The sequence below is a fragment of the Lycium barbarum genome, chromosome 2 (assembly GCF_019175385.1).
Source record: "Lycium barbarum isolate Lr01 chromosome 2, ASM1917538v2, whole genome shotgun sequence".
Taxonomy (NCBI): Eukaryota; Viridiplantae; Streptophyta; class Magnoliopsida; order Solanales; family Solanaceae; genus Lycium; species Lycium barbarum.
Genome location: NC_083338.1, coordinates 133,937,147 through 134,077,890, shown reverse-complemented (window position 1 = coordinate 134,077,890; position 140,744 = coordinate 133,937,147). Strand labels below are relative to the sequence as shown.

Here is a 140,744-nt window from a genome sequence, read left to right as displayed (position 1 = left end):
CGTGGCAGTAGGAGGTGGAACGTTGCAATTTGCAAGTTGGCTCATTTAATTCGAGTGAGAAATCCCGGAGACATCCGGAGTAAATCACTAAATCCACAAAGGAAATTGTACCAGGTCAATAATGGGAGAATAACATTATATGACCGGTCCAGATATGGAGCAAGCGTTATAATCCAGAATTAAAGCTGCATTTAGTATTCATTATTAGAATTTAATCACAGCTTAAGAGCTGATGTATTTGTACCATAAAAGGAGCCTAACAGCCCTTGAAAAGGCATCAAATAACAATTACTTATACTCATTCTCTCAAACTCAGTCTTTACAATTAGCTATTTTAATTATTCTTTTGCATCGGAATAGTTCTCATTTTCTAAGAGCCAAAGCATGTATATTTCCATCGGAGGAAACCCATCAAAGAATTTGCTCCAAGAATCAACAGAGCCCAGGCCTAATTATTCTATTATTGCTTCTTTGCCATTTCATATATCTCTTATTAGATTGATCTTAATAGTTATAATTGGTTTTATTTCATTCATTTATAACAAAACAAGTCATGTATTCTTTAAACCACAAATAAATTCAACTGTTCTCTTTTTAGGGTAAACAATATGCAATGAGTTATTATTAGCAATTCAGCTAGTTAAGACATAGATAGAGGGCTCAAAATTTAAGAATTGATAACTGGTCAATTAGTTAATACAATCCTACTCATAGTAACTGGTTAATTAGTTAATACAATCCCAGTTTAATAATTGATAACTGTACTATCAAAACTTAATAGCAATAGCTGGTGAATTAGTTAATACAAATCCCAATCATACTATGGCAGGAATTCAATAAGATTTATTAACGGTCTGACCTCATTTATTTGCATTTAATGGAGGTTTGAATCTTAGTGGTTCAGATTTTAGGCAATTAAATGTATTTACTTACATTAAGATCTAAGAAGTAAAAACTTATTTGGTCTGAATATGTCTTAATTATTAAGATTGAAAAAGTCTTAATATCATTAAGAGTTATTTTTGTATGGATAATTTTTAATTACATTTTTTATTTGAATCGTATATTCATTACTATGTTTAAATAAATATATTATGCACATTCAGATGTTGGGAAACAAATAGTCTTAGTATTAGTGTTCAGATCTAAATATAATATCTCAATCATTCAAAAATACATCAAACTCAGACATCTTAATCTTAATGAAAACAAATGAGAATTGATATCACAAAACATTGAGCATAAAATATGAAGAGGTCAACCAAAATTTTACAAATTATAAACTTTGAAAAGGACATCTTAATTTCTTTTTATTATATCTCTCAGCTGACCATCTCCAAGTCTAAGAGAGCTGACAAGCTGTTCTCTGGGTAGCTACTTGCGGAGTTGTCATCGATATGTCGGACTCAAATGGAAATAGGGAAAAAAGAAAAAAAAATAACGGGTCGTCCTTTTACCCGACCCAGTTATTAACCCGCACCTTGCCCGTCCTATTACGAGTTTGACCTGCACCCCCGCCCCAATTGTCATCCCTACAAATAGCCCAAACTCAAGGATGCTAACAGGATAACCAGAGAAAGCATCTCTCTATCAAAAAAAAAAAAAAAATTTGTTCAATCCCCCTTCTGGTGGTCATTTCCCCATCTCTCTGTGTTTTATTTTGTGTAGAAACGGTAGTATAATATTCCCCCTATCCCAATTTATATGACACAATTTTCCTTTTAGTCATTTCCAAAAAAAAGGACACATTTTCTTATTTGACAACAATTTAACTTTAAACTTTACCCTTTACGCTTAATGAGATAATTTATAATCGCATAATTCAAAAGTCTTTCTTTATTTCTTAAATTTCATGTCCAATCACACTGAATCAATAAATTGGGACGTAGGGAGTGTACAACAAAACAGTCTACATGAGAGTTTGTTGGTCACATTGTTGGTATGTTTGACCAAATAAACATTTCATTTCTACTTTGTTTGACCAAATAAACATTTCATTTCTACTTTGTTGATGTTACTGAAGGGAAGTTAACTTTTAACTTTTGCATAAGCACAAGTATGGGCTATTAATATTTCATTTCTGGGTTTGCCATGAGAAATCACTACTGCTATATCTCCTCTGTTTAGTCTCCGTTTCATAACGCTGTCACCAATTTTTACTAGTTGACATTGGGACAGTGCTTAATAGGAGTAAAAATCGTGCTCACAAGTCACATCATAACATTAATTTCATGTAATTGGACATGTTTAGATTTCATTAAATAGAATCGAATTGTAGGTAGAAATTAATTCAATAACAACCACTTCGATAGAACAATAGAAAATAATGAGAATTATACCACAATAAAACGATTAGAAAATAATTTATTTCAATAGATTATACTACTTATAGAATAACAAAGAATCAGTTGAATAACAAACCACCAAATGACTATACAAAGCAATACTGTTCAAATTCTCAAAACAAAACATGGATTCTGTCATTGCCTCAAAAGTGCAAAGAGGGAGACAAGCAGAGATGTCCCAATCAAAGCACCGGAAGCTGGCAAAGAGAAGGCGGCTCCAGCGTCCGGTGAGGGAGCAGGTGACATCCCAATCTCCTGTGCGGAGGAAGCGACCACGGCGGAAAGGAGGACGGCGACAACTAAGGCTTTCATGCTAACGCTAATTTGAGCCATCGATATGTGACTGGAAAATGCAAGTTTGGTGAAATTGACAACTTTGTGTAAAGAATGTGCTGTGAATTGGTGAGAAGATGTTTTGTTTGTGCTCATTATATAGGAGTGGAAGAGGTTAGTGGGTCCTTGGTGAGGACTGACAAGCTTAATGATAGGTTAGACTAGCTTTCAACAGTTCATCAAACAGCTTATAATTTCGTATTAAGTTCATGTATTTGTGTTTAAGCTGTAATTATAATTGATAGAGATAATTTCGATTCTTTTGTTGGTTAGAGTTATGCACGTATTAATAATATAGAGATTAGTTACGATGAAATTCATGTATTATTTTAAATATGATTTACTTATGCAGAGTTTGATTATTTATGTATTATTAGTTATTCCATCTTCAATTTTACGTAAAATAGTAATAAACAAATTTCATCATATTTTATGCAGATTTCTAAATTATAAATTAAATATGTTAATTTTATACGTAGCAAAAAAATGCTACCAACGTAACATTACGCATACAAGATTTTAGATGAATAACTTAGCTCGGAGCAACCAAATGACCCAAAACGTGTGTAACTTAGTGGTGCGAGGCATCTTCCTTCTCTTTATTGAAAGCTAAGATATCCCCGACCATAACATTGGATGGATGGGCCAACAGCCCTTCTAGAATCCCACTCCATGTGGCAGTATTTGTATCATTGGACCTGGCTCATCATAACCATGTCAATTTAGACGATTTCCAGTTGGACTTCCTCTACGTGGTTTATTTCCCCAAACTCATGGCCCCACTCTAATGTGTTCATATTTACCTCCTATTATTATTTTATTAACAATAAGAAAAGTCTAATTGAACGTCATTCACTACAAGATTTCAAGTCACTCGAGTTAAATTACAACTCGTTCACTGCAATTTAAATTGTATTTTTTTGGATGGTCGGACTCTGTTTTGAGACTTTGCCCTCTTTTTCGTTTCAAATCTATAAATATCACAATCTTTTTTCATCAACACAATATAATAATAAATATCAAACAAAATTTCTACTTCAGCTTCATCACTTCAATCTAAGTGCTTATAAATTGCTTTTTTTAATCAAGTCTAATACTAGCAGGAAACTAGCTAATAGAGATGGCTCAAGTAAACTTTGTCAAGGCTTTTGTGCTTACCATCATGGTTGCTGCCGTTGCCGTCTCGGCAAAAAATATTATTTTAACAGCATTTATATATAAATTACACAAATATTATGGGGATATGGATTAGAGGTGTGGTGAGGTGATCATGGAGGGTGGAGGGGAGGGGGCAGAAAGGGGTGAGGTGTTGGAATCAGAAAAGTTATCTTTCTGATTTTGAAAAAAATTATTTTCCTAAGGAAAATAATAAATAGAACGTCAAATTTTTTTAGAAAAAAAATCCTCTAGCACAACATGGAAACAGAACAAAATGACAGATCTTCTAGCTAAATATGGAAGCAGGATACACTGTTAACGTAACAAATAATTTGCAGTTCTTTCTTTGTTCATCTTGGATATATTTAGAGAAGGAAAAATTATATAAACTACTTATATATATAAGAACCAGTATGAATAGTAGTTTGGATATAGTAATTTAAGTGCAATAGAACCAGTATGAACTACTGATGTTTATTAAATTTTACTCCCTCCGTCCCAATTTGTTTGACATTTTTCGATTTTCGAGAGTCAAACTTCTTAATTTTGACCGTGTGTTTGAACATAAAATCTTTGAATTTTTAGAGAATTAAATTTACATATTTGAAAACTACATAAAAAGTACCATAAGTCACCATAATTAATAATATAAAATATTTAAAAGACATATGAAAAAATTATGGTCAAAGAACAACTCATTTGGCTCTCGAAAAACGAAAGTGTCAAACAAATTGGGACGGAGAGAGTAATTTTTCTGTATGTACAAAAAAAAAAAAGTTTTTTGTGTGCTTCCGTTAAAAATGATTTTTTTGTGCAGATTGCCCTTCAAAAGCACTGGTCTTTAAGTTTTGCCCCTTAAATTGGTGGTCTTTAAGTTTTGCCCTTCGCTAGAAGCCCCTTGGATCCGGATTCGAACCCTCGTTCAGTCAAAAATTAAAAAAAAAAATGCAAGGCATAAGTTGGGATTCGCAAGGCAGAGTTTTGCATGCCTCATGCAGAATTTTTAATGCAAACTCTACCTGCAGGCAGAGCTTTCCTGCAGGCATACAAAACTCTACCTGCAGGTAGAGTTTGAAACTTTGCCTGAAATAGAGTTTTGCATGCAAAACTCTACCCTGGCCCTCACAATTAACATACAAATATTATGGGGGTATGCCTAAATATTGGTTCCCGCATAATTAACATATTTCATTTAAATAGAAAATGTGTTGTATAAAATTCTAACATTTATGGCATTGACTAATATATATCATTTGAATTTCATCAATATTCAGTCACTAAATAACATTATGTTCATTGCAAATCTAATTTCAATAATCAATGGTAACTTTAAGCACATTCATCAATCATCTTTCAGAGAAGAAAATTAATTATATTTTTTTCCAAATAAAAGGAATTGAAGAAATCATAGAACAAACTATTAAGGATATAATAAAAATTGGAGGATGCTAAAGTCACTCGTGAAGAGACACTTCGTGTACTAGCAACAACTAAAGATGATGTATTGAGATTAAAATATCTAATTTTTTCTTCTTCATAATGGATCGACTGTCTAATAATAACACAATATGCAAAGAAGTTGCGTCATTAAGGCAGGAGGCGTGATAATTTGATAGGTTATTGAATGTGCATTATTTCTATTTTAAGTTTGTAGGATTTAAGTATTTCTCAGTACATGTTGTAAACTTGAAAAGTTAGTGTTATTATAAAATTGAGAATGTTAAATTTTCTAATAACATCTTTTACCCAATTATTAAAATTAATGTCTAATAACATTTTTGCAATATAATGTAATTACAAGTAAAATTAGCTAACATTTTTTTGTGTGATAAATTGATAGGAAATAACGTGCAACTACACATTTATAGAGACTAGTTTATAGAGAATAATGTGCAACTGCACGTTTATAAAGACGAGTTTAGGTATATATAGCTTTATTAACCGTAAGATAAATATCAAAAGAGATAAAAATAAGGAAACTAAGGACAGAGTCATTTATTTGTAAGAGATAATTGTATCCTTTTAAAAGTGATAGCAGTGCATAATAAAACTGGACGTAACTCAATATGGTGTGACTTATAATAAGGATTTTATCTTCGTATTAATTATGGGTAAAGGGTTACTCTATTAAATACAAACTATTTCTACATGTAATATTGTGGTCATACATAAGTACAATTAATAGTACTTAATGACAAGAAACCGAGTGATCATGCTCAACAGCTACCACTATCTTTAACTCAATTGTGAACATGATCGCCTCCGAGATTTTCATAGTATAATAATGATGCTTATCTCAATATCCTTCATTCAAAAAGAAAAAAATAGTAAAATTTTCACAAATAGCTACCTTTTAGCTGCTTCTAACAAACTATAACTATAAGTTCATTATTTACAATTCGTAGCTGGTTTTTCTTATATTTAGGTCTTGGACGCGTCGCATAAATATAGCCAAAATATAGACTAAATACACGGAACTGTTGAGCAAATAATGCCTCTATTTAAGGAAGAAAAATCTTTTTCAAAACTAAACAGAAATCTGTTTTTAATGTTCCATAAATCACGCAAATCGCATTCTCTTCCATATCTAATCACATATCTCATTCAACATCTAATCATTCACATAAAATTTGAATTCAAAAACTCTCTTCATATTTTTTCCCAAAATATAACTAAAAAAAAATCTCTTTTTAATGTTCCATAAATCATGCAAAGCTTGATTTGTTCATCAACTAAATTACACATTTCACCGTGTAATTGCAACTTTTTTATTTTTTTTATTTTTCTGAAATTTTTAGTTGTTTTTCGTATATATTTTGGCTATATTTTTAATTATATTTTGATTAATATGTTCAATATTACTTATTCTGGTTTATGTTGACTATATTTCAGATATATTTTCCATATATTTTGACTATATTTTTCAAAATTTCAGAAAAATAAAAAAATAAAAAAGTTGCAGTGAAAACGTTGTTACCTCAATTATGAACTCAACTTGAATTCGATATTTCAACAGATGAATTCAAATATATATTCGTCGTTTAAAACGTAAAAATAACAGAGAATCTTACATATTTTAGGAAATAGAGTTGAATTTTAGGGGTAAAAGGTTGAAATTAATGAACAGTTAATACAGAGTAAAAAAAAAGGAAGTGAAAGAAATCAGAAACTGATTTGAAAAGCACGAAATTAGGGGAGATGGGGAGTTAGAAACGTGCATATTTAGGAAAAGGGGGGAGAGAGAAAGTGTGCAACTAAAAAATAGGGGTGTGGGGAGTGATAAGTTAATTGGTAGAAAAGTGGGTAGCTATAAATTGTAAAAATATAATATTATAGCTACTAAACTTAATTATTAAAAAGTATATTATGTTTCATAAATATGTAACATAGTAAGTTATGCCAAGTAAAAATTACAAAAAAAAATATCCTTAACTTCATTGGCTCAAAGAAGTAGGAAATATGATTAATCAATCCATAGTCTCAGCCCTTAATTAAAGTTGCAACTTGCAAAGTAAATATATCAACCGTCATTCTACCAACCAAAGTCCCACAGCCTTGCAAATCTCAGTAAATATACTTCGGATTATAGTGTATCTATATATATGTAGTTGTGTTTAGATAATGATAATATATATATATATATATATATATATATATATATATATATATATATATATATATATATATATATACACACACACACTGCGTTCAAAATACGATTAATATAACATTGTAGTTTGTGTTCCGTATCTAAAACTTTATTATATTAATGTTTGCTATAAAAATTTATTAATACTTTTTAAAAGAAAAGAATCGTTTAAAAGAAAATTATTTTCCTCTCTTTGAGATAAAATAATAGCAATATTTAAGCATCAGTTGATACTTTCAATTTTAATTCGATTAATTTAAAGGTGTAAAAAACTTATTATTTTTTATCAAATTTTGATTTGGATAATTCTAATTCAAATTATTAAATTAATTTTACATGTTTAAAACGAAACAAAGTAGAAATTGATTTTCTATTTAAACGAAGAAATGTTATTTTTTAATTTTTGGTAAATATTCTCGGTTTAGCTCATTTTACTTGTCATGTTGTCTTTTGCATAGTTTTTTAAGGAAACGTGAATTAGAATTATAATTTAACCAATTTACCTTATTCATTGTTTGATCTTCATTTGATATTAATCTCTTTTCACATTTATTAGAGTAAGAATAAAAATAAAAATAAAGTAATTAAATTGTATCTTATTTTTTAAATATATAAATTTTAAGTATATTTATTTTAGTAAACATAACAAATAAATGACATGGCGGAATAGCAAATACAACAATTAAATATTTTGAAGAAAAGTAATAATATGGGGTCCATGTTTTTTTGCTTGCAATAATTTCATTTGCTCCCACTCATGGGCTAATATGCATGTGGCAATGAATCCATTATTATTGACTTGATGGGGATACTTTGGAAATTACATTAATATTATTTGATTTTTTAATACATGGGGTGCACTTTTTTTTTTTTTTTGACGTTGTCTTTTTTTTTTTTTTAATATGGGATCCACCTTTTTTTTCTCATGAGTTTGGAGAGGGTGGGGTCCACCTTTTTTTTCATGAGTTTGGAGAGGGTGGGGTCCAACCTTTTTTTTTTTTTAAAGTGACTGACTACGAAGCATGGGTAAACCGAAACTTCTATATAGCAGAAAAATAGAAATATAATAAAGTATTTCTATCTATCTTTTAGAAGAGTTGGTAATATAAAATATAAAACATCATTATTTTACCCTTAAATAAAAAAGTGGGTGGGACCACAAAGGATTTTTTTGCCCTTAAATAAAAATGTAGGAGCGAACACGGACGACGATCTTGCCTCTACAAACCGGATCTTCTATATAGTAGTAATAGTAAAGTAATACATATAATTTTTTTTATCAAATTTTGATTTGGATAATTCTAATTCAAATTATTACATTAATTTTACATGTTTAAAATGAAACAAAATAGAAATTTGATTTTCTATTTAAATGAAGAACTTCCATTTTTTACAATAATTTCATTTGCTCCCACTAATGGGTTGATACGCATGTAACAATGAATCCATCATTATTGATTTAATTATTTGATTTTCTAAGGACCTTTTTTTTTTTTTTTAAACATGGTTTGTTTTTTTAATATGGAATTCACTTTTTTTTTTTAATGCTGCCTGATTTTGTTAATATGGGGTAAACTTTTTTTCCCCGTGAGTTTGGATGTGGTGGGTTCTATTTATTTCTTCGTTTTTTTTAATACTGGTTGGTGTTTAATATGAGTCCATGAAGAATTTCTATTTTTTAATTTTTAATAAATATTTTTTGTTTAACTCATTTCACTTGTCATGTTGTTTTTTTTCATGATTTTTTAAGGAAACGTCAATTAGAATTATAATTTCACTAATTTACCTTATTAATTATTTGATCTCCATTTAATAATATTTTTTTCTTTTATGACATTAATCTCTTTTCACATTTATTAGAGTAAGGGAAAAATGAAAAAATAATTAAATTCTATCTTATTTTAATATATAATTATTTTAAGTATGTTGTTGTACAATAATTTTATTTACTCCCAATAATGGGTTGATACGCATGTGGTAATGAATCCATCATTATTGATTTAATTGTTTGATTTTCTAAGCACCTTTTTTTTAACATTGTTTGTTTTTTAATATGAGATTCACTTTTTATTTTTATTTTTAATTTTGCTTGATTTTTGTTAATATGGGTTCCACTTTTTTTTTTAATAATGGTTGGTGTTTAATATGGAGCCCAATTTTATTTTTATTTTTAATATTAGTTGTTGTTTTTTTAATATATATATATGGGGCTCATATATATGACGACCAAAAAGGAGTTGGTTGGACGACTAAAAAGGAGTCCAATCGGTTCTTCTAAATAGTTAGAAAATATAATGACATATGGCCATATGGCGGTACCTACTTATAAAAGTGAATACATTCTCCGTTCTGATTACTTGTCCAAATATGCTAGAAATAAATTATTATTTTTGTATCTGTTTACTTTTGAAAATCAAGAAAAAATTAAATATTCTTTTGCTAATTTTGTCATTTTTCTATTATATATAAATGTGATAAAGGGACGAACACAACTTCTCATAGTTGTACTATGGGCTTTAAAAATTATACACGCAATGAATGCTTGTACCATAAATTATATAAATTATACAATTTAACCAACTATTTTTATATCTCATGTAGACATATGTCATAATACTTAATATTTATTCTCTTCTCATGTATAGAGTTATATACTTCAAATTTAATTCTCCAACACATTTATTTCCTCCGTGCATTTTTACTTGTTCACTTTTGACTTTTCGTGTTCTAGCTGAATATTTATTTTCTTCCCATGTATACATGTATGCACTTCAATTTTAATTATCCGACACATATTTATTTTCTCCGTGCACTTTTACTTGTTCACTTACTTTTCACGTTATTTAAGAATTAATAAATGAAGTACTCCTTCCGTTCCATATTCTTAGCCACATTACTTGACTTTTCACGTTCTTTAAGAAATAATAAATGAAGTACTCTCTTCGTCTCATATTACTGGGCCACATTACTATACTTGACTTTTCACGTTCTTTAAGAATTAATAAAAATGAAGTACTCCCTCCGTCCATATTACTTGGCCACATTACTAAAAATATATGTCTATTTTTCTATTCTATATTTTTCTTCTTTTCTATTTCTAGTAAATCTAAGTGTGAAGAGAGGATTAACACGGCAATATAAATTTGTACCACAAGCTATATAAATTGTACATTTTAACCAACTACTTTTTTATCCCACGTGGTAATATGTCATAGTACTGAATATTTATCTCTTCTCATGTATACACGTATGCATTTCAAATTTAATTCTCCGACACATTTATTTTCTCTTTGCACTTATACTAGTTGACTTTTGACTTTTCAAGTTCTTTAAGAATTAATAAATGAATTACTCCCTCAATTCCATATTACTTGGCCACATTACTAAACTATTTTTTTTTACTGAATATTTATTCTCTGCTCATGTATACAAGAATGCATTTCAATTTTAATTGTCCGACATATATTTATTTCGTCCGTGCACTTTTACTTATTCATAAATGAAGCACTCAATATTGCTAAAAATATATGTCCAAATTACTTGTTCATTTACAGAACCAAAATAAAATTATTTAAATGTTTTACATCTTATCCTCTCCGTTCCATATTACTTGGCCACATTACTAAAAATATATGTCCAAATTACTTGTTCATTTACAAAATCAAGATAAAATTAATTAAATCTTTCCCATTTTACCCTTAGTAATAAATGTTCTTGAAAATAAATGTATTTATTGGAGAGAGATAGGGGTAAGATAGTAAAATACATCTTTTACTTCTGATTTCTTAACGGGCGTACAAAAGAGAAAGTGACAAATAATATGGGACAGAGAAAGTATATATTTTACTATAATATTCATATTTATTGGTATAAGTCTCAATAGCCTTCGAAAATAATTTGAAAATGAGTAATTAAAGGGTAAAATTAATAATAAGAACACACAAATATTCACTCATTAATTCCATGGAAATTAATGGCCAGCCCCTTCTACATGATTCTCCTCACTCTTCTTGTGTTGCCTAGCTTGATGGTCGCCATGATAAATAAAGGAATACAAGAAAAAGGATGACATGTATACAAATATACATGCCTATAATATATATATGCGTAATCGTTATCTTTATACACAATCAACATAATTGAAGTTTCAAACTAATTAATAATTACCATATTAGTTTCTTTCTCTTAATATGTTAACGTGGAATTAAAAATAAACAGAGAGAGTGACTTTTATCTCCATTTTTCTTCTTTGTCAATACTTTAAACGTGAAGAGATGACGAACAATAGCAATACAAATTTGTACCAAAAGTTATTTTAATTCTCCTACACATAACTTGTTCACTTTTGACTTTTCACGTTCTTTGAGAATTAATAAATAAAGTATACTATATTTTATCATAATATCCATATTTATTGGTGTATAGTCTCAATAGCCTCAGAAAATGATTTGAAAATAAATAATTAATGTGAAGGTTAAAATAAAAAGAGGAATTTTTGTTTTCTTGATATGTTAACGTCGACAAGTAAAAGTGAAGGAAGGGAGTGACTTTAATTTTATCCCCGTTTCCCTTCATTGTCAATACTTTACTTATTTACTCTCCTTTGCAGTCTCTCGTTATTGTTTTCTTTATATTTTCATTTCAGAATAAATTTGGTGATTAATTATATAACATATATCTTTCTAATTTTGATTTCTTTGTAAAAATTTGTTTTATCTATAATTGTTAACATAAAAAATTATAATATACTTTTTAATTAATTTAATAAAAATATTTTATTAGTTTTGCTTTTAAAAAATTTAATATATACAACAATGGTTCTTATGTTTGGAACCGAACAATTACTTAATTGAAATGGATCAACCTCGGTATACATATAAAATATTAAAGAATGTAAAAGAAAAAAATTTAGAATCAAAATATTAATTTTTCCTCATATTGTTACTAATTTTCTTTTACATCGATGAACGACTTTCATTATCATGATAATGAGAAAAAAGTCCAAATCTTTCCATGTCAAAGACTTAATTCCATCAACTCCATTTTTTAATTATAACTAAAATGATGGTACATAAAATACATTTTGTATATGTTGCTATATATAATAACAATTACAATATTTTTAAAAGTTATTTTCAAAATACAAACCTTAAAGACTGGCTAATTAAAATCAATAGACATGTTCGGCCCGTGCATCGCACGGGCATGTATTGCTAGTCTTATAACTAGACTGAATGTTTCATCATAGTATATACCCTATTGTTATTTACCTTATTATTAAGTAATTATTTTAAAATTTATTTGGTGTACTGGTAATCAAATTTAAATTTCCAAAGTATCAGAAATAATGCTAACTTAAAAACATAAATACTTGATTAATGCTTTGTAAAATAATGCAACATGCAAACTCAACCAATAAAAGAGAAGGGAGAGAATATACTAACACAATTTTGATCGTGGAAGCTATAGAAAACTTTTCTAAAAGGAACAATAAGGAGATCCAAAACACATCTCCTTACATTACACAACAAAGCAAAAAAGATATTATTATACTAAGCTAAGACATTGTTATTACAAGAAGAAAAAAAGAGACAAGAACAAAAGATTATTAAACTCAGAACAAAGCAGAGAAGGTTTCCTCCAACTCTTCAACAACAGTAGCAATATCAACAACAGAGGGTGCGACAAGGTTGTCTATGGTTGCTTGTTCTGTTGCGAAGTTGAGTCCGTCCTTTCTTCCTAAGGGTACATCGTAGTTGGGGCCACCGGTCTGAAATTACCATAAGCTCATACCTAGTATAACTATATATACTGACAGCCTAAATATACTATTTTGTATCATCAGATTATCTACAAGATATTAGTATAGAAGGTTCAACGAGTACAACACTTGCTTATGAGATTATCTACAAGTTCTGTATTTTACATTTGAAGACCATACAATATTAGGTGGGGGCCTAAGCATCTCCAACCCATTGCACCATTTTTTATATCAAAATAGTGCAAATTAACTCCAACCGATTACACTATTTTTTACACTGAAAAAGAATATTCCTTTTATGTTCTTCTCTCTATTCTATATTATATTATTTTCTTTTACCTAAATTTTATTTTTTTATTTCATAAAAATCCTTTCTTTTTTTTCCTGTTTACATATCTATCCCATGTAATTCTTAATCCTTTGTTATATAATCATTTAATATAAAATTATTTTATATCATAAATTTTTAAATAATATAAATTGTAAGCAAATATTATACGTTATACATATTAATGGATAATTCAAATAAAAGTGAAATCAAATAAAAGTGAAATAATTAGGTATATTAGGAATTTAAATGTAAAAATTAAAATTTATACTATGTTAAATTAAAAGTGTATATAATAAGAAAATAATAATAAAATAATAATGAATAGTAATGGTGTAGATGAATAGGTATATTAGGAATCTAAATGTAAAAATTAAAATTTATAATATGTTAAATTAAAAGTGTTATATAATAATAAAAAAAATATTAATGAACAGTAATGGTGCAGATGAATAGTGTTGCACCAAATTTGGTGCAATACTATTCATGCACCAAAATGGTGCAAAAAGTAGTGCAAGGATGGAGTTCCAAAACACCACTTTTTGCACCAAAATAGCATTTGATGAAAAAAATGGTACAAGGTTGAATATGGCCTAAGTGCTTTGAAAAGTAATGACATAAACCAAATACTCATTCATGATACCTTCACAGTCTAATTTATGAAATTTTCCCACCATGATCCAGTCTTAATTTCAGGAAGGTCCTTTTTTCTAAATATAGTTGAACTTTATGTTAATGATCTATAAAAGTATATAATTTTGGTATCAAAAGGAATGTTCAGTAGTAAAAACATAGGAAATCGATCTTACCAAGACAACGGAGTCCCTGGCAGCAATGGCAGTAATATCAGAGCAAGACACAACTTGGCCACATTCAGCTTGGATCCTTTTCCTAAGATCATCAATGATCTTGAATGACTTCTTTCTTAGTGTCAAATTAGGATTTGCAGTCTGTTCACTTGGCCCTCCCGCTGATCCATCCAGCAACACTGAACTATCACATCCCTGCATTATATATCCAACAAAAACTTGAGTTAATTAATCTACTTTTAAGTAAGTAATTAACAGAATGAACACTTTTTGTTTTTAATTAGTATGCTTCAGGAAAATGACACATTTTTGAATGTACAAACTCATTGATTTTAAATTTCTTATTTACTCGTAATAAGCATATTTTTGTAGCCGTAGAAATATTATGACATATTTAAATCACAAGTTCTAACGTGAATGTGTGGGCATAAGAGATAAGATTATGAATGAAGTTATACAAGATAAGGTGGAGTGGCTTCAGACAAGACGAGGGAAGCGAGACTGAGATAATCATGTCTGTGAAGAGAAGGTGCGTGGATGCACCAATAAGGAAGTGCGGTTGATTAGGAGAGGTAGAGATAGGCCGAAAAAAATCAGGGAGGTGATCACATAGGACATGACTCATCTTCTGTTTATTGGGGATATGACCTAGAGAGGTCGAGGATTAAGGTAGAAGGGTAGTATTTATGTGGCTGAGTATTGTCGAACTTTTATGTGGGAGAGGCAGAAGGTATAAGTAAGATTTGCGTACATCCTACTGTTGACACCCAATTTCGTCCCTCCATTATTCCAATTTATTTCCTTGGGCTTCTAAATTTATTAACGAGCTAAATATTTTATTTTCACTACTATTTTTATTTTACTACTAGTAATATTGTTACTTTCATTTTTTCTATTTTACTATCAACATTACTAGCATTACTTTATCACGAATTTCAAAATGGTTCGTCATCATCTCATTTTAAGATTTTGTACTCGTTAAATTAATTATACTTTAAATTAAGTCTTTATTTTCTACATATTAATCACTAATTATCATCCTTATATATATACAAGTTAATCACTTAGAAGTTGTAGAAATTAATCACTAAGAAGCCCAAAAAGAATTAAATTGAAGGAGAAAAGGCCATAAAACTTCAGCCAATTAATGGCCCAAACTACAAACATAATATGCTCCAATCCACAGCCCATTACCTCGTTCACCCAACAGACCAGCCCATTACCCATTTCATTAGACCAGGACAGAGACTGTCCTTTGATGAGTCGTGAAATTACGCGATATTCGACGCTAATTCCTTAAGCTTTTGTGACTCCTTAAGCACTTTTGTTGTTACTTTTTGTGTTTTTATGTTGTTTTGTAGGAAAAGATGCCCGGAGAGCATAAAAGAGCAAAATGGATCAAAATGGACCAAAATGGAACAAAATAGAGCAAAACAAGCTAAGTAGCTGAAATGAGTGATCGGAAGAAACCAAGTGAAAAGAAAGTCAAAAAGAGACCAAACTGGACCATTTTGCAAAACTGTCAAAACTGGACAGTTTTGCAAAAACGGGACAGATTTGCAAAACTGTCAAAAGTGGACAGTTTTGCAAAAACGGGCAGAATTGCAAAAACAGAAATATGGGGGCAGATTTTGATATTTTTTGGACTTGGAAAAATAGAGGGCAGCTACAAAAGAGAGATTTGGGGCATATCATTTTCATCTTTGGTCATTTTGCAAGTTTTGGAGGCTAGGGTTTTCACCTACACCATTGGAGGAGAAGATTGGAGCACTTTAATGAGATAATTCTTAAACCTTTCTTCAATTCCTTGTTTTGTATTGAATATTTTAGTGTGTAGTATTTCATTTCTAGACTTGAATCTTGTTTATGAAACTATTCTTGATTAAAGTTTGGATTGAAACTCTTGTTTTGCTTATGTATTGAATGATTTTTATTGCTATTGAAGTGGGTCTTTGTTGATTTAATTAATCTCATTCTTGAATGTTTCCAAAGGGAGTAGCTAACCCTAGGACTCACCCATTTACTTAGATTGAGCTTGGAAGAGGAAATCTAGGTTGGGAAAGATTAGTTAACAAGAATTTGGGTCATTAAACTCATCTAATAACTTGAGCTCGGAAGAGGATAGTTACTTGAGGTTAAATTGATTGTGCTTAATATCACACTCTAAGGCTTGGAAAAGCTTAGAGTGAAATTCATTGATTTGGTTGGAAGACTTTCAATGAGATTTTAGAAATCATTATCTATTAACATAAACCCGCTCTTAGTTGTAAAATCGTGAAATACATTGGATCGTTACTTGAGTGTAATTTCCTTTGTATCCAACTTGTGGTCATTGATCATTTTATTCGCTTTCTAGGTTAGTTTACATTTCTGCATTAGTTATAATCTTTCTCCAAAAACCAAAATATTATCCATCGTTTGGCTTTAGCGTAGTTGGTGAAAGTTCCTTACTTTCTTAATCGCCTATCATATTGTTCCCTGTGGGATCGACCCCGACTCATAGTTGGGTAAATATATTGCATACGACCGTGTACACTTTCTCTTTGAGGAGTGTATTTGGACGTTATCAAAAATGGCGCCGTTGCCGGGGAACAATTTGGCGTATTTGAGTTAGTTTGGGATTTAAGCTAACTTGCTTTGGTTCAAACTTTCATTGCTTTATTTTATCTAAAAAAAAAAAAAACTGACCAGTTTTGCAGCATTGCAAAACTGTCCAGTTCTGAAAAACTGTCCAGTTTTTTATTTTTGCAGAAACTGTCCAGTTCTAAAAAAAAAAAAAAAAAAAAAAAAAAAAAAAAAAAACTGTCCAGTTTTTGCTTCTGCAAAACTGTTCAGTTTTTTTTTTAAAAAAATGGCATCATATAATGATAACTGGTTGGATGGTAGTTATGCATACTTTGATGACCCTTGTCTTTATTGCGGAGGACCACACTCATGACAAAATTGTTTGAATTCTTCCGGGGGCGGGTTGTGCGCACAATCCCAAACCTATGAGTGGAGTATATGTGATAGATGTGGTGGTCAAAATGGTCATTGGGATAATTGTGATTATTTGTCCTTCCCTTCCCCGAACCCCCACTATGACTATTCTAGTTTTGATTTTGATGATAGTAGGGATATGGAAATGGAAGAAGCCTCAAATGCTCAAAATGAGAGGATAATGCTCATGTTAGAGACCATTCTTGAAAAAGTTGAAAAACAGGACTTAGCGGTTAAAGACTTGAGGCAACCACTTGATGACTTGAGGCAAGCAATTAATTGTAATGACAAAGCTATTCACATCTTGGAGGATCAAATGAAATCATTGGTTCATACTTATAATTCTCAACAACTTTGAGGGTGTTGAAAGTAGGCAAGAAAGTGACCAAAACATGAATGTCTCCAAGAGTGAATTTCTACAAGCTTTGAATGACTCTCAACTTGAAGAAAGCCTTGACAAAGTGGAAATAGTGAGCCAAGATTGGCTTATGTCTCAAGCTCAACAACTTAGAGCCTATGGGGATTATCGAGAAGACATTTCGAGGATGGTGGAAGAATTTGTAAAAATCCATGTTGAGCAAAGGCAAGAGTTGAAGGAACTTGAAATTGCTATCCGTGACTTGAAAGCCGAATTGAATGCAAAAGTTGAGGTATGCAATACTCAACATCAAATAGTCATGGATAGTAGTTTTAAGTTAGTTTCCAATGAAAAAGTGGTCAACATTGATTTTCAAGAGCTAATGATGAATTGCCAGCCGACCAATCCAAATATAATGCAAGATGCCGAGATTGAAGAAATGATACTAGAGTTGCATAAAAAAGTTCATGCAATGGTTTTTGAAGACTCTAGTTCATTTTTGGGTGAGGATGTCAAAAATGAAGTGAATTTGAAAATGGAGCGCCTTAGACCACATTCCAACCATTTTTCAACATTGTGCTTGGTTGATGATATGGAAGTTGAACTAACCGAGCCTATGGAGAATTGTGGAAATGAAGAAGAAAGCGTTTTCATTTTGAAGTTTGCTATGCCAAGAAGACAAAATGGCATGCCTCACTTAAGGGCCAAGAAGTGCAAAATGCGACACCCGAGAGTTGGCCTCCTTGTTTTTCTACCACCGCCCCATGAGCGTCATCATGATCTTGATTCAAAGTTGGGGCGCAAATTCATATCTTCCAAATGGAAGGAAAAGTGGTAAAGGTAACCGTCGTGCCGCGACGTTAAATCAAGCGCTTGGTGGGAGGTAACCCATCGTTTTAAAAGTTTTTAATCGTTTTGGAAATTTTATTTTTTAGAATAGTTTTAGTTTATGGTTTTTGACTAATCCGCAAAGTTTCAGAATTTTTGGAGTTGTTTTAAGCATATCGAATTTCCGGACAGCCTCCAAACCAGTAAAAGCTGCTAAAATTTTTTTTTCAGCTGTCACAACCTGCGAATCGCAGGTCTAACCTGCGAGTCGCAGGTCTAATCGCACATGGTGACAGACACACAAAAAAAAAAAAAAAAAAAAACTTTTTTCGGTGACATCACCTGCGACTCGCAGGTCATACCTGCGATTCGCAGGTGGGGTCGCAGGTCATGACAGTGAGTGTAAAAAAAAAAAAAAAAAAAAAAATTTCTTTCTCTGTTTTGTTTTGATTATGTGCAGTGAGGACACTGCAATGTTTATAGTTGGGGGTGACACGTAGTAGCGCATTATATTTTGAAACTTGCTCAAAAATTTTGAAAATTTTGTTCTTTTGCAATGTTGTGGATTAGTCACTCTTATTATTTTATTTTCTTTCTTAGCTTCTTTCATTAGTCTTGTAAGTTTAGGTGTAGGTTCTCCTTTGAGCAAAAATGTGAAAACTCTTGGCTTGTTTGGTACTAATAGAGTTAGTCCCTTGCATGTGAAATTGAAATGTGAATACCTCTCCAAATTGTTGTGAAAGTTAAAAAGCAAGGTGCATAGGAAAGAATGATCTTTGTGACAACTTTTTGGCTCATTTTGTGACTCTTTACCTACTAGTGTGTTGACTTTGGATTATGAGATATTGCACTAGTTGTTCTTGCTTGGAAAGTGAAATTGATCCATCTTGACTAGTTCATATGCCATGTGTGTGAGTGTTTGTTGAATAAATCTTGTGTTTACTTTTATCATCTAGAACTTGCCCGGTTAGTCTTTCAATATTAATTTTGATCATATTGGTTGGAGAGATGACCTTGGGCTATCTTTGTGATGTTTGAAAAAGCCTCTTTAGCCTTTCTAGCCTACCATTGCATAAATAATATCACTAGTAACCCCATTTGAGCTTATGACCTTTTCTTTGATTGCCACATTACAAGCCTTTACCATGTTTGATTGAACGTTTCCCTCCTTGAACATGAAATTGTGAATTTGAGGCCAAAAGCCTAAGTTGGGGTGTTAGTGTTGCTTGAGAGTGGTGAAGGTTGGTGTTGTAAAAAAATCAAAAGAAAGGAAGAAAATTTGAAAAATACAAAAAGGTTACAAACTTTTTGTGCAAAAAAAAAATGTATCTTTGTAAAAAAAAAAAAAAAAAAAAAAAAAAATTCGCAGGTGGCATCACCTGCGACTCGCAGGTCAGACTTGCGATTCGCATGTGTGATCGCAGGTGGTGCCAGCAAAAAAAAAAAAAAAAAAAAATCTTCCTTTTCTATTTTTATGTTTTGTTTTGATTATGTGCAGCGAGGACACTGCAACATTTATAGTTGGGGGTGGCATGTGCTAGCACATTATATTTTGGAACTTTATAAAGGAAGTTGGAATAATTGGGGAAACTAGTATGCAAAGAAAGGAGTGTTGTTTTGAAATGAAGAGGAAAGTGGACGAAAGGTTTTGTGTAGTGTTCAAGGAGGGCGTAGTCACTTGTATCCCAAATACTTATCCTACCCTTCCCTAAGCCTACATTACAAGCTTAAAAAGTCCCTATATGATCTCCAACTAAATGTTCTTGAGTTAGTGATGATTGAAAATAAGGGCAAGCTTATGGTGTGATATTTGTTAGCACTAGAATTTTTTTTTGTTGAGTGTGAGTGACTTTGTGTAATTGTCCCTTGTGTTGTTGTTGTGAATACAGTGATTTTGGGACTTTCTTTCTTGTGAGGGCATATGGATTACGATAGATTGGTGATGTTGAAAAATCCAAAGTTGAGTCAACTGAGCATATCTAGTAAGCTAGTAGTTTTGAGTCACTTATTGAGACTTGAGTGTTGTTCCTTGATAGTTTTATATCTCTATTGCATTCTTGAAATTGTATTTTGAATGAGGGAGTTATTTGGTTGAAGCTTCACATGCTTGTAGCCTAATTGTTGGTACCAACCAAAGTCATGTTTTTGTGCTTAAAATGGATCCTCATTGAGATTTTTGTTTTAGTTTGCTTGAGGACAAGCAAAGACTTTAAGTTGGTGGTGTTGATGAGTCGTGAAATTACGCGATATTCGACGCTAATTCCTTAAGCTTTTGTGACTCCTTAAGCACTTTTGTTGTTACTTTTTGTGTTTTTATGTTGTTTTGTAGGAAAAGATGCCCGGAGAGCATAAAAGAGCAAAATGGATCAAAATGGACCAAAATGGAACAAAATAGAGCAAAACAAGCCAAGTAGCTGAAATGAGTGATCGGAAGAAACCAAGTGAAAAGAAAGTCAAAAAGAGACCAAACTGGACCATTTTGCAAAACTGTCAAAACTGGACAGTTTTGCAAAAACGGGACAGATTTGCAAAACTGTCAAAAGTGGACAGTTTTGCAAAAACGGGCAGAATTGCAAAAATAGAAATATGGGGGCAGATTTTGATATTTTTTGGACTTGAAAAAATAGAGGGCAGCTACAAAAGAGAGATTTGGGGCATATCATTTTCATCTTTGGTCATTTTGCAAGTTTTGGAGGCTAGGGGTTTCACCTACACCATTGGAGGAGAAGATTGGAGCACTTTAATGAGATAATTCTTAAACCTTTCTTCAATTCCTTGTTTTGTATTGAATATTTTAGTGTGTAGTATTTCATTTCTAGACTTGAATCTTGTTTATGAAACTATTCTTGATTAAAGTTTGGATTGAAACTCTTGTTTTGCTTATGTATTGAATGATTTTTATTGCTATTGAAGTGGGTCTTTGTTGATTTAATTAATCTCATTCTTGAATGTTTCCAAAGGGAGTAGCTAACCCTAGGACTCACCCATTTACTTAGATTGAGCTTGGAAGAGGAAATCTAGGTTGGGAAAGATTAGTTAACAAGAATTTGGGTCATTAAACTCATCTAATAACTTGAGCTCGGAAGAGGATAGTTACTTGAGGTTAAATTGATTGTGCTTAATATCACACTCTAAGGCTTGGAAAAGCTTAGAGTGAAATTCATTGATTTGGTTGGAAGACTTTCAATGAGATTTTAGAAATCATTATCTATTAACATAAACCCGCTCTTAGTTGTAAAATCGTGAAATACATTGGATCGTTACTTGAGTGTAATTTCCTTTGTATCCAACTTGTGGTCATTGATCATTTTATTCGCTTTCTAGGTTAGTTTACATTTCTGCATTAGTTATAATCTTTCTCCAAAAACCAAAATATTATCCATCGTTTGACTTTAGCGTAATTGGTGAAAGTTCCTTACTTTCTTAATCGCCTATCATATTGTTCCCTGTGGGATCGACCCCGACTCATAGTTGGGTAAATATATTGCATACGACCGTGTACACTTTCTCTTTGAGGAGTGTTTTTGGACGTTATCATCCTTCCGTTTCCGTATAAATTTACACTGCTCAGTGCTTTGTCCATTCCTGGACGAATATGAACAAATTAAAACCTTCACAAACCAGAGAAGGTCGAACCATTTCGAGTAAGGTCTGAATTTGGGATTTGTTCAAATTCGATTCGATTTTCGGGTTCTTTTTAGCCGCCGGATTCTTCTAAATAATCAATATTTTCCTCAATACCTATACTGTCGGGTATTCTTTCGAAACATTAGAACATTTGTTACACTGTCGCTACTTCGAATTCGGGTGTAGATTCGAGAATCAAGCTCAGTTCGCTGCACTCGAAGAAGGTAAACAAGCCTTCTTTAATTAGTTTAATTCCAGTTTTAATAGTTTGAGAAGTGATTATATGTTCATACATGCCGGTCGTTTCAGTTGGTCGGGTTGTAGTTTAGTAACTTAGCAGGATTATGCACATTCATATTTTGATTAGTTTGGATTATGCACATTCATGTTTTAATTAGTTTAACTTCGGTTTTAATAACGTTCATATGTTCATGTCTTAGTTTAGTTTTTCTAGTTTAGTAGTTAACAGTCCTACACGTTTATGTTTTAATCTGGTTTGCTTTAATTTCAGTTTATAAGTGTTTATGTGTTCACACATGTCTGTCGTTTCAGTCAGTTTAGTTCGTTTATGTGTGTTCTGTTGTTAGTTAATCTAGTCTTAGTTAGTATCTTGATAGGATTCGTGTATATTTTGTGTTTATCTAATTGCAGTTTAATGGTCGATAACATAGTTGCTGCTAATATGATTTTTCAAATCTGTTTTAAAACCTTCTTAATAACATTTTCTCATTTATTCTATGATTGGTATATTGCCCTCTCGTTTGATCTGAATTTGCTTAAAATTGGAGCTTCAGCCTATTTATAAGCTGCTGTTTTCATAGTGTCTTCAATCTGTCGTTTGGATATGAAATCTGTTGAATTCTGTTTTCATAAGTGCTTTCGTAGCAGCCCTTTCTTCTTCTGAAATCCGTTCTTATACCCTTCAACTGAAGCTTTAAAAAACACCAAGTAGAACCAAGCATGTCTTTATTTGAGTTAAGTGTTGATTTTCTGTTTGAGTATATAGGAGATATACCTAAATATACTAGATGTATATAATTCCTGTATACCTTTGATATACAAGAATTTGTATATTAAAGTATATATAGGGTATATCATTTATGTGGACTCTGGATTATTAGTTTGTGCATCATATTGGTATTAAGTTGGACCTGGTTCATAATTGTTTGCTTCTTTGGGATATCTCCTTTATGTGTTATTAGTTGACTTTCTCTAAATCTTTCTTACTGCTCAAACGACAGTCACTACATTTTAGAACGAAATGCATCTCAATTCCCAGAATCCTGCCTTGTCAAGAAGCTCTTTGTTGAACATTTGGAGATGAAACTGTGTGTTGCTTTAGTTTAACTTTGCCAACAATTACTCTCTTTTGATCTCTGAAATCCTTGTCAATTTATTTCTGATGGCAGATGACTCTTTGGTTTAAGTTTAATTTCATTTGATAGTAAACTTTCAGTTTCTTGGACTTATTGGTTGCTTGCTGCCTTAGTATTTCCATCTATATTGATCAAGAATGAATTAGAATCGTACAAAGGAATCTGTATTCTGCATGTTAATGTCAATTAACCTTATGTAGTTCTCTTTCCTTTTGCTTCATTTATTTCTATTATTTAACGTCTACTGGCTAAAATTAACGTCCCAGCAGCTTTCACCTTTAGTTCTATCTCCATGCCTATTAAGGACTTGGTCCCTTTACTAATTCCTTCATTTTCCTTTGGTTGCATGAACACAGGAGCCGAAGAGTCTCACTTTGAGACTCAACGACGCCGCTATCACATGGAGCCGTGCATCCTCGATCATTTCAAGTTTTACATCGCTCAAAGAGAAATTACGAAATAATCAGATCTTTCTGTCGGGAGTTTATTTTGGCTAACGTATTTGTTGATGATGCTTGTTTATATGTTTGGCATGCCTAACCTTTATTTGTATTTGTATGACTAATTGCTAAGACTTAAGTTACTATAATTTAAAGCTAAGTTTCATTTAAGGTTTCGCTTTAGATATTAATATAGTACTTCCTCTTACATAGAACGCGACATTTAAACATATGGAATTGGATAAGTGATCAGTTTACCACATTGTACTGATTTTAAAATTGGCCTTCCAAATTCGTACTTGCCCTGCCGTAGTTTAATATAAGTGTCCTACTAAAGACTATCCGCCTTTTTTTTGTTTATTTCTTTTACTAACAACTCACGTTTTTCTTTAATCTAAATTGGATCTTCAGGTCACTAACACTAAATTGTATTTGTTTCATCATGGAAGAAGCTTTTGTATTTACAAAAACCGTTCTCAGTTTCCGTTCGTCGTACCAGAGCAGATCTAAATCAAAATATTTTCCGACTATCAGTTTGAGTATTGTCCACCCTTTGACATAACTTTTTACAGCCTCGCACAGAACCTTTTTTAAATTAACCTTAAGTCCGGTCGGTTAACCATTATTAATGGAATTTAAAGGATGCTTAATACCTTCCCTTTAAATTAGTTGAACCCGTACCTAGAATCATTTGGTTTCGTAGACTTTAAAATAGAATCGACTTTAGATAATACTTTAATTAACCTTAGGTGCCCTAATTCACCATAAATAACTAGGTGGCGACTCCCTTCACTTTAATTAACCCCGGAATTATCGGGATGTTGTAAACTATTTTGACTCCGGTTAAAATAGGGTATAACACCTACCCTTTTCACACCCCACTTATGAGACTAGGCTTGGTATGTTTAAGTTCTAGGAATATTACTGCTATATATAAGAGAGGATCTCAAATTTTGTAGTCCTCACATGAAATTTTTGTCTCTATTTATCCCTAATATAAATTTTAATTACTTAGCAAATTCTCATACACTTTTGTAAATTTTAAGAATTTTAAATACTTTATCAATGCCACTAACAGTGATGATGTCATGAAGAAGGTTGTGGCCCCACAAAGCACACTCATGCATATATATTGAGTCTTTTATGTGGAAATATTACTATATTAAATTTACTTTTAAACTATATTTTTACTTAAAAATTTATGATACACATCTAATAATTTATCATGTTATTTAAATTCTATCATAAAACTGGCTTAATTATTGAGTTAAAATATTATTCTTATAATATTATTTATTATTTATTGATTTTTTTTACCATTTATCATTCGCTATTTTAAATTTTATTCATCAGATTAAACATATTTTTTTTTTTAATTTCTCATGTAATTTTGTGTCGTACATGCTGGCAAATATAAGTAATTTACAAAGATTTCACTTAAGGTAGGATTAAGTTTTAAATTAAGAAAATAAACACAAATAACTTATATCATTACTGAATGCTTTAAAAGGTATAAAAACAGTAAATATAGTCCCTCTGTCTCAATAAAAATGTTCCAAATTATGACAGTTAACTAATCAAATTTATGTGCACACTCATTCAACAATAAATTTATCTAAAAAATTACTATATTAAAAGAGGAACTATAAATATTATTTCTATATATATTCTAAAAATGTTTGAAAAAAACTATAGTTAATTGTAAAAAATATATATTCTACTTTTTTTAATATTAAATATTTTGCGAAATATCAGATATTAATATCTTATATAATTTAGGACAAAATAGTTAAGTTCGACATAAAAAAGTTATTACAATGTAGATTTCATAAAATGGATCATTAAACTAAGAAAATGAAAAAGAAAGCTTAAAGTAAGAATATTTCATTGACTTTTCAGTAAAAAAATTCGTGTGGTTTAGTTTGAAAGAACGTCTACAAAAGAATTTTATAATTATATGAAGACATTTAATTATTTATATTTATTTATAAGTTAACTTTATTGATTTCATCATATAACAATATTTTTAAAAGTATCAAATTGATGTTACAAAATCAAAAAAACAGAAAAAAAAATTACAAATTTAATTTTTAACGTCGGTTTGGCCAGGCTTAGCACGGGTCAAATGACACTAGTTTTAGTATATATGTCAAAAAATGAAATAAATTACCTGAACAAAGCAATCGTGGAAATAAAGGCGAAGTAAACCAGCAGCTTGGCCCGCGTCAGCTTTGATCTGTTTTTCAAGCCCCTTTCTAATGATGGATTCAAGCTGAGGGCAACGAGACTGATAAAATGACCATGAAAGACCATTCACTATAGCAGGCCTCTGTGCTTCAGTGACAAAGAAGATCAAGGAAGAAGAAACAGCAAGAACAAGTAGAAAACTTGCAAGACCTGTAGACACCATGGCTGCCGTCCTTTACTAGATAGATTCGTTAGCTAATTGGTACAAACATACCAAGAACAAGGGTCAAATTTATAGCCATATAAAGTTATCCACTTGGATTTTTTTGTTCTATAATATAGGAGGCATCTGGGGATTTTCTTTTTCTAAGAAAGAGCCGCGTGGTCGACATACTTTATATTGCATGAGATTAGGGGTGTACAAACCAAATCGATAAATCACGTTAAATTAATAAATTGAGTCAAATTGAAAAAAAAATCGGTTAGTGATTTAGTTTGACTTGGTTTGGTGTTAAAAAAAATTCGACCATAATTGGTTTGATTTGTTTTAACTAAAAAAAATCAAACCGGATCAAATCGACCCGACATTACGGGTATTCAATTTTTAAAATATTTTATACATAAAAATATTTATTTGTAATGTAATTTGTAAATATTTTAAAAAAAAATCATAGTTTTTTGTCTTTTATAATAATATTTTAAGCTTAAACTTAAAATTTTGAATGTCAATAAATTTTATATCCCATAGATGTTAGTAACTCAAATAAAGTCCAAATCAAAACCAAGTCAACACTAATGCTAACAAAATAAATTCAATTCTAACACTAGGAATGACAGTAATGTTTGATATCTATTATTTAGTTTTGCATAATTAGTTTAGAGCGTAAGAATACATAGCTTAATTTTTTTCTTTATCATGTAATTAATACTTATTAGCCGTACTTATTTTAGCATAACTTAGTATTTAGATTAAAGTCATTTTCTTTAGGGCTTATTAATTAGCAATACTTATTTTAATCGATTTTATTATCTTTTTTGTTGAATATTTTAATACGATGTCATCACCCATCTCACATTTTGTGTTATTTTCTTAAGAAATACCTTAATTATATAGTTGTATCTTAGTAGGACTAAAGAAATATTTGAAGTAAAAGTCATACGTTTTGTATGAAGACTTTTTCGGGAAAACCCCGAAAAAACCGAATAACCCGAGAAAACCCAAATTTTATTAGTTTAGTATGGTTTATAAATTTAAAAATCTAGCGCAATTAGTTTGGTTTGGTATTTGAAAAATTCAAACCAATCCGATCCATGTACACTCCTACATAGGATCAGAGGCGGATCTAGGATTTGAAGGTGTCGGGTGCCATAATTTTCTTCAATGTACATCTTGTTAGGAACGTGTTGGGTCGGGTCCATCTCTTTTTAGTTTATTCAGGTAAACTTAATAGGCCTTTTTTTGTTTGCAAATATAAAAATTACATCTCAAAAATTAAGAAACGAACATTATTAACATCTTAAACAAGGAATCACACCCATTAACAACAAGGTAAAATCAATATTTTTGCCAAGGGACTTGCATCTTTTATGTATATTAAAAAATGAACTTACACAAGTAAAATAATATATTCAATAAGGGAATTACACCAATCAAAATAAGAAAAACAATAGAAAAACTCGTAATAACACCTCATAAGTAAATGTAGAATTAGATAAACTACAAGTTCTCAAAAATAAATCATAAATTGTTAAATAAATCATAAATTTAGGAATGCGTACTAAATTTCCATCACAATTTAAATAGTAAAGTGATTTAAATTGAATTTAACAATTATAGAATAGCACAATTTTTTTTATAATACACTCCCTTCGTCCATTTTTATTTATCCAGTATATTAAAAATAAATGTCCACTTTTACTTGTAAGTTGTACAGTTTGTAAAATCAAGACATAATTTACCATTTTATACCTATTTTACCCTTATTATTAAGTACTCCAATTCTTTTCTCATTTTACTTATTGCTTATTAAGAGTGTTCCAAGTCAAATATAGACAAGTAAACATGGATGGAGGGAGTAATAAACAAAAGAAATTAAAAAAATAAAAAATAAAAAATTGAATTTTGATCTCAAATTCCCATTGAGACACAAGTTTTTTTATTTAAATACTCATAAATTTGAGATTAAGAAAAATGCTTAATTTAAGGGATTTTGAAGTTTCTATTTGTGTGTTCCCGCTAGAGATCACAGATAAAATAATAGAATAAAGGAAAGATAATATAAATAATAAAAAGATAAATAGAAAATTGAGAGAGCCGAAAAGGGAATTACTGGTACAAAATAACTAAAAAGCACAAAGAAAAATGGGAGTCGAAAAAGTTCAAGATAGATTCAAACTTGTGTCTACTAGCCATGACACATTTGTCTAATTTGCGATTGGGAGTGACAGAATCAAATATTTAACCTAATTTAAATAAATTGTAATATAAATATATAAAAAAATTATTAATTTAGGAGGTGTCATGTCACCCCAGCTAGGATGGATCCGCCCTGCGTAGGATAATAGTGACTCCAAGAGTCTTTAGTGCTAGGTGCAAAATTTCGTTTAGTGTGCAAGTATCTTTGCTATTATTACATTCAATAGAAAAGCAAAATATGCATGTTAGCCGCCAATAAAGCAAAATATTCAATTTAATTATTTTTCTTTCAACAACTATTACTTAATATAGTGAATAAATTATGTTAACATCTTGACTTTTGTGTTTAATTAAATAAAATAGAACGAAAAGAGTAACTTTTAACGCAACGAGTTTTAACATTTAGCGTCTGCTTGTTTCACATCGGGGAGGCTGGGTTTTTTTTTTTTTTTTTTTTTGAAATGTGTTATTTAATTAATTAAATATATTTAAAATAGTTTTGTTTCTCTTATAATTAATTTTTTAACTTTTAAAAAATGAAAAAAAAAATATTTTCTCACGCTCTTTATAGCAGTGTAATGCACGCACTATGCCACCTCAACAAATTGTTTCCATGTGGCACATTAAAAGTGGTCCTAGAGGGTTCATATGGTACGAGTCTCAGTTGAAGGGTCTAAATGGATTCCACAAACAAGTTCGAGGGTCTGTTAATGACTTAAGCCAATAAATTAGGTAGAAATACATACTATTAATTATATATATATATATATATATATATATATAACACATATTGTGTAGGACCCACATTAGGGTAGAAGGCTAGTAGATAGTCTCGTTTTCTTCCTTATTAATAGGCGCATTATCGCAGTATAATTTCTTGTGCTCTGATTTATGTTATTATCTGTTATTTCCTATATTTTGATTATTCTATTTTATCTGTGTCGCTTTCGTTATTTGCATTTGCATATCGCTTTGAATTTCTTGAATTTCTTAGCCTTATCTGACCTCTTTTTATGCTTTATTGAGCCGAGGGTCTTTCGGAAACAGCCGTCCTACCTTGGTAGGAGTAAGGTCTGCGTACACTCTACCCTCCCCAAACCCCACGGTGTAGGATTCCACTAGGTTGTTGTTGTTGTTGTTGTTGTTGTATATATAACACATATTATAAGGCGGAATAGTCTGGTAGGCCCCTGTACTTGTCCATTTTTGTCATCCTGGTGTTCGTACTTCACGAAGTTTCATCCAGACTCTTGAACATGTTCAAAACGGATATTTTAAACCCCTCTAACCTTGTGTGTTGCTCACTCGCCGTGACATGGAGGACTCTTCGGATAAAAATATGTCACTTCATTTTTTATTTTTAAAGAAAACAAGAAATAATCCTTTTAACTTTTTCCTTTATTTTTCTTAATCTCTTTCTTCTCCACCATCACCCAACCCTTGCCATAGCCAACACCAGGAACATCTTGAACACACTTCCTCCTCCATTAATTATTCAACCTTGTAGCTCCTTTAAAGATTTGATGGTGAATCTTTAAAAAATTCCTCAAACTTAATGAACACACTCCCTCCAAAAGTTTCCACGTTAAAAGGTCCTTTAATGGTGAATGTTTTTCAATTTTGTAGTTCAACTCGATTTTGTAGGTGTCGAGTAGGGCAGTGGTTGTTGGAGGTTTTGGCTGATGGTGATGGTTGTGGGTAGTATAGTGGTGAAGGTGGTTTAATAATAATGATTAGTGGTGATGGTTGATAGTGGTAGTTAGTGGTGACGTTGGATAATTATGATGGATGATAGTGATAGCTAATGCTGATGACTAATAGCAGTTGTTGGCAATACATAATTGTGGTTGATGGTAATAATAGTATTGTGGTGACGATATAAATGGTGGCAAATGATGGTGCTGTGGTGATTTTGGCGATGCTGGTGGTTGTGGGTGGTAAAAGGTGACAATTGTGGACATCAATAGTGGCGGTGGTGTTAATTGATAGAGTGGGCAGCGCGCGACAACGGTGCAGCTTAGCGGTGAAAATGGATGAAGTAGTGATGAAACATCTATCTTTCCATAAATCCTTGAATGAATATGGTATTAAAACTTTATTATACATCTTAATCAAACGTATGTATTCAAACTCATTAAGTAATTGTAAAACTAAAAAAATTAACAAACACACTTAATACTTAATATCTAAATGATTAAGATTCAAACAAAAAAATAATCCCTTAGTAACTGAAATCTCAATAATTAAAATTCAGATTTTCCTTAAGCATAAATAAATGAGGCCTAAGATTGGATAGAGTAATAATGGAAGTTTTATTATTCACTAGCTCACACTGTCACACACATTTCGGACAAAACACTACTGTGCCCACAAAGATTCTACTCAACACGTACTTATATCCCCCCCCCCCCCCCCCCACAAACCCCACCCCACCCCAAACAAAGAGAAAAACAAGACAACATTTGTAGAAATAACCACAAAAGGGTTACATTATATTTCTGACCAAGTTCCTTGTGTCTCTTCTGCAACAGAAGAAGAAGAAAGTAGCAAATTATAATTAGCTGAATTCCTGACCGAACAATTGCCCCTAACTTCACCCTGTGTACCTGTCAACACGTTCAACTGCCCCATTTTGACCACGGAATTCACAAATTCTTCAAAGAAAAGTGACTCATTAATAGCAAAGCTCGTAACAATCCCTCGAGTTCTTTTATCCGTGTACAAATCTTGATCGGAGGTAAAAAGTCCTTGTCGATTCATGAGATCAACATAGTACTTGTTATCAAACTTGTTAGGTGATCGGATGTCTAGGACAGTCGTGTTCTCCGTGGAATTGGAGGTGGGACAAGTTGTTTTAAGGTTGTTGGCAAAGGTTTTATCCATAGATGAATCTTGATTAGGGTAAAGTCTGTTAGTGAAAGAAATGCAATGGCCAATACCAATAGTGTGGCCACCAGAAAGTGCAACAACATCTGTGGGGGTGAAGTTTTTTGTGGAAAGTGAAGTTAGAAGTTCACTTGTGTTGAATGAAGGTGGTGGAAGATTGGCTAGGGTTTCATTTCTTGTTGCAAAGTTGAGTCCATCCCTTCTTCCTAATGGTAGATCATAATCCGGACCACCAGACTGCAATATACTATCAGGTCACTTAATAAGATTACATAAACAGATATTCACCATGAGGATTAATTTGTAACCTTATAAAAATAATAACCAACCGGTTATCATAAGTTAAACTAAATTGATATAGTAAAAAAATTATGATGTAATGTATAGTCTAAATTTATGTATCATACTTATATATATGGGATGTGATGCATGTTGGTATATATTGTTCTGATCAGATGAAGAGCACTGTTCTGTCAGAATTGATTTTAGCTTGTTGATAACAATTAAAACTTTGCTTTACTACATCATTTGCTAGGGTAAACAATTATGAAAGTGTTTATATTTGACCAATTCGTTTTATAAGAAAATGGTTATAAATAATAAAGAACAAGAAAAGGAAAGGGAAAATACATAACCCCCCCCCCCCCCAACGTATTACTCGGATTAATTATGTCGCACCCAACCTTTGCGGGTACTACCCCCTGGCCTTATTTTTTCTGTATTTTTTACCCTTTTTCGACCATTTTTACACGACCCCCACTTTTTTAGTGTTAGGTGTGAGACATGCGCCCAGTCTTCTTCTTCATCATTTTTTTTCCAGTTTGCTCAGGTCTTCTTGGATTGATTACTACAAAACAAAATTGCAAAATCAGAAAATCTAAAAATAGAAACCACAGTTGTTTATGATTTTCTTGAAGTAGTGTGTCATTGTTTGAGTTTATATTAGTCACGAACAGATCTAAAAGTTCAAAAAAAAATTGTTGAAAACGTGATTTAGATCTATGCAAATCTATTTGATTTTTGTGATTTAGATTGGGAGTTATTGTTTGAAGTATGAATTTGAGCTGAACCTAAGTAAACTTTGAGATTTGAAAACTAAATGTGGGCTTGAAAACGTGAACCACCATTGTTGGTTTCTTCATTGTCCGAAAGCTGCGGATTGAAATCTGGGTGTTGCCCATGTGTTGTTGAAATCAGCTTGTCCTGATAGATTGGAGCTAAAACTCAATTTATTGACTGATTAGAGAAGCTTGCAAGCGAAAACGTTTTGAAAACCTCCACTGTTGAAATTTTGAAGAAGCAGGAAAGGTGAGCTAGTGTTTTTTGGATTCATTTGTTGGATTGAACCTATTGGAGAAGGACGTCGAAGCTAGAGAACGTAATAACCATGGAAAGGTGAAAAATTCAAAGCAAAGCAGTCCGCCATTGACGAGCTCCATTGAAGCTTCGAGTTCGAAGTTTCGGGTTGCCACAAACGAACTCCGATTTGAATGGGTAATATCTCAAAAGAACTGAAACGTCACGAGGAGTTCGAAACCTGAAATTTGGGGCTGTTTGGTTGAGATTTGAGGTGTATTTGGTTGGATTTTAAGCAGTTTCTATACCCTCACGTGCTGCTGCTTCGTGTTGACACGCCCATGTAAGAAATGGTACAAAAATACAGAAAATATAAGGCCAGGGGGATAATAGGTCGCCCGCAAAGGTTGAATGCGTCATAATTAATCCGAGTATACGTTTTTTTTTTGGGGGGGGGGGGGGGGGTGTTATGATATGACAGCTTAGCTAAAACTTATTGACATGTATGGACGCTTGACTGCGAACATTATTGAGAAAGGAAACTTGTCAATTATTTGAGGCTTTTGTGCTAAAGCTTGTTGAATGACTCCATTAGTCAATAAAACTTGGCCAACCTTTGAAAGACGGTTCTGAGTTGTTTGTCCACGACTTTTTTTTTTTTTTTTTTTAAATAGTTGAACAGTCTTTATCAAATCGTACTAGTATATCAATTTGGATTAAGTTTTGAACACACTTATCCATGCAATTAATTTATTACAATAAGTTATGACTCTATATTTTAGATTTCTATCTCAAAATTGATATGAATAGTTACCCGATTGTTACAGGTCAATTTTACTTGATATTAAAAAATATATATACACCATCGGTGCACCCCAAGGGGGTGGTTGATGAGTTAGAGCTGGATCGTATCCAAAACTGGGTCAAAATCACAACTACAAAGAAGTTTCTGTATTATCAAAAAAATTATAAAACCAACTTCAGTTAAATGTCTTGAAAGGAAATACTATATAAGTTAAATGTTGACAGAGCTTTTTGTATAAAGTGGAATTGGGAACCTCATATGGATTATGCTGACTACTGCGCTATCTACTTAGCCGATATTGATTGCTGTATACACTTTAAAAGAGCTCCCAAGTCTTACAATTAATTTGATCTGTTAGACCTAACAAATTGATTAGCTGCGGCTAATTCAATAAATTCAAATTTCCATTAAATTACTTTGAGCCTTGACTAAGATCTTTGCCTCCAGGTAGTACATTATAAAAAATGATACATGCAAATGGAATACAATTATAAATTGGTATTGACTCCTTCTGTATTTGTTTTCTTATATTTTGAATTTCTTAGTAAAAATTTTAATTTCACCACTATCACATACATGAACTTACCAAGAAAACAGAGTCGCGAGCAGCAATAGCAGTGATATCGGCACAAGAAATCACCCTACCACAGTCCCGATGGACCCAGCGGCGAAGGTCTTCGATGATCCTAAAAGCCTGCTGTCTTAAAGTCAAGTTGGGAGGTGCATCTTTCTCACTTGGTCCACTCGCTGAACCATCTAATAGTACTGATCCATCACAACCCTGTGTGTAAAAAGAAGGCACGTAAAAGTTTATAACCATAAAACAAAAACAACAAAGTAGAAGTAACAAATTATATTTAAATTTGTTTATCCAAAATTGGAGTTGGAGATATGTATGATAGTTAAGTAATTCATAACAACTTTACATTTAATTATTTAGGTACATTAATGTTACACTTTCACCAAAACTTTTTTTTCTCGTGTCTTTTCTTATTTCACTAATCGTGAATCTCATCTCCACCTAAAAGTTATAGTACTACCAACGAAAATCAAAACCTACTCCTAAACTTCATTGATCAGGATCATACCTCCATTATATTGGAGAAAGAATTTAAGTTATATATACAGACTAAAGACAATATGCAGAGTAATTTAATTTGTAATAGCAGATTAATTAGTTATATCTATTTTTACCAAGTCGCCATTTAATGTTTATCATAAAAAATAATTGACCTGTTACTTTATAAATAACTTGATTGTGCAAAATCATTTTCACCATTTGCAAGTTGAACTTAGCTTATGCTTAGTTAAGTACCTGGACAAAGCAATCATGGAATTGAAGGCGAAGAAGGCCGGCAGCCTGGCCGATATCCTGCCGGAAAACATCCCGGAGCCGCCTCCTGATGATGGATTCAGCGTTGGGGCAAATGGAGTCATAGAAAGTCCATGAAAGACCTTTCACAATTGGTTGAGTACCTTGAGCTTCTGTTAGTTGAAAATGGACTGAAAGAAAAACAGAAAGGAAGAGTACAAGTGAAGAAGCAAAAGAAGAAAGGCTAGTTGAAGCCATGACTCATGCTGATCTTTCGAAGTTAATTGATGAAGGTTCACATTCACTAGGCTCTATTTATAACAGCTAGAAGGAACTAATAAGTAGTAAGTATAATCACCAGTGATTGAGGCGGGATGTGCGGAAATCTTTTATTCTTAACCCGAGGTCTCAAATTTGACGTTGTAAATGAAAAAAAAAAATCTAATTGATGGCGGTTTCTTCCATGATGAACATTACGGGAAAAAATCATATAAGTAGGGCACAAAATGAATATCGGACACCGAATAATAGAAAAAACTGATAACTACAAAATGATTTGTCCCTTATGTACCACAAGCTTTGAGAAAGATGGTTCATAAAATTGCTCTTTTCTTTAATAATAATCTTTTTTTTTTTTTGGTTCCGGAGTAGGTAGCTTATTCTACAATATTAATATTTAATCGATTATATTTTTAAAATTATGGGTTGAAACATATTATTTATCTCAATTTTAGTGAACTTTTATATATAAATTTTACTCTGCATCAAAAGTATTAGGTTCAGATAAACTCCCGAATGTTACATTCTTCTCTGTTAACATGGTGATAAAACTTGAAGAACAGGAATAATTAACAAAACTTTGATGCAAAATGTTGCTTGACCTAATTCGACTACGTACTAAGGAGTGAAAAGAATGTTTCGAGTAAAATCCTTGTATCGAGATTCTTGGAAATTGTTTAAAACATATATAACAAAATGTGACAAACTATAATAGTTACTCGAGAGAACGTCAAGAATGTACGCTATTAGAAATAGAGATTTTTCCCACCAACATTCAGTGAAAAATTTGTGTTATAAAATATGATTTTCTCACCTCATTCTCATTGAATCAACTCACTGGGAAAACGCATGATGGAAAATAAGTTCCTATTAAAACACTGGAAAATTTCCTAATTTTTCCGTGTGAACACTACTATTTTTTTTTCCCATTGATTCAATCAAAATACAATAATTTTCTAGTGCCCCAATTTATGAACTAAAAGCTACGGAATATGAATCATATAAACTATAACTTTGATATATTCTCATGGTAATTGTTTGGTACAACATTAAGCTCCATCAACTATTTTCGTTTCTGTGATGTGATACAAGAAATTATAGAATTTAAAAACATTAAAAGAAAAAAGAGTTACCTTTTTTTTTTTTTGGTTGCCGGGGGGGGGGGGGGGGGGTTGATGTGAAGGCCACGAGCCCACGACCACGTGGCAGCCACACGCTGGCCTTATTTTATTTTATTTTTAGATATCGGTGTTTGCGTTTGGATGAGAACCGGACATGCTTCGTTTTTACTCTCATTCATTATATTCAAAGTTTTAAACTTGCCAAAGGTAGCTAGTTTATACAAATTAGTATTCAGACTTCAGAGCATATCCCAAATATGTATAGGGACACACTGTGAGTTGCTATTAGTCTCCCCTGGTAATTTCCAAGCTCCATATAAGAAAAAAGAAAAAAGATTTGACTTATACATGCTGATATTGTAAGTAATTCATATGCTGTTGATGTATTTTAATATGTTGCAACTTGCAACAGGTAATTAAATTTATTTTCAATTTACTAATTTTATTATTTATGATTAATTATTTGTAATTAAATTTTTAAGTGACTCGACAGCGTAAAGTTATTTTCAATCCTTTGAAATATATATACCAGAATAAGTGAGAATTTAAAAGTGGACTATCATAGAGTAATAGTGAGCTAACACTTCGGTAAGGTTTTAGGTATGATCGCACTAAGTGATAGTAAAATCTGTGTCCTTTTCACCATCTTTCTTCCCTGATCACTTAATTACTTTTATTTTATTTCTCTTAATCAAATCACGTCAATTCATCAAATTAAAATATCATGTTGATAGAGGAGCCAAATGTTCAAAGTGTTAGGTTTTAAATTCGGAGCAAAGAAGCCGACAACAAAGTTATAAGAGGAGAAGTAGGAAAAAATATTAACAAAAAATGAGGACACGATGACTATTTATATTCTTATTTAATGTGGGTAATACTTTTACTGACGTCGAAATTATATTTTTATTTCAACTATACAGAATATAGTATATATGCCCCTCGTTTATTCTTTCTTAGCAATTTACCAAGACATAAAGGACAAGAAAGAAAGAGAGAGAAAAGAAACTGACATGAAAGCGAGACAAGAAATTTGAATTCGGAGCCTAAAAGGTATAAAAATACACGATATACATCAAAAGGGGATAGTAAAAAATTTACATATCAAAACGGGTATAACGTGGACTGATCCACGTTATACCCCAAATTTTTTTTTCAGTTGTCAGAGCAATAACCGAAAAATTAAAAAAAAAAAAAAAAAATGTATAACGTGGATCGTTATACCTTCAAACCCCTATCCCAAACTTACCTACTCATTGCAGCATTCCAATTGTTCATCGAGTTATATCGCTAGTTATAAATGGAAGCCCCATAGCCCAAAGCTGCGAAGAACAACCAGAATTAGCTATGAAAGCAGACGAGCTGCCGCGGTCAAAGCAAAGCTTTAGTCGGCGCAGTAAGCTTGTGCGGTTAATGTTGTACAGGACCATATTATCAATTTTCCGGTGACATGAAAAAAATATGAGTAATAATGAACGGGACAATTTCAAACCAGCACTAGCAGATCTTTCGGCTGCAGAATTTTCCTTGCATCCTGCTCAAAGCTTCAAACAAGTCTTTCTTAATTACTGCTACTGAAGGCACAAACATATACCTTATCTCTTTGCTGACAATAATAGACCCTGTAACACCGGCAAGTTTGTTGCCATTAGAACAGCTAATATGGTTGCGAACAGGGTGTGATCCAAAGTCTAAACCTTGACCAACCTTGAATTCTTTATAAAAATATGCCATAGAGCTTCAAACATTAGAGGGTGCTCCTTACCTTCACCAACATACCGTGGGAAAAAATTAATGAAGGTATAACGTGGACTGTTCCACGTTATATAAATAATTTTGTATATTATTTGTATAACGTGGATCAGTCCACGTTATACATTTTAATTTTTTTTTTTTAATTTTTCAGTGATTGCTCTGACAACTGAAAAAAAAAAAATTGGGGTATAACGTGGATCAGTCCACGTTATACCCGTTTTGGTATGTAAATTTTTTTACTATCCTCTTTTGGTTTATACCGTATATTTTTATACCCTTTAGACTCCGATACCCAATAACTCCGTGTCCTTTCAAAGATGGCAATACCATGGGATGTTAAAAATCGAATTCAGTAGAACATGATTTTTTCAACTTTTTTACACAACAGTTCAGCAAATAGATGATGTTGCTATCAAAGATAGTACAAGGTAATATTGAGCGTTCACGCCAACGTGCCATATTTTGACAATTGGGTGGGCACAGTGAGTTCTATACTTGCCCGAGCTAATTAAGGTGATAAAAGACTACACCAAATTATAAAAGGTGATAAAGACTACACCAAATTAAAAAAGGTAATAAAGAAACTGAGGAGGTCGACACTGCGAGTGTGTTGGGTACGGAGGAAAATATTTTCCTCAAAAATAAGTAATATTTAATAATTTTTTTATTTGATAATAAATGAAATTATAAAAAATATTATTTTAATAGCATTTATATATAAATTACACAAATATTATGGGGGTATGGATTAGAGGTGTGGTGAGGTGATCATGGAGGGTGGAGGGGAGGGGGCAGAAAGGGGTGAGGTGTTGGAATCAGAAAAGTTATCTTTCTGATTTTGAAAAAAATTATTTTCCTAAAGAAAATAATAAATAGAACGTCAAATTTTTTTAGAAAAAAAAATCCTCTAGCACAACAGAACAAAATGACGGATCTTCTAGCTAAATATGGAAGCAGGATACACTGTTAACGTAACAAATAATTTGCAGTTCTTTCTTTGTTCATCTTGGATATATTTAGAGAAGGAAAAATTATATAAACTTTTTACTTATATATATAAGAACCAGTATGAATAGTAGTTTGGATATAGTAATTTAAGAGCCCGTTTGGATTGGCTTACAGCTTAAAGCTGTTTGCAACTTATAAGCTGAAAAAAATAAGTTGGGGTAGTCCAACTTATTTTTTTTGGCTTATAAGCTGTTTTCAGCTTATAAGCTGCTTTAGATAAACTAAGTCAAATGGGTTCAATTATTTTTTTGAGCTTATTTTAAGCATAAAATGACTTTAAGCTGGCCAGCCAAACACTCAAAAAAACTGAAAACAGCTTATAAGCCAACTTATAAGCCAATCCAAACGGGCTCTAAGTGCAATAGAACCAGTATGAACTGCTGATGTTTATTAAATTTTACTCCCTCCGTCCCAATTTGTTTGACATTTTTCGATTTTCGAGAGTCAAACTTCTTAATTTTGACCGTGTGTTTGAACATAAAATCTTTGAATTTTTAGAGAATTAAATTTACATATTTGAAAACTACATAAAAAGTACCATAAGTCACCATAATTAATAATATAAAATATTTAAAAGACATATGAAAAAATTATGGTCAAAGAATAACTCATTTGGCTCTCGAAAAATGAAAGTGTCAAACAAATTGGGATATATGGAGAGAGTAATTTTTCTGTATGTACAAAAAAAAAAAAAGTTTTTTGTGTGCTTCTGTTAAAAATGAGTTTTTTGTGCAGATTGCCCTTCAAAAGCACTGGTCTTTAAGTTTTGCCCTTCGCTAGAAGCTCCTTGGATCCGAATTCGAACCCTCGTTCAGTCAAAATTTTTTTAAAAAAAAATGCAAGGCATAAGTTGGGATTCGCAAGGCAGAGTTTTGCATGCCTCAGGCAAAATTTTTAATGCAAACTCTACCTGAATATTGATGAAATTCAAATGATATATATTAGTCAATGCCATAAATGTTAGAATTTTATACAACATATTTTCTATTTAAATGAAATATGTTAATTGTGCGGGCAGAGTTTTGCATGCAAAACTCTACTTCAGGAAAAGTTTCAAACTCTACCTGCAGGTAGAGTTTTCCTGCAGGCATACAAAACGCTACCTGCAGGTAGAGTTTGAAACTTTTCCTGAAGTAGAGTTTTGCATGCAAAACTCTGCCTTGGCCCTCACAATTAACATACAAATATTATGGGGGTATGCCTAAATATTGGTTCCCGCACAATTAACATATTTCATTTAAATAGAAAATGTGTTGTATAAAATTCTAACATTTATGGCATTGACTAATATATATCATTTGAATTTCATCAATATTCAGTCACTAAATAACATTATGTTCATTGCAAATCTAATTTCAATAATCAATGGTAACTTTAAGCACATTCATCAATCATCTTTCAGAGAAGAAAATTAATTATAATTTTTTCCAAATAAAAGGAATTGAAGAAATCATAGAACAAACTATTAAGGATATAATAAAAATTGGAGGATGCTAAAGTCACTCGTGAAGAGACACTTCGTGTACTAGCAACAACTAAAGATGATGTATTGAGATTAAAATATCTAATTTTTTCTTCTTCATAATGGATCGACTGTCTAATAATAACACAATATGCAAAGAAGTTGCGTCATTAAGGTAAGAGGCGTGATAATTTGATAGGTTATTGAATGTGCATTATTTCTATTTTAAGTTTGTAGGATTTAAGTATTTCTCAGTACATGTTGTAAACTTGAAAAGTTAGTGTTATTATAAAATTGAGAATGTTAAATTTTCTAATAACATCTTTTACCCAATTATTAAAATTAATGTCTAATAACATTTTTGCAATATAATGTAATTACAAGTAAAATTAGCTAACATTTTTTTTTGTGTAATAAATTGATAGGAAATAACGTGCAACTGCACATTTATAGAGATTAGTTTATAGGGAATAACGTGCAACTGCACGTTTATAGAGACTAGTTTAGGTATACATAGCTTTATTGACCGTAACATAAATATCAAAAGAGATAAAAATGAGGAAACTAAGGACAGAGTCATTTATTTGTAAGAGATAATTGTATCCTTTTAAAATTGATAGCAGTGCATAATAAAACTGGACGTAACTCAATATGGTGTGACTTATAAGGATTTTATCTTCGTATTAATTATGAGTAAAGGGTTACTCTATAAGGATTTTATCTTCGTATTAATTATGAGTAAAGACTTATAAGGATTTTATCTTCGTATTAATTATGCATAATAAAACTGGACGTAACTCAATATGGTGTGACTTATAAGGATTTTATCTTCGTATGTATTATGAGTAAAGACTTATAAGGATTTTATCTTCATATTTCTACATGTAATATTATGGTCATACATAAGTACAATTAATAGTACTTAATGACAAGAAACCGAGTGATCATGCTCAACAGCTACCACTATCTTTAACTCAATTGTGAACATGATCGCCTCTGAGATTTTCATAGTATAATAATGATGCTTATCTCAATATCCTTCATTCAAAAAGAAAAAAAATATCCTTAACTTCATTGGCTCAAAGAAGTAGGAAATATGATTAATCAATCCATAGTCTCAGCCCTTAATTAAAGTTGCAACTTGCAAAGTAAATATATCAACCATCATTCTACCAACCAAAGTCCCACAGTCTTGCAAATCTTAGTTAATATATAATGACATATGGCGGTACCTACTTATAGTAAGAGCCCGTTTGGATCGGCTTATAAGTTGCTGAAAACAGCTTATAAGCTATTTTCAATTTTTTTAAATATTTGGCTGACCAGCTTAAAGTTATTTTGTGCTTAAAATAAGTCCAAAAAAATGATTGAGCCAGTTTGGCTTAGCTTATCTAAAGCAGCTTATAAGCCGAAAACAGCTTATAAGCCAAAAAAAAAAAGTTGGCCTACCCCAATTTTTTTTTTTTTTACTTATAAGTTGTTTTCAGCTTATAAGCTGTTTTTTTTAAGACCATCGAAACAGGCTCTAAAAGTGAATACATTCTCCGTTATGATTACTTGTCCAAATATGCTAGAAATAAATTATTATTTTTGTACTTGTTTACTTTTGAAAATCAAGAAAAAATTAAATATTCTTTTGCCAATTTTGTCATTTTTCTATTATATATAAATGTGGGGTAAAGTGACGAACACAGCTTCCCATGGTTGTATCATGGGCGTTAAAAATTATACACGCAATGAATGTTTGTACCATAAATTATATAAATTGTACAGTTCTACCAACTATTTTTATATCTCATGTAGACATATGTCATAGTACTTAATATTCATTCCCTTCTCATGTATAGACTTATATACTTCAAATTTAATTCTCCGACTCATTTATTTCCTCCGTGCACTTTTACTTGTTCACTTTTGACTTTTCGTGTTCTAGCTGAATATTTATTCTCTTCTCATGTATAGACATATGCAGTTCAATTTTAATTCTCCTACACAAATTTATTTCCTCTGTGCACTTTAATTTGTTATAAATCTCACGTGGATATATGCCATAGTACTGAATATTTATTCTCTTCTCATGTATACATGTGTGCACTTCAAACTTAATTCTCCGATACATATTTATTTCCTCTGTGCACTTTTACTTGTTCACTTTTGACTTTTCACGTTTTTGCTGAATATTTATTTTCTTCCCATGTATACATGTATGTACTTCAATTTTAATTATCCGACACATATTTATTTTCTCCGTGCACTTTTACTTGTTCACTTTTGACTTTTCACGTTATTTAAGAATTAATAAATGAAGTACTCCTTCCGTCCCATATTTCTTGGCCACATTAGTTGACTTTTCACGTTCTTTAAGAATTAATAAATGAAGTACTCTCTTCATCTCATATTACTGGGCCACATTACTATACTTGACTTTTCACGTTCTTTAAGAATTAATAAAATTGAAGTACTCCCTTCATCCATATTACTTGGCCACATTACTAAAAATATATATCTATTTTTCTATTATATATTTTTCTTCTTTTCTATTTCTAATAAATCTAAGTGTGAAGAGAGGATTAACACAGCAATATCAATTTGTACCACAAGCTATATAAATTGTACATTTTAACCAACTACTTTTTTATCCCACGTGGTCATATGTCATAGTACTGAATATTTATCTCTTCTCATGTATACACGTATGCACTTCAAATTTAATTCTCCGACACATTTATTTCCTCTGTGCACTTATACTTGTTGACTTTTGACTTTTCAAGTTCTTTAAGAATTAATAAATGAAGTACTCCCTCAATTCCGTATTACTTGGCCACATTACTAAACTATTTTTTTTACTGATTATTTATTCTCTGCTCATGTATACAAGTATGCATTTCAATTTTAATTGTCCGACATATATTTATTTCGTCCGTGCACTTTTACTTGTTCATAAATGAAGCACTCAATATTACTAAAAATATATGTCCAAATTACTTGTTCATTTGTAGAACCAAAATAAAATTAATTAAATGTTTTACATCTTATCCTCTCCGTTCCATATTACTTGGCAACATTACTAAAAATATATGTCCAAATTGCTTGTTCATTTGCAAAATCAAGATAAAATTATAAGACAAAATTAATTAAATCTTTCTCATCTTACCCTTAGTAATAAATGTTCTTGAAAATAAATGTATTTATTGGAGAGAGACAGGGGTAATATAGTAAAATACATCTTTTACTTCTGATTTCTTAACGGGCGTGCAAAAGGGAAAGTGACAAATAATATGGGACAGAGAAAGTATATATTTTACTATAATATTCATATTTATTGGTATAAGTCTCAATAGCCTTCGAAAATAATTTGAAAATGAGTAATTAAAGGGTAAAATTAATAATAAGAACACACAAATATTCACTCATTAATTCCATGGAAATTAATGGCCAACCCCTTCTAAATGATTCTCCTCACTCTTCTTGTGTTGCCTAGCTTGATGGTCGCCATGATAAATAAAGAAATACAAGAAAAAGGATGATATGTATACAAATATGTATGCCTATAATATATATATATATATATATATATATATATATGCGTAATTGTTATCTTTATACACAATCAACATAATTGAAGTTTCATACTAATTAATAATTATCATATTAGTTTCTTTCTCTTGATATGTTAACGTGGAATTAAAAATAAACATAGGGAGTGACTTTTATCTCCGTTTTTTTTCTTTGTCAATACTTTAAACGTGAAGAGATGACGAACAATAGCAATGCAAATTTGTACCAAAAGTTATTTTAATTCTCCTATGCATAACTTGTTCACTTTTGACTTTTCACGTTCTTTGAGAATTAATAAATAAAGTATACTATATTTTATCATAATATCCATATTTATTGGTGTATAGTCTCAATAGCCTCAGAAAATGATTTGAAAATAAATAATTAATGTGAATGGTAAACTAAAAAGAAGAATTTTTGTTTTCTTGATATGTTAACATCGACAAGTAAAAGTGAAGGAAGGGAGTGAATTTTATCCCCGTTTTCCTTCATTGTCAATACTTTACTTATTTACTCTCTTTTGCAGTCTCTCGTTATTGTTTTCTTTATATTTTCATTTCAGAATTAAAATTTGGTGATTAATTATATAACATATATCTTTCTAATTTTGCTTTCTTTGTAAAAATTTGTTTTATCTATAATTGTTAACATAGAAAATTATAATATATTTTTTAATTAATTTAATAAAAATATTTTATTAATTTTGCTTTTAAATAATTCAATATATACAACAATGGTTCTTATGTTTGGAATTGAACAGTTACTTAATTGAAATGAATATCAACCTCGGTATACATATAAAATATTAAAGAATGTAAAAGAAAAAAATTTAGAATCAAAATATTAATTTTTCCTCATATTGTTACTAATTTTCTTTTACATCGATGAACGACTTTCATTATCATGATAATGAGAAAAAAGTCCAAATCTTTCCATCTCAAAGACTTAATTCCATCAACTCCATTTTTTAATTATAACTAAAATGATGGTACATAAAATACATTTTGTATATGTTGCTATATATAATAACAATTACAATATTTTTAAAAGTTATTTTCAAAATACAAACCTTAAAGACTGACTAATTAAAATCAATAAACATGTTCGGCCCGTGCATCGCACGGGCATGTATTGCTAGTCTTATAACTAGACTGAATGTTTCATCATAGTATATACCCTATTGTTATTTACCTTATTATTAAGTAATTATTTTAAAATTTATTTGGTGTACTGGTAATCAAATTTAAATTTCCAAAGTATCAGAAATAATGCTAACTTAAAAACATAAATACTTGATTAATGCTTTGTAAAATAATGCAACATGCAAACTCAACCAATAAAAGAGAAGGCAGAGAATATACTAACACAATTTTGATCATGGAAGCTATAGAAAACTTTTCTAGAAGGAACAATAAGGAGATCCAAAACACATCTCCTTACATTACACAACAAAGCAAAAAGGATATTATTATACTAAGCTAAGACCTTATTATTACAACAAGAAAAAAAGAGACAAGAACAAAAGATTATTAAACTCAGAACAAAGCAGAGAAGGTTTCCTCCAACTCTTCAACAACAGTAGCAATAACAACCTTCTTATCCTTGTTCCTCCTATCACACCTATTCCTAATCTCACCTTGTCCACCGGTCAACACATTCAACTGTCCCATCTTGATCATACCAATCACAAATTTATCAAAGAAAAGTTTCTGGTCCTTAGCAAAGCTCGTGACAATATCCCTAGTCCTCTTATCAGTGAACAAATCTTGATCCGAAGTAAAAAGCCCCTGCCTATTCATGAGATCAACGTAGTACTTGTTGTCGAACACGTTAGGGCTCCGAATGTCCATGTTGACCGTGTTGTTGGAGTCAGCTGTGGGGCAACTGCCTTTGAGGTTGTTGGCAAATGTGTTATCCATTGTGGAGTCTTGGTTCGGGTAGAGTCGATCAGTGAAGGAAGTGCAGTGGCTGATTCCGATGGTGTGGGCCCCAGACAACGCGACAGCATCAGTTGCGTCGGGGCCTTTGGCTGCGAGGCGATTGAGGACGGTTGTGGTGTTGGCAAAGGGTGCGACAAGGTTGTCTATGGTTGCTTGTTCTGTTGCGAAGCTGAGTCCGTCCTTTCTTCCTAAGGGTACATCGTAGTTGGGGCCACCGGTCTGAAATTACCATAAGCTCATACCTAGTATAACTATATATACTGACAGCCTAAATATACTTTGTATCATCAGATTATCTACAAGATATTAGTATAGAAGGTTCAACGAGTACAACACTTGCTTATGAGATTATCTACAAGTTCTGTATTTTACATTTGAAGACCATACAATATTACGTGGGGGCCTAAGCATCTCCAACTCATTGCACCATTTTTTACACCAAAATAGTGTAAATTAACTCCAACTCATTGCACTATTTTTTACACAAAAAAAGAATATTTCTTTTATGTTCTTCTCTCTCTTCTATATTATATTATTTTCTTTTACCTAAATTTTATTTTTTAATTTCATAAAAATCCTTTCTTTTTTTCTTGTTTTACATATCCATCCCATGTAATTCTTAATCCTTTGTTATATAACCATTTAATATAAAATTATTTTATACCATAAATTTTTAAATAATATAAATTGTAAGCAAATATTATACGTTATACATATTAATGGATAATTCAAATAAAAGTGAAATAATTAGGTATATTAGGAATTTAAATGTAAAAATTAAAATTTATAATATGTTAAATTAAAAGTGTATATAATAAGAAAATAAAAAAAATGAATAGTAATGGTGTAGATGAATAGGTATATTAGGAATCTAAATGTAAAAATTAAAATTTATAATATGTTAAATTAAAAGTGTTATATAATAATTAAAAAAATATTAATGAATAGTAATGGTGTAGATGAATAGTGTTACACCAAATTTGGTGCAATACTATTCATGCACCAAAATGCGCTTTGAAAAGTAATGACATAAACCAAATACTCATTCATGATACCTTCACAGTCTAATTTATGAAATTTTCCCACCATGATTCAGTCTTAATTTCAGGAAAGTCCTTTTTTCTAAATATAGTTGAACTTTATGTTAATGATCTATAAAAGTATATAATTTTGGTATCAAAAGGAATGTTCAGTAGTAAAAACATAGGAAATCGATCTTACCAAGACAACGGAGTCCCTGGCAGCAATGGCAGTAATATCAGAGCAAGACACAACTTGGCCACATTCAGCTTGGATCCTTTTCCTAAGATCATCAATGATCTTGAATGACTTCTTTCTTAGTGTCAAATTAGGATTTGCAGTCTGCTCACTTGGCCCTCCCGCTGATCCATCCAGCAACACTGAACTATCACATCCCTGCATTATATATCCAACAAAAACTTGAGTTAATTAATCTACTTTTAAGTAATTAACAGAATGAACACTTTTTGTTTTTAATTAGTATGCTTCAGGAAAATGACACATTTTTTAATGTACAAACTCATTGATTTTAAATTTCTTATTTACTCGTAATAAGAATATTTTTGTAGCCGTAGAAATATTATGACATATTTAAACTACAAGTTCTAACGTGAATGTGTGGGCATAAGAGATAAGATTAGGAATGAAGTTATACAAGATAAGGTGGAGTTGGCTTCAGACAAGACGAGGGAAGCGAGACTGAGATAGTCGTGTCTGTGAAGAGAAGGTGCGTGGATGCACCAATAAGGAAGTGCGGTTGATTAGGAGAGGTAGATAGGCCGAAAAAAAATCAGGGAGGTGATTACATAGGACATGACTCATCTTCTGTTTATTGGGGATATGACCTAGAGAGGTCGAGGATTAAGGTAGGAGTGTAGTATTTAGGTGGCTGAGTATTGTCATACTTTTATGTGGGAGAGCGTACATCCTACCTTTTCCACACCCCACTTATGAGACTAGGCTTGGTATGTATAAGTTCTAGGAATATTACTGCTATATATACAAGAGGATCTCAAATTTTGTAGTCCTCACATAAAAATTGTCTCTATTTACCCCTAATATAAATTTTAATTACTTAGCAAATTCTCATACACTTTGGTAAATTTTAAGAATTTTAAAGACTTTTATCAATGCCACTAACAGTGATGATATCATGAAGAAGGTTGTGGCCCCCACAAAGCATACTCATGCATATTGAGTCTTTTATGTGGAAATATTACTGTATTAAATTTACTTTTAAACTATATTTTTACTTAAGAATTTATCATACACATCTAATAATTTATTATGTCATTCAAATTCTATATAAAACTGGCTTAATTATTGAGTTAAAATATTATTCTTATAATATTATTTATTATTTATTGATTTTTTTTACCATTTATCATTTGCTATTTTAAATTTTATTTATCAGATTAAACATTTTTTTTTTTACTTTCTCATGTAATTTTGTGTCGTACATGCGGGCAAATATAAGTAATTTATAAAGATTTCACTTAAGTTAGGATTAAGTTTTAAATTAAGAAAATAAACACAAATAACTTATATCATCACTGAATGCTTTAAAAGGTATAAAAACAGTAAATATAGTCCCTCTGTCTCAATAAAAAATGTTCCAAATTATGATAGTTAACTAATCAAATTTATGTGCACACTCATTCAACAATAAATTTATCTAAAAAATTACTATATTAAAAGAGGAACTATAAATATTATTTCTATATATATTCTAAAAATGTTTGAAAACAACTGTAGTTAATTGTAAAAAAAATATATTCTCATTTTTTTAATATTAAAATATTCTGCGAAATAACAGATATTAATATCTTATATAATTTAGGACAAAATAGTTAAGTTCGACATAAAAAAAAGTTATTACAATGTAGATTTCATAAAATGGATCATTAAATTAAGAAAATGAAAAAGAAAGCTTAAATTAAGAATATTTCATTGACTTTTCAGTAAAAAAATTCGTGTGGTTTAGTTTGAAAGAACGTCTACAAAAGTATTTTATAATTATATGAAGACATTTAATTATTTATATTCATTTATAAGTTAACTTTATTGATTTCATCATATAACAATATTTTTAAAAGTATCAAACTGATGTTACAAAATAAAAAATAAAACAAATAAAATATTTACAAATTTAATTTTTAACGTCGGTTTGGTCAGGCTTAGCACAGGTCAACTGACACTAGTTTTAGTATATATGTCAAAAAATGAAATAAATTACCTGAACAAAGCAATCGTGGAAATGAAGGCGAAGTAAACCAGCAGCTTGGCCCGCGTCATCTTTGATCTGTTTTTCAAGCCCCTTTCTAATGATGGATTCAAGCTGAGGGCAACTAGACTGATAAAATGACCATGAAAGACCATTCACTATAGCAGGCCTCTGTGCGTCAGTGACAAAGAAGATCAAGGAAGAAGAAACAACAAGAACAAGTAGAAAACTTGCAAGACCTGTAGACACCATGGCTGCCGTCCTTTTCTAGATAGATTCGTTAGCTAATTGGTACAAACATACCAAGAACAAGGGTCAAATTTATAGCCATATAAAGTTATCCACTTGGACTTTTTTGTACTATAATAGTGACTCCAAGAGTCTTTAGTGCTAGGTGCAAAATTTCGTTTAGTGTGCAAGTATCTTTGCTATTATTACATTCAATAGAAAAGCAAAATATGCATGTTAGCCGCCAATAAAGCAAAATATTCAATTTAATTATTTTTCTTTCAACAACTATTACTTAATATAGTGAATAAATTATGTTAACATCTTAACTTTTGTGTTTCATTAAATAAAATAGAACGAAAAGAGTAACTTTTAACGCAACGAGTTTTAACATTTAGCGTCTGCTTGTTTCACAAATTATAAAAAGAGGTATGTTTGATAGAGAAACGGCAAGAAAAAAAGGTCAATTTTATTGCCGGATAAAGTTATACACTTGGATCTTTTTTTTTTTCGGGATATATGCTTTAGACTTTACGCATCACGTAATTTTCTATGAATGAGCCACGTGGTCGCCCCACTGTTGTGGACCTTTTGATTTAAATATTTCAAATTGTATTGCATATAATTATTACTCCATGAAACCAAAAAATTTATACATCCCTATTCTTTTACATTATGTGCACATTTGCAGTGTGATTTGAAGATTATCGTCTTTACTGTTACGTTCAATCAGAAAAATGTAAAATATGCTAGCGGCCAGTAAAGAATAAATTAGGAGCGGAAGTAACTATAACACTCCTAAACTTGGCACGAATTGCAATTTCAGTCTTCAAACTATTACGATACTTCAAGACACCCCTAAGCTTGGCTAACTGGGTTTTAATACATCTCCGAGTTGTCACATGGCACAACAAGTGTAGTCACACACCAACGGGAGCGTGAGAAATGCAACATCAACTTTTTTTTTAAAATTAAAAAGTATTTTTTTAAAATCAGAAAAAACTTATTCTTTTAAGAATAAAGTGGAAAACTAATAATTTTTTCTAGATTTAAAAAATAATCTAATTGGCCGGGATTATTTAAAAAAATGGGTTTTCCACATTTTTGAAAAAAATCATTTTTTCCATATTTATATAAAACTCCAGTTTTAATCCATTGTTTTTTAAAGAAGTGCCTTAAAAGAATCATGAAAATCTTGATTTTTTAGGACACTTTGAAAAAAAATATCAAGTTTTCATTTTTTTTTTTTAAATCATTTATTACAGATATTTTAATTAAAACTCTAATTTTTCATTTTTTTTTTAAATCAAATTTTCTAGATTTAAAATAAATATTTCATTGTTCCAGGTTTTTTTTAAAAAAGAAATCAGTTTTACCATTTTTTAATAAAAAAGATCCAGTTTTACATATATTTCTTTTAAAACAATTTATCTATGTGGAGGACACCTAGGACGAAAATGCCAAGTGAACGGCGAGTGCATTCCACTTGTCGTGGCATGTCTACGCGGGGGTGTATTAAAACCAAGTTAGCCAAGTGTAGGGGGTGTCTTGAGTGCAGCAATAGTTTGGGGACTGAAGTTGCAATTTGTGCAAAGTTTAAGGGTGTTTTAGTTATTTCTGCCTAAATTAGGGTTAAGTCATTGATAAACCCTCGAACTTGTCCGTAGATTACATTTAGAACCTCCAACTCAGACTTGTACCATATGAACCCTTCAGGACCACTTTTAATGTGTCATTTAGACACAGTTAATTTGCAACCAAACAACAAAGGTGTGTGTAATTCACACGCCAAAATGCTAAATAAAACGATGACACCGGGACTTTCACTCAAACAAATTAAAAAAAATGTTTCTCTTTCATCCGCAAACCAGTCTACCCCCCACCCCCCTCTTTCTTTTTCTCCTCCGCTCGTCGATCACGCCGGCGTATGGAGCTTCTGAAAAACATATCAAAAACACAACATATCAATTGCATAAACACAAGTATATCCAACATATCAATTGGATCGTCTGGGTTGTTTGGATCTAGCCAAGATCTGGTGTTTTCCGATTTTTAACATTGAACGAGTGGGAGGGAAAGGGGTGGTTGCCAGCCGGTGGTCGTGAAGGGGAGGCAACAGCTATACTCATCGGAGTTAGCTGCCCCTGTGTCTTTTCTGGCAAGGAGCTTTTAGCTCCGGTACCGGAGCAACCACAAATCACCATGATAGCCACCACTCCATTATATTGATTATCAGATCGAGGAGGCTGGGTTTTTTTTTTTTTTTGAAATGTGTTATTTAATTAATTAAATATATTTAAAATAGTTTTGTTTCTCTTATAATTAATTTTTTAACTTTTAAAAAATGAAAAAAATTGGTTTCTCACGCTCTTTATAGCAGTGTAATGCACGCATTATGCCACATCAACAAATTGTTTTCATGTGGCACATTAAAAGTGGTCCTGGAGGGTTCATATGGTACGAGTCTCAGTTGAAGGGTCTAAATGGATACCACGAACAAATTCGAGGGTCTGTTGATGACTTAAGCCAATAAATTAAGGTAGAAATACATACTATTAATTAGTTATATATATATATATATATATATAACACATATTATAAGGCGGAATAGTCTGGTAGGCCCCTGTATTTGTCCATTTTTATCATCCTGGTGTTCGTACTTCACGAAGTTTCATCCAGACCCTTGAATATGTTCAAAACGGATATTTTAAACCCCTCTAACCTTGTGTGTTGCTCACTCTCCGTGACATGGAGGACACTTCGGATAAAAATATGTCACTTCATTTTTTATTTTTAAAGAAAACAAGAAATAATCCTTTTAACTTTTTCCTTTATTTTTCTTAATCTCTTTCTTCTTCACCATTACCCAACCATTGTCATAGCCAACACCAGGAACATCTTGAACACACTTCCTCCTCCATTAATTATTCAACCTTATAGCTCCTTTAAAGATTTGATGGTGAATCTTTAAAAAATTCCTCAAACTTAATGAACACACTCCCTCCAAAAGTTTCCATATTAAAAGCTCCTTTAATGGTGAATGTTTTTCAATTTTGTAGTTCAACTCGATTTTAACATATGATCTTTTTGGTTCAAATCCAATTACAAATTTAAAGCACGCAATCTCCAACCTATTCAGACTTCAAAATCAGACTATCCAAATAAATACACCCATTTCAAAATTTTCAGATTCGATTTCGAACTCAAGCTCTTCATCATTCAATAATGATGGATTGTTCGAAATTCGATCCAACAATCATTAACTTCAGCTAGATTTCAACAATTTCAGATTAACAACATGCACAAAATTAAAGTTGCTGAAAAATATTCAAGTTTAGATTTTGAAAAAAATTAACTCAAAAAAAGCCCCAAGTTTCAATAATAACGGTGGCTGTAGGTTTTACCTCTAAACTCTCTCCAAGTTTAATGGTCTCTCCAAGTTCAATCATCCTAAAAGGTTGATTGAGGGAGAAGAGAAAAATAAATGGGGGAGTTGGGAGAGGTTAGGGGAAGAAAAGAAAGAGACAGTTTTTTTTTTTAATTTAATTATTTGTTAGTCCATTTTTTATCACGCTCGTTGTATGCGTGAAATACAGCACTGGATAAGAAGAATAGATGCAAAAAAGAAAAAAATGGGGAAGAAATGTCACGCCCCGAACCATGGCCTGGGCGTAACACGACACTCAGTGCCTGACTGTATGTGACCGAGCGAACCACGTGGCTTGCTGAATCATCATAAGGCATACATGAGCGGAAATATAACATGAAACATGATGGGCTTGAAGAAAATACATGAAGTCATAATAATCTATAAAATACTTGTTTAAAACATAAACGCGGATAATATCATAACTGAGTCAAAATGGCTAACCGACTCTGAAAGTCTGACATGACATACTGGCTTGTCTAGTGTATGAAACCTCTAACATGAGTCTGAACATGAAAACATACTTGTTGGGACAAGACCCCTATCATACCTTTAGATGCAAAAACAAATAAAGAAGGACAATATCTAAACCCCGGATGAGATGGGGTTCACTAATAAGCCGGAACATGTAGATCCTAATTAGAAGAGGCGTCGTCCTATAAATCAGCACCTGCATTGTGAAATGCAAGCACCCAAGGCAATAAAAAGGGACATCGGTACTTTGAATATACTGGTATGTAAACACATGAGAGAAATAAGCAGACACATAATGTATAGACATGAAACTGAAACTGAACATGAATGTTGAAACTCAATACTAAAACTGATCATGAACATGAATACTGAAAACATGAAATAATATGTAATTGAGATAAAAACATGATAATAACTATAATACCGACATGAACCACCACAGGGAGAAACGTGAAGTCTGAACTCTGCCCGATCAGCTAAGCTATCTTATACCTTGCCGGGGTACAAGACGTGAACATGACATGAATGGATCCAAAATCCCTCAATGGGGAAAACATGAAGGAATCATCCTAATTGGGTGAAGCGATCCTTATCCTACGTTGGCATACGTAGTTTCGGGCTATCTGAGCCTTCTCGGTATTAATACAACTCCCGAACATGAGAGGTAACTGAAGACATAATTTCTGATTCTTAACATGAACATGGATACATGAAGACATGACAACAAATACATATATACAAGTTTTCATGGAAATAAGCATAATATCTCACATCTTGTGTTATAGAACCCATGGGATGCAAATTATGGGTTTTTCATAGATTACGGACTGAGTCTCAATCACCAAAACAGTAATTTAAGACTAATCAACGGAATTATAACTAACAATATAATATATTATGGTTCAAGTGTCTAGGGTTTATTATGAGTATACCTAGAATCCTAAACCTAGTGTGTATAAACATGGAATAATGAAACATGGGAAGAACAAGGATGTTCCCACACGTGGGTAGCGTTTACATACCTGGTAATGTTCCAATTTGCAATAAAAATCTGATCTTGGAAGGAGAATCCTAACCCTTGGTCTTGAATTCCTATAATTGGGTTTTCTTGAAAACTCTATGTTAAGAGAATGAGATTCTACTTAGGGGTCAAGGGAAATTAATGGAATTCACTTAGGATAGTGTTAAGAGGCTTACCTTGATGCTTGGAGAAGTTGAGAGGAGAGGGTTTTCGTGTTAGGGCTTGAGATGAATGGAAATAATGAAATAAAAATTGAAATTCCCGTTCTTTTAATGTTTCAGTCGCGACACCGTTACCCGATCCGTGACACATGTTACGGTCCGTAACATTGGACCGTAACATGGGCCAAAATTCTAGTGAACAGCTTAGTTCGGAGGTTAGGTTACGGTCACCTGTTACGGGTCGTAACACGTGTTACAGTCCGTAACGATGAACCATCCTTTGGTCCAAAAGTTACAAAATGGTGATTTTCCAAGCGTGCCTGTTACGGTATGAGAGACGGGCCGTAACACATGTTACGAGCCGTCCCTTGGAGCGTAACACATGATTTTCTGAACTGAAACATATTTTCGATTCCAACACTCTCCTTCTTGGCTTTCTAACCTCCTGAGTCATGATATAATTTAGTACGGATTTTACGAGGTGTTACAATATCTCCCCCTTGGGATCATTCGTCCTCGAATGATGGGTCGTGGTTAAGATTGGGACTGTACATGGCTTGAATATATGAACGTGAAGGAAACATGACATGAAACATGGGACATGAACTGACGTGATTACATAGAAACATGAATACCGAAGCATGAGATATGAGACATGAGTGCTGAGATACGTGACATGAGCATGAAACATGAGACATGATGTGACAAGGACTATGGAAGTTTACCTTGAGCGTTCTCTGCTCGCTCTTCGAACAAATGAGGGTACCTGGATTTCATATCCTCTTCTGCTTCCCATGTAGCCTCTTCTACTTTCTGGCTCCTCCACATGACTTTCACTAAGGCTACCTCCTTTGTTCTCAACCTGCGAACCTGACGATCTAGAATGGCTAGGGGGATCTCCTCGTAGGTCAGACTATCCTTAACCGTTACAGTATCAGCAGGAACAACCAATAACGGGTCTCCTACACACTTCCTCAACATGGACACATGAAACACTGGACGTACAGCAGCCCGCTCTTGTGGCAACTCAAGTTCATAAGTTACCAGACCGACCTTTCGCAGGATTCTGTAAGGTCCAATATATCTGGGGCTGAGCTTCCCTTTCTTGCCAAATCTCATAATACCCTTCATAGATGAAACCTTAAGAAACACCCAATCATTAACTTGAAATTTCAAATCCCTTCACCTCACATCTGTGTAAGACTTCTGGATGCTCTGAGCTGTTTTTAAATGCTCTTGAATCAACTTGACCTTTTCCATAGCATGGTAAACCAAATCGGGTCCTAACAATTCTGCTTCACCAACTTCAAACCAACCAATTGGTGACCTATAGCTTCGCCCATACAAAGCTTCGAATGGTGTCATCCCAATGCTAGCATAATAACTGTTATTATAGGAGAACTCAATGAGAGGTAAGTGATCGTCCCAATTACCTTTGAAATATAGGACACATGCTCTCAACATGTCCTCAAAAGTCTAAATAGTACACTCTGCCTGGCCATCTGTCTGCGGATGAAAAGCTGTGCTGAGATTTACCTTGGTACCCAATCCTTTCTGAAAGGATTTCCAGAAGTTCGCTATGAACTGAGCACCACGATCTAAAATAATAGACACTGGGGTCCCATGCAATCTGACAATTTCCTTAACATATAACTTGGTGTAATCCTCTCGCTGAATCTGTGGTCTTGACTGGCAGAAAGTGTACCGACTTAGTAAGTCGGTCAACGATTACCCATCTAGAGTTATGCCTCTTAGCTAAACAAGGTACAAAGTCTATGTTGATCATTTCCCATTTCCATACAGAAACATCAATTTTCTGAGCCAAGCCACCAAGCCTCTGGTGTTCGGCTTTCACTTGTTGACAATTTGGACACTTAGCTACAAAATCTGCCACATTCTTCTTCATATCATTCCACCAATAAATCTCCTTAAGATCATGGTACATCTTAGTGGAACCTGGGTGAATGGAATACCTGGATTTGTGAGCTTCTGACATGATTCGCTCTCTGAGTCCATCCATATCTGGAACACATAACCTACCTCGGTACCTCAAGGTACCATAATCTCCTCCTTGTTCAAAAGCTGTCTTCTTATGCTTGTGAATCCCCTCCTTTAGCTGCAATAAATAGGGATCACTAAACTGTTTCTCCTTGACTTCAACGACTAAAGAGGAAAGAGCTCTATTCTGAACAACCACACCACCATCCTCGGAGTCCAAAAGTCGAACTCCAAGACTGGCCAAACGGTGAACTTCCTTGGTCATAACTTTCTTATCTTCGTCAACGTGGGCCAAACTCCCCAAGGAACGCCGACTAAGGGCATCAGCCACGACATTTTCTTTCCCCGGATGGTAAAGCATATCCACATCATAATCCCTAAGCAATTCGAGCCATCTCCTTTGCCTAAGATTCAGCTCCCTTTGCTTGAAGATATACTGCAGGCTTTTGTGGCCTGTGAAAATCTCAACATGTACTCCATACAAATAATAACGCCATATCTTAAGTGCAAAAATCACGGCTGCCAACTCTAAATCATGAGTCGGGTAATTCTTTTCGTGAATCGTGAGCTGACGAGATGCATAAGCTACAACCTTACCATGCTGCATTAAGTCACATCCAAGACCAACTCCCGAAGCATTACAATAAACCACGAACCCTTCGGTTCCTTCGGGTAGCGTCAAAACTGGAGCAGAAGTTAGTCTTTTTTTCAACTCTTCAAAGCTTCGCTCACAAGCATCCGACCATTGAAACTTAACCTTTTTCTGAGTCAACTTAGTCAACGGAGCAGAAATAGAAGAAAATCCTTCTACGAAACGCCTATAATAGCTTGCTAGACTCAAGAAACTTCTTATATCAGAAACTGAAGTGAGTCTGGGCCAACATCTTATGACATCAATCTTCCGAGAATTAACCTTAACGCCTTCACCTGAGACTACATGGCCTAAGAATGCCACTAACTTAAGCCAAAACTCACACTTCGAGAATTTTGCAAAAAGTTCGCGATCCTGAAGAGTCTGCAACACTATTCTAAGATGCTTTGCGTGTTCATCCTCACTACGAGAATACACCAAAATGTCATCAACGAAGACAATGACGAATAGATCGAGATAAGGCTTGAAGACTCTGTTCATAAGATCCATGAAAGCAGCTGGCGCATTTGTCAACCCAAATGACATAACAAGAAATTTAAAGTGACCATAACGGGTTCTGAAAGCGGTCTTCGAAATATCAACTTCCTTAACCTTATGTTAAGAGCATGAGATTCTACTTGGGGTACAGGGGAAATTAATGGAATTCACTTAGGATAGTGTTAAGAGGCCTACCTTGATACTTGGAGAAGTTGAGAGGAGAGGGTTTTCTTGTTAGGGCTTGAGAGGAATGGAAATAATGAAATAAAAACTGAAATTCCCGTTCTTTTAATGTTTCAGTCGCGGCACCGTTACGGACCGAGTTACGGTCTGTAACTCATGTTACGGTCTGTAACATGGGCCAAAATTCTAGTGAACAACTTAGTTTGGAGGTCAGGTTACGATCACCTGTTACGGGCCGTAACACATGTTACGGTCTGTAACAATGAATCGTCCTTTGGTCAAAAAGTTACGAGATGGTGATTTTCCAAGCGTGCTTGTTACGGTATGAGAGACGGGTCGTAACACATATTACGGGCCGTCCCTTGGAGCGTAACACATGATTTTCTGAACTAAAACATATTTTCGATTCCAACACTCTCTTTCTTGGGTTTCTAACCTCCTGAGTCATGGATATGGCTTAGTACGGATTTTACGAGGTGTTACAAGAAATTGGAGATAAAATTATGGGATATAGCTCAAAATTGGTTGAACAATGGTGGTTTAATGTTTGGAGAAGAAGGTGGCTTTTAAAAGGTAAAAATTGATTGTTAATGTCTTTTTACAAGGCCTCACTCGCCTAAAGTAAGTGTATCACATGCACAGCTGAGTCAAATGCCACATAGGATGAGAGGTGTTTAAAATGCTCAGTTTTGATTGGTAGAGGGGTTCAGTTGACAAACATGTAAGTACAAATGCCGGGATGTCAAAAAGTGTTAAGTACAGGGGTCTTCCAGACTATTCCACCTAAATTTAATGCTCTGATACATGTATTTAAGTATTAATTAAGCTGATTTTAAAAACTTGGTCAAACAGGCTATATTTCTACTTTACGTTATCCTCTTGAGCTATAACTTTCAGGTGCTACTTTAAGTGATTGTTTTATGTATCTACAAAATCACAAATTAGATAACTCGAATCAAATCAACTCAAATTTGATCTAATTGATCAAATAGGCCCAAATGTATATATTTATCAGCAGTTGTATATATTAGAAAAAAACGAATGCACTTATTACCTTCAAATTTTAGTTATATATATATATATATATATATATATATATATAGTCCTTTTATTTTGGAAGGATACTAACTTGTGATATATAAACAAGCATTTTAAATATTGAGATTTTTAGCAATAAAAAATTAACTAAGTGAGGGTTCGAATCTCCAAGTTGTAATTCTCTCCCCCATTTTCCCTTCCCCTACCCTCTATGTAATTTTTTTTTAAAAAAATCTAGTTAATATAAGTTCCTTCTCTATCTTATTATCTACAATTCCATAAATGGTGCTATGTGTGGTGTAAAATTATGCATCAGTAAATCTAATATGTAATAACAAGGTAATGAATAGTGATGAGATCAGCAAATTCATTCCCATCCATGTGTTCTATAATAAAAAGAAGTGAAGAAACGAATTTGGAAAACAAAATAAGGGAGATGAAACCAATCATAGATGCACGTTTGGAGGATGATGAATACATATAATGAATAAAGATTTTGAGAATTTCTTTAATTTTTAAGAGATGCCAAGAAAGGAAGTAGAAAAAGAAAAGCAAAGTAAATTTGCTTGAAGCTCAACAATTGAGAGCCCAATGTAGCAATTCATGATTGAAAAAGCATTCTTTCCCTATCAAAATTTATATCTTCAAGACGTGTGTTGAAAAAAGCGATAATTCCCTATAATAATAGTATTATAAATCTTTCCATTAAAATGTAACATTGTTTATAATTCAATGGTGGGGTAGAGCTCGATTTGAAAATTAATAGAGATGTATTATTGTGATCCACGATATTTAACAATTTTCTAACTGTTATAAAATAAAACAATGAAGTAAATACACAGAAGAAATATGTAGAGAGAGAATATGTAGAGAGATATCAGATTATCTTACTTCTGCTCTTTCAACATTGCATCTGTGCATCCTATTTATAGGAGCAACATACAAAGGAGATATTTTGGGATATTTGGGATATTTGGGATATTTTGGGATATTTCCAAATTAATAGATATCCACTAGTTGGATATTTATAACACTCCCCCTTGGATGTCCATTAATAGATGATGTACCTCGTTAAAACCTTATTAAAAAAAACCCTGTGCGAAAAAGTCCTAATGAAGGAAAAAGAGTGCACATATCTAGAAATACGCTTTGAGAGTTGCCTCATTGAAAACCTTACCAAGAAAACCCAATGGGACAAAACTTGGTTAAGGAAAAAAGAGTACAACGCGTATTTCACTCCACCTGACGAAGACCAAGATTCAGATGTCGGAGTCTTCGCATTCCAATCTTGAATATCATCTTCTCAAGAGTTGAAGTTGGCAAAGATTTAGTGAACAAATCTGCAGGATTGTCACTTGAACGGATTTGTTGCACATCAATATCACCATTCTTCTGGAGATCATGTGTGAAAAATAACTTTGGTGAAATGTGTTTTGTTCTATCTCCTTTTATGAAACCTCCTTTTAATTGAGCTATGCATGCAGCATTATCTTCATATAATACTGTGGGTATTTTTGTATCACACTTCAAGCCACATCTTTCTCTGATGAAATGTATCACTGATCTCAACCACACACATTCTCTACTTGCTTCATGAATAGCGATTATCTCAGCATGATTTGAAGAAGTAACAACAATGGACTGCTTGGTCGATCGCCATGATATAGCAGTACCTCCGCATGTAAACAGATAGCCCGTTTGAGATCGAGCTTTATATGGATCAGATAAATAACCTGCATCTGCATAACCAACAAGATCTGTACTAGCTTTGTTAGTATAAAACAGACCCATATCGCTAGTTCCCTTCAGATATCGCAATATATGCTTAATCCCGTTCCAATGCCTCAGTGTAGGAGAAGAGCTATATCTTGCTAGCAAATTAACAGAAAATGCTATGTCAGGTCTTGTAGCATTAGCAAGATACATAAGTGCACCTATTGCACTAAGATATGGTACTTCAGGACCAAGTAGCTCTTCGTTTTCTTCCTAAGGTCGGAACGGATCTTTGCTCACTTCAAGTGAGCGAACAACCATAGGAGTACTTAAAGGATGTGAATTGTCCATGTAAAACCGATTTAAAACTTTCTCAGTATAGGCAGAATGATGGATAAAGATCCATTTTGCGAAATGTTCAATTTGCAGACCAAGACAGAGTTTTGTCTTTCCGAGATATTTCATCTCAAATTATTTCTTCAAATATTCAATCGCCTTTTGGAGCTCTTCTGGAGTTCCAATGAGGTTTATGTCATCAACATAAACAGCAAGTATTATGAACCCTGATTTTGTTTTCTTAATAAAAACACATGGACAAATGGCATCATTTATATATCCTTCATTTATCAAGTACTCACTCAGGCGATTATACCACATACGCCCTGATTGTTTTAAACCATATAATGATCTTTGTAATCTGATTGAATACATTTCCCGAGACTTTAAACCAAATGCTTCAGGCATTTTATATCCTTCAGGAATTTTCATATAAATTTCATTATCATGTGAACCATAAAGATAAGCTGTAACCACATCCATAAGATGTATTTCAAGGGTTTCATAGACAGCTAAACCCATGAGGTATCGAAATGTTATAGCATCCATAACTGGTGAATATGTTTCTTCATAGTCGACGTCGGGTCTTTGAGAGAATCCTTATGCAACAAAGCGTGCTTTGTATCGCACAATTTCATTTCTCTCATTTCTTTTCCGTACAAAGACCCATTTGTGACCAACTGGTTTTACACCATTAGGCGTTTGGACTACAGGTCTAAAAACCTCACGTTTAGCAAGTGAATTCAATTCTGATTGAATTGCTTCTTGCCATTTTGGCCAATCATATCTTCGTCGACATTCTCCGACAGATTGAGGTTCCTGATCCTCACTGCCCTTTATAATATTTAGTGCAACATTATATACAAAAACACTATTCACCACAATTTTCGAACGATATAGTTCTTCACTCACTGAAGTCTCGGGTTTGCTGATTTCTTTAGGAATATCAGAATTAATCAGATCTTGAATCTCTTCATGAGATCCTTTCATAGTGTCATTCTGATCATTGTTTGTATTTCTTTTTCTTGGATTTTTATCCTTGGAGCCCAATGGCCTACCACGCTTCAGGCGTGGATGAGATTCAGAGACTATGACACTAGTAGATTGTCTCTTTGGAACATCAATTCGAATAGGCACATTCTCTGCAGGGATATGCGACTTAGTTATTCTTTTCAAATCAGTAAATCCGTCTGGCATTTGATTTGCTATTTTCTGTAAGTGGATGATCTTCTGGATCTCCTGCTCACATATAGGGGTACGTGGATCAAAATGAGATAGTGATGAAACTCTCCACGCAATTTCTCTTTTGATTTCTTTTCTCTCTCCCCCTAATTGTGGAAAATTTGTTTCATCAAATCGACAATCTGCAAATCGGGCAGTGAATAAATCTCCCGTCAATGGCTCAAGATAGCGAATAATGGAGGGTGATTCAAACACAATATATATTCCTAACCTTCTTTGGGGGCCCATCTTGGTGCGCTGTGGTGGTGCTACAGGCACATATACAGCACAGCCAAAGATTCGGAGATGAGCAATATTTGGTTCATGACCAAATACTAATTGTGACAGGGAGTGTTTATTATAATGAGTCGGTCTAAGACGAACAAGAGATGCTGCATGTAAAATAGCATGACCCCACACGATTGTAGGCAACCGTGTTTTCATAAGTAATGGTCTTGCTATCAATTGCACACGCTTAATAAATGATTCAGCAAGGCCATTTTGGGTATGAACATGTGCTACAGGATGTTCAACCTTTATCCCAACTGATAAACAATAATCATCAAAAGCTTGGGATGTAAATTCTCCAGCATTATCAAGACGTATAGCCTTTATAGGATAATCTGGGAAGTGTGCCCTTAAGCGTATTATTTGTGCCAATAATTTCGCAAACGCCAGGTTGCAAGACGATATGAGGCACACATGAGACCATCTTGAAGACGCATCTATTAGAACCATAAAATATCTAAATGACCCACAAGATGGGTGAATAGGTCCACATATATCCCCATGTATACGATCTAGAAAAGCAGGGGATTCAATGTTAACTTTCATTGGTGATGGCCTGGTTATCAATTTGCCCTGATGACAAGCGACACATAAAAATTCACTACTTTCAAGAATCTTCAGGTTCTTAAGTGGATGCCCTTTTGAATTTTCAATAATTCGTCTCATCATTATTGATCCAGGATGACCCATTCGGTCATGCCAAAGCACAAAAGTTCCTGAATCGTTAAACTTCTGGTTTACGATTGAGTGTGCTTCCATTGTACTAATTTCTACATAGTACAGGCCAGAAGACAAAGTTGGTAATTTCTCCAAAACATATTTCTGGCCGGGGACATTCTTTGTAATGATAAGATATTCATCATTTGTTTCATTTAATGTCTCAACGTGATACCCATTACGGCGGATATCTTTGAAACTCAACAAGTTTCTTGGGGATCTAGAAGAGAATAGTGCATCTTCTATAACAAGTTTCGTCCCCTTAGGTAGAAAAATAGTAGCTCTTCCGAAGCCTTCAACTAATTTCGAATTGCCAGAAATTGTATTAATATTTCCCCTTTTTCTACGCAATTGAGAAAAGTATTTCTCATCTTTGAATATAGCATGCGTTGTTCCACTATCAATCACACAAATATCTTCATGATTTGTCATTGATCCAAATAATATTTGAGGATTTTCCATATATTCTTCAAAACGAAATAATAGGCAAAGTAAACATCGAAGTAGATATTTTGATTAGACAAAGTATTTCACACACTTTATTATATATATACGGAAACATAACCACATTAAATAATACAAATTACATGTATGAAATATCTAAGTTAATACAGATCCATCACCGATCAGATGATCTATTTTCCCTTCAGGGAGTTCAAAGAAATCTACCACATCTAGATGCATGGGCTCAACCTTATCTTCAGAAATAAAATTTGCTTCGGCATCCTTTTCTGCCCTTTTGAGGGAGGCTTGATATAGCTCAACAAGGTGCTTTGGCGTACGACAGGTACGTGACCAGTGCCCTTTTCCTCCACATCGGAAGCAATTATTTTCTGAATTTTTCTTTTGCACAACTTCATGCTTTTCATCCTTCCTTTTACACTGCTGGTGGTGAAGGGTATTATATGGTGCAAAACGAGAATCATGATTAAAATTCCTTCCTCGACCACGACCATGACCACGACTGGGGCCACGACCTCTTCCACGCCTAGAATGGCGAAAATTTGCCTCATTCACTCCAGGGAATGGGGCAGTACCAGTGGGTCGGCTTTCATGATTTTTCATCAGTAATTCATTATGTTGTTCAGCCACTAGAAGATGTGAGATTAGATCAGAATATTTTTTGAACTTCATCTCTCAGTATTGCTGCTGCAGATGCATACTCGAGGCAGGAAAAGTGGAGAATGTTTTCTCCAGCATATCAAGATCAGTAATATTTTCACCACATAATTTCAATTGAGAAATAATTTTAAACATAGTAGAATTGTATGCCTTAACAGATTTAAAATCTTGGAACCTTAAATGGAGCCAATCAAAACGTGCTTGTGGAAGTATGACCATCTTCAGGTGATCATATCTATCTTTCAGATCATTCCACAGCGTAAGAGGATCTTTAACCGTGAGATATTCCATTTTTAAATTCTCATCAAGATGATGGCGTTGGAATATCATTGCCTTAGCACGGTTTTGGTTTGATGCCTCGTTTTTATCTTTGATGGTGTCTTCCAGACCCATTGCATTAAGGTGAATCTCGGCATCAAGAATCCAAGACATATAGCTATTGCCGGATATATCTAAGGCTACAAATTCACGTCTAGAAAGATTTGCCATTAGTAATGGAAAACAAAGAAATCAATACCTTCGAGGCTTGTAAAGTATTTGCTCGAGATGACAGAGTCTCGTGCTGATAACGTGTTATAAAATAAAACAATGAAGTAAATACACAGAAGAAATATGTAGAGAGAGAATATGTAGAGAAATATCAGATTATCTTACTTCTGCTCTTTCAACATTGCATCTGTGCATCCTTTTTATAGGAGCAACATACAAAGGAGATATTTTGAGATATTTTGGGATATTTGGGATATTTCCAAATTAATGGATATCCACTAGTTGGATATTTATAACACTAACAATATTTATTCTACATATATCTTATTATTCCGACTTTTCAAAAGCTCTAACCTAAATAGTGTCAGGTTTTAGTAATTTTGGAGGAAAAACATTCTTGAAACAACTTTATAATTTTCCTAAGATATGCATTTTTGAAACAACCTTTTGAAAAGTGACAATGAATGTTCCTTGGATATAGTCGTGTCATAAGACGATTTTAACAAACTTTTCAGAAATGTTTTACCCATTAATTTCAAGGATGCAAAGTTTACTAGATTCACCTTAATCATCTTACAAATTACGTTACTATTTTAACGCTAGATAAACAGATAAGATAAACATTTTATTAATAGCTACAAAAGTTGTAATTTCTAAATATGCCGACTTTTAATAAAAATTAAGATTATTATTAGCACTGGATTAACATATGCAACTTCAAATTCTTTTCATAGAAACGATTTAATATTTTATTAATAGATGACAAATGCAATAAATATTAGCTAATCACCTTTAGTTACTAGGTAATTGACATATTTAAGTCCTATGAAATTTTACGTATAAATCTTTCATAAAAAATAAGTATGAGAATTTTAGATTAATATGCCCTTTAAATTAAACACCAATTTCACAATAACTAGATAGAGAAATTTATTAGAGAATAAAAATGAACATAATTAAAATAAAAATACGTTTTTGTTTCATTTGATATAAAGTAAAAGCATTATATCTTTTAAGACAATAAAAGATGATAAATTAAATAGATATCTCAGCTTAAATAAATAAAAACTTTATTAAATTATTGATCGCTCGCTACTCTACAGTTGCTGATGTTGAGCTCTGAACAACATTTTCAAGTGTCATCTCATTTTTAGCTTCTTTGATTACCAAGCTTATGAAATTATAAAGATCCACCGGATCTTTTTTCTTCGGACGCACTTTATCATCCTCCCAACATGCCATTAGGAGTGATTCCATTTTCTTAATTTTTTATTTTTTTTTTCGCAAAACCAACTTTTTCAATTCTTCTTCATTCTTGGCAATAGTCGCTGCAATAAGTTTCCTAACCTCACTACCGTACATCCTGACCTCACTACTTTATATTGTCTTATTGTTGTTAATTGAGCAGTGAATGATACCCTTTAACTTTGCTATTTACCGCAGATATATACCCTCGTTAAAAAAGTGGTGCATGTATATCCCTGCCGTTACATAAATGGTGCAAATATACCTTTTTCGCTGACAGATTTTATTTTTTAATAAACATCACTTAGCTTATTTTTAATTTAAAAAATTTATCGTGGCTTTAAAAATTAGTCTATCCATTTTTTTAGTAGTATTGTTTTTTTAAAGCCACGTGACAATTATTTTTCTAGTGGGTTGTATGGCTACCCATTTTTTAAAACAAACCACACCCGACCCATCAAAAAAAAAAATTACCACGGCTTTAAAAAAATAAGATTACTAAAAATCCGGGTAGATTTTTTTTTTTTTAAGTTACGTGGAATTTTATTTTTTTAAAGTCACGTGATATTTTTTTAATTAAAAATAAGCTAAATGATTTTTTTTAAAAATCGGTCAGCGAAAAGAGTATGTTTGCGTCATCTATGTAACAAAGGGGTATTTATTCACCATCTTTTAACAAGTGGTATGTCTACTCTAACTCGCAAAGTTAAGATATATATTTACACATTTTCCCATTATAAAATTATGTTTAAGATGTTAAACTATGATCTCGTACAAGAAGGGACAAACATTCCAACCACTTGACTTTCAAATATCGTAACATTATAAAAGAACAACAGGAACGAACTTATATTTACTAGTCTATGAGAAAAGAAATTATAACTTTAATAGCTCAATGTCCTAATCTTAGATTACTCCATGCTAACATTAATTTAGGATGTCTAATACTAAATTACGTCTAGCAAGTGTATATATATGATATCTCTAATCCTAATTGGAAAGAAAAAGAGTGATATGTGAGTTGGGTTTAGAACATCGTGAGACCGTTCGCTTCCTATCGACCGGTGGTGTTAAAGGGAGAACTACGACGGCCAACCCTAGTGTGAGAGGATTTTATTTTTTTATTTTTTTTGTGGAGTCAAAGGCATTTCATAAAACAGTAAAAACAGGAAAAGTGAAGAACTGCTCCGTTTATTAAGGTTCCATTTATTTTTTATTAAGATTATAACGAATGAATCTGTGCATACAGATATGGCAATTAAGATGTGTATATTTAAAATGTTTGAATCTAAATATACATTTTAAATATTAAAATAATATATTAAGATATGAATACTAAATAACTAAGATAGTTGTTTTCACAAAATCTGAATGCATAAAATTTATCTTTATTTAAAAAATTAATAATATAAAATTGAAATAAATTACTAAGACTAATAAAGTATTCTTAAAAAATTATATGGTGGACGGTGGTGGTGGCCCGCTAACGATGGTGTTTGTAGATGTAAACTAGGGCACTAGTTGGTGGCTATTTTGGCTGATGGTGGTTAATAATAAGGATTAATGGTAAGGGTGGGTGGTGGTACTTAATGGTGAGAACGGATAATTGTGATGGTGATAGTGATAGCTAATAGTGGTGACGAATAGCAGTTATTGGCGATATATAATTGTGGTTAATGGTAATAACAATAATTGTGGTGTTGATTATAAATGGTGGCAAATGATGGTGTTGTGGTGATTTTGGCGGTGCTGGTGGTTGTGGGTGGTAAAAGTTGACAATTGTGGACATCAATGGCGGTGGTGGTGTTAGTTGATTATGTGGGCAGCGCGCGGTGGCTATGAAGCTTAGTGGTAAAAATGGATGAAGTAGTGATGAAACGTCATCTTTCCATAAATTCTTAAATGGATATGGTATAAACTTTATTATATGTCTTAATCAAATATATGTATTCAGATCCATTAAATAATTGTAAAACTAAAAATAATAACAAACGCACTTAATATTTAGTATCTGAATGATTAAAATTCACACCTAAAAAATTAAATCCCTTAGTAACTGAAATCTCAATAATTAAAATGCAGATCTTCGTTAAGCATAAATAAATGAGGCCTAAGATTAAATATAGTAATAATGGAAGTTTTATTATTCACTAGCTTAAAAACATTTTGGATAAAACAGCTCTATGGCCTGTGCCCACAAAGATTCTAGTTAACACGTACTCTTTATCACAAATATGAACTTACTAAGAAAACAGAGGCGCTAGCAGCAACGGCAATAATATTGGCACAAAAGACCACCCTGCCGCAGTTCCTATGGACACGACGGCGAAGGTCTTAGATGATTCTAGAAGCCTGTTGCTTAAAGTCAAGTTTGGAGATGCATCTTTCTCGCTTGATCCACTTGCTGAACCATCTAATAGTACTGATCCATCACAACCCTGCACAAATGAAATAAAATAACAGTACAAGGATCAAAAGGACACTGCTTGGGTACAAAGCTGTTAGCTGGCCTGGCGGTTAGGTGCTAGCATTTACGCGAGAGGAAGCAGGTTTGAACTCAGAAAGCCTCAATCTTTTTTTTTTTTTTAAACACTTTCATTTAAAATTCTAAAAGAGCTAGCAGTTACTATTATTTAGAAGCTTAACAACCCTTTCGATAAAAAATATTTTGACTGATAGCCTTAAACCTGACAGTTTTAGAATTCTAAAAAATTGGCACTTCCATTTATATGGTGATACCGCTTATAAAGAATCATACGTGGTGCCTACTTATAGTAAAAGTGAATACATTCTCCGTTCTGATTTACTTATCCCAATATGCTAGAAATAATTTTTTCTTTGTACTTGTTTAATTTTGAAAATCAAGAAAAAATGAAATATTCTATGGTCAATTTTTCCATCATAACTGAACTGAATATTTCATCATAGTCTATACCCTATTGTTAGTTGCCTTATTATTAAGTAATTATGTTCAAATTTATTTGGTGTACTGGTAATCAAATTTAAAAATCCAAAATATCAGAAATAAGGCTAATTTAGAAACATAAATACATGATTAATGTTTTGTAAAAATACTGCAACATGCAAACTCAGCAAATAAAAGAGAAGGGAGAGAATATACTAACACAATTTGTTGATATCATGGAGCTATAAAAAGCTCTTCTAGAAGGAACAATAAGGAGATCCAAAACATATCTCCTTTCATTACACCACAAAACAAAAGGCTATTATTATTATGCTAAGCTAAGACACTCGTTATTATTACAACAACAACAAAAAGAGAGAAACAAAAGATAAAACTTAAAACAAAGCAGAGAAAGTTTCCTCCAACTCTTCAACAACAGTAGCAATGTCAACCTTCTTATTCTTGTTCTTCCTATCACACCTATTCCTAATCTCACCTTGTCCACCAGTCAACACATTCAACTGTCCCATCTTGATCATACCAATCACAAACTTCTCATAAAACAGCGATTGATTCACAGCAAAGCTCGTAACAATCCCTCGAGTCCTTCTATCCGTATACAAATCTTGGTCGGACGTAAAAAGCCCTTGCCTATTCATGAGATCAACGTAGTACTTGTTGTCGAACACATTAGGGCTCCGAATGTCCATGTTAACCGTGTTGTTCGAGTCAGCTGTGGGGCAACTACGTTTTAGGTTGTTGGCGAATGTTTTGTCCATGGTAGAGTCTTGGTTAGGGTAGAGACGGTCGGTGAAGGAAGTGCAGTGGCTGATTCCGATGGTGTGGGCCCCGGACAAGGCGACAGCATCCGTGGCGTCGAGGCCTTTGGCTCTGAGGCGATCGAGGACGACTGTGGTGTTGGCAAAGGGTGCGACGAGGTTGTCTATGGTCGCTTGTTCTGTTGCGAAGTTAAGTCCATCCTTTCTTCCCAAGGGTACATCGTAGTTGGGGCCACCAGTCTGAAATTACCATAATGAGCTCATAAGTAAATAAAAATGATTTTAATGTATATATGTTGATGAGAAAAGGACATAAATGGTCACTTAATTATGATAGTAGGTTCAAAATAGTCCCCTAACTATACACTTAATAGTTTGTCTTTTAAATTTGCCGCAAGTTAACAAAAATGATCCCTTAACTATGAGGGTTGGTTAAAAATAGTCCTTTAAGTATGTGCTTAACAATTTTGGTCCTTTAAGTTCGCCAAAAGTTAACACTTTTAGTCTCCGAGTATCATCAAGTCATCTAAAAGCGAATACTCCCTCTGTTTATTTTTACTTATTCAGTATACTTATTTTTCACTTTTACTTGTCCACTTTAACATATTAAGGAAAGACAAATCTTTTTTTTCTTATTTTACTAACATTAATTACTCATTTCCAAATCATTTTTCAAGTCCAATAAGATTATACACTAATTAATATGGATATTATAGCAAAATGCATACTTCATTTGTTAATTCTTAAGGGCCGTGCAAAGTTAAAAGTGGATAAATAAAAATAAACGAAAGGAGTAATGTTTTTTGTTGAAAATCTTAAATCTATAAACGAATTTGAAATATCGTAGTTTGATTCTTTTTTCGTTTCAAACGACTTGAAGAATGTTGTAAAAGAAAAGTTACAACATGCATTAGCATTATGCGATGAAGGTAGAAATAATTTTCTGCCAAAGCGGATGAAAGAAAATTTGTCCTTTTTCTAAAATTATATATACGTCAAATCTATATTTTACTTGTTTCTAGATAAGGAAGAAGGAAGAAAGACACCGGGAAAGTGACAGATTTTTAATTGAGTTTAAATTTGAATACCTCACAAGTCACGAGAGTGGGGGCCTAAGTGCTTTGAAAAGTAATGACATAAATCAACTACCGTTCATAATGCTTTCACAGTCTTTAAAATTTATGACATTTTCCCACCATAAATTCGGGAAAGTCCTCTCTGTATCTAGTTGAACTTTATATTAATGATCTATCAAAATATATGGAGTAGTTTTGGTATCAAAAGGGAAAGTTCACTAAATCATAACACAAAATAAAAAACGAATTATTCCCTTTTGTTCCAAAAAAAAATTATCCTCCTTTCCGTTTTAGTACGTTTCAAAAAGATTGTTCCCTTTTTATATTTAGAAACAATTTAACTTTATGAAATAATTTACAGTCACACAAATATTTACGATTTATTTTGAATCACACTTTTCAAAAGTCTTCCTTTATTTCTTAAATTTTATGTCAAGTCAAAAAAGGACAATCGTTTTAATACGGAGGGTACTAGTAATTTGTAAAGTAAGAGCCCGTTTGAATTGGCTTATAAGTTACTTATTAGCTATTTTCAGCTTTTTTGAGTGTTTGGCTGGCCAGCTTAAAGTTATTTTATGCTTAACATAAGCTCAAAAAAATAATTGGGTCCATTTGACTTAACTTATCTAACGCAGCTTATAAATTGAAAACGGCGCCAAACAATATAAGTTAGACTATCCAACTTATTTTCTTTAACTTATAAGCTGCAAGCTCATCCAAACGGGCTCTAAATTATGTATACTGTAGGACTTTTGGTCTTACCAAGACGACGGAGTCCCTAGCAGCAATGGCAGTAATATCAGAGCAAGACACGACTTGGCCACATTCAGCTTGGATCCTTTTCCTAAGATCATCAATGATCTTGAATGACTTCTTTCTTAGAGTCAAATTTGGAATTGCAGTCTGCTCACTTGGCCCTCCTGCTGATCCATCTAGCAACACTGAACTATCACATCCCTGCATTACATATCCATCAAATATTTTAAGTCTGACACAGAAAATTTGACATTTTTATATTTACAAAAGTCTCTAATTTTTAAATTTCTTATTTATTCTTAACGGACAACTTCGCCTCATGTTGCTACTCCCAAGTCCTGAGAAAAGAGGAGGGTTGCGGAAGGTGCCAGTCAACATAAAACTTTCAATTCCTAATTATTTATATTTCTCACGAATAACAAAGTGGAGATTCATATAATCAGCCTCAAATTGTTTGGACTAAAACATAGTTGTTATTGTACTCTTAACATACATGTTTCTATGTTCTTTAGCCGTAAAAATCTCATTACATATTTAAGATCACAAGTTCTGAGAATTGTACTTTAGTATACTGTGTTAAAAAAAAGAAATTTTACCTGAACAAAGCAATCGTGGAAATGAAGGCGAAGTAAACCAGCAGCTTGGCCAACATCATCCTTGATCTGCTTTTCAAGCCTTTTCCTAATAATGGATTCAAGCTGAGGGCAGCTTGACTGATAAAATGACCATGAAAGACCCCTCACTAAAGCAGGCCTCTGAGCTTCTGTGAAGATCAAGGAAGAAGAAACAAAAAGAACAAGTAGAAAACTTGCAAGACTATTAGACACCATGGCTAGTTGCTGTCTCTTAGTTTGTAGAAAGATTGGTTAGCTAATTGGTACAAAGATACCAAGAACAAAGGTCAAATTTATAGCCATCTAAAGTTATTCACTTGGATTTTTTTTGTCTGATTTATCAGACTTTAAGGGGCACCTCGGGATTTTCCAAGAAAGAGCCGCGTGGTCGTCACACTGCTCTGGAGCTTTTAATTTTAATACCTTTAAGTACTTTATATTGCATAAAAAATGACTCCAAAGAAAGGCACATACCTCTGTTCTTTAGTGCTACGTGCAAAATTTCGTGAAGAGTGTAATTACCTTTCCCATAGAAAAAAGTAAACTATGTTAGCCGCCAATAAAGAATGCCAACTCGCAGTCCTTTACTTCCAAGAGAAGTGAGGATACTATATTTACTGTATCCTTATAATCCGAATTTTTATCTCTACATGCATTAAGCAGTGTTGGATTATATAGTTAAGTATTTCCTGAGAATTAAAGTAAAATTATATGTTAACTTGGCATGATCAGCTACTGACGTGACAAGTGTTCTATATAAAAAAAGACATGTCATGTACTTAATTAAGCATCGCTTGGTTTTGCATGTCATTATGTGGAGATGATGATAAAAAAAATATACAATTATTAAATGCTGAATACATATGCAATCCCTTAAATTTGTCAAAAAATTCCATCTAGACACTTATACTAATGGTTGTTTCTATTAAACATTTAAACTCAAGCCAATATGTATCTATTAAACACCTCGACCGTTTTTCTCGAAGCAATCGACGATTCTCATTTTTTTTAATGTGATTTGGCCATTTGCTCTTCATCTATGGTTTTTTTTTTTTTTTTGGGTATTGCTTCAGTTTTTGGTTATTAATTTAATTGAGGGCTTCTGCAAGTTTTCTTTACAAAGAATGCAAAGAGAAGGTAACATAAATGTAAGGAAGAGAGATAAGAAGATGAAATCTCTAGTGATCTGTTGAACACCCATCTTCCGGCAACGACAGAGTTAAAAATAAAAATATGATTAGGTGGGTTTTAATCATTCGAACTAAGAATAACTAATTGCAAGGATTAGATATATAAACTTAATTGAGAATTTCACCGTGAGACTATTGCTTCTCACGTTCCACAAATTCATTACGCCGGCTGTTGGACGAGATAAACACTTTGAAGTTCATTCTTTTCTTTCTTTCTTTCTTTCTTTTTCTTTTGTTTTTATAGATTTTAGGTGGGTTTTATTTTGTTTTCAGCTGATTTGAATATCTTCACGCGCCCAAACATAAGTGAGTCTCACTTTTTGTGCTATATCAGCTCTTTGGGTCTAATAGACACATATTGACTTGAATTGAGGTGTTTAATAGGAACAACTCTAAGTATAAGTGTCTAAATGAAAATTTTGAACAAGTTTAGGGGTTTACATATGTATTCAGTCAATATTAAATTTTTTGAAAGGATGGGATGGAGTTGAACCATTTGTGAAATTTCTTTTCGCTAATTTCACTAGAGTAATTACTTTTTTTAATTTTAAAAAACTTATTTTTTCTAGAAAAAAATGTGTTAATAATTTTAACCAACCAACGAAAAATAATTAAAAACTATTTTCCGTCAACCAAACGCCAGGCCCTTAGTATATGCTTGATTCACAAATTATAAAAAGGGTATATTTTTAACTAATCATTTTTCCGCTAACAGTGGACAAAGAGCCACGTGCGTTACACTTGGTTAACACCTTCGGCACTTTCTAGTAAGCTATTCTTTCTTGATAGAGGGATGGAAAGGAAAAGGATCAATTTAATTGCAGATAATTTTTTCAGCATATGCTTTTGACTTTAAGAGGCATCACGGAATTTTCTATGAAAAGCCACGTGCTCGTCACACTGCTCTGGACCTTATGATTTAAATATTTCAAATTGTATTGCTACTGCATATAATTATTACACCAAAAAACCAAAAGAATTTATTACTCCAAAAAAGACATCCCTATTCTTTAACACTATGTAAGCATATCATGCAGAGCGTGATTTGCAGATTAACTTCTTTATTGTTACATTCAATCAGAAATGTAAAATATGCTAGCGGCCAGTAAAGAATACATTACGGTAGAAATACATATCAGCTACTCCCTCCGTTCACTTTTATTTATTCACTATTTCTAAAATAGATTTTCATTTTTACTTGTCATTTTTCACATATCAAGATAAGACAAATTCTTTTTTTCTGTTTTACTCTTAACATTAATTACCCATTCCAAATCATTTTCCAAAACCAATACCATTATATAGCAATTAATATGGGTATCATGGTTAATACACACTTTATTTATTATTTCTTAAACAGTGTGAAAAGTCAAAACTGGACAAGTAAAAGTGAACGGAGGGAGTAGTTATATTAGAATTATATAAAAATGACAACAACTAACATACTCAGTGTAATCATGTAAGTGGGGATATTCAGGGTCGAATTTATGTATTAATTTTGGGTCACATGAACACATGGTCACTCGACTAAACTCGATATATTATGTGTATAATTCTAAAAATATATTTAATATTACCTGAAGAAACATATGGCCAAACCAGGCTGAGTGGAGCACTGGTCAGGGGCTGTGTTTATTTCCTCATGGTCACGGGATCGAACCCGAGCTCCTGCAGGTGCTATGCTTTTATTAAAGCAACCTTTTAACTTTCCTTTTTATATTATTCTAAATCCTTTTTCTTCTATAATACTAATTACCCAAAAGTAAAAAATCGTTTTTCTTTTTTATATTACCTCTAATGAATTCCCCCCCCCCCCCCCCCCTTTTTTTTTTTTTGTAATTATCCAAGTCCCAAAAGGCAAAAAAAAAATCAAAAAACCCCATAGGTGCTAAGCTGCAACGAACCAAAGACAAAAGAAATCAAAAAATTTCATAGCTAATGGTGAACTCATCCTCTTGAAATCTTGAATTCACGTTTGGGGATATATATAAAGTTTTCCAGTATACATACTTCTCCCATCCCAATTAAGTTGTATGTCACCCTTTTTGAAAAAAGTTAGCATGTCTCAAAATGTTTAACACTATCTGCTAATAATATTACGTTATTTAACTTAGTAGTAGTTAAATTCATTTAGCTATATTATATACAAAAATAAATTAAGGGTACCTCCCTACATAATAGGGCAGCGGCCTGGTCTTTTTACTCTAATGAGCTTATGGGTTTGTCCACAAGAGCTATATTAATTTTTCCACTTTGTTATTTTTTTTTACCGCTAATTTTTTTTTCCTCATATTATTCCAACTCTAGAGCAAATGTTATCTTAATCAGTTATATGACCTTTTTCATAAAAAAAATAAAAAAAAAATTACACAAGAAATTTATAAACAAAACATAGAAAAACTTGTCTGATTATCTTTTTTATTTAAACTATAAGTGGCCATAAGAGATGCGAGTAATTTTTCCAATGCCCCATGATTTCAAGCTACGAATCGGGAAGGAAATAAGATCTTTTGGCCTTTGACAATTTGAATAGAAGAAAATAACTTTTTCAGATCTCTTATATGTTTTTTTCAGATCTCTTATGCATAGAAAAAAAAAATCTCTTACAAAAGGATCATAAAACTAAAATAAATTTGTAAAGAGCCAAAAAATCATCTATCCACGAAATCACGTGTGTAATGCAGAAAATCTGGGACTTATTAAAGAGCAAAGGTGAAGTCATTTATTTACCCAAAAAAGAAAGAAGAGCTTCAAAGAGTTGACTGATATTTACCCTAGAATGTATCATTTTCAAGTCTATGGTTTCTCCTTTATCTCTTCCAAGGCTAACACAGCCATGTTGGGTTAATTTTATGAATAAGAAAATAAAATTCAAAAGAACATCTACGTTCATACTCTAGCTTTCTTTCAATTATTCCTTTTTAACTTGAATATTACACTTTTTTTTTCCTTCTTTTGGTGACTAAATGAATTTATTCTTTGACAGTTTCAATTTATTTCTCTTGTTTTAATAGAGGCCGCCCATGTGCACGGTAGCATTAAGACTTTTGGAGGTTTCAAAAGGACAAAACCAACTAGAACTGAGACTGGTCCAGTTTTTATATCTGATGATAAGTATTTTTTCATTCTTAGTTAAAAAAAAATTAGAATTGAATTTTGAGAATGAAATCGTTTTTGTAGGAAATATTGTATTTTTAAAATGAAATTTTTTTGATGCAAATTTGAATTAATCATGCTTTAAAACAAATATCGGATACCGAGAGAAAACAAAAGAAGAACATACGGTTCAGCAAAGTCATGAATAAATGAAAGTCTATGTGTACGAGTACGACCACGAAACTTTTAGTTCACCTAATCCTTTTCCTACTGCTCGTGGTACGTTCTTATCCAATGCATCATTATATTATGTTTGAAAGAAGAATAATTTAGATGTCTTTCCATATGTTAAAAATTTAGATGTACATTGAGCATCTGTAATATTTTCAACCGTTGCACATTGATGAAATGTTAGTGCAAACAGAAATATTTTGAAAGGGAATTCGAATATTAAACGAAGAAGATGCTTTCCCACATTCCCTTTATGCTCTCATTTTTTTCTAATTTGGGTCTCGGGTTCTTTTTTCAAATAAAAGTATATTAAGGAATACAGAACCACAAAGATGTGAAGGAGGACTAAATCAATATCTAATGATCAAAGTGGAGAAACGAGCGTGTATCCACAATTCTTTTTATAATTTAAACATAGTAAATATGAAAAATAGATATGTTAGATTTTTAAATTGCAATAAGTGGTGCCTTTCTAGATGGTATTGATAATCATGGTATGAAATATTTTTTTGTCTTCCATCTGAGCCGAGTTTTAAACACTAAAGGAGCTGATCGCAGGGGGCGTATCTAGCCTATTAAGTGGAAGTTCAATTGAATTTCTAACTTTTAACACGGAGCATAAATTTATGTGTAAGTAATTATTAAAATTGTAATATATAATAGATATGAATCCGTAACTTTTAAAATATAAAGGGTTCAATACTAAAAATCTTAAAATTGAACCCACAAGATTTAAATCCTGAATCTGCCTCTGGCTGATCGAAAGTGTACTTTATCATATTGATATATAGTTTAATTTTCTTTCTTTTCTGTGAATTCTATTTTTTTTTTAGGGGCTGTAGGAGGGTGAGGGTAATGAAGATGGTGAGAATCGAACTTGAACATGTAAAATATTAACAACCAGCTCTACCAATTAGCTAATAAGTAAATAATTCTCAGCAGAAAAATTAAAGTCACCTTTAAGAGCCTGTTTGGATGGGCTTGAAAAAAAGCAGCTTATAAGCCCTAAAAATTTCAACTTTTTTTTTTGGCTTATAAGTTGTTTTCAGCTTTAAGCTGCTTTTTTTAAGCTAAGTCAAACAAGCCAACTTATTTTTTGGGCTTATTTTAAGCACAAAATGACTTATAAGCTGGCCAGCCAAACACTCAAAAAAGTTAAAAACAACTTATAAGTTGTTTTCAACAACTTATAAGCTAAGCCAAACGGGCTCTAAATTTGCAGTAACATGAGCAGGGTAGAATAAATACCTAGTTTTATACTCCCTCTGGATAAAAAAAAAGTCCACTTAGTTTTTTTTTTTTGGATAAAAAAAAAGAGTCAATTAAACTGATGAACATTCAGTATCTATGTACATCGACATAAATTAAATTGTTCCTTTTAAAATTTAAGAGTTTATTTTTGAAAACATTTTGCATTAAGTGAAGGATATCTTCTTGAAAAAATGACTTTGTTTCGAATTTCTGAAAAAATAGGAAAGTAGTTGAAAAAGAAAAATTGTTAGCGAAATTGATGGTAAAGCATTGTTTTGGGGCGAGGAAAAACAATTGCAAGGTGACCCCTTGATGTTCTTATGAATGTCAGTTCAACCTAGCATTAAGATTAAGATAATACCAAAATCAAGGAACAAAATCTCTGTCAAATCTAGATAAAGATTTCACGTTGAATGCGGTCTCTCTTCTAACGCTACTTCCAACACATTTCAAAAATGGTTCCCCTCCAGTAGAATAATAGTGTCCAGTAATTAAATGTCAATGCAATGGTTGTTTCTTGCCAATTTGCCATGTGTCTAGGTAAAAGAATGGCTTTGTTCCGTTTGCCTTAAAAGGTTAAAGATGTAAAACAATTTAATCAAAAAGAAAAGAAAAAAAGTCATATACATCGTATCATCTCATGCATAACCTATGAAAGTCACAAACTTAATTATGTGCTCTTAATAGTGCAGACATGTCGGTAATGCATCTTAATATTTTGTCCATCCACTCTTTTCGTTTATTGAGAATTGATTTAATTAATGCTCGAATTTAAATTGGAATAAATTATTTAATAGTTTAAAATTAAAATATATATACTCGAAAACTATGCCAAAAATATTATAAGCTTCTCATATTAATATAATATAATGAAAATATACATCTTAAAATATAGATAAAAATTCATGTAATTTGAATCCAGAAAAGTGAAAAATACAATATATTTTGGGACAGAGGGGCTCCAGCTACTAGTTAATGTAGTATCCTTTATCTGACCCAAAAAAGGGCTATTTTACGATTTTTTTCTAAAACAATATTGCTACACAGAGTATTGTTTATTTTTCATTTTCTTTTTGTAGTTCTAATAATTTCAGTTTAATTAGTTCAAGAAAACTCTAGCTAATAGTATGATTTTGCTTAAATAATTTTAGTCTAAATGTCCCTCTATGCGAAAAAACAAACAACATACCTTGTGTAATTTCACAAATGACGTATGAAAGCACTACTAAAAAAATAAGTTTTACCGACCTCAAAAAATGGCTATTTCTGACCTCATGAGGTCGATTTTGGCCAAAAACCGACCTCAAAATCAGGTCGGAAAATAGTGGGTCGGTAAAGTATTTTTAGTCGGGTATTAATTAAATAAAATACCGACCTCATTAGGTCGGTAAATTATATTAATAACATAATGATATGAGTTTACCGACCTCCTGAGGTCGGTAATTTATATGAATATATGATATATTTTGTATAAAACCGACCTCATGAGGTCGGTAATTTGCAATTTCTGGGAATATTATGCATAAAACCGACCTCATGAGGTCGGTAATTTGCAATTTCTGGGAATATTTGGCAGAAAACCGACCTCATGAGGTCGGTATTCTGCACAAAAATTGGTAGGATCCAGCTGCTCTTCCAGCTGCCCCCTATCAAGATGAAAACAATTTTATATTCAACTAAAACCATCTCAAATAGCTGCCAACAATTCACCAAACTACTAAAAAACATAAAACATTAAGCTACTTCAACAACCACATATATTACAACCAACAATACGTCAAATTCAATTCAAAACTACTTCAAAGTTGAATCAAAACGTCATTCAAACATTCCGAAGAGACATTAAGTTACTTCAACTTTCGCAAACATCTACACAACATTAAACTACTTCACAACCTTTGCAAACATTCACAAAACATTAAACTAGTAGATCTACACTAAATTAGTCTACAACATTAGACTAAGTTAGTCTACAACATTAGACTACTTCACCGCTCGCAAAAATCCACAAAACACTTACACAATCCACAAATCCACCACAACATTAACATTCAAACATAGTAAGCGCTGGGCTTTCTTCTTGAAGTTTTGAGCTAGCTGCGTCTCATGTTCCGGGCGCCAGACACATTTTTCCTGCAATGAAAAGTAAATGAGTTTATTAATAAGGAATAGATCAATATAAGTGGATTGTTTAAATAAACTAGATGAGTGATAATCGTGCCTGCAAGAGTGCAACATGAATCTTCACCTTTTAGTTTGCTAAAAATCCATTTCCTTCTTTTCAACATTATTTGGGAGGCTCCGCAACCAAAAAAATGATAGTCAAGTTAAAGTCGCTTCATTGAAGTAAAAGAGGTGATAAAAAAGCGATGGAAATATAGTATAATTCCCTTTAGAAGATACACTAATTCATGGCTGACAGAAAATACGATGTGCAACAAATAAAAAAGAAGAGAATACCCATGTATTTCAACAACAAAAAAAAAAAAAAAAAAAAAAAAAAAAAAAAAAAAAAAGAGAACACCCCCTTCTTCATCTGGTTTTAAGAATTCAAATATATAGCCATTGCATTGAAATGCAATGGGGCTACAACTACAATAAGCTTAGATGACATATAAAGATAAAGAGCTCAAGCATACTATTTGGCTACCAAAAATAAAACACGCTATAGTTCAAAATGCAAGCAAGTGGCAGATTCAAAAAATATGCAGAAACCAGTGTATGGCCTAGTGTTTAACTGTATTTTAATCCTTAAAGGGCATCAGTGTAGTGCTTTTGTGCTTAATTAATGTTGAGGTAATAACTAATATTCTTCTGCTTCAGTGTGTTAGCTCAAAGGTGACGGTAAAGTTTAGCATTTATTGTTTTCATTTCCTTACACGTTGAAGCTCCCAAGAAAAAGGTCAAGAAGACATTTGTACCAGTGACAGAGATTGTTTATGGTGCAATGGCAGCTGCTGATGTTCAGAAGGCTGTTGAGAAAGGATTTGAAATGGCTCTTCAGGATCATGTTATGGAAGAGACAAAGGACAACAAGAATGCTGTTGAGTCCTATGTTTATGACATGAGGAATAAAGTATTTGGTTCCTGCATATTTATTGTCCAACTGCAGCTGTTTCAACCTTTGTTGTGGATCTCCACATTACAAGTCAATACTAGTTAATAGGCATTGTTTATCTGCACACACAATAATCTAATAGTATAATCTAATAGTAGGCCTTTATTTTATCTATCTTTTTTTAGGCTATAACCCATTAACGTATGTCCATATTCTAATATATATCTAAGTTATATAAAATACCAGCGTAAATAATTTCTCATGCCATCAGCGTAAATATGACATTTTATAAACTTTGTTCCCTTTCTTAAAGATTATCAACTCATATTTGCTAGAGAATAATGTGAACACATTTAAAGTTCGGAAGAATATACTGTCTTACAGTTGGAATTCTAAGTGGATAAGAACATTTTGGTAGGTTACCTTAACACTTTATGATAAGGATTCCATGCATTTTCATATATGATCTAACAATAGGTAAGGCCCTTTTTCCTGCCTATTTGTAGGAGACCAAATACGTGCATGGCATATGATATTAAAATGGACAAATGGATGATGTTGATACTACAGGACAGGAGCATGACAAATTTGACACACAAGCACAAGATGATATGTAGAATAAGGTAGCCAAGAAGTGAATAAAAGACTTGCAGGTTATGAAGTAACTTCAGGAAACTTGCAACAGCAAAATGAGATACCTGCAGGTCTTGCTAATGAGGAGAACAACTTTGTATCTCCATCTAAAGTTGTTGAGATATGTGGAAATATCTAGAACAATGTAAAGGATGATTTTGCTGGGGAAAAACAACAGCAGACAGTCAAGAATTTTACTACACCGTCAAGATTGTCAAGTGCATTTTGAAATTACATTAAGCATCAATTCAACAATTAAAATAGAGAAAGCACATTTTGAGATAGGAAAATACACACCATAAAGATTAAGGAGGCTGTCTACTAATCGTCAAAGCTGTCAATAGAGGCAGCAGCACAATGATCTCCTAAATCAAGCACAAACAACTGGGAAAAGAAAAGGAAAAAATAAGGGGAAGACTGGGTCAATTCCAGCCAAGGCTTTAACATTTTAGTTTACTTCAATCCATATACAAACTAGATGAAACCAACCAGCTGCAGGAAGCTGGTGCATGCAGTCATACAAAGGACCATTTTCCTGGTGCAACTAATGAGAAGCAGGACCATGAGATCCAACCAGCTTTGAAAGCAAAGGGTGGTACAAAAAATTGCAAAACTGCAGACCAATGAAGTAATGCCAAGAGTTCACAGAAGCAGAAATCTAAAGGCAATATGCAGCAGGTCACAAAATATGCAGGATTAAATAGTTGTTTCATTGATCCTAATCATTTTGGACATGTTGTGATACAAAAATGGATCACTACAGCTCAGATCACTCAGTGCAGTTTGCAGATTAACAGAGGGAATTTTACTGGTTTTTTAATGTGCAGATATGCAGTCTGCATTTTTACAAAAACTGCAGGGAGGCTAGTGAGGTTTCTACATGGTAAGGATTTCTACTTAGTTGGATTTTAGCAAGTTTCAGATTTCTCAATACAGTTTCATCTATTCCATTCTTAAATAATATACTTGTGCAGTTTTTGTGTAGTTTTCTTCTTATAATGTCAAGATGTTAAGCAGAACTAAAGCTATTATTATTGTAACTAGTTGTGATTCTAAAGTACTGCCCCTTGGCTCCTTATCAGAATCAGTTACTCAAGAAGATGAGGATTCTCTGATTTGGTTTTTTAGAATATTCCAGTTTAGAGTATAGATGTTATCTAATGAAAACCAACGTTGATACTTTTGTCACTCAAAATGATGACTGTAAACAGAGAACATAGAACTTTGAGAAATGCACAGAAAATGAAAGCTTTGGGCACTTTTGGAGAGTTGTGTTTTCCTCAAACAAAGAACATAAGTTTATGGCAAGCTTCATATTTAAATGTTTAGTGGTGAGAAACAATGGCACATGAGCTTCCACATGGAGTTGCCTTCTCCATGTTTGTCAAAGTAATCAAATTATTAATTTGTTGAAGAACAAAGTGTTTCTCATGACTTGGGACAAGGACCTCCTTAATATTGTGCAGATGTAGTTGGTGACTTTAGTTCTTGATCACCATGTTTAAAGTAATGGTGACACAGATCTAGCATAGTATAGCAACATGGGCTCAGCAACACAATAGAAAGGGTGAAATTTGACAAATAAGAATTTTTAGTCCAATTTGATGTTATTCCACACACACAAAAAAAAAATTAATGGAAGAAATGTCAACCTCTTTTGCCTAAAAGTAGACAAACCAGACATGTCAACAATTCCAAAGGTCCCATATTATACAGTCGCATAAGTTCCCTCAATTAAACAATAATCACACAATGAAACTACTTTGAGCTCTTACTTTAAGTATTACACAAAACCAAACCAGGAGAAACCAGTTTTAAGAGTAACTAGATTTTGACAAAGCAATACTGGTGATTGTGCTAGATGTGCCTTAGAATCAAGAAACCATCACAAATTCAGAAAATTTAAAACCAAACACATGAAAATTTGCCCCAAAAATTAATCATACACACAAAAAAAAAAAAAAAAAACTAAAAAAACTCAAGGAAATATGCCAAACATCTTCACCATTTTCTTTGATTCCCCATATAGCCAAAGTAAATTCATTATTTTGTATCCCCAAATGGCCAAAGTAATTTTTCTGAGAATTTACGGAAGACCCTCTATTTGTAATTGTGTTTACACTTCCTTTATTCAGCAAATTAAAGTATATAATGTCAAGTTCAGTAACTGAAGCTCTAACAACTCAACTCAGTAACAAATTTCTTAGCCAAGAAAAGAAAGAAAGCATACCTCAAATGTTGATGATAACTGGTGATGGCAACGGCGATACTGGGTGTGGACGACGGTGACGGTGACTCCCTACACTTGGTGACGTCAATGGTGTATTAAGTTTAGAGAGAGAGGGACCTCAAAAATATGAGAGCGAAAGAGGGAGAAATGGAAAGAGAAGGGTTTAATTGGGACTGTTTTAATTTTAGTCGGCTAATATTACCGACCTAATAATTTTATTTAAAAGCATACCGACCTCGTGAGGTCGGTATTCTTTTAAATTAAAAATAAAATTATAATGTTTAGCATCAAATAAATTTTTGATTTGGCGAGGTCAGTACATTATTTTTTTAAATTTTGGTACAATATTACTGACCTCATGAGGTCGGTTTATTTTTTAAAAAAAAAATAAAAAATAAATATTACGACTCATGAGGTCGGTTTTTTTCCCACCTCAACTAAGGTCGGTTTTTTGAGGTCGGGAAATTCTATTTTTTTTAGTAGTGAAGGTAGAATGTACACAGATCTCATCTTTATGTCATGGAAGTAGAAATGTTGTAATTCGTCATAAACATTTGTTCTTAAACTTGGAAATCTAACAATATGAAAGAAAATTATCCATAGAGAAAGTGGACGTTACGAATACATGATATGGAAAACCATTAAAATTAAGGAAAAAGGTATAAATATATCCCTCAACTTTGCGATTTAGAGCAGATATGCCCTTCGTTACAAAAGCGGTGCATATATATCCCTGTCGTTACAAAAATGGTGCAAATATACCCCTGCAGTTACAAAATGGTGCAAATATACCCTTTTGACTAACGGAATTTTTTTTTAAAATAATTTAATTTATTTTTTAATTAAAAAAGAAGTCTACCTATATTTTCTCGTACTCGATTAAATAAATATAGTTGCATGAAGCAGCATAAGTGCTAACCTGATTTTAAAAATTTTAAAAAATAAAAATAAATAAAAAAAAGCTAAAACGTTAGGTTATTTCGAACGTCAAGCATCCGTAAATCTACTAGTGATGAGGTATACATAGGTGGAAATAGACTACGTTAGGTTATTAGGAATTTTTTATTTTCTGTGATTTTATTGAGATGCCGTACCGTATAGCCATCCTTTTAGTCTATTTCCATCTATCTATACCTCATCACTAGTAGATCTACAGATGCTTGACGTTCGAAATAACCTAACGTTTTAGCTTTTTTTTTTATTTTTTTTATTTATTTTTAAAATCAGGTTAGCACTTATGCTGCTTCATGCAACTATATTTATTTAATCGAGTACGATCTCAAAGCACATGTAGGATAAGAAAGTATTCTAATGGTACCAAAAAAAAAGTCAAATTAAAGTCAAAAAATAAATGGCTTTAATTTTTTTTTTTAAAGTCACGGGGATATTTTTTAAAACTTACCAGACCCGACACACCAGAAAAAAAAAATTACCATGTGGCTTTAGAAAATTATGTCTACTAAAGAAAATATAGGTAGACTTCTTTTTTAATTAAATGATTTTTAAAAAAAATTCCGTTAGTGAAAAGGGTATATTTGCACCATTTTGTAACTGCAGGGATATATTTGCACCATTTTTGTAACGACAAGGGTATATATGCACCACTTTTGTAACGAGATGAAGGTATATTTGCACCTTTTCCCTAAAATTAATGAGAGAAAAACCAAACAGCCAGGCCATGCCACATTTGGCCTCTAATTATAACAAGAAACACAGATATCTAGCAAAACATTATTATTACACACACAAAAAAAAAAAAATGTTAAAAGTAAACTTAAAACAAAGCAGAGAAAGTTTCCTCCAACTCTTCAACAACAGTAGCAATATCAACCTTCTTATCCTTGTTCCTCACAGAACACTTAGCCCTAATTTCACCTTGTCCACCAGTCAACACATTCAACTGCCCCATCTTAATCATAGCAATCACAAACTTGTCAAAGAAAACTTTTTGGTCCCTAGCAAAACTAGTAACAATATTTCTAGTCCTTTGATCAGTGTACAAATCTTGATCCGACGTAAAAAGCCCTTGCCTATTCATGAGATCAACGTAGTACTTGTTGTCGAAAATATTAGGGCTTCGAACGTCCATGTTGACGGTGTTGTCCGAGTCAGCTTTCGGGCAACTACCTTTAAGGTTGTTGGCGAATGTGTTGTCCATTGTAGAGTCTTGGTTCGGGTATAGACGCTCCGTGAAGGAAGTGCAGTGGCTGATTCCGATGGTGTGGGCCCCGGACAAGGCGACGACGTCGGTGGCATCGAAGCCTTTAGTTGAAAGGCGATTGAGGAGGGTTGTGGTGTTGGCTGTTGGTGCAACGAGGTTGTTTATGGTTGCATTTTCTGTTGCAAAGTTAAGTCCGTCCTTTCTTCCCAAGGGTACAACATAGTTTGGGCCACCAGTCTGGAATATAATGATAGATATTACGGAAGAGTTTATGTCTTAAAAGCTTAAGTAAATCAGAATAAATTCTTGATGGGATAAGTGTAATTTTGATCTTTAGTTTATTTTTTATTTAATCATCATCATATTTGACTAGATATATTTAACCTTCATTTAATTTGATATATACGTTTGATCATCGCAGAAAATATATGCTACTATATATAGCTATTTAGATTATTTGTATAATATAATTGGATTTTGTAACCTACTACGTGAATGTAATATACTAGTTGTAGTGGGTTTGGCACTTTACTCTTCATAGTCGAATATGACAGAAAAATAAAATAAAGTCCGTGCAAGTTAGCTTAGACATTTAAAAAAAAAAAAAAAACAGAATAAGGTACTTGTGTAATTTACCAAGACAACTGCATCCCTAGCAGCAAGGGCAGTAATATCAGAGCAAGAGACAATTTTTCCACACTCCTTGTGCACTCTTTCTCGAAGATCCTCAATGATTTTGAATGCCTCTTTCCTTAGTGTCAAATTTGGAATTGCAGTCTTTTCACTTGGACCTCCTGCTGATCCATCTAGCAATATTGATCCATCACATCCCTGCATCATTGGTACATTCATAAATGTTAGATACACGTACCCCTCCTTAAAAATTAAAATCATAGTAGATAGAAGTAGTAAAATAAAAGTACTACGTTGTCGATAAGTCAAAAATTGGTTAAGAGGCGATTGGAAGTGAAGGGAACGAATCAGAGCGATAAAGGACTAAATCATAGATCATATAGCAGCAGGGTTACTAAATGTATCGCTTACGTTAGCATAAATCTTGCCCTTGACATGTCACTAGTCACCCAAAAAGAATACGTCTTAGAGCCCGTTTGGATTGACTTATAAGTTGCTTATAAGCTGTTTTCAGCTTTTTTGAGTGTTTGACTGACCAGCTTAAAGTCATTTTGTGCTTAAAATAAACTCAAAAAAATAATTGGGCTCCTTTGACTTAACTTATCTAAAATAGCTTATAAACTGAAAATAGCTTATAAGCCCAAAAAAATAAATTGGGATACCCAACTTATTTTTTTTTAGCTTATAAGTTGTTTGCAGCTTATAAGCTGCTTAAAATAAGCCCATCCAAACAGGCTCTTAGTCTTAACACGCGGGGCTATGCTATGGACAAGAGTTCATTAAAATTAGCCTAGGGCGGTGCAAGTTGTAATTAATGATGGTACGGAGGACTAAATATATAAAAGTTTAACTTTTATACACTTACACTACCAAATCATTTAAAAGACAACGCTAAAAAACTTTCTTAAAAAGTGAAAAGGTTAATTACCTGATAAATGAGATAAAACAACCTGCTATAACAAATAAGGAGTAATTTTTTTATACTATTCATATTGAAATCGCATGTTTACCTGAACAAAGCAATCATGGAAATGAAGGCGAAGCAACCCAGCAGCTTGGCCAACATCGTCCTTGAAAACTTTCTCCAGTCTCTTCCTAACAATGGATTCTAATTTTGGACAGCTTGAATCAAAGAATGTCCATGATAGCCCCTTCACTATAGGAGGAAGTCCTTGACCTTCTGAGACAAAGAAATGAGAAAAAAACAAAAGAGAAGAGATAAAAAAAGAGCTCAAAGCTTGAAGAGACACTAGTAGAAGCCATGACTGTCACTTTCTTGATGCAAAAATATAGCAAAACAATGGTCAAATTTATAGCCAGTAGTATTAGTTATTAAAATTGATTAATTATTTTTTTCTAGTTAGTGTAAGAATTAGAAATTTGAGCACTGAATTTCCTAGAAAAGGATCATTAGTGCATGTGGCCGTCACACCTCTTTCTTAATTAAGATTAAAATACTTCGTGGCCCTGTGGAGTAATGATCAATCCAAGAAGTTTTAAAATTAGAAATGTCTGGTTGTTTTTACCTATTTGGAACACTCAAGTAGAGTATAACATCATTAACAATTTTTCTTCGTCTAACATTCAATGCGTTTAAAACAAATAGTACGCAATTAGTAAGACGTAATATAAGTAGTAAAAATAACTATGTAAACTATGTCCTGGCCAGCTTGCTCTCATATATCATGGTAATAATCTTTTCGCACCACCTTCAGTATTGTTAGGTTATTTGTAACAAGCCTTATGGTCCAACTATGTTTAGAAGTCGAGCAATGAGGTATATATATATATATATATATATATATATATATATTGCAAACATTCATGTATATCTTTCTTTCAAATGTGCCGATTTCTTTTCCAAAACTGCTATATTATGTTGTCTACTTGTCTGTGTAGAATTTTCGAGCATTTTCTCCTCGCACCAAACAACTCTAGTTTCTTAATGTATGCAATTTTCTATTTTCTTTTTATTGGTTTTATCCTTTCTTGTCCTGCCTATTTTGGACATACCAGGTCAAACAGCCATGAGATGTATTATTCTAACCTCCTGAAGTTTGTAAAGCATCCTGTTCCGTAGCTTTTGCTTTTTCCAAAAAAAAAAAAAAATACTTTATGTAATGCTAGTACAGATTAATTCTGCGATGTTATATATATAACAAAGCAAAGCAAATAACAAAATGATCACTTTTCTATTTTTTCTTTCGCAAAATCAGTGGGCATTGGCCCCTACCCCTAAGAAAACATTGACATTTGACGATAACAAAAGATAGTAAACTTGAGCACGTAAAAATTGAACTAGAAGTATGATGCAATGAAGTACATATATCCCAGTATTCCCCGTTCGATAATTCTAGTTTGATTTACCAACTTACTATTCTAAGCAATCACAAAGAAAAAATAATATTCTGATTGTTTGACCTACTTACTATTCTAAGCAATCACAAAGAAAAAATAATATTCTGATTGTTGGACTGTTTTTTTAACCAGATTAATACTTTTGAAATTAATTTATTCATCTCACTTTTATTCTAAAAGTATATTAATCATTGTCTAGAAACCAAAACTGAAAATTTTGATCAAGTTATGGATACACGTATTGTTAATTACTACAGTATGTAGCTTCTAAGAAGTTTTTAACAAAAATAACTACATTATTTCAATTTTCTTTAGTCCAGCAAAAAAAAAACAAAAGAAAAAAAAAAAAAAAAAAGATGACTTTTCTTTAGTAATATAATCCGTCCCTAACTCTTTTGAGACAACTTGCCTAGTTGTGTAGTAGTAAAAATTTGGGCCGCCCACGTGCAGTCTACTGTCTAGGATTGACTGTAAAATTATGTACAATGAATGAGGCCAACGACCACAAATTAAAGTCCTTCCTCACCTAATCCTATATCCATATGCCACTTTTGTTACTTTATTTGTTCATAAAGCTTACTCTAATTTGATTCCTTCAACGTGAGGACTAATTATCTTAATACATCCATTTGTTTATTATGCGCTCCGCATTTAAATATGTAATATGTCATCATTAGATCCAAGTCTTTCTTTAACTTTTGTAGTCATGTAAATCCCTCTTTCAAAAGTATATCTTCGTGTATTCCTTTCTAAACTTGACATTTATCTTATGGTTCTACAATTTCACCATACAATTGCTTATAAGCTGTTATTGGTTCAACTTCCAATCTTGCATCTTCAAACTGAACAAAAGCATATTATTATAGTATTAAATTCTGCACTCTGAAGATGACATATTGACATTCCTGGGTGTATTAATTAGGACTGCTGTACTGAAGATTGCAGTAACTTTGGTTAGTCCTAGGTCAAAGAATCACGTTACAAACTTCGATTTAGAGCTTAACTCTTGTTTTTTTGGACTTCAAAACAATAATTTATGAGAAAATGTTGAGTAAGATATAAAAGCACATATTTCATAGAATAAAATGGTGGAGAACTTGTCGAGTAGAGTGTGAGGTATGAAAAAGTTTCTATATTATGCAAAATGCACTGAACTTTCTTTATAAGACTCAGTTCTGACCAAGAAATGAAGTAGAACTACATTTATTTTTTTTGTGCCGTGAGAAACAAATTGCACAGCTCACTCACATTATGTTGATAAGAAGCTTGGTTAATTCTGTTGATTGAGAGATACACTGATCTTTACTATTGTGTTGTCTCCTTGTACAAATTGATGTTGGCACAGTGCAATTAGAAGTTCTCTGGTAGTTGGGCTAGCTCGCTTGAGGCGCCAAACAAAGATAGAATGATTTTTGAAGATGAATTATCGGCGAATGATTTTCGAAGATGAATTATCGGCACTACTCTGAAAACTACTCCCTCCATTCCACAATAAGTGGTATTTTAGATTTCTCAATTTTTTTCAAAATAAGTGGTGCTTTAGGATTTCAAAAACACTTTGGGCAAATTCTTCCAAGATTACCCTTATGTAAATAGTCAAGATTCATTACCTTTTCTTTTTCTAGAAAGTAGTAAAACTTGATTGGAGTAAGTTAGTAAAAACACTCCTAATTTTCTAGGAGTGAGTAATTTCTTAAGGAGTGTGCATAAGCCTAAAAACCCACTTATTATGGAATGGAGAGAGTAAGAAGACCTACTTTCAACCAATAGTCAACGCTCACCCATCTGTTATGTCCCACATCGGTGGGCATAATGTGGTTATGTGTGTATTAATAGCCTAAATTCTCTCACAGTTAGATCCAAGATTGTTATAAATGGTATCAGAGCCACCCACCGCCTTTCCTGTCCGTCGTGCCTTTGGATGGCGACGCCCGTATGGCAGTGTTCGCCCAGGGCTAGTAATGTGTAGCGCACAACCGTCGAGGACGACGGATGCAGAGCATGATGGTTTGTTATCTCTCACATCGGTGGGCATAATGTGCTTATGTGCATTTACATAGCCTTGGGCTCTCCCACCTTAATAGCTAGCTTTTGGAGCGTGAGTTAGCTCCAAAATTGTTACACCATCACCACCGTATTATCTTTGGTTTACATTACGATGATATCAAGGGAAACTGGGACCTTAGACTTCGTTATCAAAAATACCTAGAAACGTTCATTGATAGCCAGAAACTGAGTTATAAACCTATCTAGTCATATCTTATTCAAAATTAGTTGTAATTGTCATCAGTACTTTGAGAATCAAGTTGATTCAAAATTTAAATAAATTAGCGATCAATATACTTGAAAACTTTAGTCTTGTCCATGACACAAAATCGTTTCTTGGATGAGAACCTTGGTTAAATTTCAAGCCTCGGAGCAGGCATTATAATTCCTAAGCCATCTGCTAACGAATGAAAAGACAGCAAGTAAACCAACATTCTAAATTCATACACGCTCTATTCTACTTTTTCTGCCGACAGTTTGATTCCTTCAAAATGGCCAAGGTTGGGAAGAAGACCCTACTCTTATCACCATTGGGGAAAAAAATATAAGAAGGTAAACGAAAAAACCACACCATGAAAGAAAATAGCAACCAAGTAAAATATAGGAAGCTAAAGAAACAGCTTTAAACTGAGAATTCAGAAATCTAAAACTAAAAAGAGAGTTGCCTGTAGTTAGAAATTCATGTGCCAAAAATGTGGTATTCGTTATGTAACCAGAAAATACATCTCTCGTCATATATCCAGTGAACAAAGAAAAGCTCCTAGAGAGACTCATGAGGTATATATAAAAAAACTCTCTAAATTAAAACTCTCACAGAAAGATAGGAGCCATCACAAGGGTTATTGTTGCAAGCATTTTGATTAGTACATGCAGAGAAGGTCCGGCTGTATCTTTGAATGGGTCTCCTACCCTGCAAACAGAAAAAGAAACTGTAAGAACTCTACAGCGTCGTCCGTGTAGTTTGCTTTCTAAAAGATATTGTCATGACTCATTGAGTATTTAGAACAATCAAAGCAAGCACAAGAACAAAAATGAATGCACATAACAAGCTTGCATGAAATGACCTATCCTACCAACACTAGAGGAACTATGTTGCTCAGATCCTTCAACAATGCCGCCGCTAGAAGATCCTACACGGGTGTGGTGACATTTTTGGAGGATCCGAGCAACATAGCTTGAGAACATGTGAATCACTAAGAACACTTACGTGTCTCCTGTAATTGCTGCTTTGTGGGTGTCGCTCCCCTTGCCTCCAAGCGCGCCTGTTTCTATGTATTTCTTTGCATTATCCCAGGCTCCACCAGCAGTGTTGAGGAAAAGAGCCATAAGGATACCAGAAACAGTGGCAAACATTAACATGGAAGCTACAACTTTAGCCCCAAGAAGAGGATGCCCCGTGTAGTAGCCCAAAATGCGGAAAAGAAAACCTATACAGAGATCAAGATGATATAATAGACTCAAAATTCAACACTGAGATCAAAGAAGATATGAAACACAAACTTAAAAGCATCAATCGAATATTAGAACTTGCATGCCCACGTGAACTGATGGGAATAAACAGATTGCAAAGAATTGTGCTCAGGTTTTAAGAAGAGGTCAGCAGAGATAAAATACAAAGTGCACACACAGACAATACCAAGTAAACGAACAGGAAGGATGACAAGTAATTGACATGTACTACATTCACATACAGTACAGTCACTGCTGAGGAAGATAGTCAAACAGAGAATCACACAATGTGGTGAATGGGTAGAATTTGGATGAGCTTAGATGTTTCATGGTTAAGCAGAAAGACTTGCAGGGTAGATTTGTACAGATGTAGTAGTTCACTGAAATCAATTGTGATGGAAAAACTCCCATTTCTCAACGATACCTCACCTTTACCACAAATGACCATGTAGAAACTTTTGAAACCACAAACAAAATATTAAAAAAAGTAAAAAAAGATGAGAAATATCTGATGATGTTATTCTTATGAATTAAAGTAGCATATAAGTTACCCAGCCATTCCACAGAAAATGCAAGCAGATGCAGATAAGAGCAAATATGTGACAAGATTAACAAACTCATTGAATAAATTCACAACAAAGATTATTTCAGAAGATAGAACATAATAATACATATTTTACCCCCTGGACTTTTTCCTTTTTTTTTCAGATGCACACTTAAACTTTGCAAGGGGTTCCTATGATCCAAGTCCCCTGAAAGAAAAGCTGTCATTTTGTTCAATTGAGGTCTCAAGATATCATGTAAAAAAGCAAGATCTCCAGTTTCCCCGGGAAACTCCTCATCGGAGTTTTTCTAACTAGAACAAGCCGTACAGGTTTCTATATAAACAACGACGGGCTATCTTCGAAACACTTGGTCAAAAAATTTCTAGTTTGAATCAGGGGAACCAAAAAGGGACTGAAATTTCCGGCAAGGTTTCCAGTCAAGGCCCCAGTGCCGATTTCCATTTCTACTCGTTTCTGAACAGCTGTTCAATTTCCTTGTGCTCAGGCTGAGGTTATTTACTTATTTATAACCGAAAAGGATTTTTCCAGATCATGCGTGTGATCGAAGATAAATAACTTTGCAGGATCTCTCGCATCTTTTTACTGATTTTTCATATGCAAATTTGTATGTCATGTACTTTTGGGAAAGATTTGGGAGGTGCTGGAGTTCAGCAAGGAATACTGTAGGTGAAAAATGAAAGAAAGAAAAAGAGATGGCAGGAACGGATGGGTGGCTGGTGCCATAGCTGAGTTTTAAAGATGAAATTTGAAAAAAGAAGGGAAGGGCTGAAGGGGTAAGAGACAATCATTATAAATCAACTAAGTATGTAGTATTCAATTAAAAAATGACACTTGTACACATTAGTCAATCTTAACTTTTTTTGCCTCACACACCTCCCACAGGGTGAGCTCACTTTCTGTGTCACATTATCACTGAAGGGGATATTTATTCCATTTCGAAAATGTAGGGCTCTGGAAAAAGGGGACAATCCAGAGAGGAACATGTGTATTATCCCTAACAGTCATACAAAACATCAAGAAAGAGTTCTAAATGACCAAACTAAGTTGACCTGATAGTGATGCACTTAACCAAAACACAGTGATAGCTATAGATTTATGCTTCCAGATTGCAAGAAAACATGCAGTTATATGGCTTTTATAGCAGGAAAACAGTTCTCATAAAAGCATGGAGAAAACGCCTAAGTGCAAGACTCACCAACTAATGTGGGGGATATAATAGCCAGGGCTCCAGGTTTAATCATCTCCCTCAAAGACGCAGACGCAACAATGGACACACATCGACCATAATCTGGCTTCTCCTTATACTCCTGCGACCAGCAAAAGTAACATGCATTAACTTCAGCCTCTCCATGAGTTTTCTTTAACACAAGTAAACCTTCTGAAAGGTAATACTACTAACCATGATCCCTGGCCTCTCAATAAACTGTCTTCTTACTTCATTGACTACTTCCTGAGCAGTTCGACCAACAGCTGCACAGGCCCAAGCACTGAACAGAAAGATGAGCATAGAGCCCAGTAATCCACCAACAAATACTTCAGGTATCGCTATGTCAACCTGCATATTAATAAAAAAATCTTGGTCTTGCCACTGTATAATTAACGTAATTAAAGAAAAAGGCCAAATAGAAAGCCATAGCAATTCCACACCTGCTTGAAGGGTTCTTGAGCAAATGCAGCTACCTCATCCATATAGGCACTGAACAGAAGAAATGATGCAAGTGCTGCAGACCCAATTGCAAATCCCTTGGTTGTAGCTTTGGTAGTGTTCCCAACAGCATCAAGAACATCAGTTATCTCACGAACACTTTCAGGCTGTACATGAAAAGGCTTATTGAACTAACCAAGCTAACAAAAAATTACGAAGAAAAAGAAGTCACTCGTGCTTTTGCTCAGAAACATTAGCATCACCTGTTGGCTCATCTCAACAATCCCACCAGCATTATCAGCTATTGGACCAAACATATCCATGGTGAGAACATACGCTGCTGTACTAAGCATTCCCATAGTTGCTACAGCAGTGCCAAACAATCCCCCAGTTGGATTTCCAGCTTCGTCTGTCAATCCTGAAGTGCGGCCAAGCCAGAAAGCAGAAACAATAGCCACGCTTATGACAAGGACAGGTAGAGCTGTGGATTCCAGACCCAAACTAATACCCGCAATTATGTTTGTTCCATGACCAGTAGAGCTAGCCAGGGCTAAGGTACGCACGGGCTCGTATTTGTAGTCAGTGTAGTACTTTGATATCCAAACAAAGACATAGGCAGTTACAATTCCAACCAGACCGCATAAAGCAAAATTCAACCAAGCAGAAGGTGCCTGTTCAGTGTATAGTAACCAACGTGTAGACTGCAAATGCAATGCAAACTATTAGCCGAGAGAACAGAGGCAGGAGGTCAAATAACCAATAAGAGTAAAAATGGTGGATAATGTTCCAAGGCAAATAAAACTTTACCGCACCAAATGTCAGAACAGCTAAAAATATTGTCACCGAGTACCCCTTTTCAAGAGTTTTCATCGGATCCTCTATAGTTCCAATTACTCCAGAATCCCTTTTGTTCCGGATAGAGAATATGCCAACTGATGATACAACTAGGTCAAATGAATGAACAACTAGAGGAAACAGAATAAAGCCGGATGGATCTGCAGAAGAAATCAACATAAATCAGATAAAACATATAACTTTAAAAAAACAGAGATCGCATGGGAAGCATCGCTAATTATGAAATCATTTCTAGGAACAAATGTTCAGTATTTAGCCACATCTGGTGAAAAGGTGATCATATTATACTTATATATTTCTAGTAACTAGTCAAGCAAATATACGAAAAGCATTACTGAAATCATGTTTTGGGTAAAATTCTCTACTTTTTGTATAGATCTTGCATGCGGGGATTGGTCCTATCACATTAATAAGTTAACTATTTCATCGAGAAAAATCTATAAGTAAGCCTTTAGAGGTGAGAAATTGAGTTTCATTCTATCTACTGTCACAAAGCCTCAACACTGAGCTAGTTCATGTCGCCTTCATGAATCCTCACCAGCCTTCTCCCTCCACTTGGACACAAAATCCTCACTGTTTTACTATATCTAAGAGCTCATTTTATGGCACCTGGGTAGTTTCAATCCACAACACAGTGGACTAATAACAGACAATTAAGCTAAGCTGCAACTGTTATCCAAAATTAAGATGAATTAATTGTGGGAGGAACAACAATGTAAGACAATTATCGTTGCAAGAACTCTTCCACCTCGCATATAATCGGCAGCATCTAAAACAGTTTTGTCAAAGGCGTGCTTTCCCCCAGCTTAACCGGTGCTTCAGTGAAGGAACTTAATTGATGAAATGTGCATCGTAACAAAAACAAGCCAACCAACAGCTCTGTGCTCACTAAATCACGTGTTTTGATTGTATTTTCTTAAACACTTAGAACTCCACTGACTTCAGCGCTTTTTTGGGCTTTTTCTGCTTTGACTACACTAATCTACAAATACTTGCTGTCCCTCATTTGCAAATATGCAGTTCCTCCATCCTCACAGTACCCATGCCTATGTTGAACAATTCTCTTTTTCGTAATATTTGGATTCAAATGCATCGGTTGGCATAGGACTATTAAAGTAGTCCTTTTGATACACTCCCACCAAGATTACCACTCTCCTTCACAACCAAACGTCTATAGCAACCTAAGTTACAATAAAATCAACTCAGGTGTGAGCGTCACCCTACCTTCAATTTTGCAGCGTTTAGCCATGGTTCCTCCAAGTATCATTGCACTAATAATCTCCGCAGCAATACTTTCGAAAAGATCTGCACCTCGAGCAGCACAGTCGCCAACATTGTCTCCTACCTTGAATTTGGGAATTTTATAAGGTTAGCATTAGGCACATCAACACAACGTTACTGGTCAAATAATTGATGGAGCAGATGCCAATACTCTATAGTTCCTTTTCTATGTTTAAATTAAAATAGCAAGCTTTTTCTTTTTTCTTACATTTGTTTTTATTGGATGCTGATTATAAGACATTGCAAGCACAAAGCTAGGATGTGAAACAATTAATCATAGGGACCTCAGAGAAGACAAAGACATTCTTCTTTAAACTCCAAGAATTTATCAAAAGGAGATATCTTTCATCTAGAAAAATGACAATTACTGGTTCTACTCAAGCACCAAAGATGTTTCTATCTAAAAGTTAAAGTACAATTTAAACTGTTACTTGAAATTCCACTGCACTAGCAAGGTGTATGGTGCATATAGTAAAACTTAATGAGATCATTCACAAAACTTCCAGCTAGAAGACATGACTGAAATTCATGATTGAACACAGAAGTTGCAGAAGAAAATGAAAAAAGACAATAAAAAGAGAGTACATAAATACCAGATCTGCAATTACAGCAGGGTTCCGTGGGTCATCTTCAGGTATACCCTGCTCTACTTTTCCAACAAGATCAGCTCCAACATCAGCAGCCTTTGTGTATATTCCACCACCCAACTGAGCAAAAAGGGCAACAAATGAAGCTCCAAAACCATACCCAACTAGTAGAAGAGGCACTGTGTAAAGATGAAGTAGAAGTCATAATGTGAAATAGAAAACAGACATTCAAAAGTCAAAGGTGCATCTTAGTGAAATAAAACAATGTGAAAAGTTAGCAGATTTTACTCACAATCGGTTGCCTTCATTGTACCAGTTGAATCCACCCCCAACCACACGTACAAAGTCGCATACAGGATGGCAACACCCATTACAGCCATACCAACAACCACCAATGCTGAAAATCCACCAGCACGAACAGCTATCTACATCAGAAAGATCTCAAGTCAATTTCTACAAGAAAGGACCTTAGTGTTGTTCCTGTCGAACATTGTTATGAAGAGTAATAAAAAAAGAACCTGCAAGGCCTCTCGAGCTGACCGTCTTGCTGCACTGGATACTCGAACATTTGCCCGTACTGACACCCACATGCCGACGTACCCAGCAACACCAGAACATAGAGCCCCGAAAAGAAATGCAGCCACCGTAATAAACGCAGATGTTACCCTACATCAGCATGGGAAGTATCATAAAGTGAACTCAAACTTCTCCTGAAAGAAGAGCAATTATCCAACTCAAAACCTGTCATCACCTGCCTAAGCCAGACGCTTCTTGCTGAGGAGTTATATTACGAAATAAATATATGCCAAGTATAGCCAGTCCAAGCAATAATGCCATCTTGGAGATGGTCCCATACTGAGTCCTGAAGAAACCTTCAGCTCCATCACGTATTGCATCTGATATCTAGCAAGTTAAATAATGAGCTCAAGACTTTAAGACAATATACAACATATTCCAATGAAACAGGAGCAAAAGGATGACTGCAAATCCAAGTCTGCAAATTGCGGGCTGCCATGAATATCATCAAGTTTTTTTATCAGTTTCTTTACATTAAAATTCCCATAATGTAATAAGGAAATTTTGCCTTCAAATTGATTTCTCTGTAAAAGTCGTACGGCTATGAAGGACGCTAAGGTCGGATAGCCTGTAAACTACGAGCATGGAGAGGAGAAATCAAAATGGAGGGAATAGATCATTTTTGTGGTTAGCAGGTGAAGGAGAAAGAAGGAAAAGCAGAGGTAGTCCCATACTGAATCTCCGTAGCATCTTCTGCAGATGAAACTATAGCACACAACTTTAACCCTTGGAACAACCACTCATACATGATGATCAAGAGTTAGCCCAAACAATAGGAGCCCCATAACCGAGACTAGGATTTTGGATACAACGCTATTCCTCTCTTATGATCTAACCCAACTCCTCCATCCACCTCTATCTTCCACCCATAAATTAATAAATGAATAAAATACAAGAAAAAAGAAAAGAATTAAAAAGTAAAGAACACTAAGAGCTAGACTCATTTAGTTTACTGCATAGACCTTGAGACCCATATCAAATGAAAAATATGATCTAGTACGAGAAAACGTTGTCCAATCTCTCTGATGCACATGTACAAAAACCAAAGGATCAGGAAAACTTTGAAACTGACTTAAAAACTGATCAAGAAGATTATACCTCGGACATCTCAGGAGGTCCCTCATCCTTTGCCAGCACCCACTTAGTAAGATAAATTGACACGAAAAAGCTGATGATACAAACTGAAAACACAAACACAATGATGGGCGAGGTACTTGCACCAATGTAAAAGATAGCTCCAAAACAAACAAGCAGGAGCACCAAAAGAATGCGAGAGTTTATCCTCATGAGAACACGAAATATCTGCATTAAAGTTAAGACAACATTGAAACAAATACTTAGAAAGTAATAACGCAAACTATGGAAAAAAAATATACGCTGCTAAAAATAGCTTCTCATTCAACAATTTTATCTAAGAAACAGTGAACAACTAGAACATCTAATCATTTTTGAACCACAGATTACAATCCTAAACAAGGAACTGAATGAATAACTGATTTCTATACAGATAGAGAGAGGCACACACAAGATAGGTGCAGGTATAAGTTTCAAGTTTTTGTATACTTTCAGAATGCTGGTCTTCCTCATTCATCTTGCATTACAAAATTGTAACGAGCTTTCCTGCCTTAAACTACTATCATCTTTAACTTTCAACATATTCTGACTTGTGTCACAACTTCTTGTGCAAGATTCAAAATCAGGGATGTTTATTAACATAGATACTAGATGCCGAAGAGGTTCAAAAGGGGCAGGACTTTTATGTTTATCTACTAATTTAGAAGTATAGACATGAGAAATGAATGGTGAATGAAACTTCAGGAAAATTAACGACTATAATTATGAATTTCAAATTAAGAACAAAGGAACTTAATTCTTCTGTGACTAACAATAAAGATCATTCATTCTTCAGCAGACAATATTTAACAAAATATAGTTCTCTTCAGGGGAGGCCAGGGTATATAGAATGTACAACATTGTCAGGCAAACGCCTTCCAACAATTGATTCTTTTAAGAAACATGTAACAGAAGTTTTTGAGAAAGTAAATAAGGAAATAAAAGCATTCAAATAGCCCCAAAAAATGAAATAGCTCACCTTATTCATCCCCAAAGCATGAAAGGTGAACAACTGAACATATCTAGGCAGAATCACCAGTAAGTAGGAGATCGAGAAACTTAGATGATATACAGTGATTTGGAAGACAACCCCTTTTGATTTTGGGTGAATATGGGAAGGAAGAAATGGTAGTCTATTTTAGAGTTGAAACCCATCATTCCATCAGATATCTCTAAGTGGATCATGGTGCACTGGCTAATCTCTGAACACTATCTGGTTAGGAAATACGACTAGTTGAGCATGGGGCTTCCATAATGGAGGTCTCAGGTTCGCAACCCCCTGCTTACAACAGTAGGGGAATTGCCTTCTGGGTCGAGCTCGTCGCACGGGGCTTGCCTAGTGGGGGTTATTTTTCCTTTGTGGTTTGCGGGCTATTGCACATGAGCGGGGTTTACCCTGTGCGCACCCAAAAGGCAGCGGCTGCGGGTTCCCTTGTCATAAAAAAAAAAAACGACTAGTATAATTTTCATGTTTATATCGTTAGTCACTGCTCAGAGTGCTCCTATGAGTAAATTTATTCTTCTAAAGAAGAATACAATTATTTGGATCTTCTACTTCTATAGAAATCCAAATAAGACCTCGGTAGTTGATCTCATAAGTCTATTGTGTTTTCACTTTTCAACCACGTTAACTTATGGAATCTGGAATGCCCCTAGCTCTTTGAATTATGAGTGTGCATTTACTATTTTGAGGTGCTCGTGAGCGGAAGTCAAGACAGGAGCTTCTAGATTAATCATTTGGAATGTAGTGAGCTCTTATATATATGAGTTTATGTTTACCACTCCCTCTGTCCCAACTTATGTGAAGGAATTTCTGAGTATGAGGGTCAGAAGTCAAAACACTTAACTTTGATTATGAATTGGAGTATAGATTCTTCAATTTTTTTTAAAATAAAACTTATACATTTGAAAACTACATGAAAAAGTACTATAAGTCAACATAGCAAATGACAGAAAATATGTAAAAATGTTCGACTAAATTACAATCAAAGAAAAAGTTGTTTGACTCCCCAAAAAGTAACACCTTCGCATCAAATGGGATGGAAGGAGTACTTTATAGTGCAAGTGAGTGGTGAAGTCAATCTAGAAGCTTCAAGATCAATCTATGCCTCCACATTCTTTTTTGGGATTCAGTTATTTACTTTGATTGCTTTTGGTGCACAGGAGTTCATGCATTTAGTTGTGCCATTTTCCAATATTGGCAGGATAAGTATCTACCTCAATCCAACCTAAAGTCGGTTACTAGCTTTAGTAGAAGAAGATAGGTAAATGGTCAATCAGTCTGAGATGGCACAGTCCAAGGGTGCGGCATGATGATCAATGAAATGGGTGCAAAGACCAGGGATGAAATCCTAGCAGGGTTACATTGTACCTATGTAGGTCGAATGTAGCAGGTACCCGATGGAATAGTCGAGGTGTGCACAAACTGGCCCAAACACCATTGTCATAACAAAATCTATGGCACACTCAACTTGTGTGCATATCTTTATTTTTATTTTTTTGAAACAGTAAAAGGATTTTATATATGAGAAAAAGAGCAAGCACTGAAACAACGTGCAAATCTTTATTGTAAAGTTCATTGTTAAAGATTACCTTACAGAAATTTTCAAGATAAAATCTTATATATAATTATAATAATAACCTAAAGGAGATAATGGATAGAAAATAAGAAGCGGAGAATAGTGGAAGAACCCATTTGACCCAATTGCTAGTCACACTATATTCGGAAAACCAGCAAAATTTTCGGGATTTATTAAGAACAGATGATCGAGGTAGTTTTCTTTTTTGTAAGAACAGAAAGATCAAGGTCCTGATCAAGAAATTAACAGATGACCTAGGTAGTTAAGAGAGACCAGCGGAGTACTCAAAAGTCCGAACTTATTAACGTATACATATTTTGTTTACTCGTTTCAAACATATTAGTCTTACTTTTACTCATGCATACATATATACGTTTTCTATTGCTTTTAATTTAAAAAGCAGAAGTTGCTAGATCACCCTCAACACAACAAACTGCCTTCTGTAACCGCAAAGTGGTTAGCAGTTTTCATGCACGGTTTGTTCAACTATTGTACCATCTTTCCGTGCAATCATATGCCTTTTTTCACCAGTAATAGTGTCCTGTTCCTAGAAAAGAATATCTAGCAGGATTTAAAATATTTAAAAAAAAAAACAGAGAAGACTATCAAGTGAGACACATTTGGGAATTGATGATTCAGTGCAAAATACAATTGCGCGACCATACAGGGGATTAGAGGGCAAGATAACAGATGTAAACACAGTACAATGGGATAAAGAGATTTAGTATACTAAGCAACAATGATGAACACGTCATTCTCTCCTGAAAGCTAGATAAGTCAAAAAGCATGATTTTAAGTCAACGGAAAACCCACAATCTTGGAGTTAGATGAAACATGGGCAAAATAGAGAAACAAGTGCACCAAAATAATGTAAACTTACCCATGGTGCATAAGCTTTACTCTTCATGCTAGGAAATGTCCTTGGCCTGTCTTGGTAAGGACCCAAGTTCCCTCCTTCCATGTCATCATCCATTGCAACGGTTTGAAAAGAATTTACCCTCCGTGCTACTGGAAAAGAGCTGAACTCACTTTGGGGCAAATCGCCCCCTGAACCTGGTCGCTGTATTTTGAATTCTTTTGTTAATCACTTCCACTAATTCCTAAGCTCGTTTGAGGCAGCTGCGACGTTTAATTCTCAACTATTAAACTTACTCACATAAAATCCTTCAGGTCCTGGGGGGAAAAAGAACCAAAAACATTCTATCAGATATTACATGTTCATAAGACAAAGAAAGGAAACATTACATGTTCATAAATCAATGAACTTGCAAGGAAACATTTTAAACAGATCAAAGCTGAAGTATCTAGATAGAAAAATGGTGAAACACAATCTATCCCTAAAAATGCCAGTAAAGCAATTACAACTTACACCTAATTCACAAGCCGATAAGTTGAAAATCAGATGGAATGTCCAAATACAATGCTACACGAATAATCGAACAACCATTATCAAACAAAAGAGAGCTAAAAACAGCCAAGTTGAAAAGCTAAAAACACAACGAATAACTGAACATATTGAAAACCTCGAGAAAAGAATAACAAAAGGAACCTTTTCCAACCATAAACCTACCGACGAAATCAACGAATTTTCTAACAAACACATATGAAACTGATCAATGCTGTAGCACTTAGATAAACACAATTGCTCAAACTATATTACCAGCAGAGCAATTACAACTACTTTAAATCCAATAAAACTGATAATAAAAGTGTAAACAGCCAATTAAGTAAACGAATTTGCAAATAAACACATTTTGAAGCTGATCAATGCTGTAGCACTTAAACAAAAACAATCGCGAAACACAATTGATCATCCTAGATTACCAGTAGAGCAGTTTAGTTACAACTAGTTTAAATCAAATCAAACTGATAATTGAAGTGTAAACAGCCAATTAAATCCACGAATTTGCAAATAAACACATTTTTTAAACTGATCAATGCAGTAACACTCAAATATCACGAAACACAATTGTTCAACCTAAAAATACAAGTACAACAGTTACAACTACTTTAAATCCAATAAAACTGATAATTGAATTTTAAGCAGCCAATTAAATCAACAACTTTGCATATAATCACATTTGAAGCTGATCAATGCTGTAAACAGCCAATTAAATGAAGGAATGCAAGAGATTCTTACGAACGGAATTCGCAGATCCGGATCCGAAACACTGACGACCCGAAAAAAACAGAACCGACCCGATCGGCTTCGAGAACTTTCTAGATCCTTGTAGATCTCAATTGAGGGATTTCGAAGTGAATGTTGAAACGGAATTTCGGCAGTAACAGAAGAGTGAAACTGTCTTCTATTCTCCCTGTGTGATGTATTTGAGATTATTATTAGGTGAAATAGCAAATGTTGACTTATGTGTATCATCCAATAAGTGATTGCCACATCTGCAGTCCGACGTGTTTTTGCTGCCGTGTCAACTGACAGAAGTTCGGATATGCTGCTACTTTCTCATAAACTATACTCCCTCGTCATATTTGTCGTGCTTATTAAAAATAATTATCTTAAATTATTTATTATTTTAAAAATTTAAGTTATAATTAATTTTTTATTTTTTTATTTTATTTTTAATAGAGATGAAATATAAATAGAATAAATATTTAATGAAGAAAGATTATAATTTATAAATAAATAAAAGGATAAAGTAAGTAAAATATTCTCCTAATTAATATTTTTTAACGGGCGTGTGAAATGAAAAAGGGACAAATATTTTGAGACAGAGGGAGTAACATTTTATTTACGGTTTTTGTTGCTTTGTTTCGCTTGGTAAAACAGGTAAAGTTCCACTACTCGCTATAAGATCTTTTTACTGTAGTAAATAAATTCCAAGGTTTTCTTTTTTCGTATATAATAGTTTAGATAATGTAGATCCAAACGCTTTGCAAAAATAAAAACTTAAGAAAATAAAAAAGTAATGAAGGAAAAATAAAAGGAAAGAAACTAAGGGCGTATTTGATCAGCATGAATTGAGCGTACTAACCACGCACCAGAGGAGACTAAAGAATTGATGATAATTACATATCATCACATGATGTAATTATCAAATGACTTGTCAAATACTTTATTTTTTCATTTTTAATATTTTTTACTCCCAAATATTGATCACACATTAAACTTAACTGTATGTTTTACTGCCAAATATTTATCACACATTAAACTTAACTGTATGTTCATTTGAAAAATGTTTATGTTTTTTTTTATAATTTCTAGTCTCTATGAGCACGCATTGCACAATAATATTGACACGTAAATATCCTATCAATTATTTATACGAAAGTACAACAAATTTAATTAATGGATTTTGTACATGTATATATGTAACCATTCGTGCTAATGAAAAAAGTATTATTATTTGTGAATATATTGAACAATATAATTGGGAATAAAGATTGTAAATATCGGTATTGTATTCAAATAGGCGATGGCATTGCTTTTATCCACAATCTTGATCGAAGTAATGATTTTGAATTAGTAGAATTTGAAAAGGATATAAGAAGCACTGCTCGAACTAATTAATGAAGGGTTAGAGCGGAGAGTTATATGATAAATTTTTGTGTTGAGCAATATTCCTAAATAACGAAAATAAAAGTATAAAAGCTCAAAAACAATTAGAATTTCTGATAAAGGTTCGTGAACAAATAGAATTTTGTCTGAGATCTCCACACTCTCAATCTCTTCTAGTGTAATTCAAACTTAGTACTACCATTTGTTTGTCATTAGAAAACATTCCAATTTTATTGGCCGCTCAACATAACATATTGTCAGACTTGGACTTTAACTCTGCAAAAGATGAGCAAAACATCTGCCCTAATTTTAGGGCTTTGTTTTTATCTTAGATCATGTCTTCAACTCCATCAACATCCTGCATTGAAAAGTTGCTTCTTTAAAAGGTGTCTTTCAAAAAAGTATGAACCAGTTTATATTTGAATAATTAATTTGAAAAATAATTAGTTTGACCAAGCTTTTAAGAGTATTTTTAAGTGTATTTTCTCAAAGTATTTTTCAAGAGAGTACTTTTATGGAAAAAACAATTTCTGCTACTCCTCAAAAACACTCATTTTCTCTTAAAAGTTTGGCCAAACACTTTCTTTTTTTCGAATAAGCACTTTTGAGCTCCCAAAAGGTTGGCCAAACAAGCTATAAATCACAGAAATTGCACTTGTTTTTATTTCCCCTCTTTCTGCACTTTACAAAATCGTTTCTTGATTGTGTTGGAGGTAAAAGTAATAACAATAATTAATGATTAATTTGTAGCCGATCTGCTAATGACAATAGTCATGCATTATGTTTAAATTAAAATGACATGCTTGAATTGTTTCCCTTCATAGTCAAATCTATTTCAAGTTATGGCGATAAATCACCATCTGACATTCTTTCTGTTTGTCTCAAACCCGCATAAATTAATCCTTCTATATAGACATGTAATCAACACCACAGATACAAGCTGAAACATCCATATTTAAATTTAGCATATCCCAAACCTAACTTCAGGTCGACACCACCGGCAAGCTCGATACATATAATTATGTAACAACTAACCTTTTATGGATAAAATTCTCGTCCCTTCTTGTTCTCAACTCAAAGAATTTTAAAAGGGTTCGAGACACGAACCTACAAACAACCACAGCTTTGAGTTGGCTTTAACATACAGTGTCATCTTGCAACACATCCATCTTTGAAAATTGTTTAAACCCCTACTAAGTAAGGGCAGCCCAATAAGATCGGTGGTCTAAAGTTAAACTTTAACCAGATGCCTTATTGTTTTTTAATAAAAAATCATATAATATTTTATTTGAACCTGTTCCGTAAGGTTTTAGCATATCTACAAACCGATAACCAATAAGTCGAACTAATAACATTCAAACTGAACTGAACCACTCGATAAGCACGTTCCTCAGAATGAAAAAAATATTGCTATGGAGCGCTTCCCTCTTTAATCGGCCTTGTGAGTCTCGAAATATAACTAATCGAAAAATTTAATAGATACCAAACACCAGATGAAAAAAATTGGGAGCCCTAAAATTTTGGGGCCTAAAGCGCTCGCTTTAGTGGCTTGACCGTCCCTGCTACTAAGACTTTATATCTTTTAAGTTATAGAGAATATAGTGAATCCGCGACTTAAGTAGCACAAAAAAAAAAGTTGAACCAAACTAGTACAAAAAAAAAAAGACATTAGTAGTTTTCACGCATGAATTTCGTGCGTGAAAGGACCAAGCTGCAAAAATGCACCTACTGCCTTTCACGCACGAAATTCGTGTGTTAAAGGACCAAAACTCAAAAATCAGCGTTGGCCTGTGTGAATCAACCTTTCACGCACATAAACTGTGCGCGAAAGGCTTTTCCCTATACACACACTAATTTCGTGCGTGAAAAGGCCTCCCTTCCCATCACCTTGATTTGACAATGCATTATTTGACCGTTTTAACACGACTTGTATTGCGCACCATTTTAATGCGCACTGTAAATATTGATTTGACAACACACCACGCATGACAATTTCAGGAATCTATGACACATAAAGCCTTGATTTGACAATACGTTATTGCATTATTTGACCGTTTTAACACGACTTGTATTGCGCACCATTTTAAGGATCGTACCGGCATATGCGTGTTGTCTTATCGTCATAAAGGCATATTGCACAATATGGCCAATTTACCGGGGTGGCAGCCTCCCTTTGTTTACCATCACTATTGTTTAAGGCACTTGAAGGCAAATTTGCAATCAACGTTTCACAATGGCACTCTAAACAAATTGATGTAGGGGGGCTGCGATGGAGCATCAACAACGAAAATGGGCTGCAAAAATGGATCTGATCAGGGCAGTGAGTGAACCCGCATATGTTTGGTTGATGAAGCTCGAAGTTGAAAAATGGTCGCTTCATGCTGATGGAGGCAAAAGATAGGGCATGCTCACAACAAACAACTTAGAGTCTTTCAATGGCTTGCTGAAATCTGCTCGAGGACTACCTGTCACCGCAATGGTGAGAATGACTTTCAAGCAGGTTGTGGAGCGATTTGTTGTTAGGACAAGGTAGGCTAGAGCGATATTAGCCGACGGCGGGACATGTGTCACGCCCCGAACCATGGCCTGGGCGAAACACGGCACTCGGTGCCTTACTGCATGTGACCGAGCGAACCACATGGCTTGCTGAATTATCATGAGGCATAACATGAGCGGAATATAACATGAATGCATGATGAGCCTTTATAAAACGTAGTAAGTCATAATACTTAATAAAAATACTTGTTTAAACATGATTGCGGAAATAACATGAATAAGCCAAAAATGGTTATACGACTCCGAAAGTCTGACATAACATAACTGACTTGTTTAGTCTATGAAACCTTTATCATGAGTCTGACTGGAAAACATACTTACTGGGACAAGGCCCCCAGCATACCTTAGATGCATAACTAATCATAAAACAAAAGTTGACTAAACCCCAAATGAGATGGGGCGCACCAATAAGCTGATACGAATGATGTCCTACTGAGCAGATGTGTCGTCCTGTATATCAGTACCTGCATCGTGAAATGCAGGCCCCCGGGCAATAAAAGGGGACGTCAGCACATTGAATGTACTGGTATGTAAAGCAACTGAAAAAAATAACATGGGATATGAAATAACATGATAAGAACCGAAACTGAAAACCTGGACATGAACATGAGCATGGGTACATATATATATATATATATATATATATATATATATATATATGATATAAGTAAAACATAATAAGTAGGGAGAGCATTTCATAAACCGACATGTGATATCACCACGTGGGTACGTGGAGTCTGGTACCTCGCCGGACCAGCAGAGCCCTCATACCTTGCCAGGGTATAAGGTGGTAACGTGCCTGATGGATCCATTCAGTGTAAAATTAAGGTATCGTCCTAACTGGGCGGAGCGATCCTTGTCCTATGGTGGCTACATAGTTTCAGGATATCTGAGCCTTCTCGGTAATTCGTGCAACTCCCAAAAACATGAATATAATATAATTGGCTAAGAGGCCCATGATTTTCGTGAATTAACTTGTACTTGTCTTGTAATCATGATTTCACGAAATAACTTGTAAACATGGTTTCATGAAATAACTTGTAAACATGGTTTCATGAAATAACGTGTAAGCATGGTTTCATGAAATAACTTGTAAATATGGTTTCATGAAATAACTTGTATTTAGTATGTATGTATCTTGTATCATAGCATGAAAGTAATTATATAATACAGTTGCATGAAAACTTGTAGACATGTAGGATATTCATGAAACAATCATTCTTAGTCAAAAACATGCATGCAAGAACCCATGGAATACAAGATATGAGTTTTCATAGATTACGGACGGATTCTCAATAATCATAAAGAAATATTAAGAACTCAATGATGGAATTATAACAATTCATACATAATATAATCATGGACATGGACCTAGGGTTATCATGAGCATGGTATTGAAAACCTAGTTTTAGTAGAGAATCATAATTTTATGGATTATGAGGCGTGGGGAAGAACAATGATGTTCCTACACGTAGATAGTAACTCTACATACCTTAGTCGCTCCAAAACTTGAATTAAAGACTTGAGCTTTGAAGAAGATTTCCAAAATCTTGAATTCTTGAATTCTTGAACCTTGAGATGGGTTTCCTTGAAAACCCTAGTTTTAGAATGATAATTCCTTGTTTAGATTACAAGGATAGGCGTTAGAATTGAGTTGGAATAATTAGAGTAGGCTTACCTCGGTGTTCTTGATGATGGAAGAGAGTAGGAAGTCGTTCTAGGACTTGAAGGAATGAAAAATAATGATTTGAACTGATATGGACGAATATATACTGTTCTGGAAAAATTAATTTTTCGGCCCAGTTAAATACTAGCCGTATTTCAAAAATATACGGGCCGTATTTTGAAATACTGGCAGTATTTTGAAATACGGACAACACTGCCTCTCTTCAGTAAAATGGCCATAACTCTTTGAACAGATGTCCGTTTGACCCCCATAATATACCGTTGGAAAGGTATTTCAAAGCTCTACAACTTTCATCAAGGAAGTTTCCCAAATTCCAAATAAGTTTTGAAATACGGGCCATATTTTTAAATACGGTCCGTTTTTAACAATATAGCCTCCAAATGTCAAATTCTAGAATGCTCAGAAATCTTTGGTACTAGTTTACGACTTGAAATACGGGCCGTATACTGAAATACGGTCACTATTCATGGGCGTAAACCACCATCTTACAACTGAAGAGGAAATTTCCAATTCCCACATTCTTTATCTGGTTTTCTAAGTCTAGGATCATGGTCAAAGCTTAGGTTAAAGGTACGGGGTGTTACAACATGGATGCCAAAGCCCTTCAAAAATATGGAGCGTTATAGAAAAAAATGTGAGCATCACCAAATGACCGAGTATGACCCAATTCAACATGTGTATGAAGTTAGGACGGGTTATCACAACGGTAAGGGTGGAAACGTGCATACCATTTATGAGGCAACAAGAACAGCACTTGCGGTAAGTGGCAAACGTACCACATGCCGTGTTCTCATGCTGTCAAGTGCTTCGAGAGAATGAGAAAAACAGTAACAAGTTATGTGGCGGGGGAATACAAGGTCTACAGTTACCTTAGAGCATATTCCGGCCAATTTCACCCACTTGGTAATGAAGCTTATTGGCCAAACGAGTCGTTTTCGATGGTTGCTAACAAGGATTACATTAGGAAATTGGGCATTAACTCACGGAGTCGTAGACCCAATCAAATGGATGTTAGTGAAAGAACTTATTCTCGCAAGTGCTCTACATGTAAGCAATATGGCCATGACAAGCGTTCGTGTGGGCAACAAGGCCGTGGTAGTACAAGCACGTCTCGAAGTAATAGAGCCTCTAGAACTTGAAGATTGTATTATTATTGTAATTTATTATTGTATTGCTTTGAATTAGTATTGTAATTAAATGGAATGAATTATGTTTTAATTAGTATAAACCTCTCGTATTGGATGAATTATCAAATATAATAAAACACTTAAATCAAAACCCTATAAATATAACAAGTTTCAAAACTTACTTTGGGGCACTTTAGAACCCCTAAAACGACGATCCAAACGTTTAGGTGGACTTGATGTAATGAGCCGACATTATTGTACGCAAAAAAAAATATTAAGTTTTATATAAAATATTGATATTTTGGGGTTTTGAAACATGACTAATCTTTGCCCAAAGTATGGAAAAAAATGTGATTTGAAAGGTAACACAAAAAAAAAAAAAAAAAAAAAAAAAAAAAAAACAGAACAGCTGCTTCACGCACGAATTTCGTGTTAGAAAGGAACTAGCTGCATTTTTGCAGTTTGGTCCTTTCACGCACGAAATTCGTGCGTGAAAACTACTAATGTCTTTTTTTTTTTTTGTACTAGTTTGGTTCTACTTTTTTTTTTGTGCTACTTAAGTCGCGAATTCGAAAGAAGGTACAAATAAGTTATGTCGAAGAACGACGGAATAAATATAGCTCATACCAAGTAATATATACTACGCAGTTGAGAAAGATAGAAAACTAAGCAACGAGGCTGTGTGCATATATCCGACTATCAATATTATCAACAATCTTACCGTTGAGCCGTTTCTCTATTGACCTTCTGGTTCCTACGTCTCGATCAAGCTGTGTAGCATGTGCTTACTGCTTACAATGCGATCACAACATAACTCTAATACAAACTTTTCTCATTAATTATTATTTAAAGGAACAAAGCTGGAATTAGATTTGTAGTGGGATTAGTATATATTGTCAACATAAAATTATTCTTAATTAAAATAGTCAAAAGTTCGGCAAGGATAAATTTGCAGTGGAATCAAATTCCTTTTCTTGCTTTTCTACTTTTTAATTGCGTCCTATAATTAATAGGGTAGGATTTAAACGTTATGTCAAAGATTATTTATTTAATTAGTTTGAGAATTGAAATTTGGAAGTAGAATTTGTTAAAACTCTATTTCAATTGTAATTTTTTTATTTACCAGAATAGTCAGTAGAAATATGGTAGAATTAGATTAAAAGGGCATAAAAGTCGTTCAATATTTAAAGGATATTTTGGTCAACTAACATTTATATTCATGTTGTTAAAATAATTAGGTTCTATAAACGTGCAGTTGCACGTTGTTCCCAAACGATCGCAATCATAGCAAAAAATATTAAATAATATCATTTATATTAATTATATACATTTATTTGATGAGTTATAAGATATTTAACTTTAATTTTTTATTTTGTTCTTAATAAAATGATTTATAGCCACACAAATATCTATGACTGGTTTTCGACCATAAATTTCAAGGTCTTTTTTATTTCTTATGCTATGTGTCTAATTAAATATTGTCATATAAATTAGATACGAAGAAATACTATTCTTTCCAAGAATGAAAAAGCAATTACCTTTTAAGTAGTAAAAGTGAACATGAACATAATACCTTAAGAGCATCGATGAATCCTAACATTATAGCTTCAGAATTTTATAACTTTGCAATATTCATGTACTTGTGGTTCTATGTGATTAGACAAAGTAACATAATATTCTCAGATCAAATGCTTATGAGTTATTTTCTTCTTTACAACGTCATCAAACACATAGTTTAGTCAAAGAATTAAATATAAGTATCATTCAATTTATTTTATACTTTGTAATTATTAGGCAAAGTTGTAAATATTATTACAAGGTTTTGAAGGGTTACAAAGTTGAATTACACAACTATAAAAAAAAATATACAAATCAAAGAGCACATTTATTATTATATTAAGAAAATGTAAATACGCAGTATATCTGTATATGTTGTGCCTTTGCCTAGTCATAAAAATGATCTGGTATATGACACTACTATGTATGTTTTTCTTCTCTTTTGTTCGAGGTGAAAAGAGAAGACAAGTGATGTTCTGAAAAGTTATTAGAATTCCAATTTGTTTCCTAATCATAATTACAATAGGAGTATAAAGCATCAATACACCAAAGCATGTTACTCCGATTTGAACTCTAATTAACGAAATATACCTTTTACGTTTTCGCACATTAAATATCATAAATATTTTAGATGTTTAGAAATATTATGGTCTACCAACATTATTATTCGTACTTTTATAATAACAAGGATCAATTCCCACTTTATGCATTTTTTTCTCCTTTCTTTAGTAATACACTCATGTTCTAGAAATCTTAGATTCGCCTCTAATTATTATCCATGTGATCAATTTGAGTATCCGGCACATGCTATTAAGTCACAATTTATACAAATCTATATAATTGAAACCTGAAAATATATTATTATACAAACCCATTTACAGGAAAGGACGAATTATTAGAAAGTATACTCAAACCCTTCATCCATGAGTATTATATTATTGGAATTAGTGTGACAATAAATAAATATTACAATTTTGTCCTTTTGATTAAAAAATTAATGTAGTTTTAAATGGCATAAAAGTCATTCAATATTTTAAGGATATTTTGGTCAACCAACATTTATATTCATGCTTTTAAAATAATACTAGTCTCTATAAACGTGCGGTTGCACGTTATTCCCAATCAATTTCAATCATAGTAAAAATTATTAGATACATTATTAGTAATTATATACTTTGATTTTATGAGTTAAAAAAATATTATTACAGTAAAGGATTGTATAAAAAAATATTATTACAGTAAAGGATTGTATCTACTTATACTTCTTTGAAATTGATGTTTTACTATTTATCTTTTTCTTCTTTTCCCCCATAAAAAACATTTTACGACTAAGATAATTCAATATTAGAGATTAAGTGACAATATATTTATTTGTTGTCATCTACAGATACAAAGTGTTGAAAATCGTTACTAAATAAGATTATATTATTAAAATGTTAATAAGTTTTAAGAACATTTAGTTATTTATTAAAAAAATAGTTGACTACAAAAATAAGATATAATAATAATTTCTATCAAAAAATCAAGTAATACATAAACAAAAGTGCATCCAAACAATCTATAAATAAGTGTATGTCAATTCACTGAGGTGCAGTAATTAACTGATATTAGCTATTGCCTCCGTGCACTTTTACCTGTCCACTATACAAAAAATAAATGTTCATTTTTACTTGTTCAGTTTTAAAATCGAGAGATAATTTACCATTTTATGTCTATTTTATCCTTATTATTAAGTACTACTACTAGTTATTTCAATTCATTTCCCAATGAGTAAGATGACTTATACTGCGACTAAGATGTGATATAGTAAAATTACCTTTTTATTTATTATTTTTAAGGGGTGTGTCACGTCAAACATGAAAACATGGACTGAGGAAGTATAATGACAATTTAATGTTTGGCTTTAACTTTAATTCCAAAAGAAAAAAATTACGTGGAATGATTTCTTCAAGTATCTCCGTGGAGAAATTTAGGGTGAAGCAGAATTGATTAGATGTATTAACTGTTATGACAATTCAATGTTTGCTTTTAGTTTGGAATCCACAAAAACAAAAGTACACGGTTTTTTAATAGAAATCTTACCATATTCAATTTGAATTGGAATCAAATTCATGGCGGATAGATGGAAGCTCAATTAAGTAGACTGTGTGAATTTATATTTAACAAAATAGTCAATAGAAATATGATAGAATTAGACTGAAAAATATCTAAGTCAATCAATATTTTTATAATATTTTTATCATTTAATATTATATTGTTATTCGTCCTTTTATAATAAGTAATATGGATAGATAGCTGTTTTAATTTTACCCAATATAAAATTATTTATAAAAATGATTTAGCTCTCGATGGATACAAAATTAGTTGGTCACAATTTTGGGTTGATAGGTCTAATATCTTATTTTTCTTTAGTACATTTTCTTTGATTATTTTAGTTACATATCTTATTTTACTTCAATGTATTTTCTTTGATTATTTTATTAGTTTAATTACCAACAATGTCATTATTTAGATTTGTTTTGCTAAAAATAAAAGTATTACATAAAAAAAACGTAAAATACACTACAGAAACACAGGTCCCAAAGAAACCAACTCACTGCCACCTTTGTTATTTTGAGTTTTCAATCAGAATTCTATTTCATCCCGAAGTAGTATCGTTTTAAATTTCTGTTTATATTCTTTTTACTAAAATAAAATGCTATTTTATATTAAGATTAGTATAAAAGGCCATAAAAATCGTTCAATATTTAAAGGATATTTTGGTCAACCAACATTTATATTCATGGTTTTAAAATAATAAAGATAGATTATGTAGATTTTTATTTAAAACAAAAAAAAAAAAAACTATGCAATTATATACGTGCAACCAAATATTTGACTGGGAGTTACACTTTAATTATACAATATTTAATGTACATAAATATTATGAAATTAATTATTTAAGTTATAGAATAGAATTTAAAGAAGAAAATGTAAGTTTCTGAGAACGATTAATGTTGAGCTTATTTAGTTGGTAAATCAATGCCCAACTAATCTCCTCAATTTTTCAACTTTTTATTTTAGGACTTTCCATTTTCATATTAGTATAAAGGAAAAAGGACCAAAAATATCTTTGAATTAATCGAAATAAGTTAAGTTTATCCTCTGTTACATTTTTTACTTAAAAATGCTCTCGTTGTTACATTTTTTTGCTCAAAAATGATCTCCAACTAGCCAAATAGCTCTTTCTATAACAATTCCTATTAACGGTTACTCCAAAACAAGGGAAAATGTATTAATATTACGCTTGAACTATTCGAAATAGGGCAGTTTTGTCCTCCGTTTAAATTCCGGGACAAGAAACTTTGAGTTGTTTTCATGTTGTCTTATGCTTGTTGTACCAATTTTTATGGGGTTGAGTTATTTTCACCTTGTACAATGCTTGTTGTACCATTTTCGGACTCAAAAGTTTTCTTTCACCTGGTTCAAACAATCCAACTGGAGAACGACACCACCTACCATATAAGGCCTTATATGGTGTCATCTGAATGTTGGACTGAAAACTGTTGTTGTAGGTGAGCTCCACTAAAGACAACTGTCACGATCCAACTCATGGGTCGAGCAGGCACCTACGCTATCTCCCTGGTGAGCGAACCCTTCCCTTACTCATTATCCTAATTTACACACGCTGAAGAGAAATTAAAAATGCTGAAGAGGTCTAAATATCATATAAATATAAATAAGTGTGGAAATACAAATAACTACCCAAGGATCTGGTCCAGTCATAGTACAAGAGCTACTAAATAGGTACACATGACTGAATAATAGAACTACGAAATTTTCTGAATAATACTGTCTCGAACAATGGACAGATATCATGATCTAAGAGTTTTCCCGGGTAGCAGATCAGGAACATGACTCACCCTAGAAACTCTGATATAACTACCTCGGGGAACTCACACTCTCGAAAGCCTGATGTGGAACCTGTGACAAACTCTGCACACAGAAAAGGGTGCAACAAGGTAGCATCAGTACAAACAACAAGTACTTGTAGGTATCATAGGCCGACACCAATTAGGTCACATATATGAAGGAAGAAATCAACAGGTAGACATGTAAGCAATCAAGGCATAGTGAAAATAATCACGAAATTCTACCATACAATAGTCACAAGAATCTTAAATCCAAGTCATGCACCTAAGTAGAGTCACTAAACCACAATTCTATCTGGTCAATAATCAAATCTTTACCACAACATCAGTTCAAACAATCAATACGAAAATCGGAAATAAAAGTGTCATATGATGATGTGGGATGAAATGTAATGATGTGAAATGCAATGCACTGGACAATACTCACTCTGTACACACATGCTCCAGACGAAATATCGAAGTCTCGGCAGTCATGACCCTCGAGGGACCCATGGCGTCCATGTACCGTTGCGGCGTGCAATCCGATCCCATAAATATCCCTTGCAGGGTGCTCCCGATCCCATAAGTTATCCGTTGCGGCGTGCAACCCGATCCCATAAATTATCCGTTGCGACATGCAACCCGATCCATAAATTTATCAAACTGATTTCACACTTCTCTCATCAAATCATTTTCACACCATGTCCATCATGTATGAATGTATGTGTCACGTCCCAAACATACGTGAGTGGCCCCCACACTAGTCCTATAGTGGGCGAACCAATCCCTTAATCCATTATCAAGCCAATTCCAATTACTTAATTCAATTATAAAACATTACTCACGGATAGATGATAAAGTGCTCCCGATCCCATAAGTTATCCGTTGCGGCGTGCAACCCGATCCCATAAATTATCCGTTGCGACGTGCAACCCGATCCATAAATTTATCAAACTGATTTCACACTTCTCTCATCAAATCATTTTCACACCATGTCCATCATGTATGAATGTATGTGTCACGTCCCAAACAGACGTGAGTGGCCCTCACACTAGTCCTATAGTGGGCGAACCAATCCCTTAACCCATTATCAAGTCAATTCCAATTACTTAATTCAATTATAAAACATTACTCACGAATAGATGATAAAATAATCTAATAGTAATATAAATAAATAACAAGTGCGAAAATCTAGCTATTACATTCTCAAAATCTGAAAGTCATTGTACAAGGACGCTAACTAACAATGTCTAAAGAGAAGAAATATCTGTCTAAAATAAACATAATGTCTGGGATGAAAATAGACATCTGAAATAAGAAAATATCGTCAGGCGGCATGGCACTGGTAGGAGCTCACCCTCTGATCTTGGTAACGGATAACCTCAACTATATGCGAGGTCTAGAAGACGTCTCTGGCTCAAAATCTGCACATAGGGGTGTCAATGGTACGGTTCGGGCGGTTATTTTATAAAATTTATATCATACCAATTTTTCGGTTATTTCATTTTGTAGAACCAAAATTAAACTTTTCGAAACTGTCTCATCATCTCGGTTTCTCTTCGGTATCGGTACGGTTCAGTTAATTTTAGTTTTTTTTTTTTTAAAGAAAATCATGTTATATTCACTAGTAAAAATATAGACACGATATCATGCATACTTCTATAGGACTTTGGCAAAAACTCCCGAAACATTTTTACCGTTTAAAAGATAATGAATCAAGAAAATATGAAAGACGAAAAGAATAAAGATTAATTCCATTATTTTATGGTAGTGTAAAATAATGTTAAGCAAAGACAAAAAGAATAATTTAAATCGCACGAGGGGGGGGGGGGATCAATCAAGATGGGACTCGAGAACTGAGTCTACTAAGATTAAGTATCCAAAATAAGAGAAATATAAAATCTTACGAGAGGAAATATATCTAATACTTTGTAGCTTTCTATCCAAGATCGTTGGAATACCTTTTACTACTCGAGATGGTAAAACTAATTTAATTTCAGTAGGAGTAGTATAATAGATTTTAGAGTTGGAACTTTAGGTGTTAATTATGTTGCCGCCTTGTAGTCATTTTCATTATCCTGAACCTAAGGCGAAATTTTATATTTAAATTTAATATATAGAATATGTTTTACACATATAAAGAGAAAATACACAAATACCCCCCCCCCCTAACATATACTCGGATTAATTACGACGCACCCAACCTTTGCGGGCGACCTATTACCCCCCTGGCCTTATTTTTTCTATATTTTTGTACCCTTTTTCGGCTGACGTGGCACAAAAAAAAATTGATGCCCAGTTGCACAGTGGAGAGTGTTGCACACTCTCCGCCACATTGGTGCCACCTAAATTTTATTAAACAAGTATTAAAATTTATTTTTAATATATCTTTTCATAAATATATGTATTTTTAATTAATTTTCCTCTTTTTTTCTCAATCTCATTTTTTACTTTTACTCCCTTTCCTCTCTAAATTTTTCAACCTTTTTTTCTATCTCAGCCTCGCCGCCTCCGCCTCCGCCGCCGCCGCCATCGGACTTCATCACCAGCGAGCGGCTACTGCCCCAACGACCCCCCTTCCTTCATCTCCTTCTCTCCACTCCTTGCATCATTGCGCGAATGACCCGTCCCCCCTTCCTTCGTCTCCTTCTCTCCCTCTCGCGCCACCACCACCACCGACGAGTGGACACTGCCCCATTACCGCCGCTGAAAGTTGGTGTTTTTGTAAGAAAAAAGAAGAAGCAGCCCCATGGAAGAGAAATTCTTGAACCCAAATAGGTTGATTTCTTGAAAAGATATGTATGATTGATGATGAAATTGAATGTGTGTATATTAATGGAGGAAGAAAATGGGTTGAATGTGTGTGTGTTAATGGAGGAAGAAAATGGGTTGGTTGATTTCTTGAAAAAATATTTATGATTGATGAAATAAATTGAATGTGTGTGTGTTAATGGAGGAATAAAATGGGTTGAATGTGTGTGCGTGTTAATGGAGGAAGAAAATGGGTTGGTTGATTTCTTGAAAAAATATTTATGATTGATGAAAGAAATTGAATGTGTGTGTGTTAATGGAGAAAGAAAATGGGTTGAATGTGTGTGTGTGTGTGTGTTAATGGAGGAAGAAAATGGGTTGAATGTGTGTATGTGTGTGTGTGTGTGTTAATGGAGGAAGAAAATGGGTTGAATATGTGTGTGTTAATGGAGGAAGAATATGGGTTGATTAATTTCTCGAAATGAAGAAGAAGAAGAAGAAGAAGAAGAAGAAGAAGAAGAAGGGTTTAGTGATGAAGAAGATAAGATTAATGGAGGGTTTAATGGTTAATTAGAGGTTAATTAGTGTAAATATAATTAATAAAAGAAAAATCAAATGAAAAAAAAAGAAAGGAAAAGTGGCACCAATGTGGCAGTGACGTGGCACTGACGTGCCGCCGATGTGGCGGAGAGTGTGCAACACTCTCCACTATGCAACTGGGCATCAATTTTTTTTTTGTGCCACGTTAGTCGAAAAAGGATACAAAAATACAGAAAAAATAAGGCTAGGGGAGTAATAGGTCGCCCGCAAAGGTTGGGTGCGTCATAATTAATCTGAGTCTACGTTGGGGGGGGGGGGGGGGGGGTATTTGCGTATTTTTAACACATATAAACTTATTCGGTACGGTTCGGTATTTGTTCGGTTTATTTTTATAAAATTATAAACCAACCTAATTATCCGGTACGGTTATAAATTTATATAAAAACCGTCAGTTTTATTAAAATAAACCTACAATTCGGTTCGGTACGGTACAGTTTGGTCGATTAAGTTGGTTTTTTGAAAACCATTGACACCCCTATGCACTCACCAAAAAGTGCAGCAAGTGTAGGTCAGTACAAAAACACATACTGGTGGGTATCATAGGCCGACTAAGATTAGTATCATGCATACGTACATAAAATAAATGGAATAGGCAGATAGACACAACCAACATGAAAACACAACAAGTTTCCATGAAAACACAACAAGTATCCTCGAACATTACTCACTCATAAATCAGTCGCCAATCATCAACAAAGAACACCGCTAGACAAGCCAAATGTAATGCAATAAATAATAAAAATCTCTCTTGTCTGTACACACATGCTAAATGGTAATGTTTTCCCCAAATAGTCATGACCTGCAGGGGACCCATGGTGTCCATATACCACTCGTTCCGAAACGGACCTCGAACTACGAGCTCATAACTAGGCTTCATCGTCACCCCCTGTCAAATGTGCCTTAAGAGATGTATATGTCCCATCCCAATCATCATCAATAATTGCCTCGTAATCACATCACAAGAATAATTCAAGAATACGTATCAAGTCAACACCAATGAAGTATAATCAAATATCACAAGTCACAATAAGACTCACAAATAATCTGCTCAATGATAATATAATATGTAGCTATCTCAATGTGTCTCTGAATGGTATATATGAACACCTTCCTTTCAACGGTCTCAAGAATAGAATTCAAGTTTATCAACCTCAACAATGGAGAATCACTTCACACAATTTAATCATATAACTAACAAAGATCACCCAAACTCCATGTCCGAAAACCTAAACATGCTTTCTCCCATAAATTCTACGGCATTTACATTTAACTAATCAAAGTCTAACTCAAGTAAACCATAACCTACCTCAAAATAGATTTGAGCAATGGAATCACTTCGCAACAGCCTTTCCCTTCCGCAATGCCTCAAAACGTTCAAAGTCTAGAAATCATAACGCTAAGTAAGTAAATGAGCATTAACTCAATAATAACAATTTGGGGAAGACAACCCCTCCACTTATATCCTTAATGAATGGTTCACTTTCCTTAGGAACATATTCATCCTAATTCTAGTCTCAACAATCATATTAACTCCATTTATGGGTTCTATAATCAATTAAACCTTACAAATCTGATTTTAGCCAAAGTTCTCATTTTTTAATCGGAACCCTAGGCCTCAACAAGCAATTTCCATCATCGAATAGCCAGTTTTCATCCTAGGAAGTGATAATCCTTTCTCTTAGATGATTAAACAACAATAAACAGTAACCCATTAGTATTCTACGGTTTTCTTGGCATTTGTGTTCTACCCTTCAATTCCCGTTAAGGGTCTTTTGATAGTTGGTGAACATTAAGCATAGAAAGTTGGTGATTAAGGCTTACCTTTGATGGAGAATAGTGCCCTAACCTTAGAAATTCGCCTCTATGCTCTTGGGAAATGTTTTGGGGATTATGAGAAGTGTGGGCACGAAATAACTACTTAAACTCGTCATTAGACTTAAGTGATCTTCGTTGTAGCGAACGGGTCCCTTGCTGCAACGAACCCTGGGATTTTTCTACCTTTCGTTGCAGCGAACCGAGTTTCGCTGCAACGAGGCGTTGTGAACCAATGAGCACGGAAATCCCAACATTTTTATAATTAGTCTCTTAAAATCATTCTAAGGCCCTATGAGCACAAGCCAACAAACAAACCAAGTTAAAAACACATCACATAGTCACTTACAAGTCACAAAACACAACATACAACACAACCAACTTATTTAGGTCCGCTCATTTCTAGCCTCGGGAAAGTACTAGCAAGGATAGAATGGTCAAAGCACGCATAACGACCAAGCAGATTGTTACAGTATGCATGCATGAATGCTACATCACATAAAATCAATGCCAATGAATATGCTATGGAGATCACAAACACCATAAGTTATATCAAGTCTTGCATAATATCATTACCAACAATAAACCATAATCAAGATCCCACTTGCGTTTTATCACAAGTACACATCACAATTCAATCTTTTATTACCAATTAAAGTTCCACTCCCTCACTTATCATCATCAGTACCAAGTCATAATGTTGACATTAATGTATCATGGGGAAATGAGTATGTATGCCATACACGATATCATAATCAACTATAAATTGTAATCTCATCCGTGTCTTATCATAAACATATATCAAATTCAAGCCTAATCTCATAATTCTTCCTCCTTCCGATGATAAGCAACATAATAAAGAGAGATGAAAGCATAAGCAAGTCTCAACATAGCAAATAAGGCGACAAGCCCAATCACAACAACAAGGTAACAAGCCCACATAAGTCAGAAATCATACCAACCTAATCGTATATCCATCCCAACTCCATACCCGAAGGCCTAGCATGCTTTCCCCGTCGATATCTAACTCCAACATTTGCTTCACTAATTGGAGTCTAATCGAAAGGTAAGTCGTAACCTACCTCAATGTCAAGCTGGTGCCACGAACCGTCAGACGTGCGCCTTGTCCTCCCGAAGAGCCTCTGAATACTCGAAGTCTAGTCATTATCGAAATCTAAGTTAGAAATGAAGACAAACGAAACTCATATTGTTATACATTCGTTCGAATCAAAAATCAAACTTTAAAAGGGGAAATTGGGCCCACAAGGGCAAAAAGGGAAATTTAAGATTGGAAATGGTAACCCAACGTTATAGAAGTTCAATAATACTCCCCAATTGCTAATTAGACTTAATAAACCATCAATTGCATCATTAGATTAAAAAACCCCAAATTAGGATAAAACCCTAACTTTCCATGACTTTGATTCTTGAAATAGAAGTAAGCTTCAAGCTTAGAACTAGTTTCCCAATGATTAAAAGGTACGAATCAACAAGGATTACCATTAAAATCCCACAAGTTGAGAAGAGAAACAATGATCAACACCTTAGGTTTATGAACCCCTTTTCTCCAATTTCTCCTTAGAACTACCATAGATTCCATCATTAGTAAGCCATAAACATAAAAAGGGGTAAAGGAACTTACTCTTATGAAGATTCAATCCCAATAGCCTATCAAATCGCCCTTATAACTTCTTAAGTCAAGAATTTAGTGAATGGACATAATGGTTTCAAAGTAGGATTAAAAAGAGAATTATGATTTAGCGCTATCCGCTTCCGCGGTAAATAATCTGCTTACGAGTTCCCGCCTTGGCAGATAACCGTCTGATAGGCGGACCTCATTAAAATACTCAGGACTCATGTTTGCAGGCCAAGTCCCGCTGAGGCGAACCCACAGAGGCGCAATGTTGCTCGCTGAGGCGAGACAATAGAAACCAACAAAAATCTGGTTTCACCAAGTTTCACCCAAAATCACGAAATCCATCCGAGACCTCCCGGATACAAATCAGATATGCAGACATACGTAAAAAAAAAAAAGTGCTACAAACCCAGCTGTGGCCTCGGAATTTTCAACGGAGGTCTATTTGACCGGGTCAACCCTAAACGGCCAAAACCAACTTTCCAACCAAGGATACAAAACGCTCCCAAATGCCTCGAGAACCGAACCGAATATCCCACCAAGTCATAATCGATCCTCCGGACCTCACAAAATCGACGGAATTCCGAAAAAGGTTCGTTTACCAAAAGTCAACTATTGGTCAAACCTTTTTGACTTTAAAGCTCTAGTTTCCACAAATCACATTTAGAACTCGCCCGATGACCTCGGGAACCGTGTCGCCCATCTTCGCGGGTCAAAATCAAACTACTGGGACTCGGGGAAAGGTCAACGAGTAAAATGGGTCAAAATGCAACAATGACCAAACGGGTCGTTACAACAACTGATCGTCTCAATGACCCAAAGGTCAATGAAACATGCTCTCAACATGTCTTTCTAAATCTATATGACCCGCTCAAACTGACCAATTGTCTACGGTTGAAATGTTGTGCTGGGCTCAACCCTGGTATGCAATGTTTTCTGAAAAGATTGTCCAACTGAGTCGAGAACTACAATCCTCTGTCAGAAATAATGAAAATGGATACACCATGCAACCGACATATCTCACGGGTGTAGATTTGTGCTAACTGCTCTGTTGTGTGAACCAATCCACAATCACCCAAATGAGTCGTGCTTTCTCAAACTACGTGGCAAATCTACCACGAAGTCAATAGTGACCCTTTTGCATTCTCACTCGGGACTAACCAAATTATAAGCGAATCCACTAGGTTTTTAATCTTCACTTGAATTATTCGTAGTTCAAACAACGAGCTACAATGATAGATATATTTCTTTTCATGCCCTTCTACCAGAAGTATTTCTTTTTAAGTTTTGGTACATATTTGTAGCTCATGAATAAATAGAATGGTGAAAACTGCGAGCCTCCTGAATAACAATCTCCCGCAAGGAGTATACAAACGGTCTAAACTTTTTTTAGAAACTTTTTTTCTCTCAAAATGTTCATGTACCAAAGTTTTCTTATAATTTTTAATAAATCGAGATGTCTGATCCAATTTCTGCGCACCTCAACTAGTTATATAAATAACTAATACCTTTAATCAAACAGATCACAAAATCAAAGGTTGTGAAGTTATATGCAATCTCTGATGTAAAGAGCACATTTGGAACATTTACTTTAGTGCAAATGTTTTTTACTTTCTTACTTGACGTTTGCTTGATGAGTAATGATAGTACATTAGACAGCGCAAAGCCATGTGATGCAAAAACAGGTCAAACAATTTGCTAGTCCGAATTTTCTTGCCCCTTGAATCATGATGCAGCATTTGCCATATTCAGCCAGAAAACACGGCAACTGCTCAACAACCAAAAGTATTCTATTATCCCATCTACTTGATTTGATTCCCTTACCCGCTGTTTGGATGGTGGTTTCCCGTGGTTCATTAATGTATGATTTTCTATGAAATCATGTTTGTTTCCATTGTTCTTAAAATTATGTAATATGGTGTTATAAACCCGTGGTTCATTCTATGGTTATATAACCATGAAAAGTCCCAATTTTTGAAACCACGGATTTGGTGATTTTTCCGTGATTACGTATTTCATTTCTCCATTATACCCCACCCTCCATCATTCACCCCACCCCACCCCACCCTGCTCCACCCCTACCACTCACCCCCACCCCACCCCCCGCTACTCACCCCTACCCCACTCCTCTGCCACCCACCTCCACCACCTTAAGCACCACCCACTACCCCTCACCACCGCCCAACCCCACCCCCAACAACTCACCCCCACCCTCATCCCACACCACCCACCTCACACCACTAACCCCTCCACCACCCCCACCCACTACCCCTCACCACCACCTAACCCCACCCCCACAACCATTCACCCCCACGCTACTACCCACTACCCCCACTCTCATCCCATAACCACCTACCCCTCCACCACCCCCACTCACTACCTACTTATTTTTTAAAGTTCCTATTTTATTCTTTATCGGAGTTTTATTAATATATATATAAATTAATTTCTAATTAAGAGTTAAGGGTATTTTAGTAAACTTACAAGTTATTATACAGTACCATACAGTCAAACCAAATAATAAAAATGTTATTAAACCACAACAAACGATACAGTCTATCAAAACATTGTGTTCATTAATACAGTACAATACAATACGACACCATACTGTACCATACCATACTGTACATTAATGAACCACGGGAAACAACCATCCAAACAGAGGGTTAAGCACGATGACAATAACACGCCCATATGCCTCTACTCATATATATGTCATTCTTGCAAAAAAGGACAAATCAAGGCTCTATTACCGCCCGTCAGCAAAGATATCAAGCAACTCTAGCCACCAAATATTAGGTACCAGGTTGTGCATTTATATGATACACTAGAAAGAGACGAAGAACAGAATATGATACAAAACTTGGATTAATGCAAGTACCTAAATGGCATGAATTGAGAAGACATGATAAGGCAGAATTGAAGGACAATTGAGGTATAGCTAGTCTTGCTGAGAACTATATTAGGACAAAAGAATCTTAATCGGTGCAATTTGATCATACGCAATTGTACATGATATACTTACAAAATGTCAGAGATCTCAGTTTGGACAAGTTCTCTGAAACAGCTAGCAATTTAACCAATTCCATTCCTCAATCAATTAAAAACAACAATTTACCCTACTTTTTACAATTTATAAACTACTAAGTACAAAATTTAAAATAACGCATTACCTTGTACTAATAGAACTAGTACATAGAGATGCTCGACCAAAGGAGTCTTCAAATTACTACGACGACGCTCTTTTGCTGATAGAATCGTCTAAAAATGTCGACCCTTAACATGTTGAAATTCCGTTCAGAATCTCAACGACTTCATTCATGGGAGGCCTATCGTGAAAATTTTCATTAGCACACATCATGGCAATCCTAAAATACTCAACAATCTCACTTTCTTTCAAGCCATCCCTTGAAATATTAGCATCAACCATTTCCATGTACCGTTCTTTCACCACCATACCACTAACCCAATCAACAAGCCTAATTTCATGACCATCTTCACCAGTAAACGGAAAATTAGGACGCCTACCAGTAACAATCTCTAACATCAACACACCAAAACTATAAACATCACCATTTGTTTTTGCCATTGGTGCACCATTAATATACTCTGGTGGCATATACCCCATTGTCCCCGCTACTTGTGTCGACACATGTAAATGTGACCCTTGAATTCTCCTAGCCAATCCAAAATCAGCAATATAAGCTTCAAAATTCACATCCAACAATATATTACTCGCTTTAATATCCCTATGAATAATTGGAGTATCCAAATTATGCATATAAGCAAGTCCCTTAGCTACTCCTTTCACAATCTTAATCCTCGTCGCCCAATTTAACGGCATCCAAGGTATCGATTCCAACATGTCGGCTGTCGATGACGTGTCGTAAAGCCATTGGTCAAGACTACCTGTTGGAAAAAATAATTCAAAATTGTAGGAAACCAAAATTAATTAAATTTATATAGGAATAGATTTTTCTGTTTCAAGTTAAAATAAGTTTCATATTATTATGATATAATGGTAAAAAGCACACCTCAAGTATTACAGTTTTGTCAATTTCCTACCTTAACTATCAGGTGTCTGCGTTTCCTACCTAAACTATCACCAACTATTTATCAAAACACACATCGACTAGTATTTGATGGTGTGTGGTGTACATTCTCTTTTGTATTTAAAAGTGGTGTCAAATGGCACTCCACGCGGATAATTAACGGAATTAATTGGAAAACTTAAAAATTCAAGAGATAATCGTCAAAAACACAACTGAAGTATCATTTGCGAGTTTTCAGCACAATCAGTTACTAGTCGAGGTGTGTTTTGATAAATAGTTTGTAATAATTTAAGTAGAAAACGCAAACACTTGATAGTTCATCTATTGTTTAATAAATAGTTAGTGATAGTTCAGGAAGAAAACACAAAAACCTATTAGTTCATGTATGTTTTAATAAATAATTGGTGATAGTTCAGGTTGAAAACTCACAAATAATAATACTTTGTTTTGACCATAATCTCTATTATCATAAGTAGGGTGCTGCTAGCTATTGTATAGCTTGTAGAGCATTCCGAGATTCATAGAGTCTATTTATCAGTAAAAAAAAATCCTTGGTTACCTTTTTCGACGAACTCGTAAATGAGGACCCGGTCTTGACCCGTGGAGCAATATCCAAGCATTTTGACAATATTCGGGTGTCGGATCTTACCGAGGGTTTCCATCTCAGCCCTAAATTCCCTAAACCCTTGAAAAGCATCATCAGACAGTTTTTTAACGGCGACAGATACACCGGAGTTGAGTTTCGCTTTATAAACCAAACCGAAACTGCCGTCACCGATTATGAGATCCGGCGAGAAATCTCGGGTCGCGTCGGTCAGTTCTTTCATTGAGATTTGACTTAAAGACGGGTCAAATGTTGCGCTTTCGGTTACAGTGATGGAAGAAAGCTCCGTATTGCTAGTAACCACCGCCCGGGTATGGTTCCGGGTCCGGGTCGGTTCATTAGGACGGCGTTTGTTTGGGTCTCTACAGAAAAGGTAAAGAACAGTGAAGATTAAGAGGACAGCGATGAAAGTGGATGTTGCTGCTAGAAAAGCTTGAAGAACATGATCCATAATGGAAGAAATAAAGGTTAAGTATAAAAAGGGGGGTTTTCGATGATGGAAGAGAGAGGATGAAAAGGAGAAGGCGCCATTAACGGGTAAGGAACGTGGGGTTTTGAAAGAAAGCGAAGGTGTTTGGTTGTCTGAAAGCGTGGACTGGGATTCCAGTCAACGGTTGGCAGGCAATACAGTAGAATGAATTCTCGTATATCAATTTAATTTAATTGTTTTAGTTTGATTCGGCGTACAATTTAGAAAATAAAATGAGATATTTGAATGTTGTAATTTTAAATTAATGATGTGGGAGATTACTGAATTTTTTATTTTTTATTTTGTTATGATGTCGAATGTTCGAATTGTTAATTTATAAAATAGGTAAAATTTATTTAATTAAAATAAAAAATTTAAAAAAGGAATATTTTGAAATTTATAATTATAGATATATCATGATATTTGTGTCCTTGTAAAAATTTTAGAACAATTGTTTTTAGATATGTAATGATGTTTGTGTGCAGTAATCAAATTGTTTTTAAATATATACAGAGTTCATTTTTGATACACCGGTGCTACACCTATTTCAACTAGGCAATTCATTAGAAGCCAAGCAACGGGAGTTACAAGCACTTGGAGTGTTGATCATGAAACTCGAAACATCCGGAAGCCTTTTTGAGGGAGTCTCACTCATTACACAGTTTTCCAATGTTGTGCGGATCAAGAATTGGGGCTTGGAACTGAATAGGGGCGCTTTGGAGCTCTTGAACAGAATGCTGAAATTGCGGAAACTGTAGCATTTATAAAAGCATTGCGACATGCCTTCACGATTATACAGGAAGAGCTGAGGTCTATACATCACGAATGTGAGCCTCAAAATGTGACCACGAGGAAGGCTATTGAGCTTCATCGCGAACGCAAGTCTTAACCATTGTGTGGTAGATTTTGATAAACAAAGAAAGACACGATCTCATTACTTTTTATGTTTTAATACATTTTAAGAGTTTTTCTTTATTCCTTATTACTTTGATTATTGTTATTCTGGCGCGGGTTAACTCATATTGAGAAAATCAGTAGTGATTTACTTTACTTAACTGCTTAATTAGTCTTAAGGATTCCAATGGTCACTAATCTCTTGGGGATTCATCTTCAATTAGGGAGTTAATTAGTTGATTCTTAGGTGTAATTAGGCACTTTAATCTAATTGGTCCTGAATTCATACTAATTTTGGGAGTAATTCTATATTTGATTTCAGTTCCGCGACCCAATTTTGTATCAATTTTTTTCAAATAAGCTAAAAATGAAATAATCATAGAGAGATTACTATTTTTCCTTTGACTAAGTGATTAGATTACTATTTAATTAACAATATATGAGATCAATCTTGTGACTTCCTGACCGTTGTTAAGTTTGTCAAATCTTTCTACTCCTATTTACATTTAAAAAAAAAAATACCATAGACCTTCGGCCGATTAATTGCCAAAGTAAAAGAAATATATTCGAATCTAGTTTATTCCTACTTCTCGTATTAAAATAAAAGGAATTAAGATTGATTTTCAACCGATTAATTAAGGGAAAGAAATATTTTTTAAAAGAAATCATGACGATTAATGATTCTTTTAGCGGCAGCCAAATTGAGGGAGGATTCTTTTTTTCTTCCTCCCCAAAAACTTTGTCCCTTGCACTTAAATCAGAAAGGAACACTAATAAATAAAAGAATTATGCACTGGTGAATTACTTAATCACAAGGAGTATTGAAGTTTAAGTTAAGAAGTCTAATGAATTAATGACCACATACTTGACTAGGTTAAATTAAATATCTAATTCATTTAGCATTAAATTTGTAGTATAATATAAATATAATATTATTTTGTTATAAGAAAGGATTATGTGAGATAATACTACCACAAATTATAAACGATTATTGAGTAAATTGTAATGCTTGTGACTGTGTGGTATAAGCGAGATCAAAAGCAAGATTATTCTTCTGTGATGGATAAATTTGCCTAAATGCATTAGATAAATATTTATAATTAGTTGACGGTAAAACACTTATGTTGAACTAGAAATGGTCAACAGATTCCTTGGAGATATTGTCCTCTCTCGAGAGATACGATTTGAAAAGCTCCTCCTTATTTGAGCGACAAGAGAGTTTATAAGCTAATCAAGGTCATGAGAAATTTATTTCCTAATAAAGATTACTTTACAAAATTTAAATACTGGCAAAAATGAACGGTCTCATATAAATATTGGAGGCTCGAGCGTAGGGGAGGTGAGGGGGACAAATTCACCATTTTTGGCTAGATAAACATTTGCGCGAGTCAGTTCTCTTTTTTTCCTTTTCACCTAAGTCTTTTCAATTCTTAAAAATTAAAGTCGTTTCAACTCCTAAAAATCATTTTCTTATAAAGTGTAAAAAGAGAGCTCTTCCTAACCTACAATAGACATGTCCTTTATTTATTTATTTATTTATTTATTTTAACAAAAACTCCCACCATGAGTCTTGAGGTACCGTTGAAGAGTGTTTTTCCTTAAAAAATCTATTATATTGGGGCGAACAACAAAAAGAAAGGAAAAATGAATACATATGAACTAAAAATACCTATCGTGTGAAAGATTTTCTTTTGTACTAAAGTGTATATATATTAGCAGTATCTTTGAAAAGATTAAGTTTTGTACGTATTTGTTTTCATTTTTCTCGCGTCCAAAAACTTCATCCCATGCACGTGATGCGCACACTTAGCTAACAAATCATACGTATAATTCGGACCTATTTTTCTCGTGAAAAAAAATTGAAGACTATAAGTTAAAAGTTAAAGCATGGGATAACTCTATATGACACAAACAAACTTAATGTAAAGTACAAATGATTGTAGAAACTATACTTTCTTTTCGATATATTGGAAAACAAACTAAACAAAGATCTTTCAATCATTCAATAGCGACACTATACTCTCACAATAAAAGAGATACAATAACGTAGGCTATAGTATGTCACTTTTGCAATTTTACGAATATGAATATGTTGTTGATGTTTTAAAGATTCACAATGTGATAATACGTCTTCGTCAAAATTATTTATCATTAATATCTCAAGAATTTTCTTATTACTATGACCGGTTTTTTCTCCTGCTTATGTAGAGTTGGTTATTTTAGAATCCCATATCCCATTTTGCTCTAGGTGAACAGACATATATGCCTGCTGATTTCAGTATGAAGAGTAATTGATACATATAATTTGGAATATCCTTTTTAAGAGACCTCTTCAAATTAATTGGACAAAACTTTAATTTTTATTATACTATTATTTAACATGTGATATTTACTTAACACAAAAGAAAAATTTGTATGCCTGCCAGAAAATGATGGACAGGTATATCATCTTACATCTGAGCCGATTTTTCTTATGGTAATTTTTTTTCTTTCTAGTTGCTTTGAAATAATTAGAGGAGACAGAAAATAGTTATTCTAATACAAGCAATTATGATGATAGAAAAATAGTAGTTCTAACACAAACAATTATGACAAAATATGAAGGTAAAATTAACAAAATGACAACCTTTTGGTAGTTTCCTATCATTTATAGCTACCTTTTAAAAATTACCATTTGTAGCCATGTTTTCCCAAATTAAGGTATTTTTTCGGATGTATTTGATGCTTATAAATACATAGTAACACAGTAAAAAATAAAACATATCCCTTGATTTAAGGCCATAACGGTGGGATCAATTAATTAGCTATTAATTGGTATTTTTTACCATACGCTTTCACAAAATCAGATTTTAGATTACCTTTCCATAACCATTTTCCATTCCTCCAACCAATCTTCAACACTCAAACATAAAAAATCAAAAATTTAAAATTTGAAAACATTCAACAGCTATTATATTTGAAGTTTTCAATATTGATTTCGTTCTTAATTTACCCATGTATTTGATAGCATAACCAATGTATTTGAAGTTTCCAATCAAACCGCATGTATTTTATATTAAATCTCACGTATTTGTGTGAGTAACAATTTGCATCACCCATGTATTTTAGCGGTAATGTATTTGAAGTTTTCAATATTGATTTCGTTTTGATTTGCACATGTATTTGATAGCATAATCAATGTATTTGAAGTTACCAATCAAACCCCGTGTATTTTTATATTAAACCTCATGTATTTGTGTGAATAACAATTTGCATCACACATGTATTTGATGGATTAATTTGAACAAAATACACAAATATGTAGAAAACTTACAATGTATTTTCGTCACTCATGTATATGAACTAGATGAACTGATGGAATTAATTTGAACAAAATACACAAAAATATAGAAAAACTTACATAAATACACCGTCAACCACAACAATTGGTAGCTATATCATAGAACATACACAAATACATATATTTTTCATCTTCTCAAAACCCTAAAAAACCATATATCACCAAAAAAACCCTAGCCACAAATCAAATGCAACTCGGTCCAAATTTATGGGCACTGGTCCACAGTCTAAAAGTCTTGGCATTTACAACTACAACTTGCCCACAATGGGAGATAAGCCCACAGCCATAATGAATGATCATTCTAGTTGAAACATCATTCACATAAAAAAAAATTGGAAAGGTTAATTGCCTTCTTATGTTTAATTTGTCTACAAAGCTTGAAATCATGGAAACCAAAAAAATTTTGAGAGGGGGGTGGCCGCCACCCGTCGTGGTGGTGGTTAATAGAAGGAGAGAGAGAATTTTTTAGAGATTTGAGAAATGAAAAATCTGAAATGGGAAGTAAGTGAGAATACAGAAAGTCAAAAATTTATGAAAAATGAAAGAGAATGGTAATGTATATTAAGTGATTAATATTGTTACCATTAAAGGAGGATATGAGATTGGGGGTGCTAAATTTAAGGTGTATTTGTGCACCAATAACTGAAAGTTACTATGTAGCTATATTCGTTAAATTAAAAAAGTATTTAGTTATTACTAATAATTAAAGCAAAAGGTAATTAATATTACTAATTATGTACTAAAAATAGCTATAACACGTAATTTTTTCAAATATGAAATTGCTACAGAGAGTGGATCAGAATATTACCGAAAAAGTGACCTGATAGACTCACATATAAAAGCCTTTGATCTTAGTCTTGTACTCTTTAATTCGCCCGATACACTTGTCATATCTATCTTCTCCTTCTTCTTCTTTGATTTTTTCTGATTTATTGAACAGGTGCCATGCGGGACATATTTAATGAATTCTCTCGTTTTATTTCATATGTTTTTACTAATTGAATTCGGATAGAGAGAATAATATCTCGTCAAAGCCGTCCTTAGTCCGATATGTGGCGGTATATATTCGAGTAAGACACTAAGAGAAAAAATAAATCAAGCAAGAATGACAAAAAGGAGATGATTTCTCAAGTGATAGTTATTTTTTGAGGTTAGTCTAACTTTCATCATTATAGTTCGTAAAAGTGTGAGTAAGAGGGGAGTGGGCAAAATATATGAATTGAATCTTCGACAGTCGTATCCGCCTCCACCAAATAAGGTGGAGTGAGCAAGAGTTAGAGAAGACATAAAAACACAAGATCAAACTTCATCATTTCCATTAGGGGTGTTCAAACGAGACCGAAAAATCGGTCCGAACCAGTAAACCGAGTCAAACCGACTTAATAAACCGAAAACCAGCTTGGTTTGACTTGATTTGATTTTAAATTTTAAAAAACTGATAACATTTGGTTTGGTTTGGTGTTAAATCAAAAAAATCAGAACCAAAACCGAACCAAACCGATAGATACATACATATTTAAAATATTATATATATATATATATATAATTAATTAATTTGGCTCATTCCAAGTCCAATACAAATTCAAATAATTAGAAAGAAAAGTGTAGCCCATTTAAGTTTAAGGTAAAATAAAAAGAAATTTGCTAAAGGTAAAATAAAATTTTCGCCTTATTCAATTTTACAGTTCCTTCATTTACATGCCATTTAAATTACTACTCATAAGCTAGCATTTATCCGTAACAAATTAAGGGGAAGAAAATGACAATTGAAATTTAAAAAGATTTAGTAGATGACTTTGTCTTTCTGTTTATTATTTTCCGTTTTACCTTATGTGCTTTCTTCTCAATGCTTTATAACACGATGAGTCTAGATAACAAAAATTACTGAGGGGCTGCGTAATATCAAAATGCTATATGTAGGGAGGTAACTAGAATCATGAAACATAGATGTTATGTTTCTGTAATTCCTATACCAAAGCCATAGGCCTATACCTAAATAAAGTGAATGAATTAATTAAGAAGATTCTTAGATTTGAATGGATTATGGTCAAAGCCGTATTTAGTTACCATTTGATTCAAAGGTTCTTTGTCTTAATACATTCTTAAAATTCGAAAAAAACCGCAAAAACCGAACCAAACCGATAAAGCTGACAAAACCGAAACCGATAGAATTTATACTATGATGATTTGGTTTGGCTTGAATATTAGAAAAAACCGACTTAATTGGTTCGGTTCGATTTTAATCAAAGCCCGAGTCAAACTGGACCATGAACACTCCTAATTTCCATCACCTTCTCCAGTAAAGCAAGCATTGTTAACCAAGTTAAGATTTTTGGTCTCAACAAAGAAGTATTGAACATTACACACTTACAATCGCAAAAAACATTTTAGTTAACAAATTTCTAAAATTTATGTTTGATAGAATATCATTGAACATAATTTATTTTGAAAATTATTTTATATTTGGAATCTATATCACGATACTGCAAACTGGAATATTGCTGAATATGTTTATAATTTCATAGCTTAATTAAAAGTCAACCTTATCTTTATTGATTGAAGAAAATTGTTATGAAACTGACTAACCTGAAACTGACTAACCTATTGAGAGTAGGAAAAGTTAGAAAGTATATTCGAAAAAGAAAAAAAGTACTTTTCAAAGTGTATTTTCTTTCTAAATACTTTTGGAAATTGATTTGGTGCAAATTATTCTATTCCAATGGTAAAATTTGCATGCCTTTTGTTGCACCATTTGCCGTGAATATTCCTTGCTATTGCTCCATCCTCAACCAGACATTTATATACTTTTAAGGCCACTTATTGTCTTTGCTTTTATTTTGTTTATGTATATTCTAACATATGGTCTTTTTTTTTTTTTTTTTTTTTTATCTCTCTTCTAACATTTTCGATATGACAAGAAGCATTCATACATCTAGGCTGTTCAAAATCTTAAACAAATCTAATCTAATCACCAAAAATAACACTCAAAAACTATTCAGAAAATCTTGTCATTACTCAAAACAGTGACCTAAGAGAGAGAAAATAAACCTATTAAATTAAATTCCCTAAAGTTTTAAAAAGTGTTTAGCCTTTTCTTTCCCAAAACATTCCAATTAAATAAAACGAAAAAAACGCTTCACAGAAACATAAAAAGAAACCTTTTTTCCCTCCCCCCCCCCCCCCCCCGCCCGCACAAAAAAAAAAAAAAAACTCCTAACCCTTGCACCAAATTCTCTTCTTCCCTATATATTCCAAATCAAAATCCCACAAAAACCTTTAAGGAATTTCATTTTTTCAAAACATTTGGTTCACAAATCTCATTAATTTGTTGAGACTATACTGAGAATTTAATTATTGGGTAGGTTTTGAAGGAAGAAGAAGAAGAGGTGGTGAAAATGAATATTGTAAAGTTTCAAGTATTTGATTCTGTTCCAGCTTAAAGGGTTTGAAAGGGCTGTAAGCGCGTGGGGTTGAAACGTGCTGCCCCATGGCAAAGCGCGTGCACCAAGTCTGGAAAGGAAGCAATGTGAGAAATTTATGTTACTCTTTTTAATTCTTATTATTTAAATTTTGCTTTTTATGGTTTAAATTTTTGTGGGTTTTGCTTGAACTTTTAGTCAGTGTATTAGGGGTAATTTTTTGTTATTTTTTTAAAGCAACTCTAAGTACAACAACAAACAGCCTAAGCAGTGTAATCCCACAAAGTGGGGTCTGCGGAGGGTAGGATATACGCAGACGTTACCTCTACCTTTAAGTATGTGGGGTTGTTGATTAGCATTTAGTTTTATTATTTAGTTAGTAATAATGGGGTGAATATAATTATGTTAGAAATGAAATGAATATAATTATGTTAGAAATGAAGTGTTGTGTTATTTTGAGGTACTATTAGTGAGGAGAATAATGTGAACTTTTTAGTGTGTATATTGGTTTATTTTCTTAAGTTCTGCGTAAAGATTGAATTTTAATTGCTTAATATGAACTTTTAGTCAGGGTATTGTTGATGTAGTGGGTATTGGAGCAATTTTTTTGTTATTTTAAGCAACTTTATAGTATGTGGGGTTATTGATGAGTATTTAGTTTTATTATTTGGTTAGTAATGGTGAGGTTTTAGGTGTTAGAGGGGGGAATATAATTTTTTTAGAAATGAAGTGTTGTGTTATTTTGAGGTACTATGAGTGAAGAGAATAATGTGAACTTTTTAGTGTGTATATTGGTTTACTTTCTTAAGTTCTGGATCAAGATTGAATTTTGATTGCTTGATACGATATTCTGCAGAATTTGCAGCTTTAAGTTATTGTTATGGCCTTTTAAATGCTTGAGGTTTTGATCTGAAGTTAAAGAATGTTACTCCTCGGCATTCTTTTCATTTTAGAACACTCCGGATTTTGCATCAGTTAAGCATTGCTGGTGTTAAGTTCCTAACATTTATAATTATCTAAAGACCGTTGTTGAAACTCTTCTTTGAGGCTAAGACATAGCTTACATATGTGCACATTCGATAGATTTACCCACACACCTTTTATGTGTTTAAAAAGGTTCTATCCCAATAAGGAAAAAAAGAAGAGTTGTAAGTAGATCATTAATAACGCTTGAATATCATAATCTGATAAAGGAACAATCAAATAACAGCTTAGTTGTCAGTGTTTTTGGTGAATATGACTGCTAGTTTGCTTAGAAATCTGATATCTGGGAAAGTTACTAGCTTTCAGGTGTGTGATATTTGTAGGATAGAACGAAATGGATGTAGGGATACTCGGTTGAAGTTAAAGTATTGAGGAAACATTCTCTCCTGTTTGACCATGTGGCAATTTTATTAAAAGTGAAAATTGCATAAAAGCGACAAGATTCACGGGCTCTGAAGTAGAAAGCAATTAATGAGGCGCACACTTCCTTGGAGTGAAATGCAAAGTTTACAGAAGATTAAAACTAGACTTATATGAATTTAGTAGCATAATGAATAAATTTCAATTAAAATACTCCCTTTTCCCCAATGTATGTGTCATTATTTCATTTAGTCTGTACGAAAAAGAATGTCATATGTCCTTATTTTAGAAACACCTTAGCTTTAAACATCCCATTTTACCCTTAATGAGATGCTTTATGTCCACACGAATGTCCATGACTTGTTTTAGACCACATGTTTCAAAAGTCGTTCTTTCTTTCTTAAACTCTGTGTCCAATCAAACACCGCCGCATAAATTGGGACTGGGAGAGTAACTAATTTCAGCATTTAATATACAATAATGTCAATAGTAAACTAAATCCTCAAATTGAGATTCAAAGAATCGGTTGCTTCACACTGGGACACATTTCACGTTATTATTTGAAACGCATGGCTTCACCATGAACCCTAAACCTCTTGCCTCACATGGCTTCACTGCTTTAAGTAACAAAGCAATGACTCTTAATAGCACAACCACATGGACGCCCCTAGGGATTTGGTCTAGCGGTAAGAGTGTAGCGCATGATGTATGAGTTAGGTGCACTCACGTGTTTGAACACTGCTATAGGCAAAAGTTTGGTATTTGATGGAGAAGAGGGTAGAGGGGCAAGCCCGTTATCTACCTACTTTCGAACCATATCGATTGACCTTTAGAGATTTCTCGGTTATCAAGAGAAAAAGAAAAATAATGCTGCCACATGGATTGAAGTCTACCCCAGGTTCAGGTCCTATATTTCTTCTTAGGGAAACCATCCTTTCAGACCTTGATAATAAAAGGTGTACTCCATCAATTTTGAATTGCCCTTGTTCTGGTGAATATTTTAAGAACTGCCAACGTCTTCTTTGGAGGCTATACAGGAACAGTTGGAAGACAGGTTATCAAAATGACATCAAATATATCCTATTCTGTGATTACTTTTAGTTGATACCTCATGGAAACACATTCTGCTAATTCAGTGAGGATGCTGCAATCATATTCTTTTGACCTTTCAAGAGTTATTATACATTATATTTGGTTACGGGTAAAATGGGTGTATGATAATTGATTCAACTCAGTTTAGTGGTTTTTGTGTTAAATATCTGCACATTTTACTTGTTGGATAAAGTTTGAAGCATCTACTGGCCCCTTTCCCTAACTAATTCCTTACTCTTTAATTCTCTAATTTGATGCTTTGGTTAATGAACACACACTTTCTTATAAGTTGGTTTGCAGCTGTTAAAACTGATGCTTTGGTTAATGAACACACACTTTCTTATAAGTTGGTTTGCAGCTGTTAAAACTATGTTTCAGTTTAACTTTCTTAAAATTCTTCTGATTAGATGAGCAAACGAAGTGCACATATTCTCATCTTGTAGGATACTGTAGGAGCTAGCTTGGTGCATGATCAGAAAGCATGGCCTTTTTAAGAATTTAACTCTTTCCTGTGATTCACTTGGTTATTTACTTCGTGGCCGTATGATAATGTTTTCATCTTGTTGAAGTTGTCACCTTTTTGTTGGACGTTCTTGTCACCTTTTTGTTGGACGTTCTTGTCACCTTTTTGTTGGAAGTTCTTGCTTTCCAACCATCATCCCTTATGGATTTGATTCTGGATTTTTTTTGAAATCTGGAGCTGAAGCAGTCAAAACAGGGCTGTGGATACTCATGTGAATCAATTACCTAAACTTTTTAAGGAAGATACATTTCTTCCTTTAATTGGCTGTGATCTAATCTTTGAAGGTTAGTAATAAATTCATAGTTTGTGGCCCCCAGGCTTTGATCTGTGGTAAGAGCAGAACCCTTTGGGTTCGAACATTGCCGCAGACAAAAGCCTACTTTTAAATGGAGAAGAGTAGAGGGGCGGGCCCATTATCCAGCATTTTTTGAACCATGTGCTACGGGCCCTCGGGGATTTCTTGATTATCAAGAAAAAAATCTTAGTTTATACACTGACCACTCAAAGAGACAAAGATGGGAGATTTAGAGGATTAAAGGGGCACACATTTTTTATTCTCTTTGGATTTTTTATGCTCTAGAGCACATATTGCTTTTTGTTCAATATGTAGCGATATAGTTGACGTTTAGGCTTTGTCCGTCGACAGCTGAACGTTTCGATCTCGTTTGATTCATGATCGCATCTGCAAACCTTATCCGTGGGGCTTAGCGGAGAAGACTAATATTTCAAGGAAAGTTCATTCACAGGGTCTGAGTGCATAGCTTGCTTACCTTCTTTATCTTCATGATGGAGTTGGTGTTGTTGATCAATAATCTTAAGGATTGTTCAAGCAGAGATATGAATGGCTATCATAGCAGCTTATGTGTTGCTTTAAAGATGTAGGTGAAGATATTGAGTCCTGTACGTTAGACAACTGTTCTTGCCCTTTCACATTTCCTTTAATTGGTTGTGATCTAATCTTTGAAGGTTAATTGTTGTGAAGATTATCCACTGCTCGTCGGAGTGGGCTTCAGGACTTCTGATTGGTTTTGTTATAGTGGAAGTGTGCTCAGTGCGTTGCCCCCCCCCCCCCCCCCCCCCCCCCCCTCTCTCTTTTTTCCTATTTGACAAGCATTTCTACATATACAATTATTTTCTATTTATTTATTTTATTGTAATAATACGACATTCCTGACAACAATCAAAGCTATTGAACTAAGATAGTTTAATAGATTTACCTCCGACATGTCAAACTTTAAAGAAATAGATAATACATTCCCCCCCTAGAAAAAAAAAGGAAAAAGAAAAGAAAGGCGTTGATTACATCTTCATTGGATGCTTCAATAATAATTTGCTTATCCCCGAAAACAAAAAACAAAAACAATAAATAGGAGAGAAAGATCCATGGAGGTGTAGAGTTCGTAGAATGATTGGATAGTTGCTAGCAACGATGGAGGGGTTAGAAAGGGAATTAGGTGTTACTTGGCCTGGCCAAATGAAATATTCATTTGGTCAACCTAGTGTGGCTTTTATCCTCTTCTTGATAAACTGTGTTCTGGTTGGCCCTTACCTGGAGTTTTTTTTTTTTCTTTTTTCGAAACTGGTAACTATCTTACCTGGAGAAGTTCTGGAGAAGTTTAGTTGAATTAGAATTGTTTTAACACTTGCCGCTGCACTGAAGGTGATCTCAACATGGTACATGTGCCCTAATACACTGACAGGCTTCTTAAGGTTCCGCTAATGTGCGCTTTGCTCTGTAACATATTTGTGATTAGAAAAAGAAAAAAGTAGCTATCTTCCTTTCTGGCAGTCTTGCAAGACTTTCTTGGACGTTAGTAGCACTTGAAATTCCTATACTGAAGGTTGCTTATTCATAAAATTAACCTCAAGTCTAATTAAAAAAAAAAAAAAAAAACTTCAAGTCAAGCGTTTAATATCAGAATCAGCTCATCAATGGGCCCTTGCCCCATTGATTTCATTTTTTGCTTATTTCGATAAGCAAGTATTGGTCGTATTAAAATCCAAGTGCTAAGCTAGTGCTTGACATTGCAAAAGTAGGGAGGACTGTGTAGAAAGAAGGGGAAGTCCTTCATAGAAAAGGGGAAGACCCTGTACAAAAGTCACTGTTGTAAATATTAATGAAGTCTATCAGGTTGTTTTCCTCATATGTATCTTCTTTGTAC

The 140,744-nt window shown here is 33.5% G+C and overlaps 8 protein-coding genes and 1 long non-coding RNA gene across 13 annotated transcripts in view; 1 reads left to right on the top strand and 8 right to left on the bottom strand.

Annotated features, from left to right (window-relative positions):
- Positions 1–13,071: 13,071 nt before the first annotated feature.
- Positions 13,072–26,519, bottom strand: LOC132627367 (peroxidase 12-like). Its single transcript, XM_060342681.1, has 3 exons — positions 26,162–26,519; positions 14,384–14,578; positions 13,072–13,255 (listed from the first exon to the last, which is right to left on the bottom strand). Exons 1-3 carry the CDS (start codon positions 26,399–26,401, stop codon positions 13,100–13,102), a joined length of 591 nt encoding a protein of 196 aa, XP_060198664.1. The 5' UTR covers positions 26,402–26,519; the 3' UTR covers positions 13,072–13,099.
- A 4,508-nt stretch (positions 26,520–31,027) lies between these two features.
- LOC132627366 (peroxidase 12-like) lies at positions 31,028–35,214 on the bottom strand. Its single transcript, XM_060342680.1, has 3 exons — positions 34,897–35,214; positions 34,168–34,362; positions 31,028–31,717 (listed from the first exon to the last, which is right to left on the bottom strand). The coding sequence occupies exons 1-3, from the start codon at positions 35,149–35,151 to the stop codon at positions 31,085–31,087; spliced, it is 1,083 nt and encodes a 360-aa protein (XP_060198663.1). The 5' UTR covers positions 35,152–35,214; the 3' UTR covers positions 31,028–31,084.
- A 10,220-nt stretch (positions 35,215–45,434) lies between these two features.
- LOC132627363 (peroxidase 12-like) lies at positions 45,435–49,633 on the bottom strand. Its single transcript, XM_060342677.1, has 3 exons — positions 49,270–49,633; positions 47,235–47,429; positions 45,435–46,232 (listed from the first exon to the last, which is right to left on the bottom strand). The coding sequence occupies exons 1-3, from the start codon at positions 49,507–49,509 to the stop codon at positions 45,609–45,611; spliced, it is 1,059 nt and encodes a 352-aa protein (XP_060198660.1). The 5' UTR covers positions 49,510–49,633; the 3' UTR covers positions 45,435–45,608.
- A 19,530-nt stretch (positions 49,634–69,163) lies between these two features.
- Positions 69,164–72,579, bottom strand: LOC132627362 (peroxidase 12-like). The gene is made up of 3 exons (XM_060342676.1): positions 72,160–72,579; positions 71,570–71,764; positions 69,164–69,971 (listed from the first exon to the last, which is right to left on the bottom strand). The coding sequence occupies exons 1-3, from the start codon at positions 72,391–72,393 to the stop codon at positions 69,348–69,350; spliced, it is 1,053 nt and encodes a 350-aa protein (XP_060198659.1). The 5' UTR covers positions 72,394–72,579; the 3' UTR covers positions 69,164–69,347.
- Positions 72,580–79,685: 7,106 nt separating this feature from the next.
- LOC132627361 (uncharacterized) lies at positions 79,686–84,047 on the bottom strand. Of its 4 annotated transcripts, XR_009577852.1 has the most exons (5): positions 83,867–84,047; positions 81,934–82,020; positions 81,702–81,797; positions 80,194–80,244; positions 79,686–80,078 (listed from the first exon to the last, which is right to left on the bottom strand). It is a non-coding gene; the product is annotated as an uncharacterized LOC132627361 (long non-coding RNA). The 4 variants fall into 4 exon arrangements; XR_009577850.1 differs by lacking the exon at positions 80,194–80,244; XR_009577851.1 differs by lacking the exon at positions 81,934–82,020.
- Positions 84,048–85,470: 1,423 nt separating this feature from the next.
- Positions 85,471–87,928, bottom strand: LOC132628948 (peroxidase 12-like; the record flags this gene model as incomplete). The annotated part of the gene is made up of 3 exons (XM_060344699.1): positions 85,471–86,264; positions 86,664–86,858; positions 87,671–87,928. Coding segments are annotated over 3 exons (1,077 nt in total), but the record flags the coding sequence as incomplete, so codon positions are not given.
- A 3,780-nt stretch (positions 87,929–91,708) lies between these two features.
- Positions 91,709–104,043, bottom strand: LOC132627360 (pyrophosphate-energized membrane proton pump 3). Of its 2 annotated transcripts, XM_060342673.1 has the most exons (15): positions 103,856–104,043; positions 102,596–102,888; positions 99,122–99,325; positions 98,199–98,350; positions 97,966–98,113; positions 97,740–97,872; positions 97,454–97,626; positions 96,804–96,924; positions 95,532–95,719; positions 94,988–95,425; positions 94,727–94,891; positions 94,479–94,634; positions 94,275–94,386; positions 92,272–92,491; positions 91,709–91,974 (listed from the first exon to the last, which is right to left on the bottom strand). In XM_060342673.1, the coding sequence occupies exons 2-15, from the start codon at positions 102,686–102,688 to the stop codon at positions 91,875–91,877; spliced, it is 2,403 nt and encodes an 800-aa protein (XP_060198656.1). In that variant the 5' UTR covers positions 102,689–102,888; positions 103,856–104,043; the 3' UTR covers positions 91,709–91,874. The 2 variants fall into 2 exon arrangements, with proteins under 2 accessions (XP_060198656.1, XP_060198657.1); XM_060342674.1 differs by lacking the exons at positions 102,596–102,888; positions 103,856–104,043 and having other exon boundaries at positions 98,199–98,343; positions 99,122–99,261.
- Positions 104,044–125,807: 21,764 nt separating this feature from the next.
- Positions 125,808–128,130, bottom strand: LOC132627359 (leucine-rich repeat receptor protein kinase EMS1). Its single transcript, XM_060342672.1, has 2 exons — positions 127,457–128,130; positions 125,808–126,754 (listed from the first exon to the last, which is right to left on the bottom strand). The coding sequence occupies exons 1-2, from the start codon at positions 127,950–127,952 to the stop codon at positions 126,123–126,125; spliced, it is 1,128 nt and encodes a 375-aa protein (XP_060198655.1). The 5' UTR covers positions 127,953–128,130; the 3' UTR covers positions 125,808–126,122.
- A 7,263-nt stretch (positions 128,131–135,393) lies between these two features.
- LOC132627357 (protein S-acyltransferase 8) overlaps positions 135,394–140,744 on the top strand; it is a 9,866-nt gene continuing 4,515 nt past the window's right edge. Inside the window, exon 1 of the mRNA XM_060342671.1 lies at positions 135,394–135,730. Coding sequence (XP_060198654.1) covers positions 135,692–135,730 — 39 coding nt within the window. The 5' untranslated portion in view covers positions 135,394–135,691. The remainder of the gene's footprint in view (positions 135,731–140,744) is intronic.

What these genes read in the sequence shown, in the direction of transcription:
- LOC132627360 (XM_060342673.1), bottom strand. Translation starts at nt 102,688, where the DNA reads ATGGATGATGACATGGAAGGAGGGAACTTGGGTCCTTACCAAGACAGG. An exon ending in CAGCTCGAGAGGCCTTGCAG is followed by an intron (nt 97,873 to 97,965) that starts GTTCTTTTTTTA and finishes TTTCTGATGTAG; the next exon opens with ATAGCTGTTCGTGCTGGTGG. An exon ending in TTGTTGAGATGAGCCAACAG is followed by an intron (nt 94,892 to 94,987) that starts GTGATGCTAATG and finishes TTTCATGTACAG; the next exon opens with CCTGAAAGTGTTCGTGAGAT.
- LOC132627359 (XM_060342672.1), bottom strand. Translation starts at nt 127,952, where the DNA reads ATGGATCATGTTCTTCAAGCTTTTCTAGCAGCAACATCCACTTTCATC. An exon ending in TTACGAGTTCGTCGAAAAAG is followed by an intron (nt 126,755 to 127,456) that starts GTAACCAAGGAT and finishes TTTTTCCAACAG; the next exon opens with GTAGTCTTGACCAATGGCTT.
- LOC132627363 (XM_060342677.1), bottom strand. Translation starts at nt 49,509, where the DNA reads ATGGTGTCTACAGGTCTTGCAAGTTTTCTACTTGTTCTTGTTGTTTCT. An exon ending in TCCACGATTGCTTTGTTCAG is followed by an intron (nt 47,430 to 49,269) that starts GTAATTTATTTC and finishes TATATAATGCAG; the next exon opens with GGATGTGATAGTTCAGTGTT. An exon ending in CCAGGGACTCCGTTGTCTTG is followed by an intron (nt 46,233 to 47,234) that starts GTAAGATCGATT and finishes TGGTAATTTCAG; the next exon opens with ACCGGTGGCCCCAACTACGA.
- LOC132627362 (XM_060342676.1), bottom strand. Translation starts at nt 72,393, where the DNA reads ATGGTGTCTAATAGTCTTGCAAGTTTTCTACTTGTTCTTTTTGTTTCT. An exon ending in TCCACGATTGCTTTGTTCAG is followed by an intron (nt 71,765 to 72,159) that starts GTAAAATTTCTT and finishes TATGTAATGCAG; the next exon opens with GGATGTGATAGTTCAGTGTT. An exon ending in CTAGGGACTCCGTCGTCTTG is followed by an intron (nt 69,972 to 71,569) that starts GTAAGACCAAAA and finishes TGGTAATTTCAG; the next exon opens with ACTGGTGGCCCCAACTACGA.
- LOC132627367 (XM_060342681.1), bottom strand. Translation starts at nt 26,401, where the DNA reads ATGGTGTCTACAGGTCTTGCAAGTTTTCTACTTGTTCTTGCTGTTTCT. An exon ending in TCCACGATTGCTTTGTTCAG is followed by an intron (nt 14,579 to 26,161) that starts GTAATTTATTTC and finishes TATATAATGCAG; the next exon opens with GGATGTGATAGTTCAGTGTT. An exon ending in CCAGGGACTCCGTTGTCTTG is followed by an intron (nt 13,256 to 14,383) that starts GTAAGATCGATT and finishes TGGTAATTTCAG; the next exon opens with ACCGGTGGCCCCAACTACGA.
- LOC132627366 (XM_060342680.1), bottom strand. Translation starts at nt 35,151, where the DNA reads ATGGCTTCAACTAGCCTTTCTTCTTTTGCTTCTTCACTTGTACTCTTC. An exon ending in TCCATGATTGCTTTGTCCAG is followed by an intron (nt 34,363 to 34,896) that starts GTACTTAACTAA and finishes TTTTACACACAG; the next exon opens with GGTTGTGATGGATCAGTACT. An exon ending in CTCGCGACTCTGTTTTCTTG is followed by an intron (nt 31,718 to 34,167) that starts GTAAGTTCATGT and finishes AGTATATTGCAG; the next exon opens with TCTGGTGGTCCGGATTATGA.